Below are 132,921 nucleotides of genomic sequence, written 5' to 3' on the forward strand. Positions count from 1 at the left end.
TTTGTGTGAAATTCTCACAATTCTCTCATGTCAGGGAGAGTATGACAACTAGTTTGTTTGTGTGTCTGTGACACATACAGATGTAGTGTAATAGAGCTGAATGAGCCTCAATTAAACTACAGTAGTTCAACTTGCAAATAAGCAGTGCTCTCCAGAATACTGAGGTATAGTATTAAAGTAGGCTACAACAGGCCTATACACTTTCACAAAACAGCACAGTGTTGACACAATCACCATAGGCATATAGTAAGCTGCACTGACCTGAATCTTTTGCAGACTCCTTGGCGGGTATCCACAGTGAAAGGATGCAAGGAGCCGGGAGATGAACCACGATGAGCGCTAACAGGACTTTTGCGCGATTCGCAGCACACAGTCATTTTAACACTTGCTTGACCACCTTAAAGTTGTGGGAAACATGACAGATAACATATTGTCATATTAGATATACATCCAACTTTTACATTTACAAAACAATTTCCAAACTAATAACATGATAAGAAAATACATGTTCACATTGAAAAATGAATCAATAACCGACAATTATAAGAGAAAAGAGTGAATTAAAGTTTGTTGTAAAAAAAGAAAAAAGAAAAAAGAAAAAAAGAATGGCCCGATTGCCATTGATGAAAAAGGAGAGAGGTGCATTTGATAAAACTGCCCAAGCTACAATTTCTCCTTACCTTTGCAGGCTGGCTATCTAGATGCTTGTGAATCTAGTCTCTGTGTCCCCCTCCTTTTATAGGTTTACTCGGGATTAACCTGATAGCTTTGTTTAAACTCAGGAACTGCGAGAGAAAAAAACCCGGGTAATGTTACTTGTTGTGACGCAATGACAAGTGATGGGATATAATTAGTTACGCGGGCTCTAAAAATAACTCCCGTCAGACTGCCCCCAGTCGGAGCGGTGGATGGCAATGCATTAGGCTATTTCGTTTAAAATAAATAAATAAATTGTTAACTGTCCTTAACAAAACGTTCCTTAATGTTCCACATGGAAATTTGAAATTACTTTAGGCTAATACATTTTACCAGTGAATTCTTCTAAACAAAATCCACTACAATAAATTGAACAGCCGAATTGATTATTCATCATATCTCTAGGATAAACTAGTACGATTGAGTGTTTTCTCACCAACTATACACTGTATACAACAATGACATGGGATTAAGTAAAGTTGCCTGCATACGAGACACAATCATTTAATATATAATATAATTCTCATCAAACTGATTGCTCTTTTGAATCTAAGTCAATATCTGGAACAATCGGGGAGCATGCGTGTGGCACTGTAGAATGCGGATCTCTTAAATAATTTTGGAAAATATTACACAAAACTCCCGGTCATCCAAGCTTTTAATTAGCTCAATCATACACTCTCCTCTCCCCAGGCTGTTGCTGCAAGAGAGAAAATGTTCTCAACTCACATACCTGGTAAAATAAAAAGGACGTTACAGGATGAATTTTATTTCAACCTCACACTACATCCTCGCTAAATGTACTTGCTTTAAATCCTTGCATTTTGTCATGATAGGTCTACCTGCTGGTTTTGTCTGAGACCAGGTATCAGCTGACACAGCTGTACTGCCAGCAGATGCCTGACCTGTTGGGAGGAAAAGCTGATGTTTGGGACTGGGTGAGGAAGGTGTGAGACAGGGTCAGAAGAGGGTGTCTGTGGGCCTTGGGGTGGCGACAGGGCCACACTCACTGTCAAGTTTGTCTATAGAGGGCCTGACAGCAGGCTGGCGTCGACGGGCAGCCACGTCCAAGTAATGTCCCCTCATGGCTGTCAGGGGTCTGCAGAGTGTCAGTGGAGAGAGGATGAGTCTCTGGAGTGGAGCTGAGAGGGGAAAGAGGGGAAGGGGTCTGGACTGGCCAATGTCTGTGGTTTGTAAAAGTGTGGACAACAGGAGTCAAACTGCTACCTACAAATATCCATCCAGTAGTCAAACTGGTCCCTACAAATGGGATTCATACTGTGAGGCAATAGTTTACAGTTGGGGCATGCGCAGGGCATTGTTGCACTGGGACTGGAGTGAAGTGGTCCAATATAGGTTTGAGCTTTGCATCCCCATAATGTCATAGGCTTAAATACATTACTGTTAATTACACATAATACATAGTTGAGTGTCGTTATAGCATGAGGAAGCTGTATAATTTGTTTGTATGTTCTTGAAGTTACAAGTAAATAACATCAGTGAAGAGAGCCATTATGTATGTCGTTCTTGGAGCTATAACTAACAACTTGACTACACCTACTATACTAGTTTGAATACTGGTTTATATGAGCACACATTCTCTTCTCTTTTTTTTTGCCACAATGGAAAAAGTCGAAGTTCCAATACAAATTTCAACTGTTTGATCAAATAAATAATAGAAAAATATCAACCTTGCTGGATTTTAAATAAAAAGACTTTCAATGTCTTGATCAATTCCTCCAATTTACATGATTGAGGAGAAAGAAACTAGAACTTGAGTAAAAATGTGCAAATGGGGTTGGACAGACACCATCAGTCTGAACGAATTCTCAGTCTGATACTCAAGGGCCAATGAGGTTTTCTGAGACCTAAAGGGAAATTAGAGAGCAATTTGGCCAAGTGTCTCCCTGCATTAACGCCTTGGCTGACCCCAGGGTCCGGGGCCAGACACGGGGTCCACTGCTGCCCCACTTCCTGTGTGCAGCGTGGCCAGGCGGGACAGGGTGTCTCTACTGCTCTGCTCATAGCTGACCTGCCGTCTGTGGCCTGCACTTAGCACTGCAGATAACACTGGCTTTATAGCACCAGGCTGGTGACAGACACAAGCAAACTGCCAGGCCAGAGAAACTGAGGGAGAGGGGCAGGGTTGAAGGTGAGACAACGCCTTATGATGGGACATCCCAAAGCAGCAGCTCATGTCCCAGTTTAAGCAGTCTAGTGGGCCAGAGGTACTGAGAGGAGGGGGGGGGGGGGGGGGGCACGTACTGGGACATCCCAGAGCAGCCATTAGTTGATGTGTCCATTTGAGTGGTCTGTGAGGGACCAGCCAGACAGCACGGCTGGAGCAGACGGTCAGCTGTAGCTTCAGAAGGACCCAACAGCCAGAGAGTGTCAGGGGCCACAGATGGCAGCAGTCTGGGGACCATGAAGCGCCACGAAGCTTCAAGACAAGATTCACTTAAGAGTGAGGTGATGGTAGAGTTAAATGGAAAAGTGTGGGTGATACCCTATGATATACCTAAGTCTCCAGTGGAAGAGAAACGAAAAACCATCTTTACAAAAGGTGATAGCAATTTACATAAGAGACGAATGTCCCTGAAATTTGACGGTGGCCAAAATAAGTTCACAAATCTAATTTATGCTCAAACTGACCAGATGACAAGGATTATGCCTCTTGTACTGGGACACAATTTTAGTTAATAATAAATGTTAATAAGTTAATACAACAATGCAACACTTCAGTGTTAGAACGAACCAGCTTTGCGTTTCGCCATCTGTTTTACCATTAGACAGTTAACAACAATGAACACACCAATAAACTGCTGTCATCAAAACAATAAATACCCTAAGCCTAATTCAAAGAAACATACAGTGCCCTGTGTAAGTAATGGGACAGTGAAGCATTTTTTCCTCTTTTGTCTCTACAGTCCATTAGTTTGAATTTCACATAAAACAATTATTATGACTAAGGTTAAAGTAGAGATTTTCAGCTTTTATTTGATGGTATTTATATACATGGTTTCACCATTCAGAAATTACAACATTTTTTATGCATAGTCCCCCGGTTTCAGAGTACCCAACAGTGATGGGACAGATGTATCAAATGTCCAAAATAAGCGCTCATGTTTAGTATTTGGTCGACAATCCTTTGCATGCAATAACTGGCTGAAGTCTGCGACCCATTGACCCCACCAGACGCTGGGTATCTTCTCTGGTGATGTTCTGCCAAGCCTGTACTACAGCCATCTTCAGTTGTTGTAAAAATCTTATCATCAGGAAATTAAATGCATGTTCAATCTGAAGATTGACATGGCCAGTCAAGACCTTTCCACTTTTTGGCTCTGAAAAACTCCCTAGTTTCTATGGCAGTATGTTTGGGGTCATTGTCTAACTGTATGATGAAGCATCATCCAATGAATTTGGAGGCATTGCTTGCACTCTTGCTTGCACTCGGGCATTAATAATGTTCCAAACTGTTGATTTTGGCAAGTCTAACGTTTTGGCTTTTTTCAGACTTTTCAGCCTAATAAAGGCTTCTTTCACTTTCATTGACATCACTTTGGTGTCGGACTCCAAAGGCAAAAGCAAAGCCTAGAATCAATACCAGACATTGACATCTCTCTTATGCCTGCACAAATTATGTGACGGAACACACTTGACCAGAACATCTGTCAAGCCAATTGTCCCATTACTTTTGGGTACCCTGAAATAGGGGGACTATGCATAAAAAGTGTTGTAATTTCTGAATGGTGAAACCAATATTGAATACCATCAAATACAAGATGAGAATCTCTATTTTAACCTCAGTTAATAATCCACATTTTTAGAGTGTAGAGCCAAAAGAAGAAAAAATGCTTCACTGTCCCATTACTTAGGCAGGGCACTGTAGTTTCAACAACATAATTAGGATAATCAATCACAATTCTGAAGTTCACTAATTCAGGATCCTTCCAGAATGGTTTTGACTTCTTCGAGTCCCACTGGGGGAATATCAAGTCATAACAACCCTCAGCTCATTCACACAGCTTATTCAAATTCAGAGAGGCTCTGCTCTTTCTTGAGTATCTCTCCGAGAGGGGAGAGTGACCTCTCACCCCCACCTGCCTGCATGCACGCACACGCACACACAGAACTGGCAAACTGTGACACTTAACCTTTTGCCATTACAACATCGACCATAACAAAACAGGGTTCAGCTACTGTAAGAGAGCAACTGCAAACACAACATAGAAACCACTGCACCTTTGAGCAACAATATACTTTTTTGATAACCAAAAGACAAGGAACATTGCTTTGGAAAAATGGCATGAGTAAAAGGCTCTGAATTAATTAGTTTTTTGTTGTGGTAATTATTTCAAGTCAGAAAACAGAATAAGAAAAACTCAAAAACAATCAATTAAAATCTCATCAATTTTATTATTTATACAATTATATAGCATATTGCACAGGGAATCTAGATTAACCTTGGCAGATAACGTTGCTTTCCCCCATATAAACGTAGAAAAAAGCTCAAGGGGGACTACATAGCCTTAAACTGAATGCACATACTCAAATTTGTTGACCTTTTTTTTTTTCCTATCAATCATTCCTGTTAAAGAGTTTATTCAATCCTGTAACAACAAGTACACCATCATTCACCTGTTTATTTCCTCCCACATATTCCTGATGTGTTTAGATGTTAACTGCTGGCAGCTTCCACCTTTACACACTTGTGGCCAACCAGAAAGCATGTCCACCACATACATCTGAAAAAGTAACATTTTTGTTATACATTTTTCAGTGTTCATGAATTTGGTGTCAAGCTAAAGTAGTGTGGGCATATGTTATAAATGTCCTGGTTACTTAATCATAGTAGCTGTAATACAGTACAGGTGATTAGGATATTGAGATTTATCCTGAATGTGATATGTCTGAGTCCATTATGCAGTAGTGAGGGCATCAGACTCCCAGAGTCACATTGGCACTGCTGGTCTATAAATACGCCTTCAAACGTCAATCTGGCTTCTCTTAAGCGATCAGTAGCTCAAGTGATATTTAGGCAAAGGGCAGCATTAAAACATTTCATTTCAGTAAGGCCTGAAGAGGCGAAAGCATCAGATTGACTGTGGTGGAGAACTTTGGAGTACCTTCTATGTTGATCCAGTATTTCACCGCTTTTTTGAAACTACATGTAAATGAATTGTTTATGTACAGAAAATTCTGCGTACACATGCTATTGGCCGACTAACCTGGTCGGTTCACATATTCTTCAGTGAAGCAAAATTAGTCTTCACTCTGACACACTTATTCTGAGACTGGTAAAAACCAGTTTGGAAACCACTGTAATAATGGTAGCAATAGCTATTTTGTTGTATCTGCATTTATTCTCATTCACCTAGCAGAGCTTATTTCAATCATAATCAATCATAACTTTTAAATCAAAGACTGAAATGAAAATATATACTGAAAGCAGATTATTCCATCAATTCTAAGATTGAGACATTTCGGTCATGTAAAAAGTCTTGATCACCAATAAACAATTTAAAATGTTTCATTTTCCATCACCTGAATATGCCTCATTCATTGCAAATCCAGCCATTTAACTCATTTCATAAAAACAGAAAGAGAGGGTTATTTAAGAGCAGGTTGCGGTGTTGAATGTGTGTGAGCGGTAGGTTACCTAACAGTGCTTATGTGGCCATGATGCTGATCAGAACTACAAGGCTTTGGGTGTTTTCTTGTGGCTGCGCAGAAAAATACATGTAGTCTTATGGTCTTGTGAGATGAAATACAGCGAGGTGTGATGAATATGGCAGTCACAAGAGGTTTCATGAGTGTCATGGGACACAGTAGGGATGTGTAGGCTACAGGGGGAAAAAATACATATGCACACCTACGATGATCCCTTGACAATAACAGGCAGGGTGACAGGCCCTAACTGGGGGATAAGCGGCTGACACCAAAGCTTCCCAGATTGGCGTGGATCCAGCAGGTGTAGGGAGGTCCACATGGTTACTGTGCAGTGTATTTCTTACCCCTGTATCATGACACCCTCGTATATTTGGCACGGAAAAACAAACATCTGGGGAGGAGAGAGGGGAAGACATAGTACAGGCGGGACATTGACTATGTGCTGAAAGTATAAATGTTCATCAGCAAAAACAAAGGACTCTGCACACTGCTACACCTCAAAGACCTATGGGTTGAAACATTGTTGTAATAAACACATGGGCGCATCTCATTAAGCAGTCTTTTTCACTGGATAAAAAACAGATAGCAGATGTACAGTATGGTAGGTCTAGCACTGGTGTTACAGAGCATCATTACATTGAGTATAAGATCACCTGTGAGATGGTTTGGGGAGGGGGGGGGGGTGGGGGTTAGAAAGTCTAATGAAAATCTTCAATGTTCACTAGGCAGGCTTCATGTGCTATATCCAACATCTTGATTTATTGTACGAATAACTTTAGAGGACTAACCTGGAGATAAATGTGACTCAGTTAGAGTGAATGGATATTATAAGGTAAAACTGAAACCACAGCTATCCAAGTCTATGGGATTGGTTGTGATAGAAGTTTCTCTTTCTGGCATTCTCTCTGGGAAGACAGTATAGGCTCACTTGGGAGGACATCTTTGTGATATGCCTGTACCTTCACAGAGAAGAGATTACATACTAAGGACCTTCTTTCTTTTTCCCAATGTTAAATTCATGATTATCGTAGGCTGATTTGATTTCTTGAGACGCTGATTTGATTTCTTGAGAGGAGCTGCTATTCAGGTGTGAACAGTCAGATTCTCACAGGAGCAGTGAGTTAAAAAAATAGAAAGAAAAAAAAAGCATTTTCCAACTCTCCAAAAACTGTGTTGGGAGAATATTTCTGCTTTTAATACTGTCAAACGATCCACTTGATTTTCATTAAGTTCTGTATAATGGAACAACAAAAACCCAGATAAGCAGCTTTCATAAACATTATAAACCCACAGTGTCCATTTAAGTAATATGCAGAGTAGACATTTCAAACTTTGTTTTACTTGGAGATAGCGAAACCCCAGAAAGAAGAAAAATCCTATCTGATCTAAACAGTACAAAAAGCCTGTCCAAATCCAGTTGAGTAAAAAAAGCCCAGTGTGAGGTTCTGGTACTGTCTGAACTCTCTGTCCTCAGCCATGGGAGGAGAAGATGGGTCGGCTGATGTTGCTGTTGGTGGTCATAGCCGCCAGTTCCCATCTGCAGGAGAAATCAAAGGCAGAATCAGAGGCAGTTCTTACCTTACTCTGGTAAGAGTTTCAATGCCATTGTCATTCTACATTATTGTTAGTTTGCAGGCTGCACTATTGACTTCCTTTATGGATCGGCATTAACACATGGATAGTAATCTGTCTCTCAGTCTTAGGAGGTCAAATACTGTGACAAACTGAATTGACACTGCTCATGCACATTCAAGCACAGATAAAAATCATTAATGGATTTTGGGGGTGGAGCAAATCTCTAGCCTATCTTTTCGACTTTAACTCCTAACATGTTTCTCCCGTTTTCTCTTCCTCTCTGCCCCCTAATTCCTCCCCTACTGCTATGGATCTCATGTGAGGACCTTGCTGCAACCCGAGAACCAGAAGCAGGGACTGACGACAAGGCCTAGTGCTGACCTGATGAGAGGTCAGAGGTTGAGCTTCAGATTGTTATCACTGGCTCTGGTTTCACACTCACTCCCTCTTGTGTGTGTGTGTGTGTGTGTGTGTGTGTGTGTGGGTGGGTGGGAGGAGGGTTACCTTCCTGACCCCATCTAAAAGCCTCTTAGAATTAGGAATACAACTGCCAACACAAAAGTCTGTGTAAGGTGGAGGTGATGGTGGGAGGGGGTCTTCAGGGGTGTAATGAGTATCAAGTTCCCATTCATGATCACCTAACATGAGAAATTAATCACTAGAAAAATTACAGCTCAAGAATTTGGTTTGGTTGAAACACAAAACCCTGATCAAACATACAAGTATACTGTACTAAGTAAACAATAAAGTAAACAATAATGTCAAACACTCAAAAACACACTGACAACCATGCAAAGGCTAATCTGTGACCCCACTAATCTGTGAGATCTGTCTCACCTGATGTCATGCGGGAGTCCAGATTGCTCCAGACTGTACTGAATAACAGCCATCTTGCATAACGTTTTCAAATTAGGGCCTGAAAAGAAGTGAAAGTAAACACAGTAAAGTAAATGTGATGAATCATCATGAAATCAACACCACAGAGCACATACTGCAAGACACAGGCGTTCACTACAATAATCTTATTCCACACACACTGTCACTCGCCCACCAAACACATCCCAACTCGAGTGAGAAGATGCCGTTTAGCTTCTGCAAATAAAATGGTTGTACCAGACCATGCTGCCACCATATGTACAGCGATACGCAGTGGGCAGGAACAGGGGTTGGCAAACAACTGGCACAGGGTGGCTCATGTGTGCTCTGGAAGATCAGAGGTCTGCTGCAGGGGAGGATAGTGTGGGTACTGCCAGTCCAAACATTTCTCATGTTTATTTTCAGCCCACGCACACAGACCCTTACTGGGACCTGACAATGTTTCAGACTGCCACACTGCCAACAGGAAATGGCTTTATTGGACTGCCCAAGGGAGGGAGGTGGGGCATATTACTGAGTGGGACAGGGCCAGTGTCACCATCACTAGCCCAGATGAGAGGTGTGTCAGTGTTTTGAGCAGGCCTTTGAGAGGGAAGGAAGGGACAGCCAGAAGACAGGTAATTGAGGATCTGTTTAAAGAAGCAGGGCATACATTTTTTGGAAATCTGCCACCTCTTGCCACCATGTTGAAATTCAGTTTGAATTTCCAAACAACATCCTCCCTAATAACATCCAAACAACACACTCCCTTAGAACACCCCTGGCAGTAACAACATGTTTGTATGCAAACCGAGTCGGTAGGACATTCCATTTAAGAAGCTTTCATTTAGAGCTTTTGTGTTCGTAAATGAAATATTTCTTTCAAGGGATCTCATTCCTTGATGACTACCGATTAAACATAGTAATTACAACCATTAGGAAGCTTTCAGAAAGCTTAAATGTTACATACAGAACAATTATGTACTGTAAAGTATCTTAATGGAGATATTGATGGGGTCTAAAGATCATATTGATTTCAGAGTCTGACACAACAAATTACACTCGCCTGACACACACACACACACACACACACACACACACACACACACACACACACACACACACACACACACACACACACACACACACACACACACACACAAAAAAACCCATTAATTATACACTGACAATTGCGAGTAAAGACATTACCAGTAAAGAAAGGTACTCACTGAAGTCTAAGATGTACAGGTCTGAGTGATCCATGAGATTAAACTCATCGCCCATTCCCTGCTCTGGACAGGGGCTGGAGAGAAAACAAAAGCACACATTTACCACATGACATTTAATTTCAGGTGGTCATATCCTTCTTTTTTATTACTCCTAGCAGATGAACATACAGTGCCATTCATGATTATTGGGACAGTAATGCATTTTTTCTTATTTTGGCTCTATACTCCAAACGTTTGGATTTGAAATCAAACAATTACGATGAGATTAAAGTATAGATTTTCAGCTTTTACTTGAGGGTATTTATATTGGTCTCACCATTTAAAAATGGCAACCATTTTTATACATGGCACCAAAAGTATTGGCACATAGTAATATTATGACCAAATTAAGCACTCATGTTTAGTATTTAGTCAACAATCTTTTGCATGCAATAACTGGCTAAAGTCTGTCACCCATTGACCCCACCAGACACTACTTTGGCAGTTTGTTTTGGGTTATTGTCTTATGGTATGATAGTTACTGACACATTTAGACCTACCTCCTGTAGAGTGTTCCTGATCTGTTGGACAGTTGTTTGGGGATATTTCTTAATTATGGTGGGCACTTTTTGGTCATCCACTGCAAAGGTCTTCCTTAGCCTACCAGGCTGTTTGTGATTGCTGAGATAACCAGTGCATTATTTTTTTTTTAAATAATGTTCCAAACTGTTGATTTTGGTAATCCTAAAGTGTTGGCTGTTTCAGATTTTTTCCCCCCAGATTTTTCAGCCTCATAATGGCTTCCTTGACTTTCAGTGACACCTTTGGTCCTCATGTTGACAGACACCAATAGCAGACTCCAAAGGCAAACGCAAAGCCTAAAATCAAGACTAGATATTGACAGCTCTCTTATGCCTGCACAAATGATGTGACAGAAACACCTGTCAAGCCAATTGTCCTAATACTGATGCCATGAAATAGGGGGACTATGTATAAACTGTGTTATTTGTATAAAATGTGTTTATTATTTCAAATGGTGAAACCAATATGTACACAAATACACTTCAAGCTGAGAATCTATACTTTAACCTCAAAGTAATTGCTTGATTTCAAATCCAACCTTTTCGAGTATACAGTCAAAAGTAGAAAAATGCTTCACTGTCCCAATAATTACCGAGGGCACTATGTCTACTTCCATATACAGAGTGAGACACACAATATTCTCAATATGTGAAAAAATGAAAATAAAACACTTGTGTTTTGTCTCAGAGCACATCCTGCCAAAAAGGGCCAGAGAGTAGTCTGCCTACAGAGGTCAACAGGAAGTAGATGGAAGGGTGAAAGTGTTCAAGGCTTTAAACACATACAGGAAGGTAACATTAACCCTTCTCCTTCCTGTCTCTCTTACTGCGCATCAAACATACAAGAACAAGCCAAGGTGCCAATTGATTGACCCTACTGTACACACAGAGTCGCTTCTTTAAACACTGAGGTGTGCCGAAACTTGGGGGGGGGGGGGGGGGGGACAGTGAGATTTATCACAGTATCCTAATCAGAAGTCTTCAAACTCTTTGTTGAGGGCAATGACTCCCCTATTTCTAAACCTTTGTCCGCCAGGCCCAGCCTGCTTTTATCACCCAGGTACAAATTCAAGAACAAATCCCCAGACAAGGAGCCGCGGAGCGTCCCCTCACACACCAGTGCTGATCAAATGGAGCTGTGCTCTGGGCTCCTTATCAGGGGCCGGCACTCATTAGGTCCACAGGAAGCGGAGTGCTGCGGTCAGACAGCAGGCTGGTCGTGCTGATAGCATCCCCCTGACCCTCCCCACAGCCCACTGCAGCTAGCCCAGGTCCTGTATCACAACACATCTGTTTCCTGCTCAGATTCAAGGAGCACTAGCTACCACACACACACACACACACACACACACACACACACCTACAACTAATCCTTCTCTCCCTCTCCTTACTCTTGATTGTACTCTCTTGCCTTCTCCTCTCCTTCAATCACAGCATCTATCCTCTCCAGCTTCTTATCCATATTAGCTTCTCTCAGGCCACAACTATGCAGATTTCTTGGAATATGACACATTTAGTAAACCAGTCTTGCTATCAAGATATCAATGAACATATCTTGTAATTTCCATATCACACAGTGTTAAACACACAAGTGAGCAGTCCAGATCAGGGGATAATGGATTAGATTCAGTGGAATGCACAACACAGAGGGGACCCGAACAGGTACTGAACCAAACAGCTGAGTACCTGCCCATCATGCTGGGTAATTAGTGATTTACTCAACCAGGAAGGTTCGGCCTCTCAGGAATGGCAGAGCCAGATGCATTCCACCATGCATGAGTTTGTGAGGAAAAATGTAAAAAAAATAAAAAAATAAAAAATCAACAACCTGAAATAGCACACATCTTTCTCTTGGATTACTTCCTGTACTTGAGTGTACCTCTCCTTTCCTCCCTTCCTTCATTCTTCCTCTACCCCACCTGTTTTCTCTTTTTCTCCATCACTTGTCTTACACAACCACTCCCTCTATTTCCATCAATCTCTCTCTCTTTCAACCTCTCTCCCTAACGTCTCTCCCTCTCGCTGCATGTCCAGGATGTTGTAAGGGTTTTACGTTGCTAATCTTGCCTAAACAAACAGGGTGGCAGTTTAAAGCAGCCAGGAGAGGCACGGAGCACGAGCGCAGGGGTCCCAGGGGGCCAGCTGGGGAACTCATTACGTCTCCCTCCCCCAGGAGGTCACCCACCCTGGCTTACAGCAGGACCCTTTATCAGAACCCCCCCACCTCCCAGGACTAGCTACTCTGTCTCCCTATCAGAACCCCCCCCACCTTCCCAAGACTGGCTACTCTGTCTCCCTATCAGAACCCCCTCCACCTTCCCAAGACTGGCTACTCGGTGTCCCTATCACGCCCGGACAGGTCGCCTGCTGCTGGCCGTTACATTAGCACTCACACTCATATTTATTTATCTTTATCAGACGGACCGTGCTGCAATGTTAATCAAACATGCCCTATGAACTAATGCCCCAAAGAGCAGTGTTGCTCTGCTAACGCGACAACCCCTCCACCCCAAAGCAGAGAGACAACAGTGCACAGGATTTAGTCATCTCATTTCTAAATGAAAGTAAATTCGATTAATGTGGCACATTGAAACTACAGCAACTCTGCGCGACTTTGTATCTTTGTGCAATGTCCAAACAGTATCTGAAAATGGTGTCCAGTATGAATTCAGTCCTATGAAGCATGTTTTCGGTATAAATAACAGTAAACAAATCATAATAATCACAGTAGTGAACCACTATAGAAAACAGGACTTGGTGTAAAAGGAAGTTTCAATCTCATCACCACTCAATCCTAACTTCTCTAGCCTAATACTCACATAAACCAACATGCCTAGACTATGCCATACCACACAGCTCGTCTGACTGCCATGCAGGGTCATGCACTAACTTTGGTAGTGAATAGGGCCTAACCCTAACCCTGATGTTCACAGGTCGTCTTGGTTGGCTTGGCCCTGAGACAACATGCCAGTCCAACAGCAGCCATGGGTAGCCACTCTAATAGAGCACCCCTCGGTATCTCCCAGTTACCATGCGATCGCACACACATGGGGAGCAGGTATGGGGTCTTTGTGCTTGGAAGTTGACGCGTGAAGGGAAGCTGATAAGCAGACACCTAACAGAAGCAGCGGAGGAGAAGGTGGCATCCACTGGGTCCTGTGTTTCTCACATGCTCATAAAGACACTACTTGATGTGAAATTGAGCAGAACATTAGTGGGGGGTCACGCTAGGATAATCACTTGAGAGAGAGAGAGAGAGGAGAGAGAGAGAGACAGACAGAGAGGGAGAGAGAGAGAGGAAGAGGGGGCTCTGGTGGCAGTAGGACAGTCTGAAGCGGGAAAGTCCTAGAGTGTGAGTTTATGTGGTCTCCTGGTGTTTGATGGGTCGTTTTGTTACACGATCAGTAAAGTATCATTAAGTGTGAAAGTGCTCCTCCTCCTAAAGTAGAATAGTTCCCAGTCCCACTGAGATCTCAGGAACACCCCCTCCCCCTAGAAAAACACTGCTTGCTGTTAAAACAACACTGACCAAGGGCATCTAATTGCCATGTTTTCCAGCAATGTTCTGCCTGCTTCACCTCACCTTCTCCCACACCTCAGTCTCTAAATCCTCATGTGAAGGAACACTAAGGCCCTAAAACTTAACGAGAGACCACAAAACAGCTTGAGAAAACCCAAAGTTGTCTACAGTGTACGTAATTCCACTGATTCTGAAAACTTGCCCAAAAACTGTGAGTGAAAGGAGGAGGAAATCCCATCAAGTGACACCTTCATTTGCTGTTTGCTGTGCAAATGAAGTTACTATAGTAGTGTATGTTGATCCATCCCTAGCAAGTCCTGCTCTGTGCCTTTTATCGGCCATATCCTCATTCTTCGAGGGATTTGATCTTAGTACCTTTCCTCTGTCCACTTCCTGATGAGCAGTGGCCCCACAGAGCACTCAAGCTCAGAGGAACTCATCATGCAATATGACTTCCTGTGGAGACACTTATCAGGAGGGCCAGACGTACAATGCAACCTGATGGTTAAAACTAGTGTTTTTAATGCATTATCTACCGTAGGCACCGCAATACACACATACAATCCTGGGCCAGCAAACCCTGAGAGGTGAATAATATATAAACCAATACGTGTCTCATATAATGAAATATGCCAGGTACAGTAGATCCCTAACTAGCTATACTGGTCTGTCACTGGTTAGGTAATTTAATCAGAGATGTGCTGCCAGTGTACGATCATGCATTTAAGACTCTCATACATGCTTTAGAAGATGTAAGTTTGTTTTAAATAATCATTGTGATCCTCTAATTGAGGGTTGATCCTTACATTCCTCCAGAGGTCCATCTCTCCTGTCCTAATCTCAGCCAGCCTAAAGCTCTCCTTGTTAACTATCTTAACTATCCCTCCTGGGTAGTGGCTGGGCTGTGGATTAGGCCAGGGGTGTTGAGTTAAGCCCCAGGTAGAGGCAGAGACGCTAACTACAGCTGGCTCTCAGAGACGTCCAGCATTGAGATTAGATGGAAAAGATGGCAGTCTAATAAAACCTGTCTCAAATTGCGACTCCGGTGGATAAAATTCTGTCCGAACTAGGGGTGGTATCAGGAAAAACACACACAACTGCTCATGCTTGAAAATGTGTGATTTTTATTAGAAAAGTTATCTGGCTGTCTCATTAATATATGTGTTTAAAAGCAAGGAAGTGTAGATAAAGGGTTAAAGTTTCATGGCCTTTAATACAGCTGGTTAATATAACAAAAGCAGAAAGTGGATTGTAAATGCTCCTTGGTTGCTGCATCCATGGAAAAATAACAAGCTTCCTCCAAAGCCCACTGTCGAGCTATAGTAAGGTTCTTGAGACAAAATAGTAAGTGGTCACAAAGAAGCTGATGCCAAATGTAGCCTTCTGCTTTGAGGCAGAGTGGTATAGGTAATGTAAGCCTACCTTTTAGAGGGTACTCTCCAGCCTTTTCAATCCATGTTCTTGACATTCTGTTCTCCAGTGCAACAGTTTTACTGACTTCTGTCATGTAGCCACATCTATGTTGAAATCTTGTTGTCACGATACCAACATATTGACTTTGTTACTGATATGAGCTTAAGCATCACGATTTAGATTCTTAAACGATGCCACGGCAACCAAAAGATCCATAATGACATTTGATAGCTGATATTTGAATTAGTGTACTATGCTGAACAAATGAGTGAGCACAAAATAATTATAGAATTATTATATGTTTACATTAATTCAATACAAAATATAAGGTTATATTTGTCAATCTGGCAATGATACAGGCCCAGGTCTTATCTCAATTACATTAATATTCCATTTATGGTATGGAGATTTTAACCTAATGTTGAGATTTCATTTTTAAATTTAACTCAGTTCACAAGAAGAATAATAGATGAACACGTACAGGGATGGAACATCAGGCAAAGGCACATGATCACGTCACCAGGAGAGGACAAGACACTCTTTTTTTTTTTTAAACATACTCGCTTGCTTGACTGAATATTTGAGGACATGTTGAACTTAATTTATATCCCTGAACGTGTTATGTGATCGAATCATGTATCTAAGCATATCCTTAGCTATCAAACCTCTTCGCTGACCTGTTGTGATTTGAACTCCTTGAAGAGGTTGGGATGCCTATTGGAAAGATGCGTGGCTAAAATTAACGTGTTGCCTCCCTTTGACTACATGGCCTTGTAATATCTTTTACAAATAGGCTTTGTGACTTCGGTCGACCCGACGTCATCATTGGCTCTATACGCAAAGTAATGCCAGATTTCAATTCTGGCATCCTTTTTATCAACAAGCTGGGGTCGGCCAGCATCGACATTTGCTGCTTCCATCCTTCTCTTTCCTCTTCTTGTCAACGCCACGAGTGCGATTGTTTAGCGTTGTCTTTCCCAGCCACACGCCCACAGAGCGCATGCCAGGGTACACTGTGCCTCGCCCCCCGTGAGCATTTAGACAAATTACACTTATAAAATAATATTCTGCACAAATACTGCGTCAGGTGTTTATGAAAAAAAAAAAAAGGTTCTAAATTGTCTTAGTATAGAACCGTTTTCAAAGCTGGGTATCGTGATACCTTTGTAGAACTGGTACATCGTGCCACACTAGTCACATCTCTGTTCACCTAGGGCCTATTTCTAGCCCAGCACAGAGCTGTTGTGTTGATATCTAGTTCTGACAGAAAGGTAAACCAAAGAGAACAAGCAAACTGGGGTATGTCCACACATGTCAATTGAAAGTCAACAGCATCACAAAGTGTCACTCGAACAAGGCTGTTTATTTGGTCCTCTGAGTGACACTCAACCCCACAACACTTGGGTGTAATTGTAATGTATACAGTCAGTTGGTGGGTTAAGTAGGGTTCAGATGCAGATGAAATACTATCAGAAGTTTGTCTTTGAAGAGTAAATCAGACTGTCTCTCTGCTGCCCAGAGGTCTTGTCCTGCCACATGCGGGACACCATACATCCTGCTGGGGTCATCTCCTCTGTTTGACAAGTTATATCTCAGGCCCCTCCAAATGCACGCACACACGCACGTGAGCAGAGAAACTTCTGCAATCTACCCTCTTGACCTTGTGAGAGCAGAATGTGTAAGTGACATCAAAATGCAGGGGAGCGTTGATAGGTATGCTTTCACAATGCCTAAATATGCAAGCCAAACCATGCCAGGTTTAGACCAATCATAAGCCTTGATACAACAAAGCTAGCAGATGTATAGATACAACCACAAACACACTCATGGGTAGACTGCACTGCTTTATAAACCATTGAAAGGAAAAGGGGCACACTTTGGCATTGGGCATGTCTTAGCCTCACATCTGTGCTCTGTTTAGTCTACCCTTTGAACCCTCATGTTAAACAGCGATAATGGGCCATGCTCAGTCCAGCTGGACCACTAACATCAGGCCTACAAGCCACTGATAAGATGCGGTGGAGCCATGTTGGTGATAGAGGCACCAACACTTTCTGACCTCCCTGATCCACAAAAACACCCCTAGATTGCATAGCTACAGACGTTGAGCTCAACTTAAGCACCCTGCTGTTTTTTAAATGTGCAGTGTGAGGTTTCTTGCTGATTAAATATCATGGTGAGGTTGTGGTGTGGTACTGGGGATTAAATCCAAGGCCCAGGACTGGGATGTTTTGGCTACCTGGGAGATTACTTCTTCTGTGGTCCTCATCTGAACTCTTGAGTCTGTCACCCCCTCCTCATCCCTAATCCCTTACTCCTTTACTAAACCTCTCTCTAGTGGAGAGAGACTACAAGAACAGTCAGTTTAGAGGGATTGAGTCTTTTAAAATGTTTGTCACTTTTAACCACTTATTTCAAATGGAGCCCTAGAACTATAATTATACTACATTTGAAACTGCTGAACACAGAAAGAAACAGCTCTACCAATATCTGAAGTGCATCCAATAACAGGAAAGCATCATGCTGAGAGCCCCAAAGCGTCCAAACATACTAAAGACAACCTAACCTACATAGTATCTATAGTATTTGCAGCCTGTCGTCAGACACCTTCGTATCCACTTGATGCACCAGACAATCCTCTTTCAGCCAAAAGGGGCGCATGTGCAATGGGTGGTGGGGCAGAAATGAGCATGAGCATGTGTGTGTATGTGCGTGCGTGCGTGTGTGTGTGTGTGTGTGTGCGTGTGTGTGTGTGCGCACGACACTGACATCAGCTCTACAGGAGGAGTAATGAGTCATACTGAACACACGCACCTGACAAAAACTATGCTTAAACGGAAAGAGAGACGTCAGGATAGGCTTGAGTGTTTACAGAAGCCGGTGGGAGATCTCAGTGTTTTAAAATGATTTCTAGGATATGGCATGTGACTTATTCTTGAGAAGGGTTTAGTGTTTGAAATAACGAGAGAAGAGGTGCTGCCTTAAATAAATAATCTATGTATGTTCGTGGAAGAGAGCACCACTCTGTCAATAGAAAAATAATATGATTTTATTATTTTATTATTTATTATTTTACATTATACTTAGATTACAAACATGACTTTTTGGGCTCATGACCTTCATCAGACAAGAAATACATGACAAGACATGCATATAGACTGGGGCTTGAACAATTACACAGGTGATGACAACTGAGCCATTCATCTACATTTTGGTGGTGTGACATTTCTAGTTGTACAGTCAATATGAATCATCCAGAGTTTTGATACATACAGACCACAAGTATACAAGATTCTGTATTTTAGTGAAAGTTTAGATCTCTGGATATTACAGTAAACTGATATTTAGATTCAAAATCAGAGATCATCTGAATTTTAAAATGGCACATACTGTATATGACTCTTCATTGCAAGAGTTCAATTACAGGAACAACAGGGATACCCGGGGGAAGACATAGGCAAGTGGATAAGGTTCTAATAGGCTAAAAAGGGAGCCTGCGGCCAGGGCTGTAGTTCTGATGATGAGGGGTGTGATGACACAGTGGTGGACAAAGAGGACCTCAGGAACATTATCTTCAGAATCGTCACAGCAGCCCAAAAAGCACAGCAGAACTACATACACACAAACAAAGTAAAGCAGTTCATCGCCCAGTCACAGATCCCAAGCTGTCCACTCCCAGCATGCCAATCTGTCACATTCTTGTTCACATCCTGCCCCTCAGAGGATGCCCTGTCCCCAACCTCGGGATGCTTCCCGATTTATCTCATCGTGGGCCTGTGGTACACAGACATAGCCGACACAGACACTGATGACTGCCAAAATGAGCGCATTCACTCAACAGGACCTTACTTTTAACAGGTGTTGCTTTCACTTCATTCAATACCTTTTACAACAGAAAAGTAAATTTAAGCCATTAAGCCTATACTCCACTTGGCTCTCGCAAGCAACATAACAGGAAATAACAGCCAAAAAGAGAATGGTCTGACAAACACAAGTGACCTAATAGACTTGTCCTACTATCAGGAAGAATATTTTCAGTGTCACAGGCGGGAAAGGACATTTCAGACCAGTGGCCAGAGAATGGTCAAGTAAGGAATGGTCAAGTAAGGAGCAGTCAGTTCATGTGTGATGATTCTCCTTTGTGGTCAGTGATGACATGTTTGGTGTGCAGATGTACTACAGTACAGTCAGTGCTGAGCAAGGCTGGTTCTGTGCAGGTCAGTGCTGGTGTGGAGGTGAAGGTCAGTGCAGGTGGAGCCACTCATGCCTGAGCAGGTCTCAGTAAATGAGTTGAGCAGAGCTGCAGAGGGCAGATCGAGTTGCACTCCATGAGAGACGAGGCTCCCACAGGTCATAAATCAGGGATAGGGCAGAATTTCGCGCCTCTCTGCAGCTCAGCAGGCCCGTTTACACTGGTGTAAGTGGCGTTGAATAGACTGCCACTAACACCCAGTCTGTCATCCACACAGACCACCCTCCCCTCTCCCTGCCCCACAGAGGAATGTAGGTGTACCCACACACACACACACACACACACACACACACACACACACACACACACACACACACACACACACCTCGAAACAAACTGCACTAAATCAAATAATAATGAGAACCAAAACAAAGATATTTCAAACCATATCCGTGAAACCTACAGTTTGCTACAGTACCGTATCACACAAATCTAAAGAAGCATAATTTTTATCAAACTTTCTGAGAGTAGCAAAAAAAAGAAAGAAAAGGAAAAGGCATTGCTGTTTACACTTCTACACACAAACACACAGGGAATGTGGTAGCCAAATTAAAGTCTGTATTTGTCATATTGGCAGTGAGTTTCCCAGACACCTATAACACACTGCTTTGTCCAGCCCTAAGTGTGACCACTTTGAACACAGTGGGCTCAAGGACTTAATAGTTTTATTGTGCTTCACTAAAGCAATAAATTATTGCTCACCAAATTCCTGCAGTTAAAGTAAATATCATAAACTGGGAATAAATATCAACAGAGGGGTTCTGTTTTGGATCAGTCCGATAGGCCCATCTTCCCAAGAAAACAAGAGGCTGATCGTAAATCTGGACACCATTTCCTCGGCATGTTCACTAAAATGAGGAAATTCACAAAGAATACAAGCAAGGTGTCCACCAAGTAATTCATGATAGCCCGTGCAAGCATTTGTCAATTTCATTGAGACAGATACAAATAACTCTTTAGCCTTGATAATTACTCTCTAAGTCGTTAAGCCATAATAAATAAACACAGGAGACAGAGCACTGATTAGCTATGGAGGTGGTGTTCCAAATGACATGGCCTAGATGGAGAATCCCATTGTAATGAAAATACAGTGTCTTTGGAAAGTATTCAGACCCCTTCACTTTTTCCACATTTTGTTGTGTTATAAACTCAATTTAATTGGATTATTTGGATTAAATTCACACATAATACCCCAGAATGACAAAGCGAAAACACGTTATTTGAAATTTCAGTAAATTTATTAAAATTGAAATACAGAAATACCTCATGTACATAAGTAATCAGACCCTTTGCTATGACACTCTTAAAATTAGCTAAAATGCAAAAATGTCATCAACAAATCACTCAATAAGTTGAATTGAGTTCATCTTAATAGTTCATGTAATTTTGGAATTAATATCTTTGTTTTTATAGGGTCTCTGGTTTGCATAGGAATCAATTACACACCGTGTGGATCAGGTTGTCATTACAAACTGAGCAAATGGAGAGGAACAAAACTGCTCAGGAATGCGATCCTGAGGCCTGGGAAGACTTACAAAAATCTACAAAGTTGAATGGTGGAGAGGAAAAAGCACAGTCGATGGGACAACATCATCTCAGCCACTCTACAAAATGTGTCTATAACCAAGTGGCCAAAAAGAATCCCTTAATGGAAAATAATCTCTCATATCCATAATTGTGTTTGCAACAATGAATTCAAGTGATACAGCAAAGAAAGTGGCTGGAAATGTGTTTATTTGGTTTTACTATAAAGCATTAAGTTTGGTGCAAATCCAGCACATGCAATGCAGTTTCCGCACCATCTCTCATGTGAAGAATAGTGGTAGCTGCATCAAGTTATGGGTATGTGTGTATGGGTATGTGAAAATTATGAAATTTGCTGAGTTGGTAGTGACATCCTAATCAGTATGTAATTGATTCCTATGTAAATCAAAGACCCTATAAAAACAAAGATATTAATTACAAAATTGCATGAATTATTATCCTTGCATTAAGATGGACTCAATTCAACTTAGTGTGATTTGTTCATGTACATGAAGTATTTCTGTATTTCAATTTTAATAAATTTACTGAAATTTCTAAAAACGTGTTTTCGCTTTGTTAATCCCGGGGTATTGTGTGTGGATTAATGGCAAATTCTTTTAATTTAATCCATTTTAAATTGAGTCTATAACACAACAAAATGTGGAAAAAGTGAAGGGATCTGAATACTTTCTGAAGGCACAGTATATTGTGTCTTTTTTAGAGAAGTTGTCTTTTCCTCAACCAAGTCAATGTTAACCATGAGAGGTACTGAACACAGAATGAACCCAGACAGGAAGATCTAGGGTCACACTTTCACTTTTCCTTGGCCAAATAAAGTGGGAAAGTAAATAAACAAATGTATTGACTAGGTCCTTGGTCAGGGTGTGTGTGTGTGTTTGTTTATGAGAGTTCCTGTGTGTAAGAGCCTTAAGAGTCCCAATGTAAACAAAAAACAGCCTAACCTAGGCCCACAGAACCTCTGTGTGGCCAACTTGCTCAGGGCTTGTAGGGATCATGCTCCAATTTGTACAGTAACTGGAAACAACGCTCAAACAGACAGACACACCGGGATACAGAGTGATAGACGCACTGCTGGACACCCAAACCACCCAACAACAACCAATCTGGAAATGGCCAAAAGAACTCAAGAGGATTATATTGTATATTAGAGTTTGATGTGTGTGTGAGTTTGATGTGTGTGTGTGTGTGTGTGTGTGTGTGCGTGCGTGCGTGCGTGCGTGCGTGTACACACTATACTGAAGACATAAAGACATGGGGATCATGAAGGCCCATATCCACAGTAAACCTGCCACTCCCTCTATGCCACCCAGGTCATCATGACTGAGACGGGGGGGGCAGCATTTCCTCCGCTGGTCAGACAACAACCCCCCCCCCCCCCCCATTAGTTTTCCCAGTCCAGCCTCAGGCTCTATCTACTCTGGACAGGAACTCATGACTCCTGTAAGAGAATCCTGGGAAAACACAGCACAAGCATTTTCAATAATAATCACAGTTGCTCTCCACTGCAAACAAAATTTGGTGAATACCAGTTGACTCCAGACGCCCCATACCAGAGGTCCACCAAGACGATAATATTGGTAAATAGTACTCATACATTAGTTCCAAAGATAAGTGCACTATGATTATCATTCTCTACCACTTGCATGAGTTGATCACTGCAGATGAGTTTATGCCTGAGACCCAAGACGACAATTCCTCTGATGAGACATGGGCCCTATCAAACAAAGTATAATACTTTCTACTTTTATCATAACAGTTTTTTTTTGTTTTTTTTACAGCAATCACTAAAAAAGAATGGAGGCAAAAGTTCCCCTTTTATTTTGTTTCCAATAATCTGTTGGGGTAATGTTAGTCAAGGAGGAATCTTTGAGATGTGGCTATGAAGAACAGTGACAGCAGTGTTAGGGTGCTTGTATATTAGGGTCTGTTGCTCACTGTGCTGTAATGAGCAGCGGTGCGGTAGACAATTAATCCAGCCAGGGCCGGGGCATTGCAGGCTGAAGGACAGTGGGCTCAGAGCTCTTATCCACAGCCTCCCCGACCCCACTATCAGGCTGGCCCAGTGGGGTTCAGCTGATAACACGGCGTCCTGATAACACAGGCCCATGCCTCTGGACCATGCCAACACCGTTAACTACCTCGTTACACTGCTACTGGTCAGGGGACCCAGGCCAAAGGCACCTACTACTACCCCCCCCCCCCCCCCCCCAGCACCATCATACAGCCAGGGGCTATCAGAGAGTCCCATCTACAGAAGCCGGGCCACTGTCTCCCATCTACATGATGAAAGGGAGTCTCAGTCTTTCCTCCATATACTGTACAGCTACACAGGATGCACTGTGTCTGAGTGTGTTCTACATAAATCACCGTTTTGACTCAAACCAGAGATAACAGCATTACTTCAACATCATTTGCCTTTACAAGCTCTTTGTTTGGAATGCATACATACACATAATTCAGACATTTGGCTAAGACTTTGCTGTGATGTCGAGGGATGTGGCTGGAGAAATGCAATCGCTCTCAAATGTGTAGATGGTGCTATGGACACAAAGGACTGGCTGTCCATGAGGTCAAAACAATATTATTAAAACAAATAAATTATTAATTACAAATTACATTGTTCAAAAACAATGGACTAAAACAAACCTTATGTTTTGGGTTAAAATGGGGGTAAGACAGTTGAACTAAGCTTACTTATAAGTGATACATACCTACTGAATCTTGCAGAATATAATTAATTGAAGAGATACTGTAGGGTGAACACTCAAAAACACAGCCCATTAATTCGCTGAAATAACCACTGAACAGGGTTGAATACTAAAGATTACATCTTTGAATAATGTATGTAAAATGTAATAGCCCCAACAAGGCTTATGGCCAACAATGTAGGGTTTTGAAACAATTGCTGGGAATGATGTTTTTCCAAAATTCTGTGTTTGATTGAATCTCAGTCCTTTTACAGTACAATGTCATACCTGGTTCCTCCAAAAAGGATGATGCGATCTCCCACCATGCAACAGCACTGTCTCCTCCGTGGACATGGCCCTTTCCCTTTGGGCTCTATCTTCTTCCAAGAGAATGCCTCTGTAGAACACGCACACGCACACACACACACGCACACACACACACGCACACACACACACACACACACGCACACACACACACAATGGAGAAACATACAGTATAAATGTACAGTAGACATAAAACCAATCAATATTCAGCAAAAATGGGACACACCATAGCAGGCCATGTTAAGCAGCAAGGTTAATAACAGCATTCTCCATTCTCCAACTTGTTGGTGGTCTAAATAAAACCTCTAACACCGAAACAAACAGCTATATTTCATAAAGGTAAAGCTATCTGAAAATATTATTTTTTTATTTATTTAAATTTAAATTTTATTTAAATAATTGAAGTAACCTATACCTGCATGACATCAAAAATTGACAATTGTTGCCAAACTTTTCAATACGTACAGGGTGGTTTTTGCATTTTCCGATTTAGTTAAAGGATGATTGAGATTATTTGTGAATTTATATTGGATATTATGTGCTTATTTCTCTGCAATGCTCTCGATGCCAAGCAAAATAGACTTAAAGCGTACAACTACGCTGCTTCAAGCAAGCCTCGCTTCACAGACGTGTTGCTTTTTCATGCGGTCTAGAATGTCTCACAAATCACTGTGAGTTGTTAAACTGCAACTTACTGTACGGAGACAGGAAAGTTGGTATAGTAATGGTGTCTATAAATAGCTTAAATTAAACACTGCATCTCTTGGTACAGGTGGATGGGCTATATCGTAGCAAAATACATAAATAAATACTAATGTTCCTGATCTACCCCCTTCTATTAATTTAGTTTCTTCTCTATAATTAGTACAGAAACAAAACAAAGGGAGAAGGGAGTTAAAAGAGAGAGCGCTACATGCAAGAAGACAAAAGTATTTACTTCATAATCAACAAATCCCCTCTTCTCCTCTGCTGGAGTGCTAAATTAATGACAATGCCTGCTCAATGTTTCCATATAAGGATGTACAATGTACCTCCACACACTCATGGATGGGACAGCATCACTACATCTCTATGGCAACAGGCATCATCTTGATTGTGTGTAGACAATGATTAAGGGACCTCCATCTAGTGGCCAGCTTTAACATTGCAGGGATAAATAAGGGTTCAGACAGGCTCTGTTTAGAAACAACTGCTAGCTTCTTCACCCTAGACACTCAAATCTAAAAGATTTGGATGCATGTAGGTACAGTATAGATAGATGGTAGTTTATCTAGTGTATAGGGAGTAGGGAGAGGTTGTTTCTGGACTGGGCCTTAGTTTCCAAGTTCCTCCATCTTTAGATAATCTGAATTCACAGATCCAACCCAGAAATTACAACTCAAGGCAGACAGCAGGGGTTTTGGCAAGCAAGTAATAAACACTTTCATGATATACTGTAAAATGGAGCATTGTGTAAAGACACCTAAAGTTTTCCTTTTACACATTTGCCAGGGCATCTCTGTTTCATATTTTACATAGTTACAGTGACTAGGCACCATGATGAGGATGTCAGCGATGCTGTAAAGGGGATTGTCTGCATGTCTCTCTCCAGAAGAGGAGAAAGTGGGTCAAGATGAGCCGGCACCGGCTGTACTGCTTCCCCTCCACAGTAGTAAACAAAGTCATGACGATGATGGGCCAAAAACTAAATATGACAAATGGTGAGTCACCTGGATTGAATTTCCAGAGGTCATTGAAGTGTCGGTCCAGACGAGCATTGTAGCCTCCAAATATGTACAGCTCCCCATTGTAGGAAACTTTCAGAAAAGGGGAAATGGAGAGAAACAAAGAAAATAATATAACAACTTTACAGATTCGAGCAAGACTCATTTGGAGACTTATCTTTAAGATGTGCATGTAATAAGTTGTCTTACTAAATCATTGTGAGAATCCCCTGTTCAGATGGCTGAACTCTCACATTGGACTCCAATGGAACTTAATCTCTCTTATCTATATACAGTGACCTGCATATGTAATGGGACAGTGAAGCATTTTCTTTTCTTTGGCTCTAAACTCCAAAAAGGTTGGATTTGAAATCAAATAATTACTATGAGGTTAAAGTAGAGACTCAGCTTTTATTTGGTTTCACCATTCAGAAATTGACACTTTTTATCAATAAAAATGACACTTTTTATCCCTATTTCAGGCTAACCCAAAAGGGACAGATTTATCAAATGTCCAAATGAAACACTCATGTTAAGTATTTGGTCCACAATCCATTGCATGCAATAACTGCCTGAAGTCTGTGACACATTGACCCCACCAGACGCTGGGTATCTTCTTTGGTGATGCTCTGCCAGGCCTGTACAGCCATCTTCAGTTGTTTTGTTTTGAGGCATTTTGCCTTAAGTCTCCTCTCCGCAAATTAAATGCATGTTCTATAGGATTTCACTCTGCAGATTACTTTGGCCACTTTTTCTAGTTGCTATGGCAGTAGGTTAGGGGTCATGGTCATGGTCCTGCTATATGATGAAGCACTGTCCAATGAGATTGGAAGCTTTTGCTTGTACTTCAGCAGACAAGATGTTTCTGTACACTTCAGAATTCATTCTGCTACTGCCGTCAGCAGTTACATCATCAATGAAGACAAGTGAGCCAGTTACAGTGGCAGCTATACACGCCCAAGCCCTAACACCAACACTGACTTGCAGTGACAACTCTTCATGTTGACATACACCAATAGCAGACTCCAAAGGCAAACCAGTGCCTTGGACCAATACTTGACATTGACAGCCCTCATATACCTGCACAAATTACGTGACGGAACACACTTGACTAATTGGAAAGACCTGTCAAGTCAATTTTCCCAATACTTTTGGTGCCCTGAAATAGGGGGACTATTTACAAAAAGGGTTGTAATGTCTAAATGGTGAAACCAATCTGAACGAAAACAACATTGAATTAAAGATGACAATCTCCAATTCTACCTCATGGTAATTGTTTGATTTCAAACTGTTGAAATATAGAGCCAAAAGAAGATAGAATGCTTCCTTTTCCAAATACTTATGGAGGGCACTGTATGTATGTATGTATGTATGTATATATTCCAAATGCTTAACTTCCAGCTCATTCAGTATTCAAAACATGCAGAAAAGCATGGTGAGCACACATTCAGTAGTGTGTGTGTGTGTGTGTGTGTGTGTGTGTGTGTGTCTCACAGGCTGAATGACTCCTGCGGCCCTCAGGCAGTAGCTGTGCAGTGGGGGTATTCAGCCAGCAGTTGGTTTCTGTATCAAACACTTTGATCTTGTTGCAGTAGATCTCGTTGTTGGAGTGGAAGGGCCCAAAGCGATCTGCTCTGCCCCCAAAAACAAACATCTTCGTTCCAATAATAGTGGCCGAGTGGAAGTCCCTCCAGCGTGCCGGAGTGCCCTATCAGGAGTAAGCCCAGAGAGAAAATGTTCTGTAAAATCACACTTCCAACATCTTTTTTAGCTGAAAGACTCAGAACACCGGCCTGTAAAGAAGACAAAGACTCAAATGTTCATACAACTGATAGTAGTGTGTTATCAACACTCCACTCACATTCCATATTGGGGTGCACGGCCAGAAAAAGGTAAATTGAAGAAGGGCTCAATCACTTAAATGTACCTTTATTGCAAACGAAGACAGACAATGTGACCTGACGAAGATCCGTTTAAGATCTAAATGATATGTCTTAGTTTGTAATAAAGGTATGTAGTGGAGCATTTTAGTGTGCAGGCTATTACTTCAATATACAGCCTCCCAACTTATTAAAACAAAAAGCAATTCCTTAAGAGGATGGCAATTTCAGGTAAACAGTGCCATCTAGTGGAATCATGTAACAAAGCCAGAATCGCTCACATGCTTGATTTAAAATGCTCAAATGGATTGTGTGAAAAAACTATTGAATTCAAACATAACAGTTTTCCCTGGCAAAGACTCTTTACTCAGTGTTACTAATGATGATTCCATGGTCTCTGATGTTTTAGATCTCAAAAGAATTGTTGATATATTTCATATGTTAAACTGATTGATAAACTTGAGAATACTGTTAGAACTATGCAATGAAATGAACACCACATTTCAAGTAGTGATTATGGCAAAATCCAGACAGGAAGAGATGAGTCTGGCAAGAACCTCTTCTTCATCCACCCTTCTTGCCAATCATCTTGGCCTCATTCATTATGAGGGTTTAGGTCAGGCTTTAGTGCATGCTCTAAGCTAAATACATTGTTATAACCTCATACACACACTGACTGGTAATAGAGTGATGTTTGTAATGCCAAGATTGGCCTGGTGGGGAACTATTCAAACACTAATGCATGGCTGAGAGCAAATCACAAAAGTAAAACGTGATTGGCACTAACTGAATGAAAAACCTACTTGACAAAGGCATACCTCCAGCCCTTTTCCCTTTAGTATACCAGTAGGCCTACTCATGATAATGCTTTTTTCAAATGCCTCTGATTCCAGAAAATGTTGCCATTCTTACAGGTTGCCCATCTTTAAAGGTGCAATATGTAGCCTTTTCTCCTTGAAATTGTCACTAAATAACCATGCTAAATCATTACGTTTGATGCATTGGCACTGTGTGCATCTGCCAAGACCCTACCCTTCTGCCTGAATTTGCTTTTCCAAAATGTTTGGGACGTTTCTGAGCGTCTTTCACTTGCTGTGGGCATGTAACCTGTGACTTGCGTGTGTGGCTCAGTGGATACCTACCACCTGGCAGCCGCAAGCATTTCTCACTGCTGGAAGCCGACCTAAGCAACGGAAGCCTTTGTGTGCAAATAAGTTTGTAACATGTATTCTGATGATTTTTCCTAGTAAACGCCCTATTTGACATTACAGCCTTGCTGGGTTTTGTTTGGGAAATTTTGAGGGGATTTGCTTAGAACTTTGGTTTTAGTGAATGTGATCATCCGTGTTCCGCGAATATTTCCAAACTAAATAACCGCTGCATTTTCAACCACACGTCCTTTGCTACTTTCAAGGTCATGTAACAAAGACATTTTCTGGATAAAAACGATTGATAAGATTCTTCTGTTTCAGTTAGAAGAAGTTTGCATTGAGCAAGGGGAGGGAGAGGAGGAGACACTTCTGAATTGTCATTGCAATTCCCATTGTAGTCAAAAGAGGGTGCAATCCTACTTAGGGTGCCTTTAACTGTAAGACAGCAGACACATTTGTATGTTTGTGTATAAGGCCGTTCTAGAGCAGTTGCCATCATTCACCCTACCAAGGCATGGTCCATACAGACCGAAATCACAGAATAGTATCTTATATCATGTTCCAAACACAAAAACTGAATTTGGTAAAGAAGTGCTTTTAGCTATGCTGTCATCATCATGGAACATTTTAGGAGTTGAAACTTGACCATTTTATTTCCAGGTTGGAGGGCTATTGATCATGAAGTGCACATGCTTTTAACTATTCATCAATAGGAATCCAACTCTTTTAAGTTTGTTTAAGTGTTGTGTATTTTATGTCCGTAAAACGTTGTGTATGCTGCTTTATTGGCCAGGGCTCACATGAAAAAGAGATTAAAAGTTCCAATGAAAAACTTTTAAATAAAGGATAAATCCGGTCAACTGCACATCACCAGTAATGCCAACCCCTAGGACCAACCCTGGCATGACCACTTCCAATGCAACAAGAAAGACTATGGAGCATCATCTATGATCTAAGTTTGGTCTTGCAAGAAAGAGGGCAAAGTAAAAGATGGTGGTTCCAACTCACTCTTGCATTAACTAAAGACCAGGCCATGGTGGTGGTGTCCAGCTTGTGGATGTCATTGGAGAAACAGTCAGCCTGCAGGGTAGGAAACAAGCAGGATCACACCATGGTTGTCACAGAGCTTGCTTTGTTGGCAAGGGAATCTCATTGTCATCAGGTATACTTTGCTTTGAAGACAGTGATAAAGGGTCAAATCAATACAGTAAAAACTCAATTTGACAGGTAAATTATTTCTGATAGTTTAGAGCTTTGTGTGACAATGGCTATATTACTAGTAGGGTTAGAACTCACCAATTGCTCGTATCCTCCGAAGATGTACATGGCCTTACCAAGGACACAGGCTGAGTGGCCATCTCTCGCCCCTGGAACTGTCCCCGAGATTTTGGGTGTGAACCACTTGTGGCTGTCTGAAGACCAAAAGCAGACAATGTTAAGCCATACCTGTTTTTATTATTTCTCTTTTGTCATGAATTGCTACCTCAATGTCAATGGTCTCAAATCGAAGCTTATGATTGGTTGGGTACTGTAGGGGGCAAAGGGGATTGATTGACTGTCTGTGGCTATACACTGTAGCATTGAAAGCTTTTTTCATATGGGTATACTGTATAACAGTTAGCTCTGCTAACCTATCATGTCAGACAGCTTCAGTTGTGTGACCACAAACTAGGAGGAAAATCACACCCATAAACAGGTGGTGATGCTAGAGCCACTTCTTGTAAAATGATAATCACCCACAATGGGTGCATCTTGCAAAACAACATACAGCAGTTGCAAAACAACATACAAAAGCAAATCATCACATAAGCAACAATAGGCATACTGTACAGGGTATAGGGTTTACTTACTGACATCAAAGGCATAAAGCACATTGCAGGCCCCTTCTGTGTCATTCCTGCCCCCCCAGATGTAGATGGTATCTTCCAGCAGCACGGCTGTGTGGCCATAACGCATGTATGGCACCTCACGGACATGTTCTCTCCCTCCCGTCCTAACTGGAGGCAACTTCATCCAGCGCAGAGACACTGAGTTTCAAAAAAGGAGAGGGAGGGAGAGAGAGAGAAAGAGAAACACTCAGGTTACTCCACATGCCTTAGCAACTAGTCAGTTCTTGTGAGTTTCCCCAGAGTGTCAAGAAGAGATATAAGCTACAGTGGATAGAGTTATAGTTTGTGAATGAACAGATGCATTTACCTTTGTGTCATAATTAGGCCAGCTATGGAATATGAGTATGGTCACTGAGAACGTAAATGCTGAACAAGCCAGATTAATCAGATTGAAGACAGACACTTAGCCCTTATAAACCAGCAATAAACATCTAGCATGAAGAAGAAGCATCTTTATGAGAATTTAAAAGAGGCAGGTGACACCAACCCATACAGGTAAAGACAAAGTTCACCAGTAATACAGAGTCTTTTAATAATAATTTTTAATTGATTGTGGGACTGAAATAAGTGTGGTATACTTGAATTAAACCCAGACTCATTACTTGGGTAATGGAAAACAAAGTCAACATGAATCAAAAAACATCTTGTAAACATCACTGACTAAATTGCTTTGAGATTAAAAAACATAATGTGCAGTCTCTTAAGATCTATGACCACATTCCTTATAATAACTAACTTTATGAGCGGAAACATTGCATACATTAATATAAAAGTGAGTTGGAAGATAAAAAAACCATCAAAGTCCTCTCATATCAAATTATGGCATGTACATTCATTATCAGATCAGTGCTAATGCTGAAACCCATTGTTGAGGCAGTGGGTTTACAGGGGAGGGGAGAACCATACTAAGGGGAGGGGAGAACCATCTTCTTCCTGAGACAAAATCAGGTGCTGTAGCTACGACACCTAAGAGAAACACAGGCCAGAATGAAAACAAAACAGCAAACATCTGGACCACACCACCTACTTTACACTATCGACTCAAAGCCACCTGTGAGTGGGGTTAACAACAGATGGTCATCAACCAACTATCAGTGGTGGAGGTTAGAAAGGCATTGGCAGAGACTGCCTCTCCTACTCTGACCCCCTAACTCAACATAAATATACACTCACTGAACACTTTATTAGGAACACCTGTACACCTTCTCATGGTGGTGTAATGGTATGGGGAATGTTTTGTTAGCACACTTTGGGGCCGTTAATACCAATCAATCATTGCTTGAATGCCACAGCCTATTTGAGTATTGTTGCTGACCATGTGCATCCCTTCATGGCCACAATTTACCCATCTTCTAATGACTACTTCCAGCATGATAATGCACCATGTCACAAAGCAAAAGTCGTCTCAAACTGATTTTATGAACATGACAATGAGTTCAGTGTTCTTCAGTGGCCTTCCCAGTCACCGGATCTGAATCCAATAGACCACCTTTGGGATATGGTAGAACGGGAGATTCACAGCTTGAAAGTGCGCCTGAAAAATCTGCATGAATGTCATCATGGACCAGAATCTCAAAGGAATGTTTCCAACATCTTGTGGAATCAATGCCCTACCAGTATTAGTATCGTGTTCCTAATAAAGTTCTCAGTGAGTGTATTTCAACATCCTTCAATGACAGGCAAATGGCATAAAAAGAAAGACTCAAAAACCCTGAGATAAAATTAGGGTTAGCGTATGAAAACGATATAACCAAGAAATGTATATTAGGCTACCGTAAAACTTCCATTAGTAGCCCGGGCGTTTATTTGTTTTAACCACAGAGCGCACTTGGCACAGAAGGAAGCCATGTTTTGGGAACACAAGATATGGTGGATCTATAACAACAGTGGTGCCAGGATGAGACACATGTGCCACGGGACTAAGTTCAGAGAAAAAGTTCTCTGTCCTCTCCACACACACATCTTTTTCATATAAAAAATGAATTTTCAAGTTTAGCTGTGGCTTCCAGTAAACAACTGTTCTATTTTCACCTGGGGGATGTTTTCTCTCTATATGCAAGTTTTTTGCTTTCTGTTGGTTACTGATGTTGTATTTGATTCTTACTTGAACATGAATTGATTATTAAATTAACAATAATAGATTATTCATCCCAATTAATTTAACACTAGTGTCTGCCACATTCTTTATTTTGAGTGAAAAAGTTGATTCCTACAGCACGTATTGGAGACTATTGAGCTATTGTTGGTGGCCGGTGCTGCTGCTCAACTGCTGCTTAAACCAGGGATAGGACAGAGCTGAATATACCATACTGTGAACAAATATCCACCAACATTATTAGCCTAAAATTAATCAGTTAAAACCAGACTAACCTTTTATAGATAATTAAATTACCATATTATCGTTTTTTTATTTAGAAATAATTATTTTATTATTACAAAGCTGAAATGCATAAATATGAAATGCATAAATAGTCTAAGACAATCAAGTCTTTAAGTCTTAAAACAGTGTTAAAAAAAAATAGCAGTACATGCCTCTATCAAAAAGGTAGGCTACCGGTAAAGATCTGTATATACATACTGTACTGGTAAAGATCTGTATATACATACTGTACTGGTAAAGATCTGTATATACATACTGTACTGGTAAGATCTGTATATACATACTGTACTGGTAAGCCTTTTTACACTATTCCATGATGGATTTGTCAACGATTGCAAGTTGTTGTCTACAGTAGGCTATAATAATCTATTTATTGACCCTGTGTTTTTTAGGGACCGGTGCTTATTTGCTTAATAACAATAACAATAATAATAATAATAATAATAATAATAATAATGCTATTTAATAGACACTTTTATCTAAATCAACTTACTGTACAATGAGTGCATACATTTATTTTTATATATGGTCCCAGCAGGAATCAAACCCACAACCTTGACATTCGTCGCACCATGCTCTACCGACACACCCCACTGTTGCCTATGAGACATACTACACAGGCAGAGGAAGCAGCACAGCTTCACGTCCGTCTCATGGTGCTAGAGCGCAATAACATTTGTATAACATTTGCTTCCCACCTTACCTGTGTTGAAGACATGCACATCAATCTGACGTAGCGTCTCATAGTCCTCCCCAGAGCAGTAGCCTCCAAAGGAGTACACTTTGTGCCCCACAGCCACAGCAGCATGGTTGACTCTCCGCGGCCCTCCTTCCAGGTGCACAGTCCAGCGCAACATTCCACGCGCAAGCACCTCCGTGGCAGCCTTTCTTAGACCATCACCCTCTTGCCTGCTTGGACCCCATCAAGCTGCAGACCTGGGGTCAGAGGGAGGGGTGGAGAGAAGAGTATTCAAGGTTAGATGTGGGAAAACAGTTAGGCTAGATAAGGGAGACTACTGGGAAAGAGGAGGGAACAGTTAGAATGCAAGAGGAACTGTTTGTCCTCTCTGGCCCTACTCAAATCTGCTCTGCTGTTGTTGACAGGTCCTTAAACCCCTGCATTATCTGAGAAGGGTATTTTAAGAGGTGGTTAGGCCAATACCTACACTCTGCTGAAGTTCTGTATATAGCTCATCACTGCCCTTTTCAAAAGACATAAGAAGTATAGGCTACATCTTTTTACGCGCTTGTATAAAACGAAACTTTGATGGTTGAACTAGGCTAATTGTGAGCTAGGCTATGTTTATCCTTTGTATATCAGAGTCAAATTGTGGAGTGAATATCTATCAGGTTTTCAAAGATGCTAATTCAAAAACCTTTTTAGCCAATTTTGCAAAAGGTCTCTATCATGAGTGTGAAAATAGAGAGAGAGAGAGAGAGAGAGAGAGAGAGAGAGAGAGTGAGAGTGAGTGAGAGAGTGAGAATATGTACAGGGAATCTGATACCCCTTGTGTCATGCTCAACTGACATTTTGCAGTGTGGGGAAAAGCAACCCTCCACCCTCCGTCTCTTCAGTCAAATGCTTACTGAGACTTTAGACAGTGGATTGACTTATCTACTTCCCTTTATTAAAGATGACAGATTAGGGAGGAATCACCAAAGTAGAAAGCCTGACAGCCACCTCCTCTGTCTCTGTAGATAAAGGACAATAAAAAAGGTTGCACTGCCTGAGTTTCAAATAAGCCTAGAGCGTAGGAGGAGGCCTACTAAAAAATATTCACTCCCCATGACATGCATTGTTAAGACATTGACACTTCCTTGACATTAAACAGTCAAATGTCTGCAACCTACTTATGAATTGTGTAGATATATCATGAATAGGCCGAAGTCAGAAATTCAAATATTTACAGATGCACACAGGCCCAAACATAAAACACCTCTATTCTCTCTCCAAAGTCTACTGTTCCAGTGACCTCCAACCTTCTATTAGCTTTTAGAAATAAACCCTCAGAGGACTAGCTATAGATATGCTAGGCGCATAGTCATTCTATTTCTATGGCTAGGCCGACCTCTCTATTTCAAGCACCTCACTGAAAAGGACGTAGTCCCATCCTGATCACACAGTATGCTCTATTTTAGCAGGCTGGTTAGCTAGTAAACTAGTTGATTCAATGCAGATAATGACTGACTGGCTACTGATTAGCTAGCTAGCTATATAGGTTACAGCTACTGTAACTAAGATAGCTTGCATGTACATTTTGTATGTATCCTAGCTATGTGTATTTGCAGATTTACGGAGCTAGTGCACTGTTGTTCCAACTGGCTCTGGAACGTTCCATTTTATTCCAGCAATTGACTGGTTAAAAATGCTAACCACAGATGAATCATTTAAAGAACTGTTGCATTCCCTGATATATAATAACTAATGTTGGTTGGACCACAGACACACAGAAATTATTCTCTGGTTTCACTTCCACTGCGAGAAGCTGGCAAGTCAGATATATATCAACATGTTAGTCAGCTAGTCAACGTACACATTAAAAAGCTAGCTTGCTGATTGAAAAAAATCAACTTTGTTGATAGGGATGCTAGGTAGCTAGCTATAGTTGTTGCTAGCTAGCAAGCTACGCTAACTGCTAAATACCTTACCACCGGCCTCAAACTGGCTAACAATCCAAATAAAGTCTATCAAACGTTTGCTATCAGTATAACGAGTTACAAGACAATAGTTAAATTGGTCATCTAGGTAACCATGTCAAAATCCACAAAAAAGGAAATTAATCTGCTATACCTTGGAAGCTACCTAGACAGTGCGATCCACACCCTTCACGGCCCTCGTGACGTATTGTTGACGGTGACTGATCCACGTTGCTGTCAAAAACAAGAACAAATCTTGGGCCGCGTTCAGCACGACACAACGTTGTGCAACGTTTAATTGAACAGAACCAGTATGTTTTAAACTAGAACTGGAAGTTTCTAAAGAAACTTCGTGTCCTAACGAATTCTTATTTTGGTAGTTGATAAAGTTAAAAGATGGGTTGGACTATACTATAGATAGTCCGATAGATTCATAGATAAATAGATAGATAGATAGTGAAGCTTAAAATATGAAAAAGTGGATACATTTTGAAATGTCCCATTCAATGGGAATGGCTATAGGACTGAATAGGATTTTACGGCTCAAAAAGTATAAATGGTATTAAACTGAAGTTACACAAGTTTTGCCATTTAAAAGTTGATTTGAAAGTAATAGGTTAAGCGGTTTAGGACTTTGTGCAAATTTAAGTAAAGCTCAAAAAGTGTAAATAGTATTAAACATCTGAATGAAAGTTCTATAAGTGGAGTCAGTCTACACCAATAGGTGCCCTGCGTAAGTAATGGGACAGTGAAGCATTTTTTTCTTCTTTTGACTCTACACTCCAAAAGTTTGGATTTTAAATAAAAAATGAGGTTAAAAAAGAGATTCTCAGCTTTTATTTAATGGTATTTGTGGTATTTGTATTAGGGTACCCAAAAGTAATGGAACAATTGGCATGCCAGGTGTTTTTGGTAAGTCAGGTGTGTTCATCATTTGTGCAGGCATAAGAGAGTTGTCAATGTCTAGTATTGATTCTAGGCTTTGCATTTGCCTTTGGAGTCTGCTATTGGTGTCTGTCAACATGAGGACCAAAGAGGTGTCAATGAAAGTCAAGGAAGCCATTATTAGGCTGAAAATTGGAAAACAAAAACGGTCACAAACATAGTCAAAACCTTAGGTATGCCAAAATCTGTAAAAAAAAAAAAAAAAAAAAGCACTGGTGAGCTCAGCAATCGCAAATAGGCTGGTAGGCCAAGGAAGACTTCCATAGTGGATGACCAAAGAATGCTCATGATAATTAAGAAAAACCCCAAAACAACTGTCCCACAGATCAGGAAAATTCTCCAGGAGGTAAACATGAATGCAAAGGATTGTCAACCAAATACTAAACATGAGTGTTTAATTTGGACATTTGATAAATATGTCCCATTACTTATATATATATATATATATATATATATATATATATATATATATATATATATATATATATATATAGGGCTATTCACTGTATAGAACTGTGTACCAACCCTACCTCTGCACAACACAACGGATGGTCTCAAACACATTAAGAAGGCAAGAAATTCCACAAATTAACTCTTGACAAGGCACACTGTTAATTGAAAACCATTCCAGGTGACTACCTCATGAAGCTGATAGAGAGAATGGCAAGAGTGCAAAGCTGTCATCGAAGCAAAAGGTGGCTACTTTGAAGAATCTAAAATATAAAACATATTCTGGTTTGTTTAACACTTTTTTGTTTACTACATTATTCCATATGTGTTCCTTCATAGTTTTGATGTCTTCAATATCAATCTATAATGTAGAAAAATCATAAAAAATAAAGAAAAACCATTGAATGAGAAGGTGTGTCCAAACTTTTGACTGGTACTATATATATATATCTCCAAACTTTTGGAGTGTAGAGCCAAAAGTAGAAAGAAAGCTTCACTGTCCCATTACTTAAACAGGGCAATGTAGATAGATAGTGAAGGACTTGAAGTGATCAATAATGAAGGATCAGGCGGTGGATCTTTAGAGTACAAGACAATGTTTTTATTGACAAGACAGGTGCAGACAAAACAGGCACAAAAGCAGCAGACAAGGCAGGTGCCTGGGAGAAAGTTCTGGATCTGCCATTTCTCAAAGTATAATTCTCCTGTGCATTCACAGTTATACCTGGTTATACGTCAGATTTAGCATTGCACTGATAGATATTTTCTTATGGGAGGAATCAAAATCAGCCTATCTTATTAGAACAATGTAAAAGGGTTTGGGTTTCAAATCAACAGTGAGCTGTTTACATACATTTCTTGACCAAATAAAGAGCTACTTTATAAAGAGCCGTCTTATCTTGCCCTGTGGACCACAAACTCTCCGGGTCCCACGAGATAACATTAAGGAGTAAAATACTTCTCAATAGATATAGTGCATTGTTGTGTAATCATTCTAAGAATGTGTACTGTAGGTATTGTGCTGTTTTTATTCAAGAGTTCTGAAAGTTCCATGGCAGTTACAGTAACAATGGGCCTCTCAGAATGTTGGCCTAACTCAACATTCAGTTTTTAAGTTTTTTACTGACAATTTATTTTATTTTATGTTGTATATTTTATATATATTGTTGTATATATATATAAGTATAAAGAGTTTCAAAAAGTTGAACACAAATAACTCAAGTTAGACATCTCTCCATGTTATAAAGTTGGATTAGTGTAAATAGCTTAAAAAGCTGTTGGAGGAGTAGCAAGAGGAATAATAATAATAATAAATGAAAATAAAATAAGTAATTGGAATATCAATAGTTACCAGTATGGAACATTATCTGTGCCAGAATTTAATTATTAAATGACCACAACAAATCTTTAATATTGAACCCATAAACACAATATATCTAAAAGCACAAATTACCACAGTTCAGACACATGAGGACCAATGCACATCATTGATTCTTTAATCATTCTTCAATCATCTGGTCCTGCAAAGGAGGATTAAACTGGTCAACTGTTTTAGAAAAGACATTTGAAGCCTCAACATGTCCTCAGTTCTCCATCTCCATCCTCCTAAATTCTTTGAGGATTGTAGTTTTACAGAGCATCAGCGACCAGGCAGCTAGTACACGCCTTGAACATTTCATTCATTCATTCATTCATTCATTCATTCATTCTCTCTCACTCTCTCTCTCTTGGGCTCTCTATCTATGAACATACCTTGCGTCTCAATTTTGCTTCCTTTTACCTGAAGTGTACACTTGTCACTAGCGTACATGGATGCATAGGATTGCTGAGGCTATGGGGTTCCAGATGTACACCTACTGTAGGAGCTAGTGGCCACAAGAACAACACTCTGTGCATTACAGTAGGTGGCGCTGTCATACAACATGCTGTTGCTCATTGTCGTCCAACCAGGCAGAACCGAATTGATGAATTTTAAACCAAATGTTTAATCTGGGCAGAAAGCCTCTGGATGACAAGAATGGCCAGCAGAGCACTTATCAATGCACTTGCAGTCAATTGAGTTATTAGACAACCTGTGATAATTTCACACAGCCAGTGAAGTAGCCTACATTTTACCTGTGCCACTTTGGTGACTTTGCCTCATCTCTTCCTATCTCTTATGTAAGAGTATCTGCATGTCCACGTCACATTTTCACAATGCAATTATGCACAGTGACGGTGTGTTACAAGACTATTGTGAGTGACAGGAGAGACTGGAGTCTGAGAGGAGCAGCAAGGGTGTGCCAGAGCCATGCCACAGCTGCCCCTGGATCTGCCTACATTACTGCCCAGGTCGGGTGCACTTAGGAGGGGCTTTGATTGATTTATTGTGTGGAGGCATTCCATCCCCATGCCAGCTGCAGGGCATGCACACAATGGAGAGATTGTTCTTAGCCTGACTACCCAAACAACAGCTGCCACAAAGCTGCCCCTCAGCACACACCCCACTCAAATCTACTCTTCAATCAGAGACTAGAAAGAAGATTTCCTCTGAAAATGTATTAATATAAAGCTCCACTGCGAGGCTGTTGTTATTTTAGTTTATAAAGTTTCTGAATACAATAGCACCTAATTTAACTGACAATCACCTATCATTCAAACGTAGCATCTACAAATATAAAATGGTCACAACAGGACTTTTATGCCCTCTCTTCTTCTAGACTTCTCATTCATCCATACTGATACTATAGGCCTTCCTCATTTTCTCAATCCATTTTCCTTTAGAGATATATCTCAACCATGGTTTGAAATGTTTTTAGCAGGTAAGTAAGGTTTGTTATAATCAATTTATTTAGCACTGCTCAAAGTAGTTGACTAGTTGACTGACACCCACTCCCATGCCCCATTGCCAATTGGTCTACAAAGTCAAGTAGTCGAAACCATCTGTCAACATTTGCACACATTGCGTCATGCATCTGATCCTGCAGTACACACTTTGACACATTTGCTTAGTGGTGTGTTTTACACACTTTATAGCAGCCAACACTTGTGGTGTCTGTCTGTGCTGACGCCTGACACAGTGAACAGAAGTTGTCCAACTGCAACATAACTCTGTCAAAGTCAATAACAACTGCAAAAATCAACAGTTGTTCTGGATGTTTGGGCAAGCCCAGTGATGGCAGAGCTTTGCAATGCCTTGTGGCAGGGAAAAATACAGCATGTAAAGTATTGTATATAAGAATGGCTAATCAAGTTAACCTTTCCCTTACCCACTGACCACAGTAATCCAGTGTTTTGCCACAATGAACTGTAAATCCAGCTGAAACATAAACAAGTATACAGTATAACATAAACTAATTGAGTGAGTGGTGTTCTGGTCCTCTGGATCCATCATCATGAACAAAGCTAGGGCTAACAGACAAGTGATTCAATGTCCATACATCCATCAAAATAAATACTAGTCTACTTGTATCTGCAAGCTTATATGGTTAAGTGTGAAATAATGGAGAGACAATAATGAGCAATAGATTTCAGATTCTTGTTGGCATTTGTATGGAGTTAGCCATGTTTTCACTGTGCAGGCCCAAATGCAGATGCAGTGTAGTCATACACTCTTGCTGTGGTCATGGTGTAGCTGTGGCCATTGCCTCATCAATTTGCTATCTGCTGTTTTTTCAAACATGATTCTGCTGTCGTGGCTATTAAAGTCCAAAGCATTCTGCAATCTGTGTGCATAATTTCAGCCAGGCTAATTTCAACCATGCAGCAGAGAGATAATTCCTGGTTGTTGTGTTCTGATTTGGATTAGGTCAACAGGATGAAGCAATCCACAATGATGTCATAAAACATTAACTAATTCTACGGCAAGATGACTGAATGATACAATTTCCTTTAATTTGGGGTAATTAAATGAACAGAGCTCCTCTCTGTACGTTTCTCATGGAAGAGGATTGGTATGTGCTTCATCAGAATCTCATGACAGAACTCAAGCTTCGTTGTTCTCTTTAAATTGGCAAAGACCAGCATACAGTATATTAGAGTCAAATCCAATGGTAATACCTTCCACATCAGTAATAATGCTAAATTGATAGTTTGATAACTCCACAGGTCTGAAATATAATTGTTCAACATCATAGGTTCAAGACTATACATGGTAATTAATTTCACATGCTTGTCCCAACCATGCCCCATAACTTGCAATTAAGTAGGACATAACATTTATATTTCCTGTTCTTCTGGATGTGGAGTACATGGCTGTGAGTGCATGGCTGTAACAATGATTTGAACAGGCCATGTGGCAGATAATGATCCACATTAATACCAGGACCAGGACCAGCTTTTAGATGTTGTTTTTTTCTGGACTCTGGAGAAACAACTGACGTGGTGACATCAGCAAGAAATAGGGCAACTCTCTGTTTTAGCCCCATGAGACCCCCCACCTCACCCCCTCTCTCCAAACCCTAGAGGACAGTTGTTGGGGAGGGTGTAGGCCTTAGTATTCCCACCTGTTTCAAGCTAGATTGTTATCCCACTCCCCTATCCCCAAAATACATACAACTGTTCCTCATCATCTCCACAATCGTGCTCCCTCAAAGCTTTGTGAATGGGCTGTGGACGTCCAGCCTTGACACCCCAAATTCACATCCCCTACCCTTGTGAATGTGCTTTTGTTGAGGCTGGGCAACCTGGGTGCTGCCAGGCAACACAATGCATGCCATTCCTGTGTCCTTTAGAAGATAAATCTGGGGTTCGAACAACAACAAAGCGGCCATGTTTTTTTCTAAACAGGGGAGGGATGGGGTTTGGAGAAATATATCCACTCTCAAACTCATAGCTTGAGCTATGGATGCAATGACTGACAATCCATGAGATCAAAAAGTGTTAACCAGGCCCAGCGCCAGAATCAACACCTTGGGTGGGCGGGCAGGGGAGGGGGTGAGGGGGGTGATAGCAAGGCCGGCGGTGGCTATGGGCAGCGTTAAATAGGTAGACATAGTATATGGTCCTACAGTAAAAATATCAACAATTCAGAAAAAAATAAGTCTTAACATTTGATTGGGTGGGCATGACGCACATTTGGGTGGGCTGAGCCCAACCCTGCCCATAGCCACTGCCGGCATTGGTGTTAACCATGTTATAAAGTTATACAGCTTATATTTTGGATTCTGATGGGGTAAGACAGTTGAACTTGAAGTTTATATGTTATATTCTTCATGATTCAATGGCTATATATTAATAATTTAAAAGTCAAAAAGACCAGATTGCCCCTTAAACCACATATCCTCTCCTTGATATGACATAAGCAGATTTTGATGTAGATTTGTTACATTAACTTTTTCATGATTAACACAAATCCTCTCAATTTTGACTTTCACCCACTGCATTTCTTTTTATATTTAATTTAAACAACTTTTGCAATAGACTTTTTGAGTGATAAAGTCATCATCATTACAACACCCGTTGACCTCTAGCATTAGCAATCACTGCTATGCTCAGGTGGGTGTCAGCTGAGCTCATCCATTCCACTAGCGTGAGGTGACAGGAGTGAAGTACACAATGATTCATTGTGTTTTTAAGATGGTCCAATTCCTTATGTAAAGCATTCCAGGCCACCTTGTATGTGAACGTTTTAGACAAATTGTTTTCCTCTCTGTTCAGTCCAGATTATTTCTGGTGGACAGAAAAATTTAAATAATGCCTGTAATGTTCGATCGGCCATCAAGAGAGATAACCCTTACAGTTGTGGAGCTTTGCAGGTTCTCAGCTTATTTATTTTTTATTGGTTGTTTACCTCCAATTAGAAACTGGCTGAAAACAGCCCCAAACAACACACTACTTTGCAGTGGTAATGGTGGTGTTCAAACATGACTCAAGATGTGCTTTGGTTTTGTTCAACTTTTTTGCGTCAACAATTTGCGTCAACCGAAGAGTAATTACGTTCAGGTGAAATTGTTTTTTTCAACTTTTGTTGAGATCCTGTTGGTGTCTCTCACAGCAAAACAAACACATCAAGTTAACAAAAAAAGATTACAAAAGAGATACTGATACTGTCTGACTTTATAACATCCTGTGTTGAATTAAAATGTCATACATTTCAAATAAAGAGAAATAACATTTTCTTTTAATTTAACACTTTCTGAAACAGATGTCAGGCAGACATGGTAAGTCTGCACTGCAGTACAGTCCAGGCTCTTGATTAAAGTCCCTAAATGTTGCTAATAAATCACAACACCACGATCAATGCAGCTCCTTAATAAGGGTCAGAGGCACCCAACCCGCTGCTAGAATGACATCACAGGTCAAATGTTAAAGCCTCTCTCAAAGTGATTGATATTTTTTGAGAGGAAGAAAATAAGGTACAGCTTTTTCCCCGTTATTCTAGCAGGCCCTCAACCTTTGATATAGGGAAATTGTTCCCTGCCCTTGGAACACGGTTGCAATGCGAACCCATGATGTCACATGATGAAGTGACTTCATCCAGACAGGCTTCCTCTTGGCCTGACTGTGATTTGGACATGGAGAGAACTTGGTGGACAAATAAGGTGTTTGATACTGCGTCTGGAGGATTTGTAAATGTGATTATTGTTTATGTTATGTATCTACTGTTCACTCAGTCAAGGAATGTAAAGTAATTTCTGCTAGCACATTAGAAATAGAGCTTGTCATAATACTGGAACTGCCCAGATGTTTTATCTTAGTGTCAGAGTTGTTCTTCTTTTTATATTTCATTTTTTCAACTTTGCTATAGACTTCATGAGTGATAAAGTCATCATCATTACAACACCCGTTGACCTCTAGCATTAGCAATCACTGCTATGCTCAGGTGGGTGTCAGCTGAGCTCATCCATTCCACTAGCGTGAGGTGACAGGAGTGAAGTACACAATGATTCATTGTGTTTTTAAGATGGTCCAATTCCTTATGTAAAGCATTCCAGGCCACCTTGTATGTGAACGTTTTAGACAAATTGTTTTCCTCTCTGTTCAGTCCAGATTATTTCTGGTGGACAGAAAAATTTTAATAATGCCTGTAATGTTCGATCGGCCATCAAGAGAGATAACCCTTACAGTTGTGGAGCTTTGCAGGTTCTCAGCTTATTTATTTTTTATTGGTTGTTTACCTCCAATTAGAAACTGGCTGAAAACAGCCCCAAACAACACACTACTTTGCAGTGGTAATGGTGGTGTTCAAACATGACTCAAGATGTGCTTTGGTTTTGTTCAACTTCAATTTGCACACTGGAAACTATGACCTATTGATTGGACCATCTCTTAGGATCCAAACTGAGGGATATCTTCATGGGATTTACATGGAGAAGATAAAGAGCTTCAAGCCTCAGTTCATGTGTACACAGAGCACTGAAGACATCACTACTACAGAGTTTTCAAGCCATGCATCCTGTGAAACCAGGAAACAGCATTTTCCAGGCAGCCAATCCCCCTGGGCTTCACCCATCCGCCTTCCCCCAAACGACACTCTGCTTGTTCAGAATGTATCTCTAATTTCAAGCTGCAACACATTAAAACTCTTCCTTAGATGACTTCATCATGAAACCAGAGCTTTTTTTAAAGCATCATTAACCATGTCTAAGTCAAGGCTACCCCAGCCACATGGTACACTGATGAGTGACTGATCAACCAGCACATGCACATATGAGGAACTACACCTCAACCACTACAGAGCGCAGAGATATCTAACATATCTTCTATTTACATATGTACTTATATAGTTTATATCATTAGCAAATATCCTGTTTTTGATTTAAATTGGATTGCATTTTTCCTAAAGTGCTGATAATTGAGTGTTGTTTTTTTGTATTACAGACAATCCTCTACAAAAACATAATGTGGAAATTATGAAAATAACTATTTTTAAATGTTTCTAAAAACTGATGGGTAAGATGTTTCATCAACCTGGTCACTGATAATCAGGAAACCAGGTGTTAAGTTTGAGGGCCAAAGGTCATGTGTAAATGTCCCATTTTAGGAAGGCTTTCACCAGTGGCAGCAGTTCAGTTCCTCCCCTCTCCTCCCTGCAAATATTTTCTCTGCTGTCAGCCCCCACACCCACACACTCCTGTCATTCCAATCAGTCAGGCAAACAAGTGTCCCAGCAAGGCCCAACAATGAATTGGGTGCCACCGTTAAGGGTGGGCTTCCAGGGGTCATATCTATGACTATCATTTGCCCCCACATTTGTCAAGCAAGCAGTCTTTCAGTTTAAGGAGCCTAGTGAAAGGGTTGTACTGTTCCATTCTGCCACAGTCTCCTAGACAACTGTTCCTGGGCCAGAGCCTCACAGCTGGGGATAGTAGAGACACAGAGCTGGGGATAGTAGAGACAGAGCTGGGGACGGCACACTCATTCCTGGACAGACAGCATTCATACACATACCCCTCTTACGCTAAAGCTCTTTTTCCCTTTGAGCATCAATATCTGGAGGACATCTAACAGAGAAGTTGCTATTTTACCCTGTAGTGAGCTTCAATTGTTAACTTTTTCAACTGGAGGAAGACAGTCAACATTTTGGAAACCCTTTTATCCTTCACATTCAAGGCAGAGGGTAAGGTCTCTGAATGGTATGTGTGAAGGCATTACCTCATGCAAAAGAAGCTGTGATTGTAGGGGTCAGACAGAGGTCTTTCTCTGACTCCATTACTTGCCTCTTATCTGTGCAGATTTTCTGCTCTGGTTCAGAGAGGAAGTTTTGACAGCCAGACTTTACAGCCTGCTCTCCTGCCCGTCAGCCCTGCACATGCTCTGACAGAGAGAGAGAGAGAAACAGAGAGAGAGAGAGAGAGAGAGAGAGAGAGAGAGAGAGAGAGAGAGAACGAGAGACATAGAGACATAGGGAGACAGAGAGAGACACACAGAGAGAGAGAGAGAGAGAGAGGGGTAGTTACTTCATTCCCTGTCTTTCACAAAAACCTCCCCCTTTCCTCTCCTTTCTTGCACTGTTTTCCTTTTTTCTAGCCTATTCCTTTTTTTGCACAGCGTATTCAGGCAGCATGCCAGCAGTTTTCCTTTTGCTCCGGTCCCTGGTTATCAGGCTCCTTAGTAGCAGATTAGCAGGCTCAGTGGCACAGTTCCTCAGGAGAAGCCTCTCAACGGCCACTTCCCACCTTGGCACAGCACTACGCCACGTCTGGGACCGCATTCGATCTCAGGAGTCCCGAGAAGCCATCCTGTCCTGTGTGCTGTGCATTCTCAACATGCACAAGAAGGTGGACAACTAAGCTCTCTCTCCACTTTCTTTTCACCCTCTCCCTGTTTGCTGGGAAAAGGAGAGAGAGAACAAGAGAGGGAGGGAGAGAGAAGAGAAGAGAAGAGGTTTCAGATTTTATTATTGCTTATTTGAACAATTTTTCTCTTTGAATAGTTAACACTGGCCATGTCAGAGGGTATTGTGAGGAAGGTCCAGCCCTTCACTATTGGAACAAAGCTGTCAGTCCCTGCAGTGCCAAAATGCCCTGATTTTACACAGAGCTACTTGCAGAGCCAGACTCTGGATAACTGCACAGTACAGCACAACCTGAACGACCGTGTATCGCTCTACCTCAGCCGGTCCCAGGTTTGTGCAGATGATCCGTGCTTCTCACCCCTGGCAAAGCGGGTGACCCCTGTTAAACGCCAGGAGGAGGACATGTCAGCCGAAGATCACCTTAACCGGAATGCCGCCTCTCCCACCACTGCCTCCAGATCTATTAAGAAGATCACCATCTCTGGGAGCATGGAGGACAGGGGGCATAAGGTAGCCATGGGACCAGTAAGACCCCCCATCACAGCTTCTCCCAAATCAGAAAACATCAACAACAACAACAACATCACTTCCTCCAACCCCCAGCTGCCCAGGATTGTGGGGGTGAGCTGTGCGCATAAGCCTAGTTCCCATTTTAAGGTACAGAATCGCTAATTTCGAGACATTCAACGTGGGTGTTTGATATTGTTACTTTTAGCTGCACGGTATTGCAGTTTTTTCCAATTGCACAGCACTATTAAAACATAGGGTAGTTGTCTAGATATTCCTAGCAAAGGAACTTGAGAACATGCAGCAAAGTAAGTCAATTAAAATAAAAGCTTGAGCTATGAAAACCTTTTATTTTCTTATTATCAATATACTGGATACTAAACCACTTTTACACAAACAGGTTTTTCATGGATTTGCCTGGGGCATAAATGGGTCTACTCAGATCATCAGACCCCGGGTCCACAGTGGGTATGACTCAGGTCTGCTTCAGGGGAACCCATGATTCTTCTTAACATAGATCCTGAACTTTACTCCTTATTAGGGGAAAAAATAGATACAATGTAATAGATACAATCTTGATAAAACTAAGTCTAAACATATCAGCTGAAAAGATGGGAACATGTTAGGTCAAGATGAGCCTAGCATATGTTTGCTTTCACAAGTGTATACAGTCAGAGGCTGAGATCTCGATATTCTTCGGCTAAAATGTATTTTTCCCACTAAAACAACCAACTCACCTTGTCCATTCGAAACTGTTGAGCAAACTTATCGATTGTGGCTTTCTCAAACACGGGAGCTGTCCCGCGCGTCGGTGGAGACAGGTCGCCTCGTATCAGAGAACTTACGAAGTTTTTAAGACAAATTGGGACATCGATAAACATACGCTCTAGTCGGCCTGGAGATAAGAATACAGATTTTGGAAAGTATAGACTTTGGGTTGAATAATGATAAACGCTCATGGTTTTATCAACTACAGGAGAAGACACTTGGCTACAGATGAAAAGAGCAGACATAGACGAAGCCTATAGGCGTATTCTATTTTAACTAATTAGTGTATTATTTGAACACGTTCATTATAGGCACATACTTTCTGTAGTTTTGACGGCTTGACTATTTTTTAAGCGGATTATTCGCAATTGTTTACCAAACCATCAATAATCAAACACCATATCTCCATGTATGATAGACCAGGAAATGCAAGCTCTGCTCTGTATTCAATCTGTATTCAATTCTGCATTATTCATAACAGCGATGAGATCATCCTCAGACTCCTATTATGCAAGACAAAGCCACATTTGATACGTGTCTCTGACCATATGACATATATCAAGCAAGTACGTAGGCCTACTGTACATGTTGCTTCATGTCTTAATTAAGCTCTTCATTCATTCAGCTAGAGTTCATTGCACATTATGCCTTGTTGTAATGCTGTGTAATGAAGTCCTTCCAGGATGTCGTGGTAGTTGTGGAGATAAATATGTTTTATTTAGAGCAGTTACATTAGGACAATCTGGAAACCATCAGAGTCATAGAAACTACTGTGTGCCTTCAATGCAACAAATTGTTGATGATGTCATATGAGCAAATATATTTGTATATTATTATATGTACAAATGTTGCATTAACTCCTGTAGGTATTGCTCAGAAAAGACACCAGTGATGAGCAACAGACCAGTAATGTTCAAGGACAAACCATATTACAATGGAACAGAGAGAGAGCCATTCAACAGGTAAAATCGTCATCAGTGTCATACTGTATATAATATCAACTTGTTATCTTTTATACATGTACTTTTAAGTTCTTTGTGAATGTACTGTGAACTACATAATTTTCCAGTGGAATTTTCTTAGTGATCATTAGATGGATGTTCTGTCTATATGAAAAGTCAATTCACTTGATTTATTTTAGAGGGGCAATTTTACTGGGCATTCAAAGTGGCAGCATACTGTACATCCAATATATAAAAAAGCACAAATTCACACTATATCGTAGGCCTACACTACAATACCAAAATCTGCAAGTGCAGTACATAGGGGTCTATTCTGTTTGGTATTCCCATTTTGAAAAGGTGCGTGCGTATCTCGCCTAATAGGCTTTCCAGACTTCACACCCAAAATCACACCCCTCTGGTGACCAAGAGAAATCATTTATGTGTTCAATTCAACATAGATTTGTCTAAGGAATTCCAATGTCCTATGGCTATACAACCTTTATTTTGAAGGCAGCCCTATCCAGAAGGAAAACACTGGAATCTCATAATTATCATTAGGCATTAGAAGTTAATTGTGGAGAATAATGTGCCAAGTCTGCCGTGTGAAACATCTACTGTGTGAATTAATTGTGCTTGAGGGGGATCTTTAAAGCAGTGCAACATGTTTGTGTCCTCTCCATCATTTCAATAAACCATAGGATAATATCGATTTCAATGAAATTATCTAAACCAGAATGCACAGAAAGATATATATGCTTGCAAAATAATGTTTCATCCATAGTTCTATCAATCATTCATGTCATTCATGACCGCTGTCCTTGGTACTTATATTGCGTTGCAAAATCAAAGCAGGTTGGCTATGTTAAAGAACAGGCTATTTAGTGGTTATTTAAAACCTAATGATAATGATGAGATTCCAGTTTTTATATTTTACTCACCAGAAGGACTGCCTTCTTATGTTATTACAAAGCAACCCCTCCTGCTTGCGAGTAAGGCGCTGAGCGCAAGAAAATCAAAATAGACCCCTTCTTGGTGGGTGTTCAGCCATTACCAGCTGTACATATGATAATAGGTCTCTTGGAATTTAGGAAGTGATGTCATGGGTATGGCCGCCAAGCCTAAACAACATATTATTTTACTTTCTGAGCAGGGTAAGAGGGAAAAAGCTAGTGGTGACATTTTTATAGAGGTTTGGGGTTAACATGGTTTGAAACCTTTATAAAGGGCCTTGTGATTGTGCCTGTCTGTGGCTTGACCACCTGTGTGTGATTGTTAAAAGAGTATACTTTTAAAATGTATACAGTATATGAGGCTACTGTGCAAAGGAAATGAATAAGTGACTGTACTCGGCACCGCCTTTTGTCTAAGGCTTGAGTCATCAACCTCTAAATGAGTGTTCAGCTACATCAGAGCCAACACAGAGACACTGCTCCCGTCATGTGGAAAATATGAGGTCAGGGTCCACATCCACAGAGAAGGGGCAGGTGATACCACTTGAATGCAGCATTCATACACTTAACCAAAAACTAGATGAATGGTACCTGAGAGGTTTATAGGACCATCACAATCACCATTTTCCCTCAGGTTGATATTTACACAAAGGAAACAGAAAATAAATCCTAAAACATTTAAGGTTCTATCCTCACCCTTTCTTCCTTTTTGCCCAGATGTTTCCTGACTAGAAAACGGCAGGAACTTTGTGAAGGAAGTTGTGCCAGTCCTGTTAATTTCATCTTGCATAGTGCTGACAGTAGGTTTTTGTTTAGAAAGACCTGGGGGCCTGTCTGACACATGTTTGCTATGTCTCAAGATTGTGTAAAAGGTGTAATTAACAGTTTAAATCGACAGTTTAACATTCCCTCCCCGTGAGGTGGTTATGGTTGAACGGGGGGGCCCCTCTTGATTCGCTCATGTCTTTTATGGTTTCAGTCAGTGGCAGGCATCGCTCAAAGAGAAAAAAAATGGTAACAGCACACTGCTGTTGTTCCTTGAGGGTGTTAACATGTTTTGCCTCAACAATGAGATTATGGTCAAGGGTCATGGTTAAAATATCTTCTTCTTCTTTTTCTTCTTCTATATTAAATAGAAATTGGGGCCCAGAGCTCGGTCACCCAAAAAAGATCAGCCAGAGAGTCAGCCATACACACAAAAGGATGCTTCAGCAGTTGTTGTGTACCAAAAAGACTGCTTTACGCAACGCAACTCCCTCTTCAACAGAGAAATCATTCAGGTATGTATTGTATGAACAAAGAGCACTGTGCCATAACCTGGACATACATAGTGAGTGAGTGTGAAAATGGCATGTGAGAATTACATTTTATATTAATCAGAGCTTAACCAAATGAAACTGTTGTTTCCTGTGGTATGTCTGGATAAAGTCATTTCAAATGTACATATATTTAACATGAAGTAAGCAGTTGGGTTTGGAATGGGTTTGGGAGATTTGGCCTTCCCTATTCCATGACCCTTTGAGATGAACAAATTGTGTTGAGATTCTTATTTTGTCGTGAGTATGAGCTGAGCGGGGTAGTGGGAGGGGAGGGGAACAGCCTCAAGAGAAGCAATTATTTGGGGATGAGGTCATGTTTGGCTCCATCACTTCATGCCTATGGCCCAGGGAGACCAACCCAAGCAGCACAACAGCTTGGGTTATCTCATCACTGTGCCGGCTCCGACAAACAAGCACATATTTAAGTGAGTTCGGCCTGGGGACAATAGGTCCAGCCACTGGCCTAATAAGTGCTCTTTCAATGGACTATCCAACTCAAAGCTCATTTAGATACAAGAACACTGGGAAATGAATTTCAAAAGAAGCAAACACATGATGTATGGGTAGAGAATGGCTCCACAACACATCATTAATGTTAACAAGCTGAACAGCCATTGGTTTTTATAGACAGCCCTGCATGCTAGCTGATCTGTTGTTTTTAGGGGGAATTGCCCCCAATAACATATTTATTTTGTATATACTTCAAACCACTGGAGCCCTTTTAGCAGGGGACCTAATCTCTTTATGGCGATTTGGTTGGCTGATAGTGCTGGTAAAAATATGTTATTACAGCATTATGTTGCTGTGGAAGTGGAAGTGACTCTTCCAACGAGAGGCTTTTAAGATCTGCTAATGTTTCAAATAGAGAGAGAGCAAAGGAGGTCACCACATGGAGAAACATGACTTGTTCACGATTGCCTGTCTACCAGGCTTCTCTGTAAAACATCTTGGCTTTCTTCACTGAATTTCCATTATAGAGGATCCTCTGGATCCTAAGGTGAAATGCAAGGTATTAGAATGTATGCACATTTTGATCATTTGGATCAGCAGTTGATCAGTGCAACATGTACAGTACTGTATGTGACAGTACATTTTATATTATGCCTTTTGGAAATCTGTTATTAGCATGATAATAAGTTAATTATGTTGATTTTGCTGTGATTCTAAGAATTGACAAATAGGAATCTTTGCTGTAAACATGTACTGCATCTATGATAAAGTCATAATTTGTGACCTTTGAGTCTAAGACCTTCAGAAATATTAGGGCTGTACAGATTAGAGAGAGTTTGGAGGCCATCATTTCATTGTTAACTTGTAAAGTACCTTTTTGATTTTTCTACATTAGGAAAATAACTCACAGGAAAATAACCCTAACCCTAACCCTAATAAGTATATCAAATGAATTACAATGGAATGCATGTACAGTACTGTCGTTGTACTAAATCTCTATTTGTAAATGTGTGATAAACAGTCCATTGTTTTGAGGATACAGGAAGACTTCCTGTATGAGGTCATTATGTGGGGCGAGCAATGCCACGGGAGATGATGTGAGGAGATAGGACCAGGCCTGTTTAGTCAAGCTCTTTTCCTTCTGTTTAACACAGAAATACCTTTAATGCCAGAGGGAGCTGTTAAAGTTAATTACTCCACTCTCTGAAGAGAGATGACATCATATGAATTCTATGCAAATAGGGTTGTGTGGCTATTAAGTGATGTGTGGTTTTGATGGTTTGTTGACTAGAAAGGCTATACTAGAGCCCTTCCTTTCAGTAATGCCAAGTGCACAAAACACCAAAATGATCAGCCATCACCATCACCCTTGCCTAAAACTATACACACTCTACATACATATTTAATTTGCTGTACAATCTGAGTTAGATATGGACCATTAACTGAAATGATTTACTGATGAAATTGATCATTGTGACTTGGGTGGGCTTCTGACAGTCACCAACGACCATACATTGTGTTCATACCAAATAAACAGTTTCTTGAGTTTGGCCACCTGGTTTGGAGTTCCATACAAACGTAGCCAGAAACAGCAGTTCAAGACAAGGGCTTATGCAACAGCTCTCACACACTTGCCAAAAGAAACTTCTGCTCTGCATAACATGACATTGGAGAACAGAGGCCTGGTTCTTGATGATGTGTTTCTGAAGTGTTACTGTAAGGGAAGAAATTATGGTTATGGGAGGTTGAGTCTTCAGAGCAGGAGAAATACCAATGCTCTCTAACACTTTTCTTTCCACCCCTCTTGGTGTGGTGGTGTGAGTCTTATCTCTGACATTTAGGGTCAGGTTCCTGGACATGGATTAAGCATAGTGTTGGACAAATGTCCATTGACAGTGTGATTATCTCAATTGAAGAGGTTTTTTAGTCTAGGATAAGGCTTAATATGCGTCAGGGAAACCATCCTGTAGTATTATACCTGGTTAAACCCTCACACAATTAATGTGTATCGAAAACTGTTTACAGACAAAGATATGAACAGCCCCTAGAACCAGAGATCTGACATGTTTTCCATGATCAGATGAGATACTGTATAGCAGTTAATCAGAGACATTTAAAACTAACTTGTTTTGTTGCACCTACAGTATCTCACAAACATGACATGAACAAGGGAAATTTGTCACTCTGATGGATGTTATCGTAGTCAATGTATGATAATGTGTCTCCTACACGCCCAAACATATCCACACAGAGGGTGTGCACACACATGTAATGTCTCTTCTGTCATATCTCTTCTGTTGCGCTGCAGGCAGAGGCATGGATCAAAGGCAAGCTGCAGGACCTAAAGGATGGGTGTAACGTACAGCGCTGCCCCCTGCAGGACTGGGAGGAGGTATCACAGACCCTTCAGAGGGACCTCAAAGACTTTGAGAATACCCTTATTCAACTCAACCAGGTAACAATAACACACATGCACAAGACTACACTATAACTGAAGTTATTTTAAAAATACTTATCTGAAGAATTATATATGGCTTTAATTAAAACATACTTCCTGGACGGATGAATCATGGTTAAGTATCAAAAGGTAAGTATGATTTTAAAAAAGATTACAGCCCTAAATGCTTTAAGTTAGTTATTCCCAAACACCCTCTGTAGCTTATGCTGTACATTGAGCTCAGCTTTGTCTCAAATCACACAGCTGTCCCACAACCATTTTTACTCTCCCAGAGAGAGAGGGGGGCACTTTCTCATGGCTCTCAGTGTTCCAGACTGGACTGTCAACTCAGTTTATACTTTCTCCCTCTAGAGAGATTGTTTGGAAATAGTACATTGCCAATAATTAACCTTCCCTGACACACAAGGGTCTAGGGGGCAGAGCCGGAACTGGGAGATTTCTGAGGGTTTGATCCAAACAGATGTGAAATGAGTGGAAATGTTCCAAAATGTGTCCAGCCAGCTCTGTCATTCCAATAAGCAATGAATCTCAAGCTCTCGTGCCTCATATGTATTTCTTTGTGGCTCTATATGTGGTGTGCACATTGCTACCCACACATGTGCCATACCATTTTATTTTTTATATCCCTTTCTGTTTTGAAGATGGGTGAACAGTTGATCTGCAAGCTGAACCCCACCTCTGACTTGGTCAAGAAGCAGCTCAGCCAGCTCAGGGACCAATGGCATACCCTGAAACAGACAGCTGCCAATCAGTCCAGGGCACTGGGCGGAGCCAGGAATCTGCAGGAGTTTAACAAGAAAGTGGACAAATTAGAGGCCTGGATTAAAGAAAAGGTACTGTAGCCTACCCCAACAATAATGGGCCAATATGTGAAAAAGGGTGTCCCCTCCCTTTCTCTCATATTTTTCTTTCTTACTCTTGTTCCCTCTCTCTTTATTTTATATCCTGCTTCCCTCCCCATCTATCTCTGTGCCTCCCACTACTCTCCGGTGTTTAATGTTCTGTGAAGCATAGCATGTTTTATACTCTCATATATTCACTGTTGTAAAACATCTGCCACTCAGAGTCAAAGCAAAATCATCAAAAGGTTTATCATCTGTGTTTATTTCTCTTTTCTCTTCTTCTTCTTCTTCTTCTTCTTCTTCTTCTTCTTCTTCTTCTTCTTCTTCTTCTTCTTCTTCTTCTTCTTCTTCTTCTATTCTATAAACAAATAAACACATGTTCAATGCCATTTGATGTCTTCCTTGGGTATTGGAATTCCACTGATGATTTTTTTTTTATTGACCATTTAGTGGGCACAAGGGCACTGAGAATAGATGATGGACATGGTAAAGAATGTCAGTTATGATGTTGCTAAAAGCCCATACAGTGTCTGTACAGTTGTAGTTTAAATCAATACATTGGGAGGCACTTTCTTTTTCATATAGTTCCACTAACCTTTTTCCCATTGCTAGTTCCACTTCTGTTGAAAGCTCTTGCTGTTTTTCATCTTCTTTAGTTGCAAGACTAATTTTGACAGTAGTACCACTCAAATTAAATTATGGTTTGGTTTAAAACAACTGTGGTGTTGTAAAACTTTTACTTGTATGTGTGTCAGCAGGAAGAGGAGCAGTCACTGGTAAACATCCTCAAAGACAATATTGACAAAATGCAGCTGACGAGGAGGATCTTAGATTTGAAACAGGTGAGTGAAGAACAAAAGGTCACACACGTTTTGATGATTGGCAGAGGCAGACCCACACCTGCTTAATGTCCCACTGGTATGAGTGCTGTGACCAAATCTGAATAATGCCATGGTGTGCCTTGACAACTTGTTTTATCTTTTAGTTTTGTCACATTTTTGTAATATGAAAAAAAAAATGTAATTATTAAAATATTTGTTTCCATATGCCTTTGATGGTTCAGAATGTTCTCTATGTGTTGATTGTAAATGTAGCTAAAGTCATACATGGATGGTTCAGAATGAGGAGATAAAGTCATACCTGGATGCTGATGATTTTTTATTCCCTTTCCTCTAGGATGAGCAGCTGTTCAGGAACCTCCATGAGGAGATAAACCACTTGGCACTGAAACTGGAGAAACAAGGGAAGACAGATAGCAAAAACATCTCCGCCAGAAGGAAACACATCAACAAAATGTATGTGATGAACTTAAACCTAAATTAATTCTGGGAGTCGTAGATTTAATAAGTAGGTTTAAGCAATAATGTGCCATTCACGTCCTATCTGAGCTATCAGAGATACGAGATTCTGACTGGGAAAAAATGTTCACGTGAGCTTCAAACTCGTAATTACAAGTTGGAAACGTGTGTATCATCAATACAGTACCCTTATTTCTCCAACATGATGAACTCTGACCTCAATAACAACAAATAATAGCTTCAGACCTAGTGCATGCCTGGTTCGCTTTTTCTGCTCATCAATGTCCTTCAGAACGAAATCATATATTTAACATCTTATGGTAAACATGAGTTACCACCAGGTGATTTTGAAGGACCTCCATCAGTTCAAAGAACACTGAGTTGTGGGCATATTTCCTAAAACTCGGAGAGGACCTGAAAATACAGTATATTGCTTACCTGGCATGCCAGATTACAATGGCTTAATAGTATGGCGTATTAGCCAGGTTAGTATTTTGAATGAAGCTTAAAACCATATTTTTCTACAGATTACTAAAACATTTGGTGCTGGTAGAAGTGGGCTTCAACTTAACATGTTACAGTACAGTGTCTGTTGTTTTTGTGTAGGTGGCTAAAGGTCCAGTCCCTTCTCAAGGACTATCATGAAAATCTTCAGTTGGCTTTGGAAGTTTCCTCCTACTACCAACAGGCAGATAACACACTTTGTGCCATAAACCACATGGTAAGGTTACAAGGGAAATTGTTTTAGATTGTAGGCTATAAAGTAGTGGCTTATTATGTTTTCATTCTAGAATCCTCAAATTCATATTTGTTGAAAATATTGCACAAGCTTTGTGGCTTGTGAGGCTTTGTGCACAGTTCAGTTTTAACCCAGCAAAATGTTGCTCTCATATGGTCATCTCAAATATGGACAATGTGATTCATTCCATCTCTCTCCTTTATTTCTTTCTTTCTTTCAGGGAAAATGCATTTCTGTATCTAAAGACCTGGAGAGTAGTAGAGATGGAGAGATTCGGGATATAGCAAGCCAAATCATGGTAAGAGATACACAACCATCTGGTCATGTCATCCACAACACTACCACAATATTCTAGCTGCCCCGGTTGACCATTCAAGCCTTAACCTCTGCCAAAGCACAATTTGTTAATTTCCATCTTCATAAAGACTGTAGTCGAACTTTTACTTAAAGAGCACAAAAGTGTATTTGGCTCCAGGTCAATAAATTGACTCCAAATATGATGAGTGAGTGATTTCTGTTTTCCCATCCCACCGCTCTTCACCATGTCACCCACACACACCCATCTCCCCTACTCTCTAACCCCTAAACCTTCCCATGGCAGATGCTGGACGTGACTGTCTCTCAGATGTCCAATCTCCACCCAGCCCTGGCCGCTCGCGTCACACAGAAGCAGAGTGAAGTCAAAGACTGCTGGGCCCTTCTCCAGAAGGCTGTCAGGTAAGACGGGTGAGGATATTGTAAACTTCTATGGTGGTCCTGCTAGGACACGAGCCATTTAATGGGAACACTGCAGGTTTCTGTTCCCATTTTCTGTTTTTGTTGTACTGCACCTCTGTAAACTGACAACACTGGCAGGAGGACCCTCTCTAAATAATAATTTGTTGTATATAAACACGTGTTGATTAGCCTTGTATTTGATTTGTCTTTGATTCAATTAAATAATAATAAGGTTAATAAATAATAAGGTTAATTCCCTAAAATGTGAAAGACTTAGAGGGTGAATTTAAAACGGTCGCAAACAGATTCGCAAGCATACTATGAGGTTTGAGCCAGATTTGCGCCCTTGGCCAATTTTCTATTCTATCTAATTGACGATATGGTGCGCTTGCGCCTGGCTCGGAGAGAGGGGTGCGTCGTCTTCACAAAATGTTAATACGATGACTGTGTTCCAAAATGCGTTCTTGCACTCTATCTAGATGAGGACGGTATACGGTCTAGATAGAGTGCAATAACGCATTTTCGAACACGATATTCGCACCTCATGCCTCAATTTTCAAAAAGACGTGCTGTACGTATGCACATACGCCCTTGGAAAAGTTGCACCACGGTAGGATCTGGCGCACTATACTTGCACTAAAATTACCTTTTGGTTCCGAGGCAGTTGACAATGGAGCACATGAGGAATGGATCGGACTCATCACTGGTGCGCTCAGTACCATGGTTTTTTTTAGGAACAAAACACACATTAAGCCAACTAAGGCGTCCAAATCATATGATGTAAATGAAAAAAGCAAACATATTATTAGTGGCTCTTACGTATTTTGCATCTGGATTTTGAGTGACCCCCTCCATACTCCATCACTTACAGTGGGGGAAATAATTATTTAATCCCCTGCTGATTTTGTTAGTTTGCCCGATTACAAAGAAATGAGCGGTCTATAATTTTTATGGTACTTTTATTTTAACAAATAGAGACAGAATATCAACAAAGAAGTCCAGAAAAAACACATTATATAAAGTTATAAATTAATTTGCATTTGATCGAAGGAAATAAGTATTTGATCCCCAAGCAAAACATGACTTGGTACTTGGTGGAGAAACCCTTGTTGGCAAGCACAGAAGTCAGACGTTTCTTGTAGTTAGTCACCAGGTTTGCACACATCTCAGGAGGGATTTTGGTCCACTCCTCTTTACAGATCCTCTCCAAATCCTGAAGGTTTCAAGGCTTTTGCGTGGCAACTCGAAGCTTCAGCTTCCTCCACAAATTTTCTATAGGATTAAGGTCTGGAGACTAGCTAGGCCACTCCATGACCTTAGTGTGCTTCTTCTTGAGCCACTCCTTTGTTGCCTTGGCCGTATGTTTTGGGTCATTGTCATGCTGGAAGACCCATCCACGACCCATCCTCAGTGTTCTGGCTGAGGGAAGGAGGTTCTCGTCCAAGATCTTACGGTACATGGCCCCGTCCATTGGCCCCTCAATGCAGTGAAGTCGTCCTGTACCCTTAGCAGAGAAACAACCCCAAAGCATAATGTTTCCACCTCCGTGTTTGACGGTGGGGATGGTGTTCTTGGGATTGTAGCATTCAGCATTTCTCTCCCTCCAAACACGACGAGTCGAATTTATGCCAAAGAGTTCAATTTTGGTCTCATCTGACCACATCACCTTCTCCCAAGCCTTTTCTGAATCATTTAGGTGTTCATTGGCAAACTTCAGATGGGCCTGTACATGTGCCTTCTTGAGCAGGGGGGCCTTGCGGGCACTGCAGGATTTCAATCCGTTACGGTGTAGTGTGTTACCAATGGTTTTCTTGGTGACTGTGGTCCCAGCTGCCTTGAGATCATTACCAAGCTCCTCCCGTGTAGTTCTGGGCTGATCCCTCACCCTTCTCATGATCATCCTTACCCCACGAGGCGCGATCTTGCATGGAGCTCCAGGCCGAGGGCGATTGATGGTTATTTTGTATTTCTTCCATTTTCTAATAATTGCACCAACAGTTGTCTCCTTCTCACCAAGCTTCTTGCTGATGGTCTTGTAGCCCATTCCAGCCTTGTGCAGGTCTACAACTCTTACCCTGATGTCCTTTGAATGTTCTTTGGTCTTGCCCATGGTGGTGGAGAGGTTGGAATGGAAGAGATTGATTCTATTGACAGATGTCTTTTATACCCATAACAAGCAGAGATTAGGAGTACTTTTCCTAAAGTGACTAATCTGTGTGCCTCATGGGCATATAACCGGTCTGTATGAGCCAGAATTCTTGCTGGTTTGTAGGGGATCAAATACTTATTTCCTTCGATCAAATGCAAATTAATTTATAACTTTATATAATGTGTTTTTTCTGGACTTCTTTGTTGATATTCTGTCTCTATTTGTTAAACTAAAAGTACCATAAAAATTATAGACCGCTCATTTCTTTGAAATCGGGCAAACTAACAAAATCAGCAGGGGATCAAATAATTATTTCCCCCACTGTAGTTCCCGAGTTGTAAAGCCTTTTCCTCGCATTTTGTTCAGCGTTTCACTCGCCTTCATTGCTTACTTTCATGGGAGCTTGTCTTTGAATGTTTATATTTAGCTCTGTTTTAAATAAGCAAGATTTTTTCGTTTGTTCTTTACAGGAGATATAGTATTTATTGGGTAGGTAATTCTTTGCCAGATTTTCTCTTTTGATGACGCATTCATTTTCCCACTTTGAAGTAAATCGTTGTTTTCAACTGTTAAGTATAGCAAATGCGTGATTTCATTTGAGGTGAACCTGACCTGGATTCCGCCCCTTCCAAGTTACAGTAAAATTATATGAGTGAGACACACACTTTAATTAAATAAGGAGTGCCCACCTCTTTTTACGCTCACCTCTTCACACAAGCGCATCCGAGTAATGTCTTTGAAAATAACTTCTCGCAGCGTGGTCGCAGGAAAATGAGCGTGTACGTAAGCGTTCAAGTTTCTTTGAAAATCAACCTGATAATGTATTGAAATGTTAGGCCATGCAAAACGTCCTTGACTCTCTTTAGTTTTTATTATAATTTAAGTTCCTCTCCGTTTGAAATATTCACCTCTCATTTAAGTATTGTAGCCTACTAAGTGAATCAATGAGAACACTTTTCCAGTCACAGACTCAAAAAGGCAACAACCTATAAGTTTGTTTAGTAAACAGTGTGCTTACTCTTCAAATTTGATCATGACCTTAAAACATCTGCTAAATTTAACATGAAACATATTTACACTATTATTTAGTTGAATGTATTGCTTCAGTATCTTTGAGTTTATTTAGCAGAGGGATCCAGATATTTTCTTTATGGCAACATATATACTGTAATGGTAAGATAATATATACTTGGCAGATTTGTTTAATTGGACTTAATTCACAGTTCAGGCATGAGCAGTGGGTACATTTTAAAGGAAATTACTGAGGACATCTGGGTTATTTTGTGTTACTTACTAAATGCTTAATATTCATAACACAGAAACAAGCACTGTGAAGTTTGAGTATTCAAGCCAATAGAAATAATTTCCCAAATGTTGAGAACATAAACTGTGCTTTCATATACAGCTAGAATTAATAGTTTTGCAAAGAAATTATCCAGGGAGTTGGGGGTTAGACCTACTGGCCATTAACAATATTAGAGATTCTCAGCCAGGTTTTGTATTATTGACCTGTTTAGAGAGTATTATTCATCCTCAAATTAACAAAATGATGGGTGCTCATGTTTTAGCCTTCTGTATTGTGTTCAGAAAGAACATGCACCACCAGTTATCGTTCTATCCAGTTACCTAGCTTTTGCAGATAGGAATCAGTTGGGTAGCATGAGTTCTGTTCCTTGCCTCACAGAGAGACAGTCTTTATATGTTTGTGAGTCATACTGCAGGATTAATTTGCCAGGAATCATGTGTGCCTTGAGTATCTGTCTATGTATTTCCACACTCAACTGTGCTGAACAGACAAGGCGGCAGGCAGGAACATATTCTCATAACCTTTAAGGACGCAAATAGAGTATATAATCTAACATGATTTAGCATTTAAACATTCATCATTGTTTTCAAAACATTTCTCAGGCTTAGATTCTCACGTGTTGGCTATCTTTAGATCCAAATGTTACGTTAACTCCACCTCTCTTATCTGCTGCTTTTCATGGCTATTTTAACTCTACATACACAAATACTGTCAGAATATTTTGGGCCCATAATTAGAATACATCATGGGCCTTGAGGGCCATGTGCTCTGTGGCTGAGCTGTGCTGACAGTCACCATCCCGGTCATTCTGCAGGAGCGAGAGGGCCACACTGCCTCCCGCCAGCGCTGATTTCACCAGGGAAGACGCCGACCCCCTGACCCCATCAAGAGAACCACAGTGCAGCGTGGGAATTGAGGCGCATAGGATCATGGGAAAGGAGGTGAAAGAGGAGCAGAATCGTCTCAAAGGCTTTGTAGTAAGTTGCTTGGTATTCTGTTTATCTCAGTGCTAACCATAACTCTCCCTAAGGAGTACTGATCCTTCTCTCTCCAGTCCTATCCAGAACCATCAGAAGGGACAACCTTTACTTACTATACTGTACACTGTAGCTTTCTAAGGAGAATGACGCAGTTTGTCCTCAGGTCTGGGAAGGGAATACTGAGTACAGTACAGTAACTAAGGTCTGCTTTAACTCCATCTTATAACAGTCATCTATCTCACAACAAGAGGTTCTGACTGTATGTGTTATATAATACAACTTACAGGAAGAGCTTCTAGAGGTGTTATTTACCCTGGCTCAAGAAATATTGGAAGTTTCCATGAAAGATGTCAAGCCATGATTGTACAGCATGGGCTAATGTTGAGCCAGAGAAAATAACCTTCTCCCTCAAACCCAGAATCTTAATAGTTTTCATATCCTTTGACATTATGGTTAGAATAACATCGGTTGGCTTTTAACTGCTGTAACAAAAGTATACACTCATTGGATTAATACAATATTAATAGAGACTAGTTTATTGGCCATTAGTACCGTGAGCCTGAGTAGTCTGTAGATTCCATGGGTTCCTCAAACACAACATTCTTCATCTTAGAAACCTACCCACACTTTATTGAGGGCTTTGGTGCCCCCACACCCCACTGCCTATGAACCTATGTTGAATAATGTTCGCTGTCTTTGAGAATGACGGGGATTCACTTCAACAGATTTGTTCTAATCCTTGTATTAAAAAGCTGTCATTGTGTTTATATATACGTTTGCATTTGCTCTTTACAATCTTAAGCTAAATACACAGTGACCATTTGTGGTAAGCCTCCAGGTATCCCAGAGGGCCGTGTCCCTTTCCTCTGTATGACCCGAAGCTCTGGCATTGACTCTGTCAGACCTCCACTCTCTGGTCTGGTGGAGAGAACTTCACTCTTTCCACTCTCTTTCTTTTCTTCTGGTTTGGTCTCGCTGCCTGGCCTGACGTTTACCAGTCCTCCTGTCCTGCCAACTGTGACACCAGTTCAGCAGTTCTGGGCTCAGGTGTTTCTCTCACCTCGTAGAGTCCTGTCGTTGGCATGGCGCTCAGCTCTCTAACACAACAATGGCTGCTTGTCTGGCTGGCCTGGCAGAGGGGGTTACCTGGGTGCACTATCTGTGGGAGCCCTGCTCATTACTCTTTATGGATAGTTTAATAAGAGACTCCAAACAAAACCCCACAGCCCAAAGGCCATGCTCAGTGCCAGGTACAGCCACCAGTCAAACAGTAAAAGTAATTTGTCTCACAGTTTCCCAACGCTTTACTTTGGCTCTTAGGAGTCCTGAATTGATTACAGTTTATTAAGGATTGGATGTACTAGATGCAGCTGCTTAGGCCTTTGGGCTGGTAATCAGACACATATGCACGCATGTACTTACACACATGCAAGTGCACACAGACACACCCACCACACAAACACATATACACACGTAAACATACACACAAACACTGAGTCAAAGTGTGTGTATGTGTGTGCATGTGTGTATGTGTGTGTGTGTGTGGTGGCTGTGTCTGTGTGCACACACGTGTGCATGAGTGCATGCGTGCATATGTGTCTGATTACCAGCCCATTTACAAATGGTGACTCCAAAAGTCTGTCTTGTGTCTGCCTGCTTACCTGTGTGTGTGTGTGTGTGTGTGTGTGTGTGTGTGTGTGTGTGTGTGTGTGTGTGTGTGTGTGTGTGTGTGTGTGTGTGTGTTTGTGATTATGTGAGTGATGGGACAGTGTCAGCAGCAGCATGGCCTCTTGTTTGGTTGCTGGAGGTAAACATGGTGAACGTCTGTTTCTCTGGCTAACTGCATCCAGACGCTGGGGCTGCACACCAGATGGGCATGGTGGTTAGTGATAATTCTTGGCTGTCATCACAGCACAATGCTGAGAGACACAGAGAGTAGAGAGACTGAGAAAAAGGAGGAGAGAAAGTAATGGAAGAATAGAGAGAGTGAAAAGTATGGCTTGAGAAGAGAGGGAATGGTAGAGAGAAAGCGAGTGAAAGCAGGTTGAAAAAGACAAATATTACTATTTAATTACTAATAATACTATTTTCTGCCCCTGATGACAGCATTATTTTTCATTTGCTGGACGGGGAGCTATTGGGTTTAAGAAACTCCACTGGAGTTGTGGGATGGCAATGAATATCTGGGGAGGAGACGTCAACGATGGTTATCAGGCCTGTCAGCCTAATTAGAGTTGCTTCTTATTCTTACTATTTGAATACATAAATAGGTTGATAACGTGCCTCTGTGTAATTCAGTCTGGCTTGTAAAGTTACTGGCATGTTTGTAAATAATGTTGGACTTAAATGTCCTGCCTATCCTGCAGAAATGTGGAGGCGATGGTTTTCTAAAGTTGTGACTCACTTCTGCTGAGAGCAGAGTCAGAACATGCCGTGGTTAAATTAACACTGCATCATAAAACACTATTATTAATGGCTGCTTTGTGCTGGTTGGCTGTTGTATTTCAGTGTTTCTGATTTCGGAACGTGAGAATGTTGACAGTGGAATTTCTCACTATGCTTTTTTGTTGCTGAGACCTTACTTTTGCCAGCAGCATTTCCATTGCTAGTTGGGAAAGACATTATGTTATTGATACAGGACATAATACATTACATACATTACAATTCAATACAGTATGATTTATTAGGTTAGTACAGTATGACTGCTTATCTGTCATTGTTCGGTTGGCTTTACACACTCATTTTGAGTGAGCATGTACCAACACCCTTGTGTGTGTGTGTGTGTGTGTGTGTGTGTGTGTGTGTGTGTGTGTGTATATATATATATATATATATATATAGATATAGATATAGATATAGATATAGATATAGATATAGATATATTGTATACCATTTAGCTGACACTTTTATCCAAACGACTATAGTACAGTGAGTGCATGCATTTTTTGTATATATAATATGGTCCCAGCAGAAATCAAGCCCACCACCTTAGAGTTGCTTCAGAGAGCTTCAGAGGACCATCTTGTCCATCAGATGCTGGCATTTACACTTATTGTGAGCTGTACTGACCGTTCTGTGGATCCTGGTGTCCACAATGAGGTAAGATACACCAGACCGACCATAACACACATACTGGAAACACTGGTGCAGGAGCCTTTGTCCAACCTCTCTGGTACCTGAGTGACCGTAAAAGAGCAAAGCCCTGTTGAATGACTGTTGATGGCTTTAATATATTTCTGCACACAGACAAGGTCTATACCCCATCCTGACTCCCTCTAGAAAAGGCAATGGTTTATAGGATTGACAAGGGAGTGAGGCTGCATTACAGCAACACCATTGCATGAGACTGTCAAAGAGAGGACGTAGCAGGCTACAGTGGAGTATAGATTTAACCATAATTTCTCCTCCTAGTCATCAAAGTGGTATAGTATACTGTAGCATATGGGGAAGTCAGAATATGTGTTCATGACTCTTGATGCCTAGTTTCAACTGTAGATGAGATCACATCTTAGATATAAAAAAGTATTTTATATTAGTCTTTGCTGTTTTCTCCAAGGAGCCTGCATACAGTGTTAGTGGTATGCTTCATTGTAATTTACAGGAAAAGCTGAATTTCAATCTGGGCATCTCTCCATGTTGTCCAGTCAGCAGCCACATTTTGATATTTAAGTTGAAAGGTACTATGGTAACAGCACATTTACAAATGGCCATTCAAAATGGCCTCTTTCATTTAATGAAATGTTTATGTCTCAGGTCAGCTTCTACCTGGCTCACATTCCATTGACAGAGGACGCAACATGCAACATCCTCTAATGAGACTGCACTAAGATAGTCTTTCTCTTTCCTGTTCTCTACAGAGCACTCAAGACTGTGGGAGCAGTAGGAAAGCGTCATGCAGCCAAAGTGAAGATCAGCAACCAACAAGTCACACCCCCTTACCAATGGGAGACAGCACTGCCTGTGTGGATGATGTCATAGTGAGACGTCAGTCAGGGGGGGAAAGGTGACATTTCAACTTTGCCTGGCTTCTTTCTCTCTCTCTGTCTCTCTCATTATGTAAGTCATAGGTAATTGGAGTAAAATGTCTGCGTTTACTTTACAGCAGGAAACAGAAGGCAGAGCCCAAGTCTGCAGCCGTCCCACGAGGCCACCCACAGCTCCATATGCAGCTACAGAAGTTCACTGTGTCTGCAGACAAGGTGCCCGACCCCCTGCAAGACACACCTGAAACTCCTTCATTCTACTGTTAGCTTCCTGAACACACTAGTCCACAGTATAATCAACCTACTCAGTTCCACATGATCATTCTATGAAAGCAGATTGTTGACTATTGTATATTGTATATTGTACAAAAGGTACAAAGGTAAAAATAATGTCTAAACTATCCATTGCTCTCCCTCAATGTCCTACAACTAATTCACATAGTATAATCTTCAGCCATTCCACCACAAGAACAAATCAAGTATTAGTATTATGCAACTACCCACAGATATTATGTAACTACTCTGCAATCTAATCCACAACTATTATCATAACACTGATTTCATATTCCAATTATCTTGCAACATGTGTAAATGTGTTGTGCATGTGTGCTGTGTGTGTGTGTGTGTGTGTGTGTGTGTGTGTGTGTGTGTGTGTGTGTGTGTGTGTGTGTGTGTGTGTGTGTGTGTGTGTGTGTGTGTGTTTGCAAGTGCTAGCTCTGACTCCTCTGCTGTGTACTTCCAGGAATTGGGTTGGGTGGGGGAAGCGTTCCATTTTAGGGGCTAGGATGAGATAGATTGTCTGGATCCTGAACATTGCTAAATTAATTCTTCTCATTTGTGAGAGCTAAAATGTTACCTCTCCGCCTTGTGTTCCTCCCTCCTATCCCCCCTCCCTCCTACCCAATCCCTATTCCCAAACAACCACAGACCCTGTCCTGGCTGAAGGACAATGTTGCAATGGCAACACAGGTCTGCTCCATTGCAGGTTCAGAGGGCTTGGAGGCAGCCAGGAGGTGTCAGAACATCCTGGAACAAGAGATCCTTACCAACAGAGCCAGGATTGAGGTGGTCAAAAAGGTAAACAGGGACGCCTTGCCAAATTCCCAAATGAAGGTTCTACTTTACTTGAATTATGTTGATATTACGCATCTGGATAAATGCCATAAACCGACCATTACTTCTAGTGACAGCTCATAGCTTTTTGTGGCAGCATTCAGTATAATGGACTAGGTGAATCGTTAACTGTTACAAAATAACTATGTTATTTATAGATATGTTTAACAATGTTTTATTAAGTTAAAGTATGTTCTGTAAACTGACAAATCATTAATGACATGCACTGCAGTTAAAATGGCAGTCTATGGGCTCCAGAACATTGCCACTCACCTACTCCCATGCTCATCAACAGGAGGGTCGAGGGTTGGTCCGTGCCCAGCATCAAGGCAGTGCCAAGATCGAGGAGTTCCTGGGCCAGCTGGAGGTCCTGTGGGAGGAGCTGAAGAAGAGGCACCAGAGGAATGCTGTTTTTCTGCAGGCCTCAGAGGACCTGGGCTTCAGAGTAAGACCCCAGAGATCCCCTAAACCTGGCCTAAACCAGGCCAGCTCTCTCAACCCATCACAAAGCTTTATCTCTCTCACTTTCCTTCATCTTTTTTTGGAGCGCACTGCACTGTACTTAGGAGACAGAGCTTGCAAGGTGTATCTACTCAACAAATTACAAAGGCAAATCCAAATAATATAAAATGTAATGCCATAATATGCAGTTATCAGATGGAAAGAAAAGGCAAGTAGAGCCAAAATGAAGACTGACTGGGACTGAAGACAACTTTTTATTGCAAAAGATGTAGGTCAGGGCATGCTCTACCTCCACAGTGTGTACTATGCCAGCCTTTAGTTTGCCAATTTATTTAATTATTGGCCTCTTTGCACAGTACATCATCTCCAGTTCTTTTTGGAGTACACTAAATCACTCACAGCAGGAAAACCCCTAAATCATTAAATGGATGATCTGCTCTCCGAGGCCCATACTGACACTCCCCTCCCCTGTCTCCCCCTCCTCCTCCTCAGGCTGTAAAAGTATTGCAGGCCCTGGGCAGCCTGGAGGCCTGGCTGGAGTCGGTGGAGCTGTCCATGAGAGAGTCCTCTTTGGCTGGGGACCCTGAGACCATGAGCATGGCTGAGCGGGAGAGCTGTCTGCTGGAGAGGGAGGTGGCGGCAAGGGGCCTGGAGCTCAGCGCCCTCCGCCAGGAGGTGGAGAGGTTGAGCAGCCAGAGCCACCCCGACACGGAGTGCCTCCCAGACCGCGTAGGCGAGGTGGAGAGAAAGTGAGTGCTCAGAGGAGGGGAAGAGGGAGCCCCCTGACTTGTGTGGTCATAGAAAATTCATTTTATGGATTTGTTTTAAGATCCACACTGTACCCTGTGGTGTTTTGTTAGCAGTGGTATGGAAATATATTTGTTGAATGTTGTCAGTGTTTCCAAGTTGTTGCAAAGTCTAGCTTTCTATTACTGTGTGATATAGACAGTATCAAATGGGAAAAAGTTATTCATGAGATCCAGGGCTGTTATTTAAGAACAATTATTTCACCCCATAAACCACAAAAATATATATTCATAGAACACACAAGTAAGTTATTGACTCTTTACCTGGCACATCTCCATGTTTTCATTCATAGAGAGGCTGAAGTATATTCATTCATGATTCATGAACCACTTAGTAAAGTCTACGCCTGAATCTTGACATGGATTTCACCTGCAGGTTGTCAGTGTGTGTCACAGTCACCCCTTCCATGTTTTCAGGATTATACCTCTCACTTTGGTGGGGGTGATTTCCCTCTTGAAAAGGGACATTGCCTTGGACTACCAGTAAAACCATATGATGTAGGCTGGTTTATTGGACGCACCTATGTCTATAAACACAAGCCAGACTCTGTAAAAGACACCAAGCCTACCAAAGAAAATAAAGAAACGGAAAGGGCTCCATTTAAGTGTTTCCAGGGTGGGGGATTGGGGTGGAGGCAGTTGTGGATAATGTATTTCTACAGTGTGAGGGGCCATTGATGCAGGTAGAGGTTCTCTCAGTATCCAGCTGTAGGACACTTGGGATTACATCACTGCATCTGAGTGGTTCTGCTAAAGAGTCATTTGTCCTGGAAAATACCTTGTCACTTTTCTTCACAAGAATGAATATAAACAATGGATGGACTGAGTACTTTTATGTCAGAAGATGTATATTTATAATATATATGATGTATGAATTGCTTTAGTTAAACAGCAATGATGCAAAATAAAATGTGTTCTTGATGTGGTCTCTATGACGTGGTTCTCTGTTTGTTAGGGGTAGCAGGTTTGATCTGGCTGTAGATTTTGGTTTAGTTTTCAGTGCTGTTGTCTGTGTCGCCCAGGTACCACTGTGTTCAGAGTGCTCTGACCCAGCAGAGTTCAGAGCTGCAGGACACACGTATGCTGACGGAGTTCCTGGAGCGCGTGGAGCTGGAGGAGAGACAGGACCTCAGGGCGAGTCACTACAGCAGCCTCGGACAGGTGAGTCACAGCACATTGTCTTACCTGAGGAGAGTCACAGCATACATACTTTTTAAGGGAAAGTAAGAGAGCATTAGTATTATGTTAGTATGTTCTACCATGAGTAATAATGGGCAAATCAATACAATATAAACCTAATTAACTCAATGAATCAATGTCAATGACGATGCCTGTGTATCTTTGTGCTTTTGTATGTGTATGTGGGCTTGTGTATGTGTGTGTATGACAGCCTCTCCACAGTGAGATCAGCTCAGAACCTGCCTTGCTGGGACTTCAGGGCAGTGGGGGTGCAGTGCCCTTGATGGAGAGTATGGGAGACCCTGTGGAGGAGCTGCGGGAGGCTGTGGAGATGCTGAATGACACAGTGAGGGAGAGAGGCAGATCTCAGAGCCATGACCAGGCCATCCAGGAGCTGATCAGCCAGGTAGGAGAGCTCAGCACACTGCAGAGAGGTCTAGGGTATAGGCTTGTGAAGACACGTGTTTGTCATTGTGAAGATCTAATGGAGTGTATGCAGTTTATCTTTGTGTATTGTCGTACCTTGTATCACATGGGAAAGGTAATAAACCTCAAACACAGTATCCGTGTTACTGATATAATGAAGGACATCACAGATTTAGATGAGCAGGCTAACAGTAACTAACAGGCCACCCTACATGGATTCACAGTTGTTGCTTGAGAACAGCTGCACAAACATCGTGACCAAACTCTGTATTCCTCTTGTGAATGGCCATTTACTTCAATAAGCCCAAAATAAACCACTGCTCTTCTGAGCCATGACTGAGCTACAGATCCTGCCAGCTAATGACACTATGAACTAGAAAGGGAGGTTTCAGCTTTCAACTTTGTGTGCTTGCTCAGATGGCTAAAGTATAATGGTAGTGGAAGAAGTTCTAAGTTCATAATTCTATGAGATAAGGTTCATAACCTTATGAAGTAAGGTTAATAAGCTTTTGGTGACCATTGTTGAGACCCATGTTGAGTTGTACAATATGAATCAGTATCAGTATCTTCACGGTTCTTAATTTAGAGTTATGTGTAAATTATGAAGTTGGTTGTGTTACTAGCTTCAACAGTGTAAGAGCAGTGGGGTTCTAAGAATTGCAAAGAGCCTGGGGGTAATTCAGTGGAATGGGAAGCAAGTGGAGTCAATCTACTGTAAGTCAATTAAACCTGAAGTTACCTAACTAAGTCAACAGTTAACATAATTAGGTGGGCTTGCTTCAGCAAGTCCAAGTATTGTTCTTCAACATTATTATTATTATTCCAATTCTTCCACCTGCTACTCCTCCTACACCTTTTAAGCTATTCACACCAATCCAACTTTAAAAAGTACAGAGAGTCTACCTCACGTTGCTATGACTTTTGCTGTCACATTTTAACATGGAGGAGAAAATATGCCATTTTTGAACCACTGCTGCTCCCACACCTTTTAAGCTATTCACATCATTTCAACTGTAAAATGTGCCAAAAACTCAGATAAAAGCTTTTTGATACATATTAAACAATTACTCTTTTTGTAACTCCAAAACCTCTCATCCTGTTAACATGGTGGAATGTTGATTTAGGCCAACATTCTGTGTGCTCCTTTGTTACTGCAACTGCCATGGACCTTTCAGGACTCTTGAATAACACATTCTTAGAATGATTACACAACAATGCACTCTCTTTGCTACCAGTTCTACCTCACTGAAACCACTCTCAACCACTTAACCAACCAACTCTACCACTCTCAGCCACTCAACCAACCAACCCTCTACCCACTCCACTGAACTACCTCAGGCTCCTCCTACAGTTTGGCCAAGTATATTTGCACATACAGGAAATTGACTTGGTGAGGTTGGTGCATGGACATAAAAAACAAAGAGCAAATATTGACAAGAAATTTACAAAATAGCAAAGTATTAACAAAATAGCAATAACAAATTTACCAATTTACAAAAAAGAGCATCAGAACAATACATCTTGTAGGCACAAGAGGCTGTGAAATGGTTGTGGGGCATGTACACTATAAATTAGAATAATTTTAAATAATAATAAATTACACTGTCAGTGCATTGTTTGTGTGACGGGGGGGGGGGGGGGGTCAGAGAGAGGCAGGGGGCTTGGTTGTGAGCCCCACTGCCATGGGGAAGAAACTGTTCAGGTGGCGCGATGTTTTAGTCTTGATTGACCGGAACCTTTTGCCGGGTGGAAGTCTCTGGAAGAGGTGGTGACCAGGAAGGATCAGCGATGATCTTTCCTGCTCTCTTACTGGTCCTGGAGTGGAACAGGTCCAGGAGAGATGGCAGGTTGCAGCCGATGACCTTCTCGGCTGACCGAATGATCCGCTGCAATCTGCCTTTGTCCTTGGCAGTGGAGGCAGCGAACCAGACGGTGATTGATGAGCTGAGGATGGACTCAATGATGGCCGTGTAGAACTCAACCATCACTTTCTGCGGCATGTTGAATTTCTTCAGCTGGCGCAGGAAGAACATCCTCTGCTGGGCCTTCTTGATGGTGGAGGTGATGTTCTCCGCCCACCTGAGGTCCTTTGAAATGATTGTCCCCAGGAATCTGAATGACTCCACAATGTTAACTGCAGTTCTGGCTGCACCAGGAAGCCAGGCTGTCAACTTCCTCCCTGTAGGCGGCCTCATCACCGTTGGAGATTAATCCAATGAGGGTAGTGTCATCCGCGAACTTCAGGTGTTTGACAGAAGGGTGGCTAGAGGTGCAGCTGTTGGTGTAGAGGAAGAAGAGTAGAGGAGAGAGCACACAGCCTTGTGGGGCTCCGGTGCTGATGGTCCGGGGCTCTGAGACAAGTTTGCCATTCATCCATCCAACCTAACCAACCTATCTCACTTTCTTCAAATGCCCAGACAATCTTCATCAAACCTGATGAAAAAGCTTTCTGATACCGATTAAACTTTCTAAACTATTAAGCTTTTTATTACTCGAAAAACTCTCATCCGGTTAACCAACCAACTATGCCACTCTCAGGCACTCAACCAATTAACTCTGCACCCCCTCCAATGAACTACCCATGGCTCATTCTATCTATTTATCTACCTAGGTATCTATGTATTTATGTATGTATGTATGTATGTATGTATGTATGTATGTATGTATGTATGTATGTATCTATCTATCTATCTATCTATCTACCTATCTATCTATCTATCTATCTATCTATCTATCTAATATTATATCTATGACCTTCTAACACAGAATCTATCTAACATTCTGTCTTTCCAACTTTATATCTATCTAACCTTTCAACTACCTGGCCATCATCCTTTCACCAGTCACTACTGCTTACCTCAGTATAACACATACTGATGAACCTCTTAATTGTTTTGATCTTTCTATACCTCCCGTCTCTCATCCATCCATCCTCTCTTTCATCTATCCATTCATCCATCCAATCAACCAACCTATCTCACTTTGTTTCAACTACCCAGACAATCATCATCAACCCTGATAAAAGCTTTCTGATGCCCATTCAACCTTTACAACTATTACAAGCTTTTCGTAACTCCAAAAACTCTCATCCGGTTAACCAACCAACTCTACTACTCTCAACCAACCAACTCTCTACCCACTCCACTGAAGTATCCCTGGCTCATCCTATCTATCTATTTATCTATATAACTAACATTATATCCATCCATCCAACCAACCAACCAAACCACTTTTTGATACCTATTAACTTTTTAAACAATTGCGCTTTTTGTAACTCCAAAACCTTTCTTCTGGTTAACATGGTGGAATGTTGATTTAGGCCAAAATTCTTTGAGCTTTGTTACTCCAACTGCCATGGCCCTTTCAGGACTATTAAATAAAAACAACAGGAGACCTGCAGAACACATTCTTAGAATGATTACACAACAATGCACGCTTCGCAAACACACTAATTATGATTATGATTATGATCCTTTATTCCAGCATGCCAGCCTGGCGGTACGCATCGAGGAGCGTCTATCCTGCAGCGCAGAGCTCAGTGTGGACATCCTGGAGAAGGAGACGGACATGGTAGTCAAGTGTGAGCCCGACCGCTGTGGCCTAGAGGGTCTGCAGGAGCAGCATGACCACCTGGAGGTGAGTGGGGTTTGGATAGTCTTAGGCCTTGGGATAAAACACACACATGTTAGGTGATGTAGGGTACACACAGCGAGGATGAACCGAGACACAGTACCTTTGTAAGTATTAGTATACACTTTTCCATTGCTTATGGGAAATGAGGGAACTTCATTGCTGTAATGAAAAAAGGGAAGCCCACCCTTCTCAGCCGTCTCCCCTCTCACACGTTGTTCCACAGTCTGGTTCCTGTTGTGCCAAAGTTTCTCATATTCACAGAGGCCAAGCCAGACCCTGCTTTGTTTTGTGTTTAATTTATGATGTAAACTGCAACATGCAATCATACACAGAGCGTGCAACAGTTTATTATCCACCAAGGACATTTGTGTGTGTGTGTGTGTGTGTGTGTGTGTGTGTGTGTGTGTGTGTGTGTGTGTGTGTGTGTGTGTGTGTGTGTGTGTGTGTGTGTGCGTGTGTGCATGCATGTGTGTGCGTGCCCGTGTGTGTATGTTTATGTGTTTGTGAGTTAGAGGTTTAGCGGGCGGGGTGTGTGTCTGGGGGTTTAGGGTTCTGGGATGGGGGGTATGGGTGGGGAGTTGCTGTATGAGTCATTGTTGGGCAGCGTTATGTTTATCACACGCACACACAGCTGTCTGGACTCAATACCACTGAAGAACAGGAATGACCTAATCTCCCATACTGAAATAACTCTGCCGTCATCTAACAGGCATCCACCAATCTGTGTTCCTTAGGGTTAGTCGAGAAGCATTGTGAAGTATCGCTCCCGAAGCGCCCTCAGTTATTAATTACTGCCTCCCAAAAAAACTGTCAAGATTGCAAGCAATAGAACGGCTTACCATATGTAAAGCATATGGTTCTCTCTATCGGAAAAGCATGTGTAAAACTATGGTCAAGAACACATGGTAGGAAATACATTTATAATGCCTGCTAGGTTGATAACTAAGATGTGAGGTGATGGCTCTTTGTTGTAATTCAACATTTGCACTGAATGTTGAATTACTGTTCCCTGTAGATTGACTACGAGCTCATCAAAGAGGAGGTAGAGGAGATGGAAAGGCAGGCCTCTCGCCTGAAGAAGCTGTGCCCAGAGAGAGTACATATTCTGGGGTCAGAGGTCCAGACAAGCCTGCAGGCCTGGGCTGAGCTTGGGAATAGCGTGGTGGAGAACAGAGGGCGGATACGCCAGTTTGTGCAGCTGCAGGACTTCTTCAGGAGCTACCTGGCAATGATGTAAGAAGGGTGTGGAGATGTTCTGGACCCCTTCAGACCCAGACCCTGTTTCTTTAATAATCCCACTTTACTGGGAGAGAACATTAGCCTCTTAGCTGTTTATGGAAAGAACAGGATGTTCTTGTCTGTCACGTGCAGGCCTCTGGCAAAATATGTAATTTAAGATGTGCTGAAGGGTCGGTATTTGTTTGGTTTTCTGAGCCATGTATGTGTTACAAGCCAATGAATTTCTTCTGCTATCAAAGGGTCTGATGATTGTCAACTTTTGTCTATGCATGGCTCTTCTCATAGTTTTACATTTGTCTAAATTCCTTGATTTCTTCCCCCTCTCACGGACAGATCATGGACAGAGGACACCCGGTCATGCATTTTCTCAGACAGTGCTTTGCATCTTGGGAAAGAGGGCCAGGAGCCCATGGCTGCAGAGCTGGACCTGCAGATTGAGCAGAAGTTTGCAGAGTTTGATGAGCTGGCTGCAGCAGGGAGGAAACTGTTAGATGTGGAACACCACCTGGCTGAGATGGTAGGTTTTACCTAATATAAATCTAGTTTGTTTCAGAGTTTTGTGTTTCACAAAGACACTGTCCAAATTCTGTATATTCCAGATTAGGGAGCGGGTGGAGGAGATGAGGAGCATGCTGGGATGGATCCTGGTGCACTGGAGGGCTCAAAAACACCAGCGGAATCTGAGGTGGAAGAAAGAAGAAACCACAGGAGATGCTATCTACTCCGAGGCCACAGTCTTCTCCCCCTTGAGAGAGGTAAGGTGTAGAGGTATATTATTCAAGAAGTATTAATTATTCAGGAAATGAAGACAGGAAATGAAGACATTTACATATACTTGAAATACTTGTTAGTCTGGAAATGAAGACAGGAAATGAAGACATTTAGATATACTTTAAATACTTGTAAATACTTGATGATGATGATGATGATGATGATGATGATGATGATGATGATGATGGTGATGATGATGATCTCATTTCCTGTGTAGATTGCTGCTACTCAGCCAGTGACCCAAAATTCAGCCACAGTGAGTGTCTGTGAGGACAGACAGAGGTCAGCAGCAGACAGCAGCAGCAGACAGCCCACAGTGGAAACGTTACACACCAGAATGGAGGAGCTGCAGGCTGAGGAGCAGCTAGAGAACAGCTACGAGGTCATGAACAGCATCAGTCTGAGGGATGGTGACATACGTACTCCAGAAACACCACAGTCCCCCTTCCTGGTCCTCAAAGATCCCAGCACGTCTGCACTGGGGGGCACGGTCAACCTCATCCTCAGCTTTGGTAACACTGGGGACAGCTATGTGCAGGTGCAGGAGCCCCCTCCTAGGAAGGAGGAGGAGACCCCAGAGCCTGTCCACAGGGTGAGACACACACACTTATTGTCTTCTACAACCATCTCACAGTCACCATGCACCACTGAAGGTAGAGTAATTGTTTGGCTACCACAGATGCTGCAGTTTATGTAGGTTTATTATCTTTTCAGCACCAGATAGTGATTGTCCTTATATTTCTTAAAGTACAATAAGTCTGTTTGATCATGAGACTTTAACATTTCAGTTTATATCCTCTGTATGATGACTGCACTGGGCATCCCTCTTTTCACAACTATCCATCTCCCTCTCTCCTTTCTTGTCTTCATTTCTGTCACTCCTTTTCTCTCCCCCACTCTCCCTCAGCCCACTGAGCTTCACTCCTCTGCCTGTAAAAGCTTTTGGAGGCGCTGCCAGGGGCTTTTGGAAAATACTTTTGGTAGTTTAAAGAGAAAGAAAATGATTTATCGGCAGAGTGCGGACGAGGTAAATGGCGCAGTGTGAATTGGCGCTGCATGCTGTGTCTCTTTGAGTGTGTTGGGAATGCATGCTGCGTGTGGTTATTTGGGGGGGCATGCTTCACTAACCCCTACAAGTGGGTAGAGTAGTTTCCTTGCAGGGTCTTCTCCTCGTCTTCCTCATGCTAATTGTCACCCAGAACATTATTCATGACTATGAACTAGACAGCATTAATGCAAATTAAGCACAAAGAACAATTTAGATACCCTTGTGTTAATTAAGTACCCTTGCATTCATGATACCCATAACTTTTGAGCTTGGCAGATGCAAAATGACTTGAACCTGTCACAACTTTTCAAGTGAGATTGCAGTCAGTTTTTGCAGGCAGGGTAATGAAAAGATGAATGGGGTAATAGTGGCTTCAAACGGCTTGTCTTGGCCTGTGATACAGCCCAACCTGGCACAATGTTAGAGGCATTAGGTAAGAGGAGCGGAGGACCTAGCCAAAGTAAATACAAAGCCTAATTCCAAAGGCTGGAATTGTTTACTGAGCTATCTTAAAATATGTTGTATGGAAGTAATTGCAGTGAAAACAAATATAGTGTGTTTCTGGGATTGGTTGCAGGTGAATCTAGAAGTCCACTCTTCAAGATAGGTAAAAAGTAAAAAGGTGAAAAAAAACATTTTTCACCTCAGCTAGTATAGTGAGCCAGGGGTTATATTGATAAGCCAGTGATGATGAGTAGTAGAGAAGGCACACACAGGCTTCCTGTGAATATGAACAGACTCACTTTTCGCGTTATGTAACTTCACCGCAGGCCCGACGTAAAACCTGCTCTTGTTTGTCTCTCCATGGCCAATTGTGTGGCAAAAAGTGACCTCATTCATCACTTCCCATGAAAGCTCTGCTCTAAAATGGCTCCCAGCAGGAGTTGGGCCCGGACGTGAACACATGCGTGGTCATTAGAGGGAGAATAAGTGCTGAACTTTCTAGAAAGGCCCCTAGACTGCACTGTATGATTTATAGGCTGGAGCTGCCATGGCAACTCCAGATTAGTCACAGAGGTGAGAGGTCAAGCCATTACAGCTGCATATGACGGCATATTGGGCCACATACGAATTTGATTATGTTTTGCTAGTGCAAAAGGGTGAGCAATCATGTTCATTTTCTTTTGTCTTGTATTATAACTATTGTAGCTTCTACTGTACATTCCTAGCTCCATTGTTTCCATAAATGTGTGGGATGTGCGTGAGTAGGCTGATGTATGTCACAGTGAGGTAGCTGATTGTCTTTGTCATTTTCAGTCTGATGTCATCATTCATCTATAACACATGTGAAATGAAAAACCATTGTGTCTTTGTTTTCATGGACGAGTGCGAGGCTGTGGCCTTTAGCCTGAGGCACCCTGGGTTAACCGTTTGCAATAACACTCCCACAATTTAAATACATTACTGTCACATCCTTAACATTATTCTTTCTCCTCTTTTAGGTAAGTACCTATTTGCATGTTAAGGACAACAACATGGCCGTGACCCCTGTGTATGAGAGTATCACACTGCCTCGCCTAAACAGCAAGATCCGCACAGCAGCCTCTGCCTCTTCTTCGTCGCCATCCTCCTCCTCCTCCTCTTCCTCGGGCCCTGTGGGTCAGATGAGCAGCGTATCCTTCCACCCCCTTACCAGGAGCAGCAGCAGCTCCATCTTCAGCAGCCTGAAGAGGAAGAGCAAGAAGAGGAAGAGGAAGGGAGACGCACGCAGACACACCATCCAGAGGATCATGGGAGTGGAGCAGACAGAGGGGGCATGTCTCCCTGTATGTGAGCCAGTCCCATATGACATCCACACATGGCCACTGAAAGAGGGTAGGAGGAAGAAGAGTTACCCACAAGCTGATGGGGCAGGGGTGGAGCTCGTAGACTATATGAAGAATCCCCTTGCAAAGGACATTGATGCAGAGTGCTCAGCAGTGTTAAATATCACTCCATATGCAGTGTCAGAAGGGAGCTCGGCTGTCCCATCTACAGGGCAGGTGAGGAGCCACTGCAGGTTTCTCTCCCTGGGCTCTGTGCTGAGCTTCGACCTGCCTAAAGACATGAGCCTTATCCCCAGCATCCAGGAGGTCATCACTATCGGACCCCCAGAGCCCAAGAGAGGAGACGGTACTCAACCCAATCCCCACACAGAGAGACACACAGCCCTAAGCTCATTCAAACAAACTCGATACCCTCCCTCATACAAACACAACCCAACAGAGCAAGTGGCCATCATTTCTGATTGTCATGGAACACAGACCCTGCCTGAATTTGATGAAAGCTTTCCTCCACCTCCACCCCCTGTTCTGGATAAGGATATGGATCAGACAGTACCAAATGATGACCTTTCAGACATCTACTTCAGCTGCTCTGGGAGCATCAGTCTGCATGAGGAGGCTACCCAGGAGTGGGGCAAAATGGTAGCTAAGTTTGTCTCCACGGAGCATCCACAGGTCAGTGCTTATGTAGAGAGGGAGAAGTTAAGCCAACCCCCCCAGCAGGCCAAAGAGAGTGAGGCCTCCATCCCATTGAGGCAAGACTACTGTCCCTCTGCATCCCCACAGAGTCACCAGTGCCTTAGTGTCCACACTCTCATTCAGGATCTGAATGGACACCAGTACCATAAGAGTTCAAAGATACAAAGTGCACATAGAGAGAGTCCTGGAAACCAATGCACCCAGGGGTTGAGCCAGGCCTCTCACATGGTGGTAAATCTGAAGGCCAGTGTGAATGTTAGAGAAGACTCCATGGACTCTGGCATCTCCAGCTCTGGGAGCTTAAAGCTCTCTGCTGATAACCCCCAGACCAGGATGACAGTGATGTCTTCGGAGGTGGGCGGCCTAGAGTGTGCCAAACTAATGGAGAATGCTGCACCAGTCTCAGCCTCTGCAGAGACAGACCCTGTCCATCCAGACCACCAGCAGTTTGAGGAGGAAGAGGAGGAGCTGGAAGACATCTGGAACCAGACCAACGGCTACAGGCAGAGTATCTGCTCTGACATCATGTACCAGCCCCACCAGGAGGTGGCCAGCACTCCCACAGGCCAGCCCAGAGAGCCTTCACCCAAGGGCCAGGCCGTGCTCTACAGGAACCTCATCACAGCCTCAGCACCAAACCTCCTAGTGGCTGAGTTCAGACTGCCATCATCCCTCCAGACCATGCTGGGCTATGACAAAGAGCAGATCCCAAAAGAGGAGCTCCCATCTTTGGGCAAAGGAGACAGGAGATCCTGGGCAGCTTTCCCCAACCGCGAACAGCCCTGTAAGGCCACAGCACTTGTAAACGAGACTGCGTCAGACCCAGTGAAGCTACCAGATATAGACGACCATCAAAGATATATTTACCAATATAGAGAGGAGGAGGAGGACAGGAAAGAGGTGGAGGAGGACACAGGCTGTCCGAAGGTGAGGTCTACGTTAGACATGCTCACTGAAGTTCACTCTGACCTGAGACCATTGAGCTTCTTCTCCACAGTTTTCTCCACTGTATCTTAGCTGTATCTTTAATGTTTCCTACTTTTTACAGTTTTCAGTGAATCCACTTATTGGCACTATTTATGTCTACATATTGAAGAGAGAAGTGTAATGTAATGAAGTTATTTAACAGAAATGATTGTTGTGTAGATGCCACATAGTGCTAGGACTGAAAATCTCAGGCTGGCCTCAAATTAACATGGCAGGTCTGCTTGCAGTGCAGCAAATATTTGTAAATTAGTTGATCAAACTCATTAACAGCTATGTAAGATCTGGTGAGTGAGATTAACTCTTCTCTCTCTGCATGACCAGTCCATGAGCCTTCTGTCTGTTCACATGGGCTTGGATGGAGCCAGGCAACCTAGGAAAGGCTTTGGCAGTCTGGATGATTATATGGACGAGCAGGGACAAGGTTTGGCCATTGGAGGGCACTGCAGCACTATGGTGAGATCAAGAACAACACAATGCAACCAATGTATGTAGCTTGAAGCTTTGTGCCTTTTTTATCAGCTTCTGTTGTCAAGGAACAGAAAATGAATCTGTGCTTTTGTATATGGACCATGTAGAATAGTAGATATTTGTTCTACGTATCCTGATTTTGTATCCCATTTAGAGAGGGAAGAGACCTGAGCTCCAGTCTATGGAGGGCACCCTTGAGAGGAAGCATAAGCTGCAGCTGGGCGGGAAGAAGGTGAGAGTGACTCTATTCAAAAGTGAAGCCTTTCATCTCAGTGATTCAGAATCCATGGTCACAGCTCAATTAGATGCATAGGCAAAAGTGATTCTGTTATGGCTTACACAACTGCCCCACAAGCATAGTAGTAGATCTATGCGTCTTAACCCATTATTCCTCATTTTCACATACAGCTGTTTGGAAGGGTTAATGTGTTTCTGATACCATTAACACCAGTATGACTTTATCTTAGCCATCTAATCTTACTTTGACAGGCCCCATCCCGAGCCTGGAACTCCTACCATGCTGTGATGTATAGACAAACAATGTGCTTCTACCAGGACAGAAAGGACACACTGCGAGTAAGCATCATTGATGATATTTTACCAGATGTGCAGAAATGTGTTTTTGCCCAGAAATGATTAATATCCATCTTAAGTAATGACCTTATGATGTGCTCCAGAGTTCTGTGTCTGGATTGCCTCTAAACCTCATTGGAGCAGAATGTGCACCAGCCCCAGAGTACAACAAGAAGGCCAACTGCTTCAGTCTACGGTGAGAAAACATGCTGCCTTGCCTGATTAGTAATGTAAGACATAATTGTTATCACTTTCACCACTTCAAGAGAAGCAGTTATGGTAGAGATGGACGGTAGCAAGGCAGTTCAGTCCTCCACCCAGTATCTGTCTGTTGCTGTCATTACGGTTTTCTCTGATGACTTTGTGAAAGTTGTATTTGGTGATTTTTAGGTTGCGTGATGGGTCAGAATACCTCCTTAGCGCCTCATCGCGCTTTATGATGAAGAAATGGATGTTGAAAATCCAAGCTAACACTGGTAAAGACAACTCCATACATTCATACTGTATTGAGATTAAATAATTAATTAATGTCTGGTGATGGTGATGATGAAGATTATGGTTATTGTATGTGTTTTCTATAGGGCTTAGTGATCCTGTCCCCTCAGTAACTTTGCCAAGTGGCCCTGTCAACACGTAAGAGTTGTTTTGGATAATTTATTATGTGTTGACAAATTGTTGTAGAAGAAGTATCTAATGCCCATTTGTGTGCTTGATTGCCATTAGGTGAAGAAATAAGACACTACTTCCACTAAAAACATAAAAATCTTCTTAAAATGATATATTTATTGTCTCTCTGGAATGTCACAAGGACAGTATAATAATACTATCCCTTGCTCTCCCTCTAGAAACCCCACCCTCTGCTCCAGCTGTCACTGTCTGGCCAAATGCCACTGCTCCTCCAGGCATGATGTCACTTCCCCCCTCTCAGGACACACTCACACAAGCACAACTAGAGCCAAAGAGATTGTTGTTCTCACCAGAGCAAGTAGTCTTGTCCCACAGTGTCATCCAGGGAGGCTGGAGGACCTGCCCCCAAGCTCATCTTCAGATGGAGGCTGTTGTGGTAAGGGCCAGCATCTGCAATAGAGAGTGAACTACAGTTACGTTGCCATCAAACACAACATAAACAATTGCAGCAGTACTATCAGAAACATTGCTGCAAAGTGGAGTTGATATACATTGTCAATGTCATAGGCATATTTAAGAAATGTATGTATCTACTATATAACTGAATTATATAGTAGATGATGTGATGATTAGCTCTGGAGAAAATGTAGGCCAAACAGCTAGATTAAGCAAGATCAACACTCATCTACTTTAAGATCAGCCATGTTTTTGTGTTCTGACTCTGAAGCAAGAGGGAGCCAATCTGAGCTGCGGAGTGGCAGCTGGCCTCTGTCATTGAATCTCTACCCCTACAGATTTATTTATTTAGGCTACTGATCCTTTTCTGACACTATGTTCCACTGTATAGACAGTTATTTATTTATCTCTCTCTCTCTCTCTAGAAGATGACTATGGCTCCCTGGAGCAGACTATGGCACAGAGTTTGTGTAGGAGCCCCAGAGAGACCAGTCCTTTCTCCCCAAACTCCTCTTTCTCCAGCAGTCGGGACTGGCTCAGCAACAAGCGCCGCTCCCACTCCTTTACCTCTGGTTAGTGCTGCTCTGTGACTTCTAAAACATTAATAGTAACTCTGCTTTGTGGTGTGTGTGTGTGTGTGTGTGTGTGTGTGTGTGTGTGTGTGTGTGTGTGTGTGTGTGTGTGTGTGTGTGTGTGTATTTTTTCATAGCAAGAAATAAAATGTGTCTGGTATTTTGGGATTCCCCTTTAGTCACACTTTTCCCCAATTTATTTTCTCAAAGCAACTTACCAAAAGATCAGACCGGTGATGCTGCCATCTGGAGGCAGAGGCCGGAACTGTGGATCAAGCTACTCTGTGACATTGGTTATTGGAGATAAGCCAACAGACAACCCATCTATCAGCAAAAGCACTGACTCTCCTCAGCTAGTTGGATGGCCACAGGACTCATACCCTGACTCTGCTCTAAGGAGCTATGCTAGCCTACCACGGCCATGGAACAAGTCTGTCTTCAAGAAATTCTTTGGGAAGAAGGACTGATGCTGGATTGATCACTGCACCTATGAACTCTGATATAACTCATTCTCAGTAATAAAATGTTTTGATGTGCAGCGCACATTTAGATATATGTAGAGGAAATTAAGTAAAGTTGTTTTTTTACATACTGTATTTATGTTGGGAACCATGATTACATTTTTGTATTGATGTGTTTTAAGAATCCCACAGAATCATAATCTTAGTCAAAATGTCTCTGGTGTTTTTATAGTTATGTGTGCTAATCATTTTGGATTTACTGTAGGTTTTGTGTGTAGGTGCAGTTGTTTGTGTGTGTGCACTGTGCAGTAATAGATTTGATATTGTGTACATGAGGACATGTAAAGGTCAATGTCAAATGTTTCACCAATCTCTAAGGTATTGTGTATTTTTACCCAAAATGTATAGGATTGCTGTATGAAGGCAGATAGGTAAACTATATCAGACAGGTAGTTTTTTTTTCTTCTTCAACTTTTAACTTGTGTCTTACAGTATGTCTGCTATAACTTGCTGAGCACAATCTGGGGAACATGGTCAGTGTCTCTATGATCATTAAACACACACACACACACACACACACACACACACACACACACACACACACACACACACACACACACACACACTAATCAAGAATGCTTCAGAGACTCTCTATTATCATATAACACTACTTTCAGGTTTCAGAATAATTTCCCCTTTTACTCTCACATACATAGTGTTTGTACTGTAATATCTATCCATGTTTTACCACATCTGAAATGGAACCCTTCCTGCAGATAATCTTGTTCAGCAGTTGTAAAACCCAACTATTAACTAACTAACAAATACACTAGATTGACAGATATAAGTTAGGAAAGTAATGAAATCCACAAACAATTCAGTGGTGAAACATCACATTTTTGCCTCAAACATTTTATGATTTTAGTGTTGACTCATGCACCACAATTAAAATATATGCCAGCAACCACCAGTACATCATGTGATAATTATTTTCTGCAGTTTGAAACTGCTTGTGTGTTTTGATATGGCTAACTCAATTAACTGTATTACGACTATTTTTTGAATAAACTATCATATCCATAACAAACAGTTGAAAGGTGTGTCTGACTGATATAGTTTGTGCAGTTTTGATATGAGTATGACATGAATTGTGATTGTGAGCTGAGAGATGGATGGATTCACTGAAATTTCCTGCGTAGTGTGGAGATCTGAAAGACAGCGTGAAAGAATAAAACTCATTCACAAGCATCTTATCATAGACTGTTGTCATCATTACTGTCTTTGATAATGAGAGAGTAAAACGAATGCTATAAACAGACCAAAGCCTGCTACAATGAGGATTAATGAACAGAGCTCCAAGCAGTTGCCCAGAGACAGATATTTATTCACATCATTAGGCCTCTTTTTGCATATGAAAAGCTGCTATGCCTCAAAGACAGAGAGATGCCCATATCTCCTAATGAACATTTATGATTTGAAAGAGCCAGTCCAGAGTGTTTAGCTGTGCAAACAGTATGTTACTGTATTTCTGCATTCAAATGATATCTAAAAAGATGGATCATGGAGATGGTAGGCAAATTAGTCAACCATCCCTCAAAAAGGATTAACCTTCTTCCTTACACCTTTTACATCTCAAGTAACACTGAATTATTATGAAGCAACAGTTGAGTGGATATTTGCTTACTGCACCTCATTCTGTGGAAAATAAGGAGCTGGAAACCTTTACCTCTGTGTCTGTAGCGTAAGCGAAGGCATTCATCATAGCAGGTCAGCTGTCTGTGAACCAAGCAGGTCAAAAAGAAAAGGAAAGATCAAATTGGCTGGTCTGATGTCTATGCCAGGTTATGGGATTATGGGTCCCCAGTCTCACACAGGCCTGAGCTCTGGCTAGTGTGAGATGTTACATCCCAGATCAGAGTTCATTCTCTGCTAGTGTAATGCTTAACATTGCAAGTAATGTTTCAATGTTTCACATTTAAGTGTGATAAAGTAGCATAATGTATTATTATACCTTGTGTTCAACCACCAGCTGATCAAGAATCACCTAGTGTCTCTTTCCTATATATAAACATTAACAAGTTGGGCAGGACATCTCTGTAGGACCTGTGGGCTTGGTGCTGGACAATGAAAATTAATGAAAAAACATATCTTTCACTTGATTTCTTTGCTTCCCCATTGCCCCAGTCCCCTCTCTGCCCTCCAGCTCCTCGCCTGTCATCCTCCCACTAGCCTGACAGCTCCAGGGGCCATGACCCTTCCCTGCAGAGAGAGAATGATATGGAGTGTCTCAGCTCATGTGTCACCACACGATGAGCCAGAGGGTGTGTTTCTCTGTCTATGTGTGTGTGTGTGTGTGTGTGTGTGTGTGTGTGTGTGTGTGTGTGTGTGTGTGTGTGTGTGTGCGTGCGTGCGTGCGTGCGTGTGTGTGTGTGTGCGTGCGTGCGTGTGTGTGTGTGTGTGTGTGTGTGTGTGTGTGTGTGCGTGTGTGTGTGTGTGTGTGCGCGTGTGTGTGCGTGTGTGTGTGTGCGCGTGTGGATCAATATAGACAGCCTGGAGACAAAAAAGCATAGTTCCCACACCCACCTCTGTTGTCAAGCTTTCCCTGTTGAACCACTAAGGACGCAACTACTCTCACAGGTGTGCCTGTGTCTTTTCTGTCTGTGTGTGCAGACAGAGAGAAAGGGTGAGTTTATCTGAGAGGGGGGAAGGGGACTAAGACCAGCATCCTCCGGGTCATAGGAGCTGTCACACTCATTCACAAAGCATCGACATAGATCACAAAAGGCCCATGAAAGGGCAGAGTAACAAGAGTGGGATCGCATCAGGCTTTTACCCCTCCCCTGCTGTTGACAGATAACTGGTACTGTTATTCCACACAATTCATCATGCATGACTGTTCCTTTTCCACTTACAGATCTATAGGAAGTGCTTTGGGTGGCTACTGTAGTTGTTATACTGTGTGTCAGTCGAGGTCTCTGCTTCAAATCAAAATAATGATTGGTATTAGTGTTACTGGTTTGTCTGGAAGAATGTTAAGAAAATATATTCTGTGACTGATAAATGATTTCTGAATAGGATGTAATATAGATGTTGCATTGTCCTATAGCAAGTTGACACAGTATACAGATCACTCACATGGATACCAATGAAAGAGGCAGCAAGGAGGAGTATATGCATAGATTTTCCTCTCCAGGCTCTTTCATGCCCCTGCTCCCTCTAGCTTTGATCCAAGGCTTAAAAGGTACTGTGGTGGTGGGATGCACTGGGGCACAGGCTTTGAAACCTAAAACTGTCTCCCTTCAAAGGCCTCAGGGAGCCCTTAGAAGTGATGTCATGGGAAGTGTGGTTTAAGAATCAGTGGTGGTAGACAGTTGTGTGGAATAATGGTTAGGAAGCAGGAGTTGGGGACCATATGATCATATGAAGACTGATTCATTTGCAATGACTTCAGATAATTGTCAGCATTGTTTTCTTACCGTTTAAAGGTCCAATATGTAACATTCAAGATTTCTAGAAGCTTGGTTGTAATGAATATTTATTCGGTAGGGATCAGGGAATGAGAACTCTTGAAAGAAATATTTCATTTACAAATGCTTTGCATATAAACATGTTACTACACTCTTCTGCTTCTATGCTACTGCTTCTATCAATGATGTACACACTGTACAGATCATATCCCATTGTTGCAGTTACCTTGATTATCAACAATATGAATCCTGGGGTGTTTTTGTGTAAGCATAATGTTGATAATACAATCTGGAATGTATATCAAGTGTATTCTGTTGTACACTCACCGGCCAGGTACACCTATTCAACTGCTCGTTAATGCAAATATCTAATCAGCCAATCACATGGCAGCAACTCAATGCATTTAGGCATGTAGACATGGTCAAGATGACCTGCTGAAGTTCAAACCGAGCATCAGAATGGGGAAGAAAGGTGATTTAAGTGACTTCGACGTGGCATGGTTGTTGGTGCCAGACGGGCTGGTCTGGGTATTTCAGAAACTGCTGATCTACTGGGATTTTCACGTACAACCATCTCTAGGGTTTACAGAGAATGGTCCGAAAAAGAGAAAATATCCAGTGAGCGGCAGTTCTCTGGGCGAAAATGCCTTGTTGATGCCAGAGGTCAGAGGACAATGGCCAGACTGGTTCGAGATGATAGAAAGGCAACAGTAACTCAAATAACCACTCTTTACAACCAAGGTATGCAGAAGACCATCTCTGAACACACAACACGTCGAACCTTGAAGCAGATGGGCTACAGCAGCAGAAGACCACACCGGGTGCCACTCCTGTCAGCTAAGAACAGGAAACTGAGGCTACAATTTGCACGGGCTCACCAAAATTGGACAATAAAAGATTGGAAAAACGTTGCCTGGTCTGATGAGTCTCGAGTTCTGCGACATTCAGATGGTAGGGTCAGAATTTGGCGTAAACAACATGGATCCATCCTGCCTTGTATCAACGGTTCAGGCTAGTGGTGGTGGTGTAATGGTATGGGGGATATTTTCTTGGCACACTTTGTGCCCCTTAGTACCAATTGAGCATCGTTTAAACGCCACAGCCTACCTGAGTATTGTTGCTGACCATGTCCATCCCTTTATGACCACAGTGTACACCAATGGCCTCCACAGTCACCAGATCTCAATCCAATAGAGCACCTTTGGGATATGGTGGAACAGGAGATTCGCATCATGGATGTGCAGCCGACAAATCTGCAGCAACTGTGTGATGCTATCATGTCAATATGGACCAAAATCTCTGAGGAATGTTTCCAGCACCTTGTTGAATCTATGCCACAATGAATTAAGGCAGTTCTGAAGGCAAAAGGGGGTCCAACCCGGTACTAGCAAGGTGTAGCTAATAAAGTGGATTATTATTGAGTGTATATTAAGTGTATGTTGTACAGCTTTGTCGATTCACACTCAGGCACATTGGTTCACTTTTATTTTCATACATACACACAAGGACATGATCTACAGAAAGGTGTGTCATACATTTTCTGCACACACACACACACACACACACACACACACACACACACACACACACACACACACACACACACACACTGACATTAGTAATCTGTTATTATACAAACAAACACATTTTGAGGTTTACAGTAAAGCATAAGGGTCCAAAACATCTTTATGCCTTTAATGCATTAAGAATAGGCAGTTACAATATGTGCACACACACCCGTGTTCACACACACAGAGCATACTGCCAGCTCCCATCAGTTACGTAATGTTACTGTTCACAGTGGGTGAGATTTGGGACAGGGTTGGTGTGGCTGGCAGGGCCCTCTGGTTCCCACTGCCCTCTTACATAATCCATCTGTCCCACTGCTGTGGGGGGCTGGACACGGCCATATCAAGCACAGGGCTAGAATGCTCCAGTGGCCTGGCAGTGCTTCCCTGTACTGAGATGTGTGACCCATTATGGCCAGCACAGTGGTTTGTTACCTTGTACACAGAGGTACTGACTGCCTTTTCTCTCTCACACACACAGGCATATATTAATAAGAAGTGAAGACGTGTAAATCATCCATTTGATGCTTGCAACTAAAGCAGTGTGCAGTTGCCATCCAGCCTGCCTCAGTTCCTTTTGGTCATGCAGAGTTGACTTTGCACACACACACAGTGGCCATTAGTGGTCACTAATTTGATGGGGCACGTCATTGGCGGGCAGAACAGATGCTGGCACAGCAGCATCTCTGACGCAGATCACGCATGTCAGTGCTTGCCATGGCCAGGTTGACAGGTTACATCAGTTAGGCAGGCCCATTCACTTTGAAATGACCTGAAGAATTTTAGAGTTGGAAATAAAAATTCGGAAATGTATGGATCATTAAAATGTTCAAGAAATTCTGTGTAAAAATAAAGATTAAACTTTCTATATAAGCATACTTTTGAGTGTAGTACCCTGCCCCTTAGCCAATCAATCACCCATGAACCTGAGAAAACCTTTGTTTTATCTGTTTAAATAATTTAATTCCACTCATTAATTAAAATAAATCAAACACTAAAGAGAAGCCAACTAAGAAATATGTAAAAGCATGTATTTCAAAGCATAAGCTACCAAATTTGCTCTTGGACGGTCAAATGGAAGCTTAATCAACCTGACCTATTCAAATTTATAGGCTGTCTGGTGAGCTGTACCTTTATTGCATGTCCAGCGTTGCCATATTAATGCCTGTGGGACCTCTCGTGACTTGCATTAGCCATCTAAGTCCCATACAAATGCATTGCCAAAAAATGTTAAACCCTCATCCTAGTTGTGAATGACACATTTTTCCTCCCCAGCTGTCTTATATTTACATGAGAGTGAAACAAGTGTAAAGTGATGCTAAATGTTCTTTTATAATGTTTGTTTATAAAAAATAAAAATAACCTGGTGCTTATCTATGTCTTAGAGTTTATTTTCACAGATCTAAAGTGCATGACATCTGAGTGAACAAAAGTAGCAAAATAAATACACACTTTTTTCATTTTTTTTGTAAACTGTTGAAACATGAACAGATAAGTAAAAGTACTCATTTGTAATCGATCTCAGTGGACTGGACATACTTCATACACTTCACTCTGCCTGTGAAATCATGAGGTTGAACAAATTGATACAGTAGCTGCAGGCATTCAATCAAACAAAAATCAACAAAGTTTGAACACACTCTCCGATGCATTTACAAATGAGCAGCAGCGGTTTACTTTTCAGATTGATGTTTCTTTATCTATGTTAGGTGATGTGAACATCTGGAAAACTGCCAGTGTTTTAGAGAATTATTTTTCATTGCATGAGCACATCCTGTTTGTCAAGGACAGTACACAAAACACTTGCTTTGCCTATAGAGAGGTCAGGGGCTAGGAACCTCGTAGAGGAGGAGGCACCATCCAAGTCTGCTTTTTCAGAGCCTAACTTCGAGGAGTAAGTATCTGTCAATGGAGCTGGTCACACATGCAGCTGGTCACACACCCCTATGCTCCTTGCTCTCACAATCAATTATTCATAATATAATACATTTTGAGGGTGTGTTCAAGAAAAAAAAATAGAAAACGTAATTGCTTACATGAATTTATTCATGTGACACACTGCACTAAATCCTCAAGCTGAAATGAATGCCCTTCAGGTGAAGTCACTGCCATGTCATAAAGAGCGTGCAAAAGTTCCATTAAATGTACAGCCACAGACATTAAACCAAAACCACCAGATACACAGCCCTCATCTGTCAGCGCTGAGGTAAATTCCAAATGTTTTGGTAAACTCAGATTCAACCCAAGAATAGATATATGACCCTGTCATCCATGTTGTGCCATTCACTTCATGGTGGTTAATGTCCTCCTTGTTGGGCAGCTTGCTTTAGACATTCCTGTAGTGCAGACACAATATCTTCTAAGATGGTATCTCTGTTTTCCTTGGAGACCTAATTGAGACAGGGATAGAAAAATACATACTGGCTTTTACTTTCTACTATATGGGTGACTGGGACCTGAAACCCAGGAATAGGAACACCATAGTGTACTCTCTTTGAAAAATTATAAATATAATCTGTCATTATGGCATTGATAGCTCTCATAATTGCTTTAGACTGTCTGATATACAGTCCTCCTAGCTGGCTGTGCTGCCATGAATGCCAACATATCACTGGTTCTGGTCCGTCTTTCATCACTGTCTCCCACCCCACTGCTCCCCCTACCAATTACAACACTTTATTTTTGCTCTGACACGTTGAAAGTGCTCCATTCAATGATGGTGTATGCTTGTGTGACTAGTGAAGTTGTCCTATAAAACGATAGCTGTTTCCCCCTCAAGCATTTCTGTAATCTAGCTATGTAACGCAGCTATGTCCGGTGGTCCCATACTATGTATAGTAAGCCATGTGCGCATGTGTAGTTTATCAAAATGCATCCTCAAGTAAACGTGTTTTCACTTTGTCACTATGAGGTATTGTGTGTGGATTGATGGCAAAAAATAAATGTAATGTATTTTAAATTTAGTCTATAACACAACAAAATGTGGAAAAAGGGTCTGAATATTTTCCAAAGCCACTGTATATCAATATCACTGCATTCAAAAGCAGGTTTTTTGTTGTAAATTAATCGTTTAGACGAATCAATTAATTGATAAGTTAATATACAGATTAATCGATAACAAAATAATTGTTAGCTGCAGCCTTAGTGTGCGTGTGTCTGGCAGGTTTATGAAATCAACCTTACAGTTACGAATGGCTTATCTATTTCAACTGTAATAGCGATATCAGCAATTTAGACAGACAGGCTATAACTATTTGCATGATCAAAGCAATTACATGTGATTAGAAGCCTGCGCAGCGCAGCACCAAGAATAGACACATACCCTTCATCACACCCGTATTACACAAACTTCACCCTGATCACCATTTGGAACACTTTTGTGAGTAAATCCATTGAGCCGACGTATTTGTCTGTAGACTGTGTTCTGTTTTGCTTGTTATATTAGTGCTTCACATTTAACCACTGATTTTATTTTATTTTTTTATTTTTTACAGTAGGCCACTGTACTACTACACCAATGATGTCTGTTCCGGGGCTTCTAGTGTTAAAGATTACTGAGCCCTAGAGTATGATCTTGATCTGTGCCTGATCCAATGCAGTGAGTACCATCTACCTTACATTTCATATACTATTGTCACAATATAATTTCCAATCAAGGCATTAGGCCTGTAAAAACTGTGACAACCCTGCGATCTGTGGAACATTTTTTAGACGTTTGAGACGACTCTTTGTTGTTAGATCAGTCATGCATGATTTTATTTTTAATCCCCATTCTATGGGATGGGTAATGCTGGCCTGAGCCCCTCCTGTGTAAGAGAGCAAAACACATTGAGGGACTAATGATTGTCTGGCCAAACCTAGTGGGTGTAGCTTTGTGTGCTTGTTACAGTGTGTACGCAATAAGCAGCCTAAATAGATATGTGCTTATACTGTAAGTACGTTTGCTTATGTGTTTGTCTGTACTCACAGTAAAGACCTTTACGTCTCTCCTGCCCCGCACCTCCTCCACCAGGCCCAGTGGTTTGCCCTTGGAGATGGGGATGGTGCCTAGGATGGAGCAGCCAGAGCTGTCCAGGGTCTGCCTCACTGCTCTGATAAATGACTGGCTGAAGAGCTCCATCTTGCCGATCTCATCAATGATAAACACCCTCCTGCTGCCTTCACAAGAATCAACCTGAGCCATGAGTTCAATGCCATGATTAAAGTCACATCATATATATAGTGTTACTGGCATAAATTAGGCATAACAACAGATCTAAACAGATGGCCAACGACTGTTGCTGACAATCTTCTAGATCTAAATGGTAAAGCAAAGAATGTGTTTACATACAATTAAATGTTTCATATAACTGAAGTGGTATTCCGATGCAGATGGTTAACTACATACACACACGCACATTGAGCCTCAATGATTCTGAACATTGTAAATAGGATAAGTGGAACATGTTAAGTCGGAAAAGAGAGCCCCCCATGCATGTACAAGCACACCAGGCTCTCATTGCATGGGGGATTAATCAGGACCGGTGACAGCCAGACGGCACCATGAACACTATAAATGTCACGTTGGAATTTATGCCTTTACTATCCTTCAATTATGCCATCAAATCGAAGGATAGCATGGCCCAGATGCTTTGATAAGTGTGTGTTGTGGGGTGGTGGTGGTGGGGGGGGGGGGGGTCTACTAATAAGTCATTTCATGTGCTAGCTTACATTTCTGAAAAGGGGAAGAGCCAGGTTTTCAAATGAAGCAAGATCAACCACGTACTGCCCAACCATGTACTCTTGTCTTCCAGGTGAAGCACCAGCAATGGCTCTAGTTGTTGAAAGAACAAAGGTGGCAAAGAAAACTCAACAAAACATGTAGAGAAAAGACTATTGGTTAACAATGTAAAATATTATTGACATTTGACACTCCCTGTCACCCAATTCTCCATCCTTTTCCCTGAAATGTACACTTGTCCACTCCTGTACAGATTTAAAAGCATACATCAATCCTATTATTTTCAATCTATGTAGGGGAGTGGACAAGTGTACACTTCAGGGAAAATAATGGAGATTTGGGATGCAGGACATACCTGACTCGGGACAGGTGTCCCCTCTTTCCTGTCACTGTGACAACATCAAAGCCAACCCTTCGCCCCCCTTCCCTGACTTCCTCTGTGTAAAAGCCAGCAATGGCCACGCCTGATGACACAATAGCTTCACGGGCCTTCTGGACCAATGTGGTCTTCCCCACCCCTTTAAAACAGAAAAATTCATGTCAGATCCATGAGGAAAGTTGTGTCATAGTGTATGTTTATGCATGATGTGATGTCTTTATCAAAACAATCTTTCATCAGATATAATGTGAAGTATTGGAGAATTCCTAAGTTCATGAGCAGGTTTTTGACATTTTGATATCACAGGCCACAGCATTCAGAGATCTACCTGAATATGAGACAATGGCAAAAGCCTAGACAACGCCTTTACACCAGGCACCAAAAAGTTATTAATGGCACCACGTGCTTGTGTTTACATGACGTACGAGTACATCGACTGCTACAAAACTATATTTCAAAACGAGCACATTTTAAAACAAATGCAACCTTCAATTTGATTATAAATATCGACTGAAATACAACACGTTACAACTTAAAATGCTTAAAATGATACATAGTATAACTGAGATGTGTCTCCTGGTTAAATATACATTTAGCTAATAGTCATGATACACATTTTGTAGTTACCCGGAGGTCCTGTCAGGAAAACGTGCTTGAACATTTCTAATAAATCTTTTACTATTCACCGCAGACAAAAATACTTTCCTTACACAAGAGGGGCACATGCGCAGAGCGGTTTGGCATACTTTATTTTTTTCATTTCCGTATACACCAGGGGCACATGCGCAGAGTGGTTTGGCATATTTTATTTCTTAAAAAGACAGATGACAGACACAGCTTTATTTTCCATTTAATTACTATAAGTTATAATGTGGATCCTCTGTCTTTTGATTTAAGTATCAACCTATGTATGCAAAATTGGATCACCAGGTTGATTATATTATTTACAAAAAAAAGGGGAAAAAAAAAAGAAAAAAAAGATAGATATATATTGATAGGGATGACAATTTATACATTTTGGGATGACAATCTATACAATCTATACATATTATTATTTAATATAATATTATTTAATATAATCTTATGTTTAGATAACCAATTTACAAGGGATATCAATAAGACACACGTGACCAAAGTCCAACATGTCTGTTAAAAAAATGTAACTAGCCAATTCTCAAGGATGAATAAATTAATGATTATCAGTTTAAAAGTGTCAAATTACATTGAGTGGAGGAAGGTACAGTACAATGTAGCATCTATCAGATACTGAAATATAGCTAATTCCATGAATGTGTGGGCCTTTTACAAGGTGTACCCTGGGAGCTTGTTAACTACTAGCTCAGAGACGTGTTGGTACTTATTCTTGAAACCCAGTGAGCCAAGCCCATCTCCTGCCTCCTCTGCTTCATGTGGTTCAAGGGAGGACATTGAGTCAGTGGGTAGGTAGGTGTCTGCAGAATATCCCCTAACTGTCACACTGTCCTTGTTTGAGTCACTCAACTGGCTCCTTGATGCTTTGAGACTCTCAGAGACAGTGGGTACCTTAGCTCCACCACCACTCTGAGCCCTAAGCCTTGTCTTTTGATTTCTTGAGTGGGCAGAACGGATGGATACAGACCCATCTCTGTCACTGTTGTCTGAGGACACACAGAGAGCTGAGGCCTGGGTGCGAGGTCTTATGATGTGTGTGCCCTTCAGAGATCGCTGTGGAGAATTGTGTGCTTTAACAGGCACAGGAATGGGTGCTTTTCTCTGGCTTCTAGTGGAGGTGCTGTCAGAGCTGGAGAGGTCACCTGAGTCATAACTTCTCCTGGTCCTGCCCAAAACAGGATTAGGACTACCGAGTGGGTCCGGTGAGTACCTATCAATGGGGTCTGGTGAGTATCCATCAGTGGGGTCAAGACTGGTGAAGTCATCAATGTATTCTACTGCCTCCAGGCTGTCACTGCTGGAGTCTAAATGGCTGGGTTTGGGGCCACTGCCCTCTGTGGTCTCACTCTTGTGTCTGTTGCTGTCATATCCAGGTTTTGTTTGATTTGATTCAAGATTACCATAGTCTCCAGTAAGTGAACCATCAATGTGATCAAATAGCTGGCTTTGCACACTGGGAACGTGGACACACAGTTTCTCATCCTGTAATGATTTTTGGGATCTTTCGGAGGCATCATGTCGCTTACAGTGACGGTTTTCTATAGCAAAACCAGTTTGAGATTTCCTTGCCTGTTCATTTTTAGTTTTTGGTTCCTGCAGTGCGGAGTCAAATCCAATGCTGCTAATCAAAGTCTCAATGTTTTCATTAAGAGTTGCGCTCCTGTTGGGTACTTTTCTCCTGTGGAGTTGTTTTGGCATTGTAGTGTTTGACTTATTTCCCTTATTCTGTTTCTGTGTTTCTGTCTGTTCCCTGCACTCATGACGTTTCATCAATCTAGGATTAATTTGCTTCAACCTGAGACTAAAGGATTTAGTTGTTCCATATACCAACCTCTTCTTGAGAGGGGACTTTGGAAGTTTATTGTCAAGGTTGGATTTTTTATCCTCCTTCACAGATTTAAACAAGGGGGTAGTGCTGTTTTCCTGAGGCTGCCTCTCCTTAAATATGGGAGTAGGTGAATATCTGGCTTTATGTGATGATGTGATTTGGAGGGAGTTTTCCAATCCATTCAAAGGCTCTGTTGCTGGTCTGTAAATCCATGCTAGGTTGGGATGAATAGATAAGGGCTGCTGCTGGGCCTGACCATTCAGCTGTGAAAGTTCAACAAGAAGTGCATTCAGAAGAGGCAACTGTTGTAAGGTCTCTCCAAGGCCTGATGGTGCCACAAGTGTCTCTTGACTGAATGTAGACTCACCAATGTGTCTCACCCTCCGATTTGTAGGCCTAGATGGAACTTCAATTTCACTTTCAGGTGCCTCATCCCCAGAGCATAGATCCTCAACCCTCAAAGATTCCAGGTCTAAATTTAATTTAGACTCATATGCTTCATTTTCCTTTTCAGCAAGGCTGCTGTAGAAGAGAGGTGGGGGACAGAATAGGCCTGCAGTGGAATTCCACTCCTTATGGTAATCAACATGATCAACTATAAGTGTTTGATGCATAATCCTTCCAGCATGTTCAGTTTGAGTCGCAATTGAATTGACACCATGCATCTTTGCCTCTGACACCACTACGTCAGCATGCTGTCCGTCTATTTGGATATTATGACAAAGGACATGGGAAGGCTTGTTGTCTAGACCGAGTGATTGGACCTTTCCTTTCTCATAATCAACTGGCACATTTTCAGCACTTCCATGAGCAATGCCTACTTTAAATACCCTGTCTTCTGGGATATGTGGTAATAAACTAGCACCCAAACTTAAAAGTTTATAACCCAGGGAAATACAGCCAATTTTCTCACCCATGAGATTGAATATGTCAACAACTTTCTTTTCTCCTTGGGAGGAGGGAGTACAAACACCATGGGCCTCAACATCACACCTTACTTGGTTAATCAATTTTGCGAGAGAGATCAATGAGCTTCCAAGCAACTTTGGCAGCTCCTCTTTTAGATCCAAGACCAAGGCATAGAGTGGAGTGTTTAACAGATGAGTATGAAGTGAGTCCAGATTAATTTTGAACAAACATGATTTGCCTTTGTTAAAGGGGTATTCGAGTGTATCACAATGGAGTTTACCATGCTGATTTTCTTTTTCAGTATGATCACTGGCTGGGTGTCCTTGTTGTGGCGGAGCTGGTTGATAAATGAGCAGCATTGGAAAATCCAGGAGTCGCACGCCAAGCGCTAGTTCGTCGAAACTTTTCAGTTTCCTGGTTTGGTTTATCCGGATAAATTCTACCATTAGTTGAAACGAAAAGAGAGTTTCTTTGTTATTCATTAGTCCCGTCATTTCGATTTGGGACCTAGCCAGTACTCAATGCAGTCAGTCGCCAGTTAGTCGGTCAGTCGTGAAATCTGGAAAGCGCTGGTTAGGATTCATTCATTGTAGCAGCCATTATCTATACAGGCATACATACATTCCTATTGTTTATGTTTTGTTTACAGCATGCACGTGAGAACATCACCAATTATTAATAGGTAGGTAGCTGCAGAATTAGATGGCTAAAAACGTTGTTGATAATCCACAAGTTTGGGCTCCATGGAAACAAACTATTTGTCGCACATCTTCTACGTAGCATATGGCCGTAGGATACCTGGGAATAGTAGTTCTATTTTATTTATTTATTTATTATGTGTTTATTTGAGTAGGCACAGATCCAATAACATTGACATATTGACATTTCAACAAGCCAGATGCACTGCACCATAATAAATAATAATAATAATAATAATAATAATAATAATAGTAATAATTAGAAGAAGAAGAAGAAGAAGAAGAAGAAGAAGAAGAAGAAGAAGAAGAAGAAGAAGAAGAAGAAGAAGAACAACAACAACAACAACAACAACAACAACAACAACATCAACAACAACAATAATAATAATAATAATAATACATAATAAATACTTTTGATTTGTAAAGCGCTTTTAATTTGTACAATCTCAAAGAGAATAGCATTGAGTGTTCGTAAAAACAAACAATACACTATTAACAACAAAGAAGACTACAGGAAGGCCTGCCTTAAGAGGTCTGTCTAATCAGTGGAGGCTATTGGAGGTAGAAATCGGAGGACGGGCTCATTGTAATGTATGGGATGGAATAGGGAATGGTATCAAACACGTGTAATAGTTCTTGAAGAGTGTAGTAGCATAAGGAGGACAAAAACAACCATGAATGATCCATTATTGTCGGAATACTTCCATTGGTCTAGCAACGCTTTCATTATTGGAAAAAAAAAGCTACAATATCATGAAGAGTGTTTATGTGGTAGGCCTATACATTTTGCAAGTGAAAGTAGGGGTGCAGATATTGAGGATCGTATCGCCTTAAATTAACCCCGTGTATAACACATGTACTATATATGCCTATTACATACATATGATTTTTGGGAGGTAGAACCATAAACATATACATTGGGTACAACATGAATGATAGGGTAGGCTATTCCCAGAGCATAAGCCTAAATGTAGGTGACCTGATGATTGTGAATGTCTGCTGTAGTAGGCTACAAATACACATCCCCCATTACAAATATTTGTTTCCATGTCTGATATTAGTCTATTGGCAAAAGGTACAGTATTACTGATTTCACCAGCTGGTGCCACTATAGTGCTTCGATGTCTTTCTGGCTCTCTGTTTGGCTCTATTGATCTTTAGAGCAGTCCATGTCAGTTAGGATTTGTGCGATATTCCATTATGATTTCAAACTTAATTTGCTCAATATTTGCTGGTTGACAAACGTATCACATCCCACTGTACAAACTTTAGTAAAACGGACTGAATCTGAATCATCACTGGACAAATTGCAAGGAGTAGGCGGAGCTTCTTGCCGGCGGAGCTGTCATCTCCGAAATACAAGCGTTCTACATTATTGCAACGCAGCCAGAGTGACTGGGAGGGAGAGGATCAGTCTCACGTTGCCAGTTGCTAAGGATGGAATTGGTTTAATTAACCAACAAGGATAAGTTGTCGCGTCTTTCCCGATAGATCTGATGCTCTGTCAGGTGTAAGGTAAGAGAACCAATATGCATTTCTCCTATAAAAACAAAACAGAAAGAAAGCCAGGGAGAACAACGCGGGCACAGCTATAATACAAAACCGTCCGTAAAATAGATTGTGTTAATTGTGTCAACAGCTAAAGTGAAACAGAAAAACGTGCATAAATGTTATTAAAAACTGATAGAACACATTAATCCATTTGGACAGAGCAGCATGGTACCTTTGATTTATACATAAAGTATCTCTTTTGTATCTCGGAACTTTCCCTAGTGCGCAATCAGAGTTGTCATTCACACATATTCTCTACCTGTAATACAGTATAGCACTAACATTGTAGCCTATAAGCTACTGGAACGTTATACTCAAAGAATTAGGTTTACCAGCCGACTTTCGTCTTCTGAGTTTATGTAGAATATTTCATTAAAAAACTAACAGCAGTCTGGCAGGATTGTTTTTGCTTGAATTCAAAAATCTAAATGTTTATTGTCCATATTATGTTATATATTATATTAGTTGTACTACATTGTATGGATGACATGAGTTTTATTTTAGTGACCTTGATATTTCACTGGGAAATAGATTTAAAACAAAAAACAAAAAAAAGCATTGAAAGTGAATGGACATTGCTGAAATCCGTTACCTGATTGAAGCCGATAAGGGGCGCTGAAGATTTCCAGCTTTGTCTTATGAGTCTTTTTTTTTTTTTTTTTTTTTTTTTTTTTTAGGTCTATAGAGTCCTTTCCACTCAGGCTCACACCACCCTTCCATTCATGCAAATGATTAGTGCTATATTAGTGACCAAGAATGCAAGAACCTTGTCTCATGTTTGTTTGCCCTCCAGTTGTTGTTATTTATGTCTAGGCAGATCTGGTGATGAAAGGCTTGTTTATACAGGAAGGACCTGTGTCTCATTTCTCATTTTCCTCATTGCGAATAGCCTACAACCTTCCCCTGGCTGGGAGAGTAAACAAGTGAATTTGTTTATCCTGCAGGACCACCCTATCTCTCTTCCTACTGGACATTAACCTACACAATGATGACATTCCTCATGAATCAACAGTGTTTTCTTCAATAATGCTGAAATTGGTGGCCAGCTGCATCATGCTGTGATGTTGTGCTGTAGAGACACAATTATAAGTTGCTTCTTAGTGTAACCTACTAAAAATTAACAAACAAGACTTTGTTGAATATTCATACAGCAGTCACCACGGTAACATACAGTTACAGTATCGTAACAGTAACACAATAATAGACTTTTGGTGGGTTGAGCTATATGTTGCAAACTCCTGTTATGCACAGGCATACAGTATGTGCAAACCAGGGATTTTGCTCCTTTTGGCATGATTTTACAGCACTATGAAGAACAAGAACTCTCATAGCTCAGAGTGTAAATGTGCTTTCAGTTTGGCATGCTGCCATCTAGGTCTATTTACTATTTTTGCAATTCAAATTCAATCAAGCCCTATCAATTTGTCTCAGGGACTGATAATGGCCCATGGAATAACTGTGTCCCATATCTGAGATACAGCACAGTGCCACAGCAGTTTTGGTAATCTTAAGGATGAGAGGATTTAGGTTTTTCTCAATTCCCATCATAATGATGTACCTTTTGATCTTCAGATGGGGTGGAAAAAATGAACCGGCCATTTTTGATGCACATTGTTCACTGGAATTTGCAGAGTTTCAATTGAGGGGGCTACATCATATTGTTATTGATCACCCAATTGGTCTTGTTATGATAAAATCTCTTAGTAGGCTACTTGTCATTTGATTCCTGAGTATGACCTCATTGTAATAGATGAGAGGCAGACTCTCATTTCAGGTGAAAAACACCCTTGATTAATACACACCTACAGTATGAGGAGTCATGATAATGCTCTCATGAATGGCCTGGGAACCATAGAGCTGCTCTGACTGCATGTCAGCCTGACTGTGGTTTGTTTCTATGTATAAACACAGTAAATTGACAGTGTACAACAGCTTTTGGGTTTGCAAGTTGAAGCCTATCTCTGTTAGGGGATGTTCCAGGCATTGAGGAGCAGATATACAGTAGGCCTAGATGCTGGATGATTTTTTTATTATTATTTTTGTCTTTGGAATGGTTTACAAAAACTCTAAATGTATGATGTATTTCCAGTGAGAGCCAGACAGCAGTGTAATGCACACAGTCTCATGTCTGGGAAATATAATAGTTTATGTATTGAGTTGGAGTAAGTAGGCACAATAGTGTTTTTAGATGGCCCCAGCATATACTTGGGATGTTTTAGCATTTTACATCTTTTCATGAAATGTGTGGCTCATCGCCAACTGTCAGAAGCAGACACGTCAAGGAGGTCACTTAATTGTTACCTGCTGGTGCTAAGAGGTCTGTTCAGTGCAAATAGATTGTCAATGATGATAAAAGACTTTCCGTTTTGTCACTTATGTTGTTTTGTATTGGTTTTGTAGCTTTTGTTTGGGAGCAACACAATCTAATTCAGATATGAAAGCCAATCAAAAGAGAGAAAGTATAGGCTCCAAGCAAGGTATTCTGTTCTTTACCCTATATGTTGCTATATTGCCTTTGGTACAGTAGCTCTTATCAAGGTGGGGTGGTTGGTTCTTATTGACAACATAGTCCTATGTATTTACTATCATCTTTGACATTATTTAGGCAGAGACAAAATATTGTAGAATCTAGGATTAACTAAGTTAGTTAATACAAAATACCATCTTCTTCAAAATACTAGTAATTTGTTCATGTGGTAATGTGACCACTTTTGAGCGTATTGCAATTTTTGTTTGTCCCTGGTGACTCCTAAACAAAGACGAACATGAGACAGAGTGGGCAGAATCTCTAACCTGCCTCCAGTGTGTGCTTCGAGAAGTGCTACTGCCACGCTCCCTGACAAAAAGTCTAATTTAGCAGTCATGATGATAGAGCCAAAGAAAAGCCTTTCATACTGAGTTTGAATGAAGAGCGTCTTTAGGAGACTGCAGTCATGGTGTCAGAGTGGCCCCTGGAGGAGAAATGTGAGGAACTATACCTTGAATAAAGGAGTGGCTTTCTTCTAGGCAGGAACAGTGCCTTCAGCATGCCTAACCAGACAATTGGTAATTGAGCCTAATAGATATATCCCTCAAAATAAAGTGTTGTGAACAATGGCCGTTTGCTTGAACATAAAGGCATCTGTCAAGTTTGGCAGAGAAACAGCTTCCTGTGACATGCCCACCGGGCTGCTATCATTGCTGAGCTACCCTGGATGTCTTCAGGTCCAAATGGGTTAGGAGACGCCCTGGTAGATTTACACTCATTATGTCTCGTCTCTGCCATTGAAATCCCCCATATTTTGAAATGGTAATCCGCCAGTCCAGCTGAATTGAGTGGTGTCATAGCCCTTGTTTTAGCCACCAATGGGAAATGAATCAAACGTGTCTGTTAGTGATGTTTAAACCCCCTTTCATCCTCTCCCTCAGTGCACCAGGTGCTAACTGGTATGCCCCCTGCCGGCCCCCCTTTCCCACGGTGCTTTGCTGTCGATATGCTGAGTGGTCACGATGTGGGGCACAGTGAGAGAAAAACTGCTGAAGGACTTAGGTCTTGTTTGTGTAGCAGAGATGCACTTTTCCCTTTTGTGCCAGTAAGGCAGGAGAGCTCTGTGGCGCTCTGTGACAGGGTTCCTCGCACACCCCCTGCATGTGACTGGGATCAGGAAGCCAGGCTGGGCAGGCGTCACAATGGGCCTCACAACCAAATCCTGTTTCTCTTAAACTAACCAACCAGCAGACTGGGGATCACATGCTGCCTGCTTGTTGTGAGAACCAGACTCTCTCTCTCCTCTGTTTGTCAGGCCTTGTTTGTTTTGCCGTCTGGATTTAGGGCTGGTTTTGAGCTAGCTTTGTCACCGTCAGGCAAATAACAGCCGCTGTCCATTCAGTTGATGTTTTTGTGAGCTGATCAATATAGACACTGCCACTCTCCATATGTTGTGCCTGGTTTTGATAAGATGAACAGTAGGCTCTGCAGAAGATCTAGAATATTGACCATATGTTCCACTGAGGTCCATTTGTGATGGATGTGTATGACTTGTGGAGTCTGGTACTGTGCACTCAGCCAATACGATTATATGTCCATGGTGTGTACTGCTGATGTTACAGGTGGAACATGGAGACTCTGAAATATTGCTTTCTCAACAGAGGAGAAAATCGTTGCCCCCCAGACTGAGAGAAATTAGTCAAGGGGAGAGATTTTCACCTTGATGGCCACTGACAGAGCCCTTCCCCAATGGCTGCAATAGACATCATTGGGTTATACTGTATCATTATGGACTCCATGTGGTGCCCTGATAAATCACAGGCTTTTATTGCAGTAGCACTGCCTAGGATGAAATATTGTTAACACAGCAGGACAACAGAATGACCCTGGGACTAGATTTTTCACTTTCATCATATGATACCTTGAGTTTGAAAATATCTCTTATGGTTGGATTTACATCCGGTGACAGAATGACAGTAACAGTCATAACATATAATATTAAAAAGGGAAATTGATAAAAAAAACAATGACGTCTCCATTTATTGGAGCATGAGATGAGAAAGTTGATGCGGTGCTTGGTGACGATGTTGATCCAGTGTTTTGTAACTACTACTATTCGATGTTCCACTGTTTTTTGGCTGTCCCTGTGGAAGAACCCTTTTGGAACCCTTTTAAGTTCCATGTAAAACCCTTTTGGGTTCCATGTTGAACCCTCTGTGAAAAGGGTTCTACATGGAAACCAAAAGCATTCTACACGGAACCCAAAGAGGGTTAGATTCTGTACAACCTGTATAATAAGTGAATGTAGCCAATTCAATTTCAGTAATTCCGTTACCGATTTTATTTGGTCATTCTGTTACCGATTTTAATTGCTTATTAATTCTTAAACTAAATCGATATCAGTAAAAACACTACAAGTATTTGGTTGGTCTACCCCTTTTCCTAATTTTTGTTAACTTTCATTATCCTTGCTGATGTGAGTAACTTTCACATCCTTCCTGATGTGAGTTTTTGGTGACAGAATGACTCGGAGACTGGGCAATGATTCTTAAACTTACAAACCATTTCTTAAAAACGAAATATAAGTGTTGATATTAGTTGAACATTAATGAGGTTTGATGTTTTTCTAAACACCTTTCATGACTATTTCTGGGAGATGTTTTCTTAGATGTTTTTCCATATGTCATATGTGTGACCTCACCAAGTCAATTTCCAGTATGTGCAAATATACTTGGCCAAATAAAATAATTCTGATTCTGATTCTGATTCTGACCAGAAGTCAAAGCCGTTCCTTATTCCTATTCTAATGATGGAAGATGGTTGAGAAATCCATTTCTGACTTAATTTGCCAAACATATAGACTCTCAGGTTTCATTTGACACCCAATTTGATATGCTCTAATGAATTTGAGTCCTCATGGGTCTTTTACACTGCCCAGCACTCTGACACCTGGGTACTAATTGCGGAGCTACAGTATACACATAGTTTAGGCCTAGTATCTTTCCTCTATTCTTTTTTTCATTACAGTACTATCCTTTAAAGGATAAGATAGGAGATTGCATTGATCATGTGCTTTACTGGTCCATACTGCCCCACATTCACAGACAAGCTACTTTAGTCTGAGGTCATCATGTTTAGATCCTTAGTTCTCCAGGGGGCTGTTGGCTTTTCCGTTTGCACATTACATGCCTCCTCATGTGTAATTGGCTTATATTGTGGTTATGAAGATAGCATGTTTAAACAGCTCAAGCAGTGAGTTGTGTTGCATCAGAGACGTACGTAGACAGGGATGGTCTTTTTTATAACACTGTATTTCCTGTCTCTATAGTAGTGTGGACAAATGAGATTCTGTGTCCTGTGGCGTGTTGGTTGAGGACATTTGTTTATTGCCTTGCTTGTGCTTGGCTTGCTTGCCTGTTTATTTGTTTGTTTGTTTGTTTGTGTTGGTTAGATGTGTGGTCATTTAATCTGATCCCACAGATGTGGATAAGGGCAGTTATGTGTAGAAGACAACCCTAACCCTAACCCATGAGGATCAAAATGTGAAATTCATCAGAGCATATCAAATTAGGTGCCGAATGAAAGCTCAGAGTCTATATTTTTGGGAAATGTATCAGAAATACATTTCTCAACCATCTTCCATCATAATAATACGGATTTGACTTCTGGTCAAACATATGGAAAAGCATCTAAGAAAACATCTACCAGAAAAACATCAAACCTCATTCATGTTCAAGTATAGAATTTTATGTGTTTTACTTTTAAGTTTAAGCCCAGTCTCCGGGTCATTCTGTTACCAAAAACCCACATAACTGTCAGATATTTTAAAATTTCTCTGCCTCATGAGGAGTGAGGATAATGAAAGTTAACAAAAGTATGAAGTATAGCTTGACCTATCAAATACTTTTTAGTTACAGTAGAAGCCTTTTCACAGAGAGTTCTACACTGAACTTAAAAGGGTTCCAAAAGGTTTCTTAAACAGGGACATCCAAAAAACTGTGGGAAATCATACAGTAGTAGTTACAAACTACTGCATCAACATCATCACCAAGCACCTCTTCAACATCCTCATCACGTACAGAATGGCATACAAATCTGTAAATTATGCATTTATCTGGGGGGCCCGTTTAGTCATTCTGTTTCCGTCATTCTGTTACTGGATGTAAATCCACTTCACTTATTGTAGCTCAACAACCAAAAGAGATTTCTTCAAACTCAAGGTATAATATGATAGCTAACACCCCACTCTTTCGGCAGACATATTCAAATCTGAATTTGGAGCAGATATTTAACAGAGTTTTGGGGAGATGTGGTTACATAAAAAACCCAGGGAGATTGTATGGTCATCCCGTTACCAAACTTTGAGTAAAAAGTAAATTTCTTTTTTATTTTCAGTTGGAATTGTTAGAAGTAGTCCTTGTGCATAGTTGTATGTTTTGTTAAACTATGTTATTAAGGGTTTTTGTTTGAAATACACACGGTGTGTGTCAGTGGCTGCCTGTGTCCTATGTGTGTCCTCCCAGCAGCCTGACGTGCAGAGGAAGCCTCAGAGAGAAGGCCAATCCAAGCCCCGGAGGGCAGTGTTTGACCTGGGAAGTGGGGGCACTGGGACGGCCTGGCAGATGGCACTGTTGTAGTTGAGAGTGGAAACACAAATTGCCCTCTCAGACTGAGCCTGTCAATCTCTGGTGACACAAGGCCATCCTATGTGTCAGGGTAGGGAGCGGGGGTGGAAGTGGGAGTGGGAGTTGAGCCCTCTGATGACCCACTTTGCCCACTGCACCCACTCAAACATACTGTAGCTAGACGGTTAATGGATGGATAAGACTTTGTTAGGTTACAGTACATAATGAGAGGTCATGAAATAAAGTATTGCATCCATTAAATCCCACTACTACCGTGCCCTAGGTTGTCATTTCATCATCCTTATATAACCAGTATGAAACATGCTGTTGAAACTAGATATCGTGTCTTAAAACTAAAGCATTGACCTTGCATGATCCTCTGCACTGTAAGCTGCAGTCATACTGTACAGTTGACAGACGGAGCCCTTTACGATCCTAAATGCACAATGCTGGTTCACAAATCATGGAACCATGGAAGTCAATCAATCCTCCTGATAATCTTCTTGATCTTCAGACATAATGCTGGAATGTTAAGTCAAGGGTTTGCATGATGTTTATATTATGGAGGAGCTTAAATTATTTGCTATTAATTTACCAACTGGCTAACCATAGTGGGTCAAGAACAGCAAGACGTTTCTCCCATATATTTTCAACATAAACAAACCCCTTCCAAACCAAAGCGGTGAGAAGGCTTCTTGAAAGGAGTGAGTACCACTCATCCACAAGTTGACACAGTGGTTTGACTTCAGCCTCTTCTTGTGATCCCTTCACTGCCAAGACTGGTCACTGGTCAACAGAGCAAACAAACAGAGCGCTGAGGTGGGAGGGTAGTTCTTTGTTTCCTTTAGTAAACGTACCTCAAGTTCAAGCATTATCGATTTGTACTCATGAGTCTTGTACTTACTCATCTTTCCCCAAATGAATTATGTCCAGACTTTTAGTTCTCATAGGGAGTCATTAGTGTCTATATTAGGAATACTGGGTAAAGGGCCACAGAAAGGGCCACAGTTGCTGACCGTCCTGCATGTTTTGTCTACACTTCTTTCAGCAGCTCACAATGAAGAGAATGAGAGCTGGTCAGTCATTAACCCTGGTACACTGAGCTCAGTGGCCAGCCGTGACCCAGGGTGTTAACTCTCTGCGTTCCCCCTAGTGGGGCCCAGACAATTGGGGCGACTGACCTCTCTTGTCCCAGCCTCCCATTGGAGATAAGAGGGGATTTGGTAAGCGCTGGGGCGCATACCTCCTTCCCACTGTAGCGAAATTAAAGGATGGTCTGAATGGGGAGACAGGGCTGGGTGTGTGTGATGGCTGCTCAGAGCCTGGACAGCTCTATTCCCTCGTCTCTGTCTGAGATGGGAGAACTATGGGTCTGATGTATATAGACTCAAGTAAAAAGCTATTGTGACACATGGTTATTGGACTAAAGCACCAATTATAACCATGTTATTAGTACCAATTTTATAGCACTCACCATAATATACTTACCCTTCAACTTAGATTTTCTTTCTTGTGAAAATGTAGGCCAATACACCACTCCATACACAAATCTGTGCCCTTGACTGCCAGATTGACACATACTATAAGATAAACCAAGGAGCAAATAGCTATCGGATGAGTTGTTTCAGAGCGAAAAAGTACGCTGATTTGTTTCTGATGGAGGTTGATTGTAATTAACAAGTCAAATGGAGCAGAGCCGTGACAGATGTGCTGTAATGTGCCAAGCCCTGATCTGGTGTCTGCATGCGTGCGTGCGTGTGTGTGTGCGTGTGTGTGCGTGTGTGCGTGCGTGTGACATTGGGAGGTTGCTGCTGAAGCCAGTATCCTTCACCAAACCTCACCAGTTTCTATCACCTGCAGCAAAGCTGCACAGAATCCTTTTGTTATTGTTGGTGTTGCCTATTATTAGGGGTCTAAGCAGCAAAGCCTCAAAGACCCATAACTTCCACCATGATGGATTTTCTGCCATTTAGAATTTTGTAAAAAAAAAAAAAAAAAAAAAAAAGAAGAAAAATCACATACGGCAGCTTAAACAACATGACCGCTATGAAACAATGAACTTTAATGATTGTGGTTGTGATTGTGGTTGTGTCCTATATATATATATATATATATATAAAGAAACATGCAGACAGACAAAATCATACAATATTTAAACAAAATTAAAGTAAAGAGGGAAAATAGAAATCTACAAAATAATGAAATGGAAAAAAAGAAAATAATAGCAACAGTGATATAAACACACATAAGCACAACCTAGATTAGCAATAGAGCAATAGATAGGGATCAAACCACAAAGGACAGTTACAATTTTCAATTAATAAATCCACTAACATATTCTTGAAATGGCCTAAGGTGACCAATGGCTCTAGCTTCAGTTCCTCCTGAAGGTCATTCCCAGAGGATGGGACACAATCTTCGATTAACCAGGGACACCCAACCCACATCCTGATATAAAGTACAATGATGTGTGGTATATCTGTTGCCAGACCAAGCCCCTGTCTTAATTTCAATACATTTGGGGAAGCTATTTGTACGAGTGGTAACTCCCTTGTGGGTGAAATTATAACCTGAGATGGTATTGAAATCGGATTATTTAGCACAACACTATTTGGTCTACAGTTTGAGCGAGGTAAACATATAGAACAGGGAGTATGTATATATATAATATGTGGGCTATGGCTGGTCTTTACTTATAATCAAACTATCAGGGTTTGTTTCATGAATCCAGTCCTTTACCATGTCCATCTTGGGAACAAGACTCTTAGCCTTTAAATGAAGAAGCCCAAACCGGTTGCACAACTTAAAGTCATTCGGTGTAATCAGAGAAGGCATCCTCCTCACTTAGAACAGTAGTTCTGGATCTATGCCTAGAGGCGAGAGGGGAGTATAAAGCCTTTTAGGGGAGGGAGTATCACCTGCGTAGGGCAGAACCCATATTGCTTGAGAGAAGCAAGGCTCCCCTTTTATTGGGGCGCTTGGCATCACTCTTAAAACAGCCGGGCGGCTCCCAAAGGTTTTCAATAAAAATAAGTCCCAGATCTCAAGCAATACCTCCTCAGCCAGAGGTGGAGGGAGCGTAATCGACCCACGCTCCACTGTGGCCAGGGGGCCAGAAATCAGAACCCTTTTGCTTAAGTCCGTGCAGACGTGCAATCAAGGATCTTAAAGTCCTCTTTAAGGATCTCAGACTGGAACATTGTAACGTAATTTGATCCTACATGGACCACATGAAACGCTAACAGAACTCTATATCAGTCACTCGAAAACACATAGTGGTCGTTTTTTCCAAATATTCTGTTGGTGACCTGTAACATATGTGGTGTGATATTGTGCCATAGCCTTGATCGTGAGCATGGCTGCTCGCAGTTATATTTGTCATTGTTATTGATCATAATGTTATGTTGCAATTCTATTTAGTCTAGCTGCAGTATGGTGGATTGTTTCTGTCAGTTACAGTACCCTGTGTAAGTGATGGGACAGTAAAGCATGTTTTCTTCTTTTGGCTCTATACTCCAAAAGTTTTGATTTGAAATCAAATAATTACTTTGAGTGTAAAGTACAGAATGTCAGCTTGTTCAGCGGGGCTGCAGTGGAGAGAGTCAGCAGCTTCAAGTTGCACTAGTACTATTGTGACTTTTATATTACTATATTATATTGTATTGTTGACTTGTTGATTGTTGCCAACTGTTGTTGTTGAGCAAGGAGTAAGATCCCAAAGCATTTCACTTTGTTAATTGCGGCTGTATGCGATGTACATGACATACAATTTGATTTGATTTGATTTTGATTTGAGGGTATTTTTGTAGATGGTTGGTTTCACCATTCAGAAACACTTTTTATACATAGTCCCCCTATTTCAGGGCTCCAAAAGTAATGGGACAGATTCATATGATGTCCACTTTAAGTACTGGTATTTGGTCGATGATCCTTTCCATTCAATAACCCCACCAGATGCTGGGTATCCTCTCTGGTGATGCTCTGCCAGGCCTGTACTACAGCCATCTTCATTGTTGTTTGTCTTTTTGATTAAAATCTTATCATCAGGAAATGAAATGCATGTTCAATTGGATTTAAATCTGAAGACTGACATGGCCAGTCAAGAACTTTCTACTTTTTGGCCCTGAAAAACTCCCTAGTTGCTATGGCAGTATATTTTGGGTCATTGTCTGATTGTATGTTGAAGCACCATCCAATGAATTTGGAGGCATTTGCTTGTACTCGAGCAGACAAGATGTTTCTGTACATTTCAGAATACATTCTAATCATCAATTAAAACAAGTTAGCCTGTTCTAGTGGCAGCTATACATGCCCAAACCATAACACCCCCTCCACAATGTTCACATATGAGGTGCCATGCTGTAAATCTTGGGCAGATCCTTTTTTCTCCAAACTTTTACTCTGATAGATAATCATACTTTTTCCAGACATCTGCTGGCTTTTTCAGCCTAATAATGGCTTTCTTAACTTTCATTGAGACCTCTTTGGTCCTCATGTTAACAGACAATAATAATAGTCAATAAAAGACTCCAAAGCAAATGCAAAGCCTAGAATCAATACAAGACATTGACAGCTCTCCTATGACTGCACAAATGATGTGACGGAACACACCTGACTAACCAGAAACTCCTGTCAAGCCAATTGTCCCATTACTTTTTTTGCATCGAAATAGGGGGACTATGTATACAAAGTGTTGTCATTTCTAAATGGTGAAACCAATATGTACACAAATACCATCAAATAAAGGCTGAGAATCTCTACTTTAACCTCTTCGTAATTGTTTGATTTCAAATCCAAACCTTTGTGAGGTTTATAGGAGTATAGAGCCAAAAGAAGAAATTTTTTTTCACTGTCCCATTACTTACGCAGGGCACTGTATTTGCCCATGTTGTTGCTATATTGACAGTCAGAATAAAACACGAGTGAGCATAAGAAATGTATATACCTAGATCTACACCCTCCATTCCGAACAAGCTGTTTCACACGAGCGGTGATGTATTTTAATATATTTTCTGCTTGGTAATGTTTCAACATTGAGGGATAGTATTGGAGATCTGAGAGAGCCTGCTATGTCCCCGTGATACAGCACTGAAGGGAATGTGCTGGTTGGCAGGATATCAGCCATTTAACAGGAAGGAACCCTCTACTAAATGGGCTTTTATCAATTGTGAGAAAGTATCTGCTTTTTGTAAGTTCCTTTCATGTTACCATCTTACAAATTAGCAAGTGTAGTCATGATGTAGTCTGTCATTGTCTTTTTAAAAAGCTGACAAAACAAAAAGGTTAGAGGATGTTTATCTTGTTTGTTTTTCCTTGGCTCATAAATCAGATCACAATGGCAATGTCTCACTTCAACTCCATTTTGTTTGTTTTCACTATTGGAATTTCATTGAATCTATTTACATTTGTACCCTGAAAAATAAACATAAACTAGGTTTGAGCTGGAAAATACAGTATGTGGTTACACTGCTTTTGATAGACACCATAGCGAAAATGCACAGCCTGTATCTCTCAGTGGTCTGGTAGATAGCTTCTCTTGCCACACATTGCCTAATCTCAAAAGTTAAGGATGATTGTTAAATACAAAGCATCTACTTTTTTCTGTCCAGTGACAGCAGGACTTAATGAAACGGTATGTTTAAAAGCCACCATCCCTGTTGCTGTAGCCACCCTACAGGTGAATATCCGAGTGTTTAGCTTCAATGGAAAAACACAAAAATATTAGTACACTCGCATGCCCTGAGCCATACTCTTATCAGTCGTTGTCTAGCAAAGAGATGTTGTTCTTTGACAATTTGTTTTGACAAGCTTGAGATACTGGAGGCACTGGTGTGTGTTTGAATGGCCTGAGGAAGTCCTACCAAGCTCAGATGGAGTGGAAGGGAAGACTAAGCTATGCTATGCAGGGGTATTCTGACTGTGCTGTGCTAGACTGTGCTGTACAGTACATCCATGGCGGCAGCAGTATTATGTGTTTAAAGAGACCTGGGCCAGCCAAGCATAGCTAATGGGAAGCCAGGGTCGTCGATTCCATCTCAGTGTTGTGTTTTTGCAACGTCGTTTGAAGTAGCCTTCTTTTTATCCGATTTCTAAAGGCTGTTGACTGACGATAATGATCAAGAGTGACAGTGGCCTGATTCTTCCTTTCTCTTTCCTTCTGTAATCTCTTTCTCTCTCTTTCAATGTGGACAAGATCAACTGCCCCCCCCCCATGTTGGGAGATGCTGTAGCACAGTTTTGCTATAGTATAAGCAATGGGGTTCGACGGGATATCTGAGTGCACTACTGAGACACACGTGATAGAATGGGTGTCTTTTGTCAGTACATAGAGTGTGGCAGGGTGAGGGGAGACTGCATAATGACATAACACATCCTGTGTCCTAATGTCCCAGACACGATGGGCAGATTTCAACCCCACCAAGATGACAAGCCTCTCTCCACCCTGTACCCAACAGCCACACAATGACCAAGTCTCCCTGTGTGTTCAGTCCATGTCCAGCCTCTCACACGTGTTTACTGAAGGAGAAGTTAAGAAGCACAACCCTCTCTCTTGTCAGTGTAGAAATGTGTGGGAAAACTTACCCTATATAGGGTAATGATGTTTCATTCATTTAATTTTTCACTCTGATCAGCTCGCACACGTAGATCTATTCTGGGAGGTGGTGACATTTTACATTTCCGGGGCAGTCAGGGAAAAAGTTAAAAAGAGCATGGGTTAATTGTTTCCTGTCATTTCATTTAATTGTCAGAGTAAGGCATCTAAAGCCCTAAGGTGATTGTTTTCATCAGAAAATCCTCAAAGAGAGCCTATTCCTTGGTTTGTCTGGTCTGTGCTTCTTTGACAGCATGGGTGGCGCTGCAGACTCCCCCAACAATGTCCCTTGTTGTGACCCCATGCTGCATAATAACAGACAACATATGGGGAGTTCTGTGAAAAAAGACCCATGAGGACAAAAATGTGAAATTCATCAGAGCATATCAAATTGGGTGTCAAATGAAAGTTACGGGTCTATATTTTGGAGAAATGAAGTGAGAAATACATTTCTCAACCATCTTCAATCATAACAATAGGGAAAAGCTTTGACTTCTAGCCAGACATATGGAAAAGCGTCAAAGATCTACCAGAAAAAGTATTTAAAGGTGTTTAGAAAAACATCAAACCTCATCAATATTCAAGTGTAGACCCTGGTCAACTAATATCAACACTTGTATTTTGTTTTTAGGAAATGGTTTCTAAACTTCTTTCTAAACATCTGTAAGTTTAAGAATCATTGCACGGTGTCCGGGTCATTCTGTTACCAAAAACCCACATAAGTGTAATATATTTTCTAATTTTTCTGCCTCATAAGGAGCAAGGGTTATGAAAGTTAACAAAAGTCAGAACAATAGGTAGACCTACCAAGTACTTTGTGTTTTTACTGATATTGATTTAGTTTATGAATTAAGAAGTGATTACAAGTGGTAATTCTGTAACCAAATCGGTAACAGAATTACTGAAATTGAATTGGCTACTTTCACTTATTGTACAGGTTGTACAGAACCTAAAAGGTTTCTTCTGCTGTGCCTGTGGGAGAACCTTTTAAGGAACCCTTTTGGGTTCCATGTAGAACGTTTTTGGGTTTGCACTTCATCATACTCATCTCATGCTCCAATAAATGAGACTTCATTGTTGTTAAGTCCAGTGGGGAAAGCAAAGCCAGCAAATCAAAAAGCAAATATGTAGCACAAGTAAATTCCATTGAGAATAATGACATACTGGATATATCTTCATCATTACAGAGCACACTGACACATATGGTGTGGTGTCCCTTAGACAGATTCTTAGGATCCTTCCCACACCAGTTGCAGACAATAAATAACATTTTAATTTTGCAGAGGTTATCTCTGAGACAAACTATGAGCACATCGGCTCTATTTTCTTTTGGTATAATTAAGAAAAAGACACAAAAACCATCATTTCTTATCAATTTCCCTTTTTAATGTTATATATAAGTTGACAAAATAATACATTATTACCTTAAACTTTGTTTCCCTATTTTAGCCACATCATCATGTACAGAATGACATTCAAATCCATAAATCATGCATTTCTGTGGGGGACCAAATTTTGTCATTCTTTTACCATCATTATGCTACTGGATGTAAATCCAGAATGGGTGAGTTGAGGGGGTATTTCAAGGTCAGAGGGCAAAGCTCTGCCTCATGGTTGAACACAGGTCACAGGTCAAGCCATGCAGGGAATTCGTTCCTTCCTACTAGAGAGAAGTAACGCTGTGTTTCTCAATATGTCAAGATAAAATCAAGCCAACTACACCACTGTGTATTATAATCCACTTGTTATACTTCCACCCTAGCAAGGCAAAGACATTTGCAGGAGGCTCAGAGACTCAAAGGCTTCTTCTGGTAGTCCACCTACTGGTGATGCGTGGGCTATTTATGGACCCACACCCGCCCCACAGTTTCATAGACATTGCCCGAACCCGCTCAACCCATTATCATGAAGATAAAACATCCAAACCTGACCTGAACCAGCAAATATAAGCAAATAAATAAGTAAAAAGTTGGTCAGTAGCATAAACATGCGGAATACACATCTGAATAAACATAGAATCTTTTATCAGTTTAATTTTAGAAGAACATATAAGTCTATAATATAATAAGTCTAAAAAACAACAAATCCATAACAGCCTGCATTTTATAGCCCATTAATTTGACCCTAATCCCCCTGACCTGATCTCACTATTATTTTTTATTGACCCTAGCCAGCCCGACTTGTGCATCACTCTATATGTACTCTATTACATACAGTAGGCTAGAGATGTAAGATCTTGTTGACCTGGACTGATGTTGCAGTGAGGTTAGTAACCCTGAGAACAGTTTGTATATCAGCCAGTGCTTTGTGGGTTTTCAAAACACTGCCATCTTTTGACATCCTTCAGAGCTGCTGCAGTTAGGAGATAAGGAAGTGAGGAATAAGGAAATCTGGGCTTATTTGGGTCACTGTAGCTAAGCTGGGCCAGCTCTGCGATTAAGGACAGGCTCCTTCCTGCGCTAATTTTTCATCCGGTGCCACTTGGGTTTATAGAAAGATGGAACTCTAGCTCTCTTTATATCTCTCTGAATAACATAAATATTTATGCATTGGCCCATGACCCATGTCCATTTAACAGAAATGTTTCTTTAAAGGGGATTTGTTCTGTAGGATTAGGACTGTAGGAACTGCAGTTCCTTGTGATCGTTGGAGGTCTTTCTTTGTGTTCCTCCTTCTTTGTGTCCTCTCTCCCTTTCCCTTTTCTCAGAGCAGTACCGTGCCTCATCAGATCGTTAGCCCCGACGGCTTTCAAAGGTCGAAGGTCGCTCGATCATTGGGGGCCTCACGTCAGGTCGGATGAGTGCACTTGGCTCCTGGTGGAAGGAATGAATTCACCCGCACTCAACTCCCTGGACACTTTTCCCCATTTAGCATTCAGGCTGGGGGAGGGAGGGAGGGAGGGAAGGAGATGGGGACGGGGCAGAGGACAGTGATGACAGAGACATCAGAATGAAGACACTGTAAAACCTCATCCTTTGCTTTTCTCTGCAGACCTGGTCCTATGGCGCTGCTTTGAGCTGGTCAAACATTGGTGGTTAGGAGGGTGTGGTGGTGGGGAATGTGAGACAGAGTAAATAACCAGCATATGCAGAGTGGTCATCGTTAGTGAAGGGAGTAGTGGACATGGCAGCTGGCTCATCTCTAAATCACTGAGATCTGGTGTGTGCTGAAGTGTGACCTGGGTGAGGAGAGGGGTCGCTATAGAGACCATGGGGGTGCAGGGAATGACACTTATTTGAGATGTAGCTCCAGCTTCTCACTCACACAACCTGTGGTGATCTACCAGTGATTATGATAAAATCCAGGATGATTACTGTGTCTGAGAATCGGGATCCTTTGGGTTTCAGTTATTTTCTTTGTAGCAGGAGGTTTTAGTCTCTCACACCCTCTCCGCTGCTTTATCTCCTTTACACACCCTATGCCTGCTTGCAGCAGCTGTTCTGTCTCACTGGTAGAGATGTAGGAATTCCTCTCACTCTGCAATTAGAGCTGCAGATTGCTGAATGGCTAACATTACTATGTACTAGGATTACACTTTGGTTCCCTTTTACTCATGAGAATGCTCATGCCAGCGTGCAAACTTAAAGTGAGTTAGAATCATGAATAACCAAGCCTCTCCTTCCAGTTGGCAGATTGTGTTTTGTGGAAGTGGGTCCTTGTGATGCTCTTTCACTGGTTAGAAAAATGAGGAGTGGAAAAGGGCTCATTGATGGGGTGGGTTTCACACGCCTGACTGAGAATGTTCGCTTTCCATCGAGTCAAGTGGTGCATTGTGATCTCAACCAAAGAAATGCAAATATATAGAACAGATGTACTTCTCCTTTTCTTGTCCTTGTCATCAGTAATAATCCCCCACTGGAAGAGGCTGCAGTGGGCCAACTCTCTGAATGCTGGCCTATAGTGTTTACAAGGGAAAAGCCATCTTAACAACCCTAGATACTCAGGAAGGATAAATTGAGTTGGCCTTTTTGTGGCCTTTGCCAGAGGGAAAATTAGACAATGAAGGACACACACAGAGCAAGGTCTTTTCCGACTAAAAACGGCTAAAAGCAGCAGCAACAACAACCTCTCTCTCTCTGTCTCTCTCTCTCTCTTTCTCTCTTTCCTATTCTACTCCGTGAGAACTGAACCCTGCTCCCATAATGTTTCCATAAACGGGCTGAGGGAATGGAAATAACTCGGACCATTTCCCATGGCGCCCCCCCCCCCCCCCCCCCCCCCACTAGCGGTCTCTTTTTACGGGGCCGTGGACAATGCTTAAGCACACTCCTTTAATGATCCTCAGCGTTTTACTCCGCTCAGAGCAGTCTACTAGTCCACAGCTCTCTCTTACACCCAGCCCAGCCTGAGCAGGGCTTTGTCACCTCATCAGGCTTTACTCGGCTCCCACACTTACAGTTCTACTCTGGCAAGGCAGCTTTGAACAGGGTGGAGAAGGTCATATTGCTCTACGCTCTGAATTTTACAGTGCTACTGTGTCTTCTGAATATGGCCATTAGGCCCCTCTCTCCCAGTAAATATGCATGCTTGAACCACATCCCTCCCCTCCCTCCTCATTTATTCTCCAACTCTATTTGTAGCACACCTCTCTCCTCTCCTCACCCCCTTTGTCTCTTTCTCTCACCTACCATCATGCCAATCATGTCATGTCTCTATGCCCCCCCCTTTCTTTCTCTCTCTCTCCCTCTCCCTCTCCCTCTCTCTCTTCCTCTCCCTCTCCCTCTTCCTTTCCTCTGGGACTTGTTGACTTTGGCGTGCCGTTGTATAACTGTCTCAGTGGCTGGCTCATGTGTTTTTTTGCATAGACATTTGCATGTCGGTTGCATACATCTGCCGGCCATCCCGTCACGACTGGCCCATCTCTCTCATGCGGGTTAGTGCCCAGGGAGCAGATGTTTTTGATGCCACTTTCAGGGGAAGGCTTTGAAAGTGACTCCGTAAAAAATGCCAGCTGCATGACAAACCAGAGCAGTGGAGTTCTCTATGAATGTTATCGCAGCCATCTCTCCCAAAGCACAAGAGCTGCATGGGGCCTGTGGAGAATAAGCAGTTTTCACTTAATCAAACTTCTCCCTTTGGAGTTCTGTCATAATTACAGAAGGAAGCTGCTCTGGAACACATGCTCCAGATGGCCTCTGTCTCATTTTTGAAAAAAGTTTCTTAGTTTATTTGTTGTTGACTGTTGTTGTTGTTGTTGTGATTACTTTCTGAAATTCTAACTTCACTATTGGGAATTCTACTCCACTGTTGATTTTGATGTCTTTTCTATATACAGTAAAGATGTTCACTTGATGTAGACCTTATATCCCGATAAACAGGCTGGTAGTTGGATACCATTATAAGCCTTGATCAATCTGGGATATCCTGCACTGATGTTGCTGTCCTGCCTATTCACCCAACCATGCTGTGTGCATCTGGAGTCCTCCACAGACATAAGCAGGCCGTGGCAATAGTTGCCAGGCTGGTATGGGGCTGGTAACAGTGTGGTTTCCAACATCAACTTTCCCTGGCTTCCTGACTCCCTGCTCCCTGAACACAGATCCATTGAGCAGCACCCCTGAGCTGGCTTGCAGCTCGGCTTCCCTTGCCAAACGGCAATGAAAAGCACCACTCAAGCCAGTGATTATTATTCACGTGCTAATTTTAGCCCCTGCAGACGTCAAAAACCCTCATTATCTGCCTCATGTATGAAAGGCAGCAGCACACAACTGAGCTGAGCCTGATCCAGCACGTTCATCACTGCCAACCTTTGCCCCCTGGTTTTTGCTGGTGCTGGTGATGCTGGTGATGTTGGCCATGAGTTTTTAAGCAGAATGACAGATCCACATCATGGCACATTAACAGTATCTTCAACTGAATTTTCACAGTTCCATTTCCTTTGCTACATGGTCTGTTTATTTTTGGATGTGCATAATTGTCCTCTGCAGACACTTGTACACTCATAAGATGGCATTGCACATTGCAATACAGTGCAATAATTAGCTGATGGTCAGCTAGCTAACACGCCTTGTGTAAGTGTTGGAAGATTCCTGTCAATGTGGCATTTGGCGTAGACCACTGACTAGTATAATTATCAGTTACAACAGCCCCCTATGTCTCACCAGCTCTCTAGTGTTTTCTCCCTCCTGAACTTTGTGTCTTTGTCTAGACTGGAGATGTGCTGTCACTCATGTCAGGGCAAAGTCGCCTAGCAACAAGGAGGAGTGATGCAAAGATGTTGTACTCCCCCCCCCCCCCTCCCCCCCCCCCCCTCCCCCCCCCTCTCTCTCTGTCATAGAGATGAGTGGCATGTGCGGGGAGCAGGGACAGATCAGCCTCCTGACTGCAGACAGCAGACACAGAACAAAGTGACAGGAGGAGAGAGAAGGGAAAAAAGGAAAAGTGACATCCAGCTCTGCTGTGTCTGTCCCTGTGCCTGCCAGCTGCTGTCCCTCCCTTTCTGCTGGAAGAAGAGGCCATTTCCCTAAACAGCTCCTCTACATGACTAAGGGCATGTCTCTGGCTGGACTGTTCTCGCTGTCCTCTCTGTGGTTGGCATTGTATCGCCGGATTGAAGCAATCACATTAAAGGCTTTGTTCTGTACCATGTTATGTATCAACCTGCTGAGTACTGTAATTACATACAGACTCAATGGCTTCACCACTGCCCCGCTGGGCACAGTTGGCTCTACAGGTTGACTGACTCTGGGTAGATTAGGTAGTGTACACTACACATGATGGTGGTATAAACTGTTTCAAAATGGAGGCATGTCAGGAGAAGACTACAAACGAGAGACCGCCAAGATGCAGAGACAGACTGATGTTCATTAGACATGTAGATTAACAGTCCCATCAGACCTTGACGAGAGAATGGCACATTCGTGTACACCTTTGGTGTAAGTCTCATTTCTGCCCAGCTCACTGAGGTGGAGAGTAGTGTTGCTACGTAAACACAGACAGCTGTCCCTGTGTGTGTGTGTGTGTGTGTGTGTGTGTGTGTGTGTGTGTGTGTGTGTGTGTGTGTGTGTATGTGTGTATGTGTGTATGTGTGTATGTGTGTATGTGTGTGTGTGTGTGTGTGTGTGTGTGTGTGTATGTTGGTCATTGCTGAGTGCATCCAGTGCCTATACTCTTTGCCAGGGGCTGCATTCCTGTCTGAGCTGACCAACCATTACAGCCATACCACCACTGGTTGCAGGTTGTGTGTGTGTGTGTGTGTGTGTGTGTGTGTGTGTGTGTGTGTGTGTGTGTGTGTGTGTGTGTGTGTGTGTGTGTGTGTGTGCACGCATGTTCATTCGTTCATGTGCATGTGTGTAATGACTGCCTCTGGTATGTAAATTACCTATTGGACCTGGTGTCCATGTGAAAATAAATGGTATGTGTGTGCAAAAGACAGATCTGTTTCACATGTGTAGATTAATGTTTTTTCTGTCTTTTGGGATGTAAGTACGTTCAAAGTGCTACCTCCTGAGTTTTCCTGCTCTTCAAATAAAAATCCTTCCTCCCCTTGAACTCCCTAAACCCAAATCAAAGCTAAGAAACCTGACGGTGGAGGCAGGATAAAAGTGGAGCGTGGCACAAAGACTTATACTTCATGCCATTCAGCTCGATTAAGATTTGTAATTTCCTGTCATTTGCATGCTCCTGCTCCTAACCAGTTAAATAGAGAGCAAAGCATCTCTCTTAAGTCATCAGGAAGTGGTGAGAAAGACTGTGTTGCTTCTCCTCCACCCAGCCATGCTTCCTCAAACATAGGATTAGTTAGTAGTGGAGTATTGTGGAGTAAAAAAGTTTTAGGTTTTGAGATGCAGGAGTGTATTGTCTTTATGGAGCTTCTCTGTTGATAGGACTTAGCCCTAGTGGACCATAAAAACTAATGGGACACACCCGACCAGCGAACTGATGTTGAATTTCCGAATTTGTTAAAATGTGTTTCAGGTTAGGGTTAAGGGTCAGTTTTAGGTTTTGATTTAGTCGGATGCTGGTCACTAAGGTCCCTTTAGTCTCACTAAATATCTCCTCAGAGATTGTACACAAATGCCCTCAGGCCACAGATCTCTCTGACACTCCACCATAGCTCTCTTCTCTTTTCTATCTCACTATATAATCTCTATCTCCCTCTCCCCCTCTCTTTACTCAACATTTCTACCTCCTGTTCTCCACTGCATCCCCCCTCTCTTCCTCTGCCTGTCGCTCAGCCCTCTCTGTTGAGGGTCAAATATGCAGGCTCAGCATATGGCTTGTGGAGAGAGGGATTATTGGAGTTTTTAAAGAGGGCGGATTCCTCTCCCTCTCTTGTCTGTTTTCAGACAGACGTGGCTGCTGGCCCTGTTGGTAGATTCCTGTATCTCCTGCTGCTCTAACTGCACCAAAAGCCTGCCTTCACACGGAATTTGGAAGGTCATGAGGTGGACTGTGCATTTCAGGAACAATAGATTTTCTTTTTTTCTTCTTTCCTGTCAGCCAGATAAGCTTGAATGTCATGGTCTAACCCCACCACCCTCCTCCTCCCCACATACACCACAACCACCTCTTATCCTTACATATGCTAATGATGCCATCTCATTCAACTGTTGGTTGACTTTGTCACAGGGGGAGGGAAGGGGGTGTGTATTAGGAGGGCAGCTGTATGCATTTCAGCAAATTGACTCCCAACGGCTGCCCAGACTTCTCTCTCTCTCTCTCTCCCTCTCTCTCTCTCTCTCTCTCTCTCTCTCTCTCTTCTCTCCTCTCCAAAAGCAAGTTAAAAGCTGAAGAGAAACAGAAGGGTTGTTGTGTTTTCTGCATTTTGAGAGACTGTGCTCAGTGTGTGGAGGGGCTGCGGTGAGCTCTCCTAAGTGTGTGTGTGTGTGTGTGTGTGTGTGTGTGTGTGTGTGTATGTGTGTGTGTGTGTGTTTTGGATGGTACTCCCGGAGGCTTGTCCTCAACAAGTGGCTGATGGATTTAATGTAGTTGGATAGCAGCACTGATCTTATGTAAAGACCTCTAAGGATTTATACCTGACCTATAACCAGGTAGGCAATGTACAGTAAGAGATATCATTACTCAACTGTCAATGAGATATCATTAACAATACTTTGAAACAATGGCCGTATAGCCTCCTCTATTATAAGGGCAAGTGATTAGGCACTAGTTTCAAGTTTCAAAGTATTATTGTCAAGTGTACTGTGATACAGCAGGGGAGTAAATGACAGTACAATGAAATCCTAACGTTTAGGCTCTCCTCTTTAAAACACAAAACACAGATGTAACAGTAGTAACTAGTAACACAATAATACACCATAACCATATAAGCATTATATAGCATTAAATGGCTTGACTTAATTGATCAAAATGTGGCTTTACTTTTTGAGCTTCTCTTAGTTTTTTGGTGTTTAGCGTACAGCCTATAGTATCTTGTGTGTTTTCTGCACCCATGGTCATATGCATGAATAGTCTGGTCACACTGGGTGTCAGAGTCAAGTTTGTATGAGCATCGGTGGTAGATTGGTGGAGAGGAGTTAACACCAGTTTCCAGGCAGTGGCTGAAGGTTGGGCTGCTCTAAAAGGTGAATAAACAGGTGATTCATCTGCGTGTCTGCGTACTCTCTCTCTCTCTCTCTCTCTCTCTCTCTCTCTTTCTCTCTCTCTTTCTCTACCACCAGCTGCGCAGTCCTCGCTCTGTCGGCTCTGGAGTTTGCTGCTGGCTAGGAATCCAAATTGGCTCTCATTTGCCAGGTTTCTGTCAACACCACAATAAAAAAGTAAAGTACAAGACCACAACAAAACCCTGGGAACAAAATATAAGCCCCATTGACATGAGTAAGAGAGAGGTCTGAATGTAGTAGGATGTTGTTTTGAGATGACACATTCGGGGGTTGCTGTGTCAGTTAATGTGTATGTGAGTGTGTGTGTGTCTGGGGCTCTGTGTGTGTCATCCATCATGTGCTGTTATACAGTGTCACAGCTCTCAGGCACTCCCCGCTTCCCTCTCCCATATTCCTCAGTGATAATTTGACGATGTGGACTCTCACTGACCTTAGATGCGTAGGAGTGTGTGAGAGAAACCGAGACACTTCACATAACCTTGCATCAGCCTCTCCACTCCCCTTTTAACAGATATGCATTAGCAGGGGAAATCACAGGTCTCAAATAAGAAAGAGAGAGATAGAATGAGAGACTAGCGTCTCTCTCTCTCTCTCTCTCTCTCTCTCTCTCTCTCTCTCTCTCTCTCTCTCTGAGCATTGCTTAAGTGACATGCTGTCAATGATAGAGAGAGCAGGGTTAGCAGAATGCTGAGAGATGGCCGGGGATATTGTATGTGCTTAATGTAATAGGTAGTAGCAGTGGTGGTTTGTTATTGTGGCCTGGTGGGCCACATCAACCCTCCCAGCGCCCCCCACAGGATTGAGGGCCAGCAGGCCTGCCTGGGACAGGTCTGGGGGACAGATGGTCCTTTTGGAAGCAGCCACGGCACAGCACTCACCATCATAGGGGCTCCTTTGGAGCAGCCAAGAACAAACATGATCTCCTTCTGTTGGGAACAAACAGGAGCTCTGGGCTGGGTTGGACTACGTGATTTGAAGTATGCAGATCCACATGTAAGCCTAGAGAATCACTGGACTGAAATGTTATGTAATCCTAGTTATATTTAATCCTAGTGTCCAGTCCATTAGTTTGACATAGATAAACCAAATGTGTATGATAATAAGCATCAAGACGTGAGGCCACTCTCTTCCCTCTCACCTATACCTGTTATGTCATTCTCTTATCTTTTGCATAACATATACTGGATATGGTCCCCAATGTTCTGAATACTTCCTTGCTTTGGATTTGTTTTTTCTGTAATTGTAGCATCATGCTATTGTCAAGTTTGTGTAATTTATATATGGAGAGAGAATCAATAACTGGCACATGCTGAAAAGTAAGTATTCAAAAACCATTAGAATTCATCAGCTTGCTTGACAATGTAGCCTATAGGCCTGCACCTCTGTGTTTTCCCATGTTGTGCTTTGTCCTCATTTGAAGAGATCAATACAGTGGGAGAATCTGTTGTGTTGTCAGTTTTCCAGCTGAAGAAGTCCTGAGAGGGGTGAAGGACAATGGCTGTGTGTGCAGCCTCTGGGCGGGCAGCCAATTGGCAACCTGAGTTGGAGCCTCCCTCACCGTCACCAGTGTGGGGCAGGTGGAGGCCTAGTGCTGGGCTGGCCCAGGGCCCACCAACTGGCCCATTCTCTCCATTTACACCTCTCCTCTCCCTACACCTAGCTCTGCTTCTACTGTGTGTTCTCACATGGTGGGGACCAGAGCCAATCCCAAGAGCACAAGTATTAACCCATAAACCAACCACCCCAGAGCCCGGCCCAGAGTAGTTGTACACAGTCGTACGTGTCATTGTCTGCAACATATGGTAGATATTACGTAGAAGGTTAAAGTGTGGGCAAATCAAAATAACTTTGCTTTAGATGCTTAATTCTGGTAAATGCTTAGGTTTCCTGAACAAAATTAAATGAAGGCAGGGAAACCATTCTTGACCTCTTTCCCTTCACAGACTCAGCTAGCACATTCCAGATGCACTACCAGCACTGAGTGTAACAGACTGAAGGAACCACAGTAAATCTCCTGTTCGAAAACATACTCCCCAATGTTTGCCGCCCAGCGATGATAACGGTGGTAAATGATAAGACAACAACCATACATAACTGCAGTCAGACAGAATTTGTGACAGACCAATGGCTATCTTTTATTTTGTTTTATGGCTGGGAGCACAGCTGTTGACAGATGAGGTGTGTGGAGATGGCGGTTGGAAGATCGTGACCTTGGCTTACTTCAGCCACAGCCATAGATAAACAATAGCAGACAACACCTCATACCCTCTATTTCACTTATTTAATAGCCCAGCAGCCTCACTGTCTGTCCACACCAAAGCTAGTGTCTTTTGGGGGACAGACACAATGATTTGGGCTGTAAAGACTCAGTTGTGGGTGTGTTGTGTTGGGTGTTAAGTCTGAGACTGATTGCACACAAGTTTGAAGTGTACGTATGTGCATATCTCCAGTCAGTGTACACCGCCAGGAGAAGAGCTAAAGGCAATATGTTCTTGGGAAAAAAAAAACGAATTAATGTGTTATTGTCTAGCACTAGCCTATAGAGAAAGTATACACAGGGACTGTTTTTAAATAGTGCTCCAAGTCTGAGACCTTATTTCTAGAAAAGGTGAGCAGCTGTGTTGATGGAGGCCGACTGTCCATCTCTATTCTCTGTGGCACTGTGGACCTGGGGCATTGACTGGGACTCAGTGAAAGCTGGCATCCAATGGTATACTCAATCTCAGGCTGGGACAGGGAAGTAGTAGAGGGGGGTGCCTATTTACTCTCGGATGCCTGACCTCCTTTTTTGTACATTCTTACGGTTTCTCTGTCCTAACCTCACCTCAGGTCTGTATCTCTGCTCACTGAGATGTGAACAAAAGCCATCTAATCATCTTATCGCTCTCTCCTTCCTTTGCTTCTCGCTCTCTCTCTCTCTCTCTCTCTCTCTCTCTCTCTCTCTCTCTCTTTCTCTCTCTGTCTCTCTCTCTCTCTCTCTCTCTCTCTCTCCCCAAGTCATCAGTGTCAATTTGCTCACTTTTGTGTGTGTCTGAAACACTGCTAGATGTCAAGGAATGATTAGCCTACATAACCAAAACAATGTTGGCAGCCAAGCTGCTTTATTAACGTTTAGATTTCTGTCTGTTGACTGTTATAAATCTAATGAGTCTTAAGGACTGAATGTTTTTTTAGTTTTTTTTTACATGATTTGTTTGATCTGAGCCATGATGTTACATTTCAAACTAGATCAGATATCTGGTTGGAATGCATTTCCTAGGTTTCGCTCCCTCCCTTTGTATGACCCATTTAAACCGGCCATTACAATCTCAGCATTACTCCCTCGAGGCAATATTGGCACATGGGGATATTCGGCTGGTGGTCTGCAATCAGTAGGGGGGTCCAGCGGTTGATTTGGTTCTTAACGGTTTAACTATAGCTGTATTGAGGAAGGGGTGGGCTAGCGATTAATGGCAGGGCTGTAGCGCCTGTGCTAATTTGAGTGTCAGCTGGAGGGAGATGCCTCCCTGTTGAGGCATTGAATTGTGTGGCTAGTAGATGACACACACATACACACACACACACACACACACACACACACACACACACACACACACACATACACACACCAAATGCTAGCCCCCTGTTTTGAATGTTCATTGTAGTTATGTAGGGACTTGGGGAAAGATGGAACGCCTGGTTTCCTAGGCTCCAATAATGAACTCTCAAGGATAAGATCACCCAATTAATTGGTCCTGTGGTTTAATTGCATGAATCTCCTAGAGCAAGGTTTGGCAAAACTCCCACTCTTTTCATACACCCTCCCTCTCCACCTTTTCATTTCTCTTCTTTACCTCCCATTCTCCTTTGCAGTAACCCAGTTAAAGTGAAGAATTGCTTCAGTGGAGCAGAAACAAAAGTGTTTATCAAATTGGAGATGCCTGTGTCTGGTTACGGTCTCTCACCCACCAACCCCTCCTTCTCTGACCACAAGTGTGAGGAATTTAATAACCATCCAGCCCAGACTCATCACACCCCTCCAAACCCCAGCTCAAGGTTAGAACAGCTGTCCTTGAAACATAATGGGATCCAGAGATCTACCCATGTTGTTTTTAATCACAACTCAATGCAGAGAGAAAAGATACACGTTTTGCAGTGCAAGTTTGATCATAGTTGAGTGCAGAGAGACCTGGAATGTGGTTACGGGTGTTAATTGTGAGTTTATTGAAGAATGTAATGGTGAGCAGTGAAGGATGGACAATATGCCTTGGGGTTTGTTTGTTTTCCGCTCTGCTGTTTCCCTTCCTGTGTGTTAATGAGCCACACAGTGTGTGACACATCCACATCTCTGCAGGCTGGAGCATCAGGTTGGAAGGCAGTGGCAGGCAGATAGCTACAAGGGAACCATATGGTTTGGAATGCTTATTTGCAAAGGAGGACCTTTACATTTGATTTACTCCATGAGTTTTAATTTGACATGCTATCTGAGTCGCAATATGACAAAAGCCATGGGCTGGAAAAAATGGGTAATTATCTTGGACTGTAACCTATATTAGGCCCTAATTTAATGCGGCTGAGGAAGGGAGTCTGATGATTTCAGTGCTTCACCTCTGCTCTGGAGGTCAAGGTTCCCCAGGGATAAACACAGTCACCACTTCCTTTAGATGTTATTAGCCATAATCCCAGGCCTCGCCCACAGGGCCCAGAGATTGTGTCTGAGGCAGCTTGGACTGGGCTAAACAAACAACCCTGATTTTGACCTGAGGTGCTCTGAGTGTAATCACAGAACTCAGAACTCTCCATTGAGCTTCTTGGCGTGTAGGAAGGGAACACTGGAGAGTCTGACTTAGTGAAACTACTCTCAGCAAGACACTACTGACAGTGTGCGGATGGAAAAGATCCCTGATTGGTTGAACCCATAACCATGATTTTGCCTGTGCTATTATGGTCCATTTATGCTGCAATGGAATTGTGATTAGAGTGCTGCGCCATTCATCAGGGACAGCACCTCTTTAGACAGAGGTCTACACTGCAGAGAGGATCTCAGAGAGGGCTGATAACCCAGCCATGGTGAGCTATCACTGACAGTGGGTCTCTAATCTGAGGATGGTGGATTGCACTTCTTCACTATTCTGATAGCATATTAATACTCGCCTGGCCTTTAATCAGGCCACAATGTCAAAGGATTATTTTAAGACCTGGCAAAACCTCTGGGCCGCTCCTCTCAGGGTGAGGAGAGATGAAAGCGAGACGATCCAACATGCAGAGACAGAAAATGAGTTCATCACTGTAATTAGGCCTCTCTCCCTCCCTCTCCTTCTCTCCCATCCCCCTTGTATCTTAACCACAGATAATGGCTCTGCATTACTCTCGTAATAAAGAGATGTTAGTGGAGCAGCTCGCACACCCTGCATCTGCTGCCTCCCTCGTAAACTCAAAACCTCCCCCAGGTCACAGAGAAGATAGATTTTGACCAAGTAGCTTGTGGCACACTCCATCAAGGGTGTCTGTGGAGAGAGACATGGCACAACTGTGTTCATTAATCACTGTTTTAGTGAAAGTCACAGAAGAGAGTAAGAGGGATTGTGGGCCAAAGCAGACCACCATGTTCACTGTTTTATCCTCGCCTGTCACGCTGTGAAATAGGGGGCGCCTCTGTGAAGGTAGACAGTACCCTCTGTGAGGGTAGACAGTACCCTCTGTGAGGGTAGACAGTACCCTCTGTGAGGGTAGACAGTAGCAACATAAACAGAGATTGGACTCCTCCTCGCTTCCCCGCCTAGATGCTATGAAATCACTATCTGTATGGGAGACAGGCAGCACAGAACAGGCAGCATAGAACAGGCAGCATAGAGCACATGATAATCAGACACACTGAACTACATGGAGAAACTAATCCTCTTTTTTTAAGAGCCTGGATAAAACTTCAATGTTTATTGTATGTGTTATGGCCCATGCCTTATTTTGAGAAATGGCACAACACTATTTACCATTTTCACAATGCAATAGCTAACTGGTCATCTATGCAGGGAAATGTCATGGCTCACACCTCAGAGAGCTGGGGTACCGTCAGTGTAATTTGGCCCTGTATGCTACAGTAGGTCTCATCAGCATACATACTGCATGATACTGTTGTTATCCACAGGGATTAAGTCAATGGATCCACTCTGTTTTGTTCTCACTCATCTGTCCAGAAAAGCCTCTCTCCCGAGTGTTTTCATTTATAAAGTTATTTGCACAGGTGGCGCTTTTTGCTGGCTCTGCGCTTTGGCGCTGCTCTAATTCAGGGTGTTAAAACACAGGGTTAGGTCATAGTAGGCTGGTCACACGGCGCAGTTCGGCGGACTGCCATACTCTCTCCTGCTCCCTGACACGCCTGGGAAAGAGATTGCAATGGGTTCTCTTTTCACAAAGTGGCCCAGGGGGACCCAAGTCGGAGAATCAAAAGCGTGTGTGTATTTTTGCAGAGGTTTAATTTAAAGGTTGTAGTCTAGCAGCAGGATATCAAGAAAAGTGTCTTAGTTAATGGATACAGCCAGTGTTTGAAGTAGGAGGAACAATGGGGAGTTTTGTTAAAGAGGACCACTCTTTCCCTTCTTTACCATTGATGATGACTATTCATCACTGAAGACTTCCCTTTGCATTGTAATGACAAAGTAGTCCCTCCTGAAGGCATAACAAATCAGGTAAACATATTCACATCATGTCGCATAACTGTGTTTTCCAGGGCAACTTTCAATGCTTACATTATACATTTTACATGCCACATAACATGGTGGGTACTTTAAACAACCTTACTCCTCTTTCCAGTACACTGATAAGTTTCAAAGAAAGAGGAGAGAGAGGGAGAGTGAACAGTGTCCCCCTCAAACAAAAGCCTATTTAAAGTTTATCATGTGCATATGCTTGATACGACCTTAGTATGTGTGGAGAGAGCATAATTATTATTTTGAATCATATACAAGAGGCTAAGCTGTACTGAAACCGACCTGTATGTGGCCTGAACATATGCCAGTCCTTTTTATTCATTATATGTTTTAATACTTTAATGCCTGTGTTTGGTCTGTTTGGCATTTTCCAAACATGATCTGGCCCCATTTTCATCCTGACATTGTTTCCCCTTCTTTAACAGTGAATGGCTGAGAAATCTAAACATGGCACAGTGATGTGGGTTGGATACAGTGGCAGTGATGCAGAGCAGGGCTAGAGGTGTGGAGGGAGGGCCTCAGCCAAGCAGAAGGAGGGTGGGCTTAAACATTATTTTTTTCACTGTGAGGTATTCAGAATATGTTATCAATAGGGATAATGAACATAACTTGTAGTAAAAAAAGAAAAAAGAAAAGGCTTTCCATGATGTGTAGTTTGAGCAGCATTTCCTGGATAGCTCATGAGGTTGTCACATGATGCATCAGCAGTGGTGTGGCAGACGAGTGGCTCTGTGGAACAAGAAAAAGCCATTTAGGTCAATGGAGCCTTGTGCAGGGAGCCTCCGCTGAGTGCAGCAGGGTAGTTGTACTCCTGAGGGAGCTTAACCAGTATTACTACTTCCCTACCCCCTAGTTCTGCCACTAGAACACATCTTCTCATGATAGAATGGGCTGTGTCTGGGGCTTTCCTTCAATCGACTTATATGGCAAAAAAAAACATCAGGAATATGAAGTAGGGTTCTCTCAAGTTTGAAATTGAGTCTATTAAGTGCCAATTTCTTCTTTTTCACATGGCATAGCCTGTATTTTCTTTTCCTCTCATTTAGACACAGTTTTTTTGTGGAGCTAGGTCAGAATATGTAAAAAATATATAATAATAATAATAATGGCAGTTTTTGAGAAGACGGCAACATTCTGTAGTTCATGTACTGTAAGCTAACTGATTATAGATACACTTTGTGAAGACCATATTCATATCTGACACTCGGCTGATAACTTTGTGCTGCATACAGTTGGTCATCCTGCAGGTGCTCCCCTTATAGAAACAACTGGAAAACCATGTGATTTTGCTGCCTCTGGCGTTCCAAAAATGTGTGACTCTCAAGGACATTCCCACTAGTATTTTCACTCCCTCTGTGTCCTGAGCCACTTTGGTTTATTAACGTACAGTAGCAGTTGATTTTAGTCTATTACATCTGCACTAGGGACGGATGTAACGTGAACATAATGTTTTCTCTGTCTTTATAAGAGCAGAACAATTCCTTCCAAATTGGTTGTATAAGTAAAAGAACAACGTATCTCTCAGTACTTGCCCACTTCACAGCCATGGATGTTTGGTAAAGTATGTGGTTATAGGTGTTTCATCTTGTCACTTACTTGGTTGATTCTCAGCAACTACATCAGATTAGAAGTAAAAGGCAGCCAGTGCACATGTTGTTGAATATGCACTAATCCTTCTGTATAATCTGTGGGCTTGATTATGCTTCAAGCAGTCAGACCAGATATACATCGGAACGTTTAGCTGAACATCTGCCTCTTTCGGATCTCTTCATGACCATCTGCAAATCATTGGCTCACCAAAGATGTGCAACAAGCTCATTATAGACCCATAACTGTACAGATTCTCCACTCTAAAAGTACTACTAAAAGGAATGCAACCATTCATAGCCCATAGTGAGAATTTGTTTTCAGATGACAGAACACAAATAGGTTAGATCGGTAACACTTTACATTGAGGTCACTTCTGTAAAGGGATTATAAATGGTTTATAATTAATTATCAATTCACTTATAACCAGTTTATTATTCTATTATAAACCATTTACAAACAATTGTAAATAATTAGTTTAGATTGTTCAATATTCACTTGGTACTTGTCAAATAAGGAGCTTGCAATCAGGAGCCAGTTATTAATGCTTTATAAATGCTGTTAAAAATGCTTTAAAAACTAACCCTGATGTGAAATAATGCACAATTATTTGCAGTGGTTGCACAGTTAGTAAAGTTATTTCCTGAATTCTGGGGATGATTCGGTTGGCACCAAACCGATTCAACACAAATAAAATCTTTATATACAGTATAATGTGAAGACCTCCCAAAGTACAGTACGGCTGTCACCATGGTTTTTTTAACCATGGCCCTTGAAATTCTGATGTTCTTGTCAATACATTCCTCATTTAAACATGTCCACCGTGCAGGTTCACAGATTTTATTTGTTGATATATCTATCCACTACTTACCCGTTCTCTGTGTTCACCGATGTGTGTTTAGTGCTCTGAGCTGGTTTGGGTATATCAATGAGTAGACCATGTTGATAATTAAGTCACGTGAATACTCTTCTATCCTGTGTACTTATGGAGAAAACGTCTGACTATATAAGAGGTACCAACATGTACTGTATAACTGATTAAATGTCACACCGTTAATCATTTATTAATGAGTTATCAACATTTATTAATGAGTTATCAACATTTGTAACTGATCAAATGTGACCTTAATGTAAAGTGTAACACTGTTGATCATTTATGAATGACTTACCAATATTTTTTAATGGGTTATTAATATTTCTAACTGATGAAATGTGACCTTAATGTAAAGTGTAACACCATTTACCATTTATGAATGACTTACCAATATTTTTTAATGGGTTATTAATATTTCTAACTGATGAAATGTGACCTTAATGTAAAGTGTAACACCATTTACCATTTATGAATGACTTACTAACATTAATTATTGAGTTATAAACATTTGTAACCAAGCATAATTAATGTGCACCTAACCCTAATCCTAAAATAAGGCACTCCAAGTGAAGTAGCCTCACTTTTCACAAGCAATTATGAACAGTAATGAAAATGTTTATAACGGACATCAAGTAAAGTGATCCAAAATTGCATGATTCATAATAGGTAGTAATAAACTAATAATTCACATCAATTGTTTATTCATGCTTGTCTATACTATAGTAATGACAGATGACATTCACTTTTAACAAAACATAACTCAATAACAAACTGCAGCAAGTCAACTGGCCTGCTGTGGAATGAAAATAGATAAGTTAATAAACAGTTTCAACGGTTTATTAACATTGGCATCAGCTTACAGGCTTGCTACAGGTGTTACTGGTTAACTAGCTACTAACTAGCCTCATTTGGCATTGATTTTAGCTAGCTAGGTGAGCAAAACCAATGGCCCCGCACAGCATATAACAAACAGTGTACTATTGGTGTTTAAACTACAAGTTGTTTCAAGCTTACGACAAAGCCACACTCGTGTGGAGCTAGCTAGGTAGCTCTACATTAGCCAGTCATGACAGTATCAAAACGAGCATATATCTAGCTAGCTTGCGTAGCTAGTTAGTAGCATCACCTTTGAAGTAAGTTGCTATTGCTATCTGAGTTAAAACGTTCTCTTTTTTTTTCAAGGCAGCAGCTGGCCATAGCCTACTATAAATGTTATATATCATTTCATAGGTTTGACCAAATACTGAGTAAAGAAAGCAACATGAGAGAGCTTGCACATCCTGGTTTGTGATGTTTTTGGAAAGTCCTTCAAAATTTGAATTATTTTTCTCTTCAAAATAAGAGTACTGCCCTATGAATGGTTTAAATACTAATGCTGAAATGTAACCAGATAACCTGCAGTAACAGACAGAGTGACCTGTACATTATGTCCCAGTAGCAGCCATCAAATGTTGCATTATTTCATATTAAGGTTAGTTTTTG

At 41.7% G+C, this 132,921-nt stretch overlaps 5 protein-coding genes across 8 annotated transcripts; 2 read left to right on the forward strand and 3 right to left on the reverse strand.

Annotated features, from left to right (window-relative positions):
* Positions 1-5,110: 5,110 nt before the first annotated feature.
* klhdc3 (kelch domain containing 3) lies at positions 5,111-36,187 on the reverse strand. Of its 4 annotated transcripts, none has more exons than XM_083695659.1 (11): positions 36,121-36,187; positions 34,033-34,265; positions 30,911-31,087; positions 30,357-30,472; positions 30,069-30,140; positions 27,524-27,737; positions 26,036-26,122; positions 24,291-24,399; positions 10,026-10,099; positions 8,779-8,857; positions 5,111-7,903 (listed from the first exon to the last, which is right to left on the reverse strand). In XM_083695659.1, exons 2-11 carry the CDS (start codon positions 34,184-34,186, stop codon positions 7,837-7,839), a joined length of 1,149 nt encoding a protein of 382 aa, XP_083551785.1. In that variant the 5' UTR covers positions 34,187-34,265; positions 36,121-36,187; the 3' UTR covers positions 5,111-7,836. The 4 variants fall into 4 exon arrangements, with proteins under 4 accessions (XP_083551785.1, XP_083551786.1, XP_083551787.1 ...); XM_083695660.1 differs by lacking the exon at positions 36,121-36,187 and adding an exon at positions 34,917-34,998; XM_083695661.1 differs by lacking the exon at positions 5,111-7,903 and adding an exon at positions 8,454-8,579.
* Positions 36,188-46,728: 10,541 nt separating this feature from the next.
* On the forward strand, positions 46,729-66,255 carry LOC310822278 (uncharacterized protein; the record flags this gene model as incomplete). Its single annotated transcript, XM_083694624.1, has 13 exons — positions 46,729-47,235; positions 48,720-48,815; positions 50,884-51,027; positions 53,825-53,971; positions 54,616-54,807; positions 55,572-55,658; positions 55,993-56,111; positions 56,721-56,835; positions 57,074-57,151; positions 57,455-57,570; positions 61,840-62,002; positions 65,863-66,008; positions 66,108-66,255. 13 exons carry the CDS (start codon positions 46,729-46,731, stop codon positions 66,253-66,255), a joined length of 2,058 nt encoding a protein of 685 aa, XP_083550750.1.
* Positions 66,256-68,113: 1,858 nt separating this feature from the next.
* LOC310822910 (uncharacterized protein) lies at positions 68,114-84,434 on the forward strand. The gene is made up of 18 exons (XM_083695486.1): positions 68,114-68,312; positions 69,392-69,530; positions 69,760-69,954; positions 73,458-73,610; positions 74,623-74,840; positions 75,180-75,363; positions 75,446-75,601; positions 75,835-76,209; positions 78,108-80,054; positions 80,436-80,567; positions 80,737-80,814; positions 81,072-81,158; positions 81,260-81,351; positions 81,546-81,631; positions 81,737-81,788; positions 82,001-82,218; positions 82,664-82,810; positions 83,021-84,434. The coding sequence occupies exons 1-18, from the start codon at positions 68,119-68,121 to the stop codon at positions 83,275-83,277; spliced, it is 4,710 nt and encodes a 1,569-aa protein (XP_083551612.1). The 5' UTR covers positions 68,114-68,118; the 3' UTR covers positions 83,278-84,434.
* Positions 84,435-89,678: 5,244 nt separating this feature from the next.
* ntpcr (nucleoside-triphosphatase, cancer-related) lies at positions 89,679-94,134 on the reverse strand. The gene is made up of 5 exons (XM_083694817.1): positions 94,033-94,134; positions 93,382-93,544; positions 93,017-93,119; positions 92,274-92,480; positions 89,679-90,696 (listed from the first exon to the last, which is right to left on the reverse strand). The coding sequence occupies exons 1-5, from the start codon at positions 94,064-94,066 to the stop codon at positions 90,604-90,606; spliced, it is 600 nt and encodes a 199-aa protein (XP_083550943.1). The 5' UTR covers positions 94,067-94,134; the 3' UTR covers positions 89,679-90,603.
* Positions 94,135-96,566: 2,432 nt separating this feature from the next.
* Positions 96,567-97,239, reverse strand: map10 (microtubule associated protein 10; the record flags this gene model as incomplete). Its single annotated transcript, XM_083694625.1, has 2 exons — positions 96,567-96,587; positions 96,706-97,239. 2 exons carry the CDS (start codon positions 97,237-97,239, stop codon positions 96,567-96,569), a joined length of 555 nt encoding a protein of 184 aa, XP_083550751.1.
* Between the last annotated feature and the right edge of the window lie 35,682 nt (positions 97,240-132,921).

The sequence above is a fragment of the Argentina silus genome (assembly GCF_951799395.1).
Source record: "Argentina silus genome assembly, chromosome: X".
In the NCBI taxonomy this organism is placed as follows: Eukaryota; Metazoa; Chordata; class Actinopteri; order Argentiniformes; family Argentinidae; genus Argentina; species Argentina silus.

What these genes read in the sequence shown, in the direction of transcription:
- klhdc3 (XM_083695659.1), bottom strand. Translation starts at nt 34,186, where the DNA reads ATGTTGCGCTGGACTGTGCACCTGGAAGGAGGGCCGCGGAGAGTCAAC. An exon ending in GGTCTTTAGTTAATGCAAGA is followed by an intron (nt 27,738 to 30,068) that starts GTGAGTTGGAAC and finishes TACTCCTGATAG; the next exon opens with GGCACTCCGGCACGCTGGAG. An exon ending in CCTCTGGAAATTCAATCCAG is followed by an intron (nt 24,400 to 26,035) that starts GTGACTCACCAT and finishes CGTGTTCTACAG; the next exon opens with AGGCATTCTCTTGGAAGAAG.
- LOC310822910 (XM_083695486.1), top strand. Translation starts at nt 68,119, where the DNA reads ATGAGAGAGTCCTCTTTGGCTGGGGACCCTGAGACCATGAGCATGGCT. An exon ending in ACAGAAAGGACACACTGCGA is followed by an intron (nt 81,159 to 81,259) that starts GTAAGCATCATT and finishes GATGTGCTCCAG; the next exon opens with AGTTCTGTGTCTGGATTGCC. An exon ending in GCCAACTGCTTCAGTCTACG is followed by an intron (nt 81,352 to 81,545) that starts GTGAGAAAACAT and finishes GGTGATTTTTAG; the next exon opens with GTTGCGTGATGGGTCAGAAT.
- ntpcr (XM_083694817.1), bottom strand. Translation starts at nt 94,066, where the DNA reads ATGTTCAAGCACGTTTTCCTGACAGGACCTCCGG. An exon ending in TTTCCTGACAGGACCTCCGG is followed by an intron (nt 93,545 to 94,032) that starts GTAACTACAAAA and finishes TCTGTTTTAAAG; the next exon opens with GGGTGGGGAAGACCACATTG. An exon ending in GAGACGTAAAGGTCTTTACT is followed by an intron (nt 90,697 to 92,273) that starts GTGAGTACAGAC and finishes TGTCTCAATTAG; the next exon opens with GTCTCCAAGGAAAACAGAGA.